Source organism: Rousettus aegyptiacus, unplaced genomic scaffold (genome assembly GCF_014176215.1).
Source record: "Rousettus aegyptiacus isolate mRouAeg1 unplaced genomic scaffold, mRouAeg1.p scaffold_m13_p_7, whole genome shotgun sequence".
NCBI classification, from domain to species: domain Eukaryota; kingdom Metazoa; phylum Chordata; class Mammalia; order Chiroptera; family Pteropodidae; genus Rousettus; species Rousettus aegyptiacus.
The window spans coordinates 57,209,900-57,338,630 of NW_023416310.1; the positions used below are offsets into that span (position 1 = coordinate 57,209,900).

Genomic DNA, 128,731 nt, shown 5'->3' on the forward strand with positions numbered 1-128,731 from the left:
CATCCTGCATGAGCCAGGAAGAGAACAGAAAGGCAAAAGGCATGAGCCACAGCTGCCCATGAAGCTGAGCAGCAAGTCATATCCATAAAGATCTCAACCTCTAAAACCTTTCTAGAACCCAGCATTTTGATTGTTACACAGGTGTCTCAAATGTATTTTTACCGCATATCTGAAACAGCGTAGTTCTAGGTTTTTAAATTTGGTTCAATCGTTGGTTTTTGCTTAGTGTTCTCTGAAAGAAGGTGCTCAAATTGTAGGCTCCACCTGGAGAGATTAGTCACAGCACAGGTTACTATGATGAAGAAACAGTCATTTGTCAAGAACTTTAGAAGCACTCAAAATGATTCCTCACAACAGCTCTGCAAGTCCGCATCCCTGAGCAGCTTTACCAAGGGGGAGCCACCTGCCTGTGGCAAATGGTAACCCCAAAAAGAACTCAGGAGCTCATCCTGAACCCAAGGGGAAAACAAGCTTCCCGTGATTCTTCTCTTATTCTAGGCTGCGCCCCTGACCTCATTACAGTCATCTGTCACTAAAATATTGTCTCTCTTCATTCTAAACCTATGATACTGAAGTTTATGGACCATCGTCCTGTAGGAAAAGGGATAGTTTACTGGAGTTGTATTTGGAAGCTTTACAAGCACATCTAAGACATTCTCTAGAATCAAAAAATTTTTACCCTTCTGTTTCAGCAGTTTTCTTATATTATCAGAACCTCTGGCAGCCCTTGCAAGTTCATTATATTAAGCCAAAAGCCATAAATATGTACACTGTAGTCCAAAGTATTAGTACCAAGAACAAAAAAAGTTTTAAAAAATTGATGTTTGCATTTACAAGACTAAAAAGGAAATATGCAACAAATAAATTACAAATGTACATCTCAATAGTGTGGGGGTGATTCTTTTATGTTTCTAAAAACATTACTATCTGTAATGACAATCCAATTGTGGAAATCGCACCTCCCCCCACTCACTACCTTTCCTTTAGCCTCTCCCCAGCAAAATAAAGGGAAAAACAAGTATCTTAAAAGTGGAAGAGGGGAGAGAGAAAAAAGGCCAAGTCTGTGAGGCTGCACACTCAAAGCACACCAGCTTGCAGATTTCTGTTTTTGTGAATAGCTCTTTAAGGCAGAGAAGAAACATTCTGTGTATCCGGTGCTGTTGGCTCATCTCACTCACGTGGTTTCAGTGGCGGAGGATGAGGTACTTTTCTTCCTGAAGCGAGATCGAGATCGAAGGATTCTAGGCGGTGCCTGCCAGAGAAAACAGAAAAAGGCATCCTTCAATTTGGCATAAACATGGAGTCTTTTGAGGACAGCACCTGAATGGGTTTGTGTTGAGATATCTAGTTCCTTTGGCTAAATGCACATGTGTGTGACACAGCTGGCCGGGGCTGGGGGCTCGCTCTGAGTTTCCACAATAGAATCAGTCACTTCCCAAGCATCTCCAAGAAGCTGAGCCAACAGACGTCGGTGCCTTCTTTGTGCTCTCATAAGTCCCTGGGTCTCCGAGTGAATGACTGCGCAGGATGGCTAGTCTTTCTTGTTTTTGCCTTGGAGCAAAATGATCTTGGCAAGTGACTCAGCTGAGAGAAATGCCTCCTCATCTCTTCCCTTGTCTTTGTTATTTCTTTTAGGAACTGGTCTCATGTTTCTTGGTATATGCTTAAAAATTTCCATCGCCTAATTTCCAGTCCTCTTTCTAGATGTGAAATCCTTTAATGCACAGCAAACCATACAACAAAGAGAAACATTGTCTTGAAAGGATTTTCTCCTAGCATAGCACTCAAGGAGATTCACACAAGGGGCCCAACCTATCCTCAACCCATGTTTCTGTCCACTCCTCTGTACTCAACTTCTTTATCTACATCAGGGGTTCCCAACCCTAGGGCCAGGGACCAGTACCAATCAGTGGTCTGTTAGGAATCGGGCTGCATGGCAGGAGGTGAGTGAAGCTTCATCTGTATTTGCAGCTGCTCCCTGGCACTAGCATCACCAACCCAACTCCACCTCAGATCATCAGGCATTAGGTTCTCATAGGAGCACTGGTCTCTGGTGCCAAAAAGGTTTGGGACCACTGATCTATATAACACTGTCCTTTCATACTCATACCTCTATTCCTTCTGACTAGCAGCCCTTCCTCCCTTTTCTGTCTTGCTATTTCTAGTCCTCTGACCCAGCGCAAGTCGCTCCTGAGCTCCCTGTACTCCCAAGGCCCAGTCACACACAACCCGGATTGTCACCTCCTTTGTTCTCGTGGTTTGCACATTAGAGGCCATAGGAGGACTCTGCACCCATGGCAGGTGTGTTTGTTTCCCCCGTCCACTTCCTGAGGACAGGTCCAAGTTCACCATCATTTCCCAGTGCTACCCAGTGACCAGCAGGCACACAGGGTAGGGGGTGGGGGTGGGAGTGGGTGGGTGGTGGGGGAACATAAGGCCCAGGCATTCCACATCCTGAGTCTTCACACTATACCTTTACAACTAGGAAATATTTATCAGCCACCTCTGAACAGAGAATAATAGAAGAATCAGTAAACCTACGCCAATCAGTAACCTGCCTCAAGCTATTTAACAGTAAAGCAGCTTGTGGGGCTTTAAGAAACAAAAACATAATGGCACAAACCATCAGGCCCTAGAATGATTTTGGCACTTTCCTTACCAGCCCTCTCCTCATCTTGGAGCTGCCCAGGCAGTAATGGACTCCTCGAGCAGTTTCCATAACCAGATCAACTTTTACCAAAACCTGTAACTTCAAAAGTGACCCACAAGTGCCCCACCTCGGGAAGGAATCTTATGGCCCTAGGTACATCGAGATGCTAATAACTACAGTCCTAGGGTGAACAGCAACTATAGGCCACTGTGTTTGTGTAGGGGACTCTTTCAATGCATTTCCTCATCTGGGTATCCTGGGGTCACAGTATTCAGCAGACAGAGAATAGGAGAGGCAACATAAGGGGATAGAGAGGAAGGCTCTGGAGTCCCCCAAATCTCCTGGCCCCGCACCTAAGCCCAAGGCTGGTGACGTCCTACCCACATCACAGAGCAAGGCCCGTAAGGCTCTAGGCTTGGCCCTCCTGCTGCAAAACTTCATCTACATTTATAACTGGCAATAGTACATATATCCAGTGTATTGTTTTGGATGATTTTAAAAAGGCTGTGCCCCTTTAATAACATTTTCTGAGTATCTATTTTGTACCAGGCACTATGTGTCTTAGAGATGCGGTAATAACAAGCTTATTTATAAAACCTTGTCAAATAACACATTCTGAGTTTTTCATTCCCCCCAATACTCATTTGGGTTGCTTTTCACTCACGTATCTTAGGTTAGCAGTTAATTTTTTTTTTTTAAATTTAAACACTATATCCCATCTCACATTTCTAAATAAAATTAGTAGGGTCTTTTTTGCCCCTCGGCAGTTAGCTGGGTGCTACCCAGGGCTTGCCCTGCCTTTTGATGGAGAGAGATCGCCCCACCTCGGGCACTCACTCAGGGGATGCTGGGTGCAGTCCCCAAGAGGTGCTGCTCCCAGAACCCACAGATCTCCAGGGTGAAGCCCTTATGCAAACGCATGCTCCAAGCCACAGGCCCAGATGCCGTGTACCTCCAGGGGGATCTCCGTCTTTCGCAGTGTCTTATACTTGTACATGAAATCCAGCAGGTCTTCCTCCTCCTCATCAGAAAACGCCAGTGGGTTTTGGACCTGGTGGGGCTCCCATGCCTTCACACCACCCTCATTCACCTCTCCCTCAACCACTTAATGTTCATTTACAATCTACACAGAGGAAACAAAGTATATCAAAGAGAGGTCAGTGTAGAACGGAGCAAGGAAGGGCAGGCAACGGCAAGGTTAGGCACACAGCACGAAAAGCCAGGCCTGTTAGGACAGCTGAGGTCCCTCTGTCTGAAAAAGCAGCCAGTATCCTCTGAGGATCCTGAAGGGGGATCTGGGATTATAAGGGTACAACTGTGAGACTAGCCGCAGGGAAGCGGGCAGGCATGCTTTCATGGAAGAAGAAAGATGCTATTTAACTGAGATGTGTCAAACCCTGCAGCTTAGACCTGTGACCACACCAGAAAAATGCCAGGGGAAGGGGAGGGCAGGGACTCTCTTCTAGAAAGGAGAGTGACAGTGATTTCAAGAGGGGAATAGAACAGTTTTCTCTATTTTGTATACAAGCACTGTAGACATTGCATTACACTTGCATATTCAGCTCAAAGCACTGTTTAAGAGACAGGATATAAAATGTCAGGATGCCTCACAGAGAAACTTAAGCAAAATTATGTAGATTTTTCATTACAAAGCCTGAGTCCTTCCTAGAGAAGCAACTAGCCTAGTGGAAGGAGAATCTAGTCCCTCCCCTCAAAAATGACGGCAATATTCCTGTTTTAGTCTTCCTTGACTAATCCACAGGAAAAGCTCCAGAATTAATGACATGAATCATTGAATGCACAGTAATTTTTTTAAAATGGTCAATGCTGAGCATATTTCATGTTATCTGGCCAGACAGTCCTATCTTAGTCATATATTTCCTGCTCATACCCAGCCTATCTGACACCCATAGACATATGTCTCTATATAAATTATTTTTACCTAGAATCTCACGGCAAAGAGCCTGGGGGGCCTCAGAGCATCTGGTCCAACCACCCTGAGGCCTACAGATAGAAACCAGAGTTCTTTCTGGACAGCCCTCTACTGCTCCTAAAAATATCTTCAGCCATCAAATGTGTTCTCTCCATCAAAAGGGGACTTACTAGACTATAAAAGCACCAGGTGTGGGTTAAGTAAAACTAACAACCAAACCTTCACCTTGAGCAACCTTCCCAGTTATCGCTGCTGTGCTCCCCAACAGCCAGAGGGAGGCAGCACAAGAGCACAGTTGTCTTAACCACGAATTTCAACGCTAAATTGTAGGCTGGGAGTGACCTTCTCCGAAAGCATCCTAGTAACGGCCAAGCCGAGATTATTAACCTTCCTTTGATTATTTTTTCTGTGTATCCCCCAGCCTGTTTACTCTGGGTTTAGCTTATCCTCTGGTCCCGTCCCTACCCAAATCAGGTGCACCCTGTAGACTAACAAACACAAAAGACTGGCAACCCCAGAGAGGTCTCCCCAAATATTTTGGCCCTCCCAGGCCTCCCCACTCCTTCACTCTGACACCACGCGGACTCAGTACCACAGGGCTTGTACTGTCTGCCCTGGTTCTCATGTCAGTCTCATTGCCTCAGCCCTACAGGAAGCGTCTCGAACATGGCAGATCCTCCCTTGGTCACTCTGAACACTTGACCCAGGGCTTAGCACACAGTTGGCCACTTGGCCACTGAACTAGGTAAAATACTGATATCATTTTAGAGAGCTCAGCTCTTGTCCCAATCAAAGTTCGATTCTCATCCATAAGAAAATTTTGTCTGGGCACAGATACCTCCTGCCTGAGGGAGTTAAAAAAGACAGAAGCCCTCAGACCAGGGCAGAAACTGCAGAAGCAGCCAGGCCAGCTCAGCCCCAGCCAGAAGCCCTGCATCCTGGGAGCAGACCTGGGGACCGGTTTTAGTCTGTGCCTCTGCATATACAGTTGCCGCTAAATCCAGGTCCAGGGCTTTCTCCGTACTAATCATTCTGGGGTTCCGAAGGCAGTACAGAGTCACCATAAGATCCTCAGGTACCAAACATTTCAGTCTGCTCACCGAGTCTGGATTCACTGAGACTGAGCAATGAACTCGCACATTACCGAAATCATCATCATCATCATCATCATCATCATCATCCCCACCTCTACTACCTCAGGACTAAAACCAAAATGGCTTTGAGTTTGTTCTCCACTGCACACATGAGCACCGGCTAAGGGGTAGGAGAGAAGTGCCCCTCTGGCTGATTAGGAATGATGGGTCAAGGGGAACCCAGATATCTAGACAGGAATAGAAAACAAGCATTCAACTCAGCACAGGCTGGGAGCAAATGAGGCTGGTTTGGGCAGCTCAGGGGGCCAGAAGTATCCTCAGATGGAAGCCACAGAGAGAGCTTACTAAAAAGAGAGGAACCCCACTGATCAATATGTTTGCTGAGGGTTTCCACCAAGAATGTTGTTTGTAATATCTTGCCTTACTCTTAGGACCCATGAGAATAAACATTTGGAACAAGCTAAGCCTCTGAGCTTCTGGTTGGCTATTGTGTTGTGACACTGAATCTCTTGACTGTGTTTCCCTCTTTGCATTGGCTGCAAGGTCACCCAGCCTCTTTGACAGTGCACAACTTTATGGCATGCATTTAAAATTTTCTTCTCACCTCTTCCTCTCTCTCACTTGCCTATTTCCTTTCCCCCAAACTTCATTATTCTTACTTTGGTTTGATCTATCATCTGTATTTCTGCAGGGGACTGAAATCCTTTCAAGAACAATGAATACTATAAATAAATAAACACCACAGAACATGGTCCCACTAAGATGGGCACAAGGACGAAGATGAGGATGAGTGGCTGAGCAGGGTGTTGCTACCCACATCTGAATATTCATATGGCTCCTGGAGACAACTTGTAGGGGAGGAGTGTCTCTTATGGAAAGTCATGACCACAAGAAACACCTCCAAACTTCAGGTGATGGCATCCAGGGCCTGTGCCTGCAGAGCTGCCACCATAGTGCCTGAGGCTGGGGGTAGGGGGGACTCGAGGAAAGGGCAGGGGCTCCTCTTATTTTCCACAGTAGGGGAGTTAGTGTGTGGCCCTGGCCGACATTCTGTATTAGCAAACATGTCTGAAGGGCTACTGTAGGCTGGGAAGCAGTTCCATCTCTTTTCTCTGTGAGGAGGGCAGGGAGGGAGAAATTGGTAGAGACTCCTAGCCCTGAAAGAGCCAGCAGATCTAATGGCACTGAGCCCTTAGAACTCCTACCCCAGCAGACAGCAGAACAAGCCCTGGGTTAGTAAATACATCTCACACAGCACACGTGAGCAGGAGCATTAACAGAAGTCAGCAAATGTGTCTGGAAAAGAGCACGCCCATCCGGAACACTTACATCCAGGTCCAACAGTCACCGAGGAGAAAGAAAAGAATACTCTGTTAGGGTAAGGTCTTTGGAGATGAAACACACACCTGTGTGAGCATGCATGTACATGCATATGAATAGGCACACACACTTGCTTCCCACGCTCTAAACCTTGGACAGCGCCTGCTGCTGTCAGAGGAAATATACAGCCCAGGCCACACTCAAGTCAAACACCTCCACCCCAACTGAGAGAGTAAATAGAGATGACTTTGCCTTTTAAAACAATGTTCTACACACTTGATTTAAAACACGCACATACAAATACACATACAGAAAAAAAAAATCTGTGATTCATTCCAAGCAGTAGTACGGAGTTCAGTTCTATATTACAATAAGGTAGGTAGAGAGAAAAGATGGGGAAAAGGGAAGTAGGGGCAGGAGAGAGAGGACAGAAACAGAGAAAAGGAGTATGCAGGAAATAACAGGGAGTCGACTGACAGGGGGTGGGCAGGAACGAAGGAGAACTCTTGCAATCTGAAATCAGATGAAAATCAATTCAGGGGACCAGCAGAGCCCTCTGACCAAAGCATCTGTGACCCCCTGAAATCCTCTCTCAGGGGATCACTGCCTGAGAGTTGACCACCAGCCCCAGGTTTGAGACAAACGTCCCCCAACACCACCTGTTGACACTTAGCACCCAGCACCCTTCAATGCAAAGATGGTCAAATCTGTAAGGGCCCCTGGGACATCTTAGTTCAACTCCACCATTTTGCAGAGGGGGCAGAAGCCTGAGAGTGGAGGGGCTTTCCCACACCCACAGAGGGAAGTGGTGTAGATGAATCAACAGCCAGTTCCTTGCAAGCAGACCTTAGGGAAGGGAAAGAACTCCAGAGTACTGAGTGTTAAGAGGGCCCCAAAAAAGGGAGGCTAGGTTGAAAGGCTCCAGATCACAACTTGGGCAGGGCTACCCCAGCCTGAGGCTTCCTCTGAGCCCCACCTGCTGCCCTTTCCCCAATAAACTGGCCTTGTGCTAGCAGGTCCCTGGGAGAGCAAATGCTACTAAATTCCCAGAGTCCACTGCAATTCTGTTTGCATGCACTGGAAATGTGGCTTCTGATTATGAAACACCAGGTGTCATGTGAGGTGAGGGATTCCCAGAGAGAGGCACAGAACAGTTCCATGAAGAAAGAATGGAGGAGAAGGCAGTTTTACTCTCCCTGGTCCCCCAAATGACAACATCTCAGAATTAGAGGCTTTCCGAATGGCTCACGGAATTTACAAACTCAAAATTTTAAAGAGTGAATTGATTGATAGAAATAACAACAGTTGTCTGAGGCCACTGGGACTGCATGGTTATTCCCCATGAACTAGTATATCCACAAAGCCAAAGTTAGGTCCTAGTGCTGGAAGTAGCTGCATGCAGCCCTTCTCTCTCTCCCTCCCTCCCTTCCACCCTTCCTTCCTTCCTTCCTTTGGATATAATTGACAGATAACATTGTATTCATTTTTAGTGTATAACTTAATAATCATACATATATATTACATTTATATTTAATATGTGTCTATATATACATATACATGTGTGTGTGTATGTGTATGTGTGTGTGTGTGTACACCCTTCTGATTCTGATGTGGATCAGGAGCTCCCCAAGGGACACATGGCTAGGAAGATGGTCTCCATTGTCCCGTTGCTCAGTTCAAAATGGGCTATGACTTCCCAAACCCCCAAGTCTTCTGTAGACCTTAGAAATAATTGGCATTGAGAAGCCTTAAAAGTGAAGAAAGAATGAGAAAACAGGATTCTTCTTATGACTCAGCTTCACATCCTTCTGCTCTTTACCTATGTGGGAGGGATGTGCCATGCCATCAGGGCTGGTGGCACAGGCAGCAACAGGCACTGCGCACACCTGCCCCTCACACCAGCAGGCAGCTGTAGGCCAGGGTGACCCCTCTTGCCTTCTAAGCCAAAGCCAGCTCTCTCATGTAGGGAGCACTCCACAGGGATGGAAGGCAGGCTGGTTTGGTCCAGCACCACTGTTAGTCCCTCAAGTGTCCAGTTAGGGTTAGGGAAACAGCAGGTCAGGACAGATCAAAATGGCCAACTGCGGGGTAGCCGTGGCTCTACCTAGCTGTCACTCACCCATGGGGAGGGCAGCGGCAGGAGTCTCTGTGCAGGACTAGGAGACCCCAGGCTTATCCTCTCTCCCTGAGGTTTCCTAGCTGCTGTGGGCTATAATTATCCGTCAAAACACCCTCCCACAGCCAATTTCACAACAGCACAGAGAGGAGGAAGTAGGGATCTCTGTCTCTCTTTTAAGATAAGGCTCAGCTGAGGCTCAGGGTGGTTAGATGATCCACACGTGGCTACACAGCTAGTAAGTGGCAAAGCAGGACCAGGGCTCCCTGGTGACAGCAGGACCAAAACCTTGGGACTGCCAGGCTTCCTCACTGCCAAGGCCATGGATGAGTTCCTGTGTCCTCATCACTCACAGCAGAAGGAAACATGACCCTTATTTTAAAATATCCCCACACATTCTTCGCTTCTTCTCCCTCCAAAAGGTGGAGATTAATTCCCCCCTTCCCCCCGAGTATGGGCTGGACTTAATGACTCACTTCCAACAAATATTAACAAGGCAGAAGTGGTGGTGTGTGACTCCAGAGACTGAGTCCTAAAGGTACCATGACTTCGCACATGCACATGCGCTCGCGCGCACTCGCTCTCTCTCTCTCTCTCTCTCTCTCTCTCTCTCTCTCTCTCGCTCTCGCTCTCGCTCTCGCTCTCGCTCTCTCTCTCTCATTCACTCTGATCATTCACTCTGGGTGAAGCTAGATGCCATGTTGTTAGGATGCTCAAGCAATCCTAGAGAAGCCCATGTGGTAAGAAACTGAGGCCTCCGGCCAATAGCCATGAGAGAGACATCTTGGAAGTGGATTCTCCAGGCTCAGTCAAGCCTTCAGATGACTGCAGCCCTGGCTGACATCTTGACTACAACTCTTGAGAGACCTGAGCCCGCACTACCTGAGTAAGCTGCTACCAAATTCCTGGTCTGCCCATACTCTAAGATAATACAGGTTTGCTATTTTAAGGAGTTAACCTCCTGAGCCCTCCCCACCAGACCATGCAGCTGAAAGGGAGCCCCAAGGTCAGGTGACAGCTCATGGTTAGAACCTCCTCTAGAGGCAGGAGTACAGCACGCTGCAGAGAGGCCGGCTGCTTACTCACCTTTCCGGGTCCTGCAGGTAGAGCAGCAGGTACACACTGTAGGGATGGGACACCATCAGTGACAACCCCCACTTGACAGCAATCAGCCCCAGGAAAACAGGAGGGCCCAGTGAAGTTTGGGATCTTAGTGTGTTCAATATAGAGGCCCCAGGAATGTGGGTCTTTATAGAGACACTAAGGTGGGAGAGGGGACCGTTCCAGATTCAGCTTCTTCTTGGGGACTAGAAAATGCCCTTGCCTGGCCTATGGACGTCAGTCCTTGTACCCTACAGCCCTAAGGAAGGTGGGAGCTAGGGTCAAAGTTTCCTCTGGGAAGTAACTCCAACCATCTCTGCCCAGATGCCTCTCCCCTCTACAGCTTCCAGGTCAGAATGACCTCTAGAAAACCTCGGACAGACCTCTGACCCCCCCAGAGTGCTTAGTGTCTGGCCATTGGATCGAAGACCTAACTGGCTGCCGCTTTGCTCACTCCACTGGTCGTGGTGCGCGTCCAGGGCTTAGCATACAGCCAGCGCTCACTAAATACATGCTGAGTGTCTATAAGTTCATGGAAGGCAAGGATCACTCTTTCGACTTCTTACCCTTCCTGGGCTCCAATGCTAGGCTTTCCATAGATGGTGTCTGACAAAATACCCCCCAGTACATTCTGTAGGGAGGGCAATGTGTTCTTGCAAACTCCATATTGTTATTTTGCACAATGGGCATACATTTTTATTTTACATAACTCGTTACATAGTATCTCCTTCTGTTTGTACTTTTTTCACTAGGTATCATGTTTTCAAGATCTACCTGTATGTACATTGGAACCATTGCTTCCCATGACTGTGTACAACTGCATGGGGTTAGCCTCCGCCTCTTACCTGTCCTCTCCCAGGTTGCCTTCAACTCCTGCCACCTGTCCAGGGTTTGCGAACTATCTTGTTTGCTCTCCTCACAACCCTGAGATACAGGCTGAAGAGGGATTATTTGTGGCCTTTTTACAGAGGAGAAAGCTTAAGGGAACTGGCCTCATTTCCTGTGTCAGCGTCAAATCCTCTGGTAGTGACCCTCTGGGCTATCATTCTGAGAAAGGTTTTGAGGCTGAATCTAGGCCCAGTGGGAACAATTGTGCTGACTGCTTAGTGATATCTGCCTCACTGTGTTGCATTTGCTGTCTCTGCACAGGTCCAGTGTCACCCAGCCAGGACGGAAGCCCAGACATGGGCCCTTTGCCCTACCCAACCATGCTTGATGTCCAAAGCCCACACTGGGGGCTGGGAAGGCATGCCAAGCCCTGTGTGGCTGGGCCTCCTTTGCTAAACCTCCTCCCAGGCATCCCACCCCTCAACTCAGGGGTTATGACTGCCCCAGAGCCTCTGATCTGGGTGCTTTGCCCCATGCTCAGGCCCTGGGCCATCTTTCACCTGTCTTTCTTTCTGAGATAATTTTAGGCCCCAGAACAGCTGGGATGAGGGACACATGGCCCTGTCCTCCCTGCTGGGTCAGCACCTCCTTTCTCTGCCCCCGGAAACCACAGGTGCCCAGGGCGAGCAATGAGGAGAGCTGGGTCACATGGCAGCACAACGGGTTCTCTGGTTCCCCACGAACTCCACTTGCTTGGCCTACAGCCAGAGCACTCCCCGCTGCCTCCCTGGGGCGTGGCAGAGGACAGGGCTGCTAATGGAGGGCAGTAGGGCCAACACCAACGCAAATCATCCCAAACTCTTTTCTACCTGGTGCTGGTCTGGGAAGATGTTCAAAGGCCAGGGGACACCTCCCATCAACTTTTAGATCCCACCAGGTTTCTCACTTTCCCAATTCTGAGGCTGACCTAAAAAACCCATGAAGGAGGCCTGGATGCTTGTCCTGTATGGCCTCAGCACGACCTCTCTGAGCCTGCTTCCTCTGCTTGGTTCACCTCTATAATGACAACATACAATCTTAGAGGGAAAGGGACTACGGGGGCACCTATGTCTACTTCCCAGCCAAAGCAGGAATCTCTCCCTAGAGCCTCAGTTGATCATGCAGCTTTGCTTTGGGCCCTTCCAATGTCAGAGATCTTGCTACCTCACAAGGTGGCTCATTTCTCTTCTGGACGCTTTCACATTACAAAGTGCTTTTGTAGATGAGTTGAATAACAACAAGAACAATAATCGCAACTACTGCACAGAGTGCCAGGCGTGATCCTAAGCCCTTTTACAGGGATTATTTCATTGAATCCTCATAACAACCCCACAGATAGGAATTATCATTCCTCATGCATCGATGAGGGAATAAATGCTTTGTCCAGGTCACATAGCCAGTAAGCAGTTCCCTCTTGGAACTTTACACCATTTATTCTTGCTCTGCCTTCTGGGCCTCATAGAACTAGGGCCCTTCTTTCTTCCAAATGACAGCTTGCCTTTGAGGCTCAGTAGCCAGTGAGTTGACCAAGAGTGGAAACACCTGATTCCATTTCACATCCCTGTTTCTAGGGTAGTGCCTAGTAGGTCAGAAACTGTAGATGCTCAAGGAAACCTGGATGGTTGATGGGTGAGTAAACAGAGGGCACTGACCCAGGAGTCAGGAAGCTACAGAGAACACCACCGGTGGGTGACCCTGGTGACAATTCCCGTTTCTGGGCCTTCGTCTCTTTATTGGAAAATTAGAGTGTTAGACTGAGTGATACCTGAGGTCCCCTGTCTGGACTTTTGGGATTCTATTCTTAGTTCTCCTGGGGTGGGTTCCCCAGAAGATAACCTCTCCCTGAGGTGGACACCCCCACCACCATGGCCAAGCCCTGACCTCCCCAAGTGTGCCAGGGTTAAAACATCTCCTTTCCAACAGAAAAGCCACAATCTTCAAACCTGGGGCTCAGTGAAGGAGGTTCCTTTACCGATGAGGAAACTGATAAACACCAGGACTGGATGTGAGGGTTCAACCTTACCTGCAGGGGAGCATGAGTCATCATTCTCAGGGCAGCCATAGGGCTCCTTCTTTCCCACCCACGGCTAAAACCTCCAAAAATCAAGTGGGTCTCTGGGGCTTGTGGCCAAGGTGCCCCCAGCAGGCTGCACTTCGCAGCACACAGTCAGGGTTCAGGTGGCCTAGATGTCCCTGTTTGTAATGACAGGGCAGCCACCAGGCACATATCATAGCCACAGATTACAGAAAAGGCGCCCAATTCCCACCCTGAGGCTCAATTTCTCACCAAGGGTAAGAAGGAGAGGTGGCAATCCTGAACCGTCCCTTGCACTTTGTACCCCCTTCACCACGAACCGTTTGTTGGTAGTAGTGGTACTCAGCTCCTGAAAGCCAAGGTTCCCATATAGCCCCAAGGAATGGTCTGAGAAACTGTGAGTCCTGGCCCAGCTCCCTAGCCCCTAATCCATGCCCTTACCTTCCACAAACCTGAAACCCAATGATGGATCAGATGGCATCTCAACAGCATCACAACAGCATCACACGTCTAGGTCTTACCCCAGATTTAATGGATCTCTGGGAATGGACCTAGGACTTTGCATGTTTAACAAGATCCCCAGGTCAATCCCAATACAGGCACCCTCATGCCAAGAGTGTGATAAGCGGAGGTAGACATACAGCTTCTGTAAGGTCCTAGCCTCCCAAGGAATTAGACCTCAGAGCTTGTGTGGCCCTGGGCATATGGTGGCTGAGGCATGCATGGTAAGTGGAGGCTCAGGAATGGGAGGAAAGGGTAGAGTGAGAGAGAGGATAGGAAATGATCATGCAGAGAAAAAGGACTACGAGAGCTATAGGGTGGGTTGGAGGGGCAGTCTAGGTGTTCAAGACAGGTAAGCCCTCTAGGATTGAGGGGTCAGAGAGGAAGAGAACTGAGAAAGATGCCTTGGCCCAGTCCATCTGTGCTTGTTGCCCCTAGGTTTGGTCCAGATCCTACCACCCAATGCCCCCTGCAACCCCCCGAAGCAATCAGATGGAGGAAATGGGACCTTTTGGTGCAAATGACTGAACCCTACCCCCAATCAGACTCCTCAGCCCACCGTCCTGCCCTGGTCTGTGTAGTGCTCTGCTACTTGGCTGGCCTGACATGGACTGATGAATGTCTGTGTTGGTGGCAAGTCCACAGGTCAAGGGCCAGGTTACATGCCACGTGGTGGACTGGGCCTCTCTAAGTAAAAGTGAGGCCTATGAGGTAGAAAAGAGGGGAAGTAAAGCGACACCTACCTGAGCTGCCAGCACTTTCAGAAGCACTCCTGGACATCTTAGGCTGGCCATGTTTGCCGCTGGCCCGCCCAGACCCCGGCGGTGGGGGGCCTGAGGGAGCAGGGGCACCGTCTCCCCTAATGGTGGTGAGGTCTTGCATGCTGAAGCTCCGGAGTCTCTCCGATAAGGCACCCTGTCCCTGGATATAACATAGGAAGAGGCACACATCAGAGGCCTGACCCACAGGCCATGTGTAGTTGTGGGAGGCAGACATTGCAAAGGCCAACAGGGAGCTCTGACAGTCAGCGAGGTAAAAATCAAGACCTGGAAGAACTCTGTGGAGGGGCAGGTGCCCAGGGTACTTGCTGGAAACACTGAAGGTCAAAGTCTGGAATATTCCATGGCCTTCTGTGGAGCTCAGGAACTGCTCCCTGGGCTCTAGGCTCCTTCTTCCCTTTCAGGTGCCTCTAGATGATGAGCTGGAGCCTCAGACCCAGGGCCAATGACATGAGCACTGCCTGGAGTTCCTGCTCTCTAGGAGCTGTCTGCTGCATCTCTGGCTTTACATAAATAAAAAATCCCTATATAGCTACATTTTTCTCAGTTTCTAATACAAAAATCTTGTCAGAAAATCAAAATCTAATAATCTATGTGCCCAGTCCTTACTCTTTTTCAAAGGAAATGAAATACAGATAGTATTGCTAAATGCATGACAACAGCAATTTCTTTTATCTGCTCATGTCACTGTTTATGGGGCACATTTACTCCTACTGTTGCATTTGAGCTTCATAAAATACCCAAAGGGAATGAATCAGGAAGGAAAATATATATATATTTTTTTCACAAAACCCTGCTGACTGTAACCATTTTATATTCTGAGGAAGCTACAGAATTCATCTCGGGGGAAAATTCTTCTTTTGTTTAGGAAGCCAGATCAATCCATTACAGTTCTGAAAGGGCAGGTCCTTGCTGTCTGGATGAGAGAATCTGTGTCAGAGTGAAAAGGATCATCACGAAGGCTCAGGGACAGTGGCAGTGCTTTCCTGTGCCTCAGGGGTGGCAGACAGAGGACTGTTTTGGAGGGAGAAGGAAACTTGAGAGGGGGCAGAAGCTGGTAGGAGACTGCGATTGTTGCAAAATGAGTTGAGATTTGAGCAAAAGGTGACAGGCAAGTAACCACCAGGGAAATCAATAAACCCTGAGCACCTTCAGAAATACTGGAGGGTGTCAGACTTTTCACAGGTACACGGGAATGGTGGGGGATGGGAAAGGGGCACTTTTTTGCATAATGAGGAAAGAATGGTCCTAGAGGGCTAAAGGACATGTGACTTGACCCTCTCTCTTCCTCGCTACTCTCATCTGCAGAACATCCACATAGCAGGATGGTGGTAGGGGTCAAGTGATATGATGCCCATAAAAGTTATCAATTACAAAGCCCAATGCATATTAAGTATTCAAAAATGTCAACTATCAGGATGTTAGCTGCTGCTGCTGCCTAAGACACACAAGTTGCTGTTGAAACAAAAATATAGAAAGATCACTTCTGGCCAAACGACAAGGAGGGGCTTCAAGATTTCAAGGTCAAATCAATGATCAGGAACTAACTCCATCAATGTGTCTGCCAGCTCCTGCAAATGCTCAGCAAGGTGACTGAGAGGCAGGGGCAGCAGGCATCATACATGTCAATTTTAGCAAAGCCCTGAATTCCACTCCCAGAAACCAACCAACCTAGCTCCAATATTAGTAGCATCATGAAGACTGGAAGTGGCAGAAGTAAGGACAGAGGAGATCATAATAGCCTGGTATCAACCTAGTCCTGTTTCAGAGGAAACCATGGAAGCATAGATATAAGGCTCTTAAAAATGAATGAGCTATATCTGTTAAAAGAATCTGAGATGTTTAAAATAAAACTCTCATTGGTAAACCTCTCAGCCCTGCTCTGTCTCTACTCTGAACCCCATTTCCATTCGCTCTCCACAAACCCCATCCCACCCTGCCACTTCACCTCTGCTCTAGAAAACCTTCATTTTGTTATTCTGGAAACAACTAAAGGTTGTTCACTGGCATTTTGCAAAACTGGGTTCTCTATTTTAGAAAAATAAATTTGGATTCCCTAAGTTTGGAAAAGCTTGATACCATATTTTCCATAATTCAGTGAGCCACATTGCCATATAAAAAGCTTTGAGAAATTCTACAGTATTTTGGGTTAACCTAGTATATCCCAAACATACTTGACCACAGTGGGATATACTGTTAGTTGACCACTTGATCTTAGCCAAAAGGCTGAGACATGATTAATCATCCAAAAATCATTCCAACTCCATTCTTGAAATGTTGGGGGAAAAAACAGATTTCCCAACCTCCCTTATAACTATGACAGTTATGTGATGCAGTTCTGGCCAATGGGAGGTGAGGGGGAATCTGTTAGGAGACTTCTGGGGAAGGTATTTTCTCTTCCTGATATGCAGGAGAAGAAAGGCCTGGCCTTGCCCCCTGCTTTCTGCCTTTGAGTGTGATAGAACTGCCATCTTGTGACTAGGAGACACACAGAGACATCCACCCAGAGTCCTGACATCACTAAGTCACTGGAACAATGACAGCTCCCAAGTTCTCCTAGACATCTTATAAATGACGTATATTTTTCGTCTCTGAAATTGTAATTGCTATTGCCTTGACATCGCTGTGATTGCCTATATATGAGTGCACGTGGTTGTTATTCCCTGTGGCATGACCAGACAACTGAAACCCCTGAGTGTTCAACTACCAGACCATTTAAGAACCACCTGCAGAAGAAATATAAGTACACGTTGTCTAAGGCATAGTCCACTGACATCTTCTGGTAAGATCAAGAATGGGGCAGCATCCAAATGGGCAGAATGGGTATCAGCAGCATTGAAATCTCAGAGACAATAGCTCTGTATCACCAACACTCTGGAAGGCATTGTCATAAATGGATATGGGTGAGCTGAGTTAAAAGTCAGACTCTGAAAATGAAGTGAGGTTAGGAAGACCTCAACAAATGTATTGTGCTTCTATGTTCCTCTCAATGTAGATACAAAAGTTACATACACACACACACACACACACACACACACATCTATGTCTAAACAAGTCTAAGAGTCTTTTTAATAAGTAGAAGTAAAAATTCTAAGTGAAAAAGCATTATATTCTAATTTAATTGGCAATATTTTCTTCCTTGGTGGTAGGTAAGATAATGACGTGCCTTAGAAACCACAGCACTTTAGATTCAAAACATTATGGTTGCACTACTCAGAGAAGCTTTCTCAAACCTTCTCAGGTCCCTGTCATATGCTCTCAGCACAGTTTGTACTTACTTGCTGTACTCCATACAATTATATTTAATTATTGGCATTGTCTGTTGGTATGCCTTCCCCTCTAAATTTTTTACTTACTATTGCAGCCTTGGCATCCGCCACTATACCTGATACACATTAGGGGTCAAGGAGTTGAATGAACATATGACCATTTATTGAGCAAGACCAAGTAAAGTACAGGAACAGGAAACCCCTACCCCCACCCAAATGCATCAGCCAGGGTCCAAGACCTGAAGGAGCATCCTACTGAACAGAGAGTTAGGCTTTTCCACAAAGAATGTATGAAAGATGCCACAAGTCTGTAGGGCACCTGGGACAGAGGGCACACATCTGAGGGGCAAGGCATCCAGAGAAGGCAGCATGTCACCTGGCCTTGACTTGGTTGGGTGAAGATGGAAACCAGGTGGAAAGAAAAGTATCTCTTAGTATCTGTTACCACTCAGAGCTGCCACTTCATTCCACCCAGATGAGTCTTTGAAGTTTTGTCTGCTAAGGAGATAGTGGTTCAAGTTATACTGTGTTTATGGCTAAATGGAGGCATTAGTGAAATTTCTGCTGAAAGCTTACAGGGTTTCTTTTAAAACAACCATGCCAGTGTAGGGCAAGTGTGAGAGTGAGACTAAGTCTTCATTATATACTCTTTTCTGTATTTTCAGAATTTTTTTTTTACCATGAACATGTGTTAATCCTTAAGAAATCATTACAATTTCATTATTAGCAACGCCCACAGTACTCTCCCATGATCATCTTGTGGTCCTTATTTTGTAAATATAAGGCTTGTATGATGCTGAGAAATGCCAACTAGACGCCCCCCCCCCCAAAAAAAAAAGACATGAAACTATTAAAAATAAAAACAAAACAAAAAAACAGAACTGAGAAGGAAGAAGTGGCATTTTCAGAAACTGCAGTGTATTACCCTCCAGCCCTGAGAGCCTAGGGGCCTCTGCTCCTGGGGGCCTTGACCAAGTCAACTTGGTCTTTCCCAGCCTTGCAATTTCATTCAGAAATTAAGGCACTGAACAAGTTCCCTACCAACTGGAAAATTCTGAGTTCAAGAATGTATGACCCTCTTCTATAGCTCATTATCTGGCTCTGATTGCAATTCTAAATAAAAGTTTCTAGAATGCTTTGAAAATCTCTAGAATAAATGTTGGGCCTCCCAACGTAACGCTGATGAAGGGTGAATAAGTTCCAGCATGCATGTATGTTTTTAAATGTCTTGTATCAATTTCTTCCCCAGTCAGCATTGAGTTTAGAACATGAGCCATAGTAAAGCTAAGAATTCTAGGGCCGTTACATGAACTAAAAACAGCCTACTTCAGGTACATCTGAGCACCTGCCCCTGGGGCTGTCATAGCACACGTCAGCCCTGTCCTCACCATCCCTGCCCCACCTCCCCAAAAGAACCTATTCACGGCCTAGCATTGTAGGATTGGAAAAGAAATCTACCTGTATTCTGTCAGACTCTTGAGCTCTTCTCCCCCTCATTGTTACAAGCGTTGTCTATCCAGTTTTGCTGTGATTGCTTGTTTATATGCTGTTTGCTTTAACAGACCCTAGAAAACAACTTGCTGCTTTCTAGGCAAAACAGCACCATGTGGCCCAATGGTTCTCTAAGCTGTGCTGCACGGAACTGCAGAAATTCCACAGAAGTATCTTGGGGGCAAGGGCAATGACATTCCCGATTATCTTAACCTTTTTTCCTAGCTAAAACTTTTAGAAAATTGAATTTCAACCAAGAGGTAAATCATGTCACTGAGATTTTTAATTTCTAACTCTTCCCCCAGTTTGTAAGGAATAAGAAAGCCACGTAGCTAACATACACCAAATTCTGTACATTTTGGTGTTTTCTTAGTCAGGGGAGAAGGGTATGTTCTGGGAAAACCAGACCTTTAATAACCTGGTATTCCAAGTAAAACACTTTATCAATAATAGAATGCCTGCTGCGATGGCCATCGAGCCCTGATTCAACACAGCAGCTAAGCTTGGTTGTAAGCCCTTGATGAAGACCTCTTTTCCAGAGGGACACACCAAGTCACAGAGGAAGGCTGCCACAGAGCATGGATGTTAGCTCATCATATCTCACACATATCTAATCCCAGCGACTGATGACAATGAAAATAAAAACAAAGTTTTAGTGTGTCAGGCAACTGACCACAAAACCACCAGCATAGCCACATTTCCCACTGGCAATTCAAAAAGAGTTAGTACTTCCTTCTGGCAAGCCACCTCATTGACAGAGTTACCTCTATAGCTTCGCATGCTCCAAATCAGCACCAGGCAAGATCCTCACAACATGCTGGATGAAGACAGGGGCCTTGTTTGTGACATAAAATTGGATTAACAAACAAAGAAGGATTTCTCCCCACTAAAGCATCAATCATCAAATTGAATTCATTTTTCAGGCATCAAACAAATAAAGAAAAAACCCATATAAATTAATCACATTAGATGCTACCAAATTAATACAATAAGAGGTTCTGGAAGGACGCTGACGTGGGATCTGGCTCTTGGATTAACACACACGCACACACACGTGTTAGGGGGAGAGGCACCTGGCTCTGATCCAGACCATGCGCTGGTGGGCGGAGGAGGCTGCTGGCCTTCCTGCCCCACTGGATCAGTTTGGAGTTAGTCACACCTCTCAACGGGGTTACCTGCCCTTCTCTGAGGTCCAAAGAGAAGACAAAATGAAAGAGTCGAGCCACCTGATAAAGGGGAAAAGAAAAAAAAGGCATGGGCACCAAGCCTACAAAACGGGGCTGAAGGGAGCCATGCTGCCCTCACCTCCTACACTCAGTTACTCACACATTTCTTCATTCATTTACTCAGGCACTCGCAACAAACGCTGATGTTTACAAAGCTCTGTGTGAAGCCCATCAGGAGAACAAGGATGAAGAAACGTGGTATGTTTCCTGCTCCCAAAGAGCTCACAATCTGGCTGGGACATTAAGACACCAATGAGTACAAGATGGCAAATGACAAAGATGACAAAGTTCAGGGGATGGAGAGAGACAGCACTGTTGGCTGAAACACAAGGGGGAAGCCTCATAAAAGAGGTCAAACTTGAGTGAGGCCAGGACTGCAGCACCAAAAAGAAAGGGAAAATACTGTGGCTGGTGAGTGATTTGGGCTAGCGTGAGAGAGTAGAAAACTTTGGGAAACTGGAACGGAACCAGTCTGGTACTGGTGAATAACAGGAGATAGGCCTGGAAAATGTGTAGTTGGGTTGTCTACATGTGGACTTCAATGTGAGCTCCCCTGAAGGTTTTGAGTAGTGAACAATGTGAAGAAAGCAAGATTTTAGAATAATGAGAACATCTCTGTCACACACTGAGAACTGGCCCCTACTTCCTCAGGTTGCAGCTGGGCACATGCATGTCTAGAACAAAGACTGTATTTCCTAGCCTCCCTTCTGAAAGTGCCCTTCATAGGAGACAGAATGCAAAAACAAATGTTAACCATCAAAGGAAGGCTGGTTTGGTTCTTCTGATTTGGAACAGGCTGGAATTCAGGTGACAAAAGAAAGCTGCTGAACTGGTGAGCAGCAAGTGATTCAAGAGACAGGGCTATTGAATGATGATAGGGCATAGATGAGTCAAGTCCCTATAAACCAGACCAGGACCAGGTCATCTGAGTCAGGCCAGCATCCATGTGATTGGGTTTTGGGGTTAAGAAGAACTCTCTACACATGGTGGCTGTCCCTCTCCTTGCATGTACAAGTCCAACATTGAGATGAATTGTCTCAGCAGGAAGCTTTGCCTGGCTCCATGCTTCCTCGTTGGAGAGGTGAAGGCCTTGAGGGGAGGTTAATGTGCTAGCAGATCTTTCTTCCTTATAGGGTAAGGTGACACAAGAAGCCTGTTAGAAAGGGACAGTGAATGAGGAGAAGGGACTAAGGGAGTCATCCTCAAGACAAGTTTGTTCAGCTATTAGTGAAAAGTGAAACTATGGTTATGCTCACATTTACAAATTATTATACATGATAAAGCTTTAAAGAAACTACATCATGGTAACATGGACATGTGATCCAAATTCATTTACCTAGTATGTACTGTCTCCTACATTTAAGTGTTGCCCCAGCCTTGCCTCAAAGCAAAGAAGGAGCCTGCCTTAGCAGCATTTGCTGGCTGGCTTTTACATATTAATGCACCTACTTAACTCCTAGAGGTGTTTGATATAAAATGGTCAGAATGGCAGGCAGTCAACCTTAAAATTATCCAGGGCTGTGACTGACTCTAAAATTCTCAGGGTAGACCATCATCTCTTAGGCACTCAGCCACAGGTCTTCAGGGCCTGGTGGCATAATCCAAGTAGAAAATAGTCATAAGCTGTAAGTCCAGTGTGTGTGGAGGGCAGTGGGACTTGAAGTGATGCAAGCAAGGAATGCTGGCCTGGAAACCAGAAAGTGTCACTCTGACTCCAGCCTGGCAACTAACAGCTGTGTGACCTTAGGTGAGCGACTCAACGTTGGGCCTCAGTGTTCTCCCCTGTGAAGCAAGGGGGGTTACAGAAGATGGCATCTAAGGTTCTTTCTTGCTCTAGCAATTGACTGTCTCTCTTAAAGGGAAGGAGGGCAGGTGCTCACATGTTGTAAGTTGCCCCCCACTCACCTCGAAGTTGAAGAGGAGGAAGAAGCAACTGTATAGAAAGTCAGGCCCAGAACCAGGAGGACCTGAAGCCCAGGGCAGGAGAGTAGCTTGCCCAGGGAAACACAGCGCAGGCAGGGCCAACGGAAATAAGAAAAGACAGTCTAGATCCACATAAGTGGGAAACTGAGCCTCCTCTCCAGAAGAGTCTGAAATGCAAATACCTTCCCAATGACGGCATCTGACTTGTTTCTTTTATTTTGTCTAACAGTGAAGAGAAGACCATGATCAATTTTAGAAATCAAACTGACCTGAGTGGGAGTGAATAACAGATAACCTTTATTAAGCATTTCGTATGAGCTCTACATGCTGTTAAGTCTTTGTGTACATCATAGAGTCTTTATGTACATCTCATAACTGTTTTGTGGCAGACACAATTATCATGCACACTTTGCAGGTGAAGAAGCTGAGGCTCACAGAGATGCATCAATAAGTGGGGTAGCTGTGATTTTTAATCCCAGCCTACTTATCTCCAAAGCCACTTGATGCTAAGCATCACTCTATTAGCAAGGACAGCTAAAAATATGTACAACAGTCTTTCATTCCTTTAACATTTAAAGAGAACCTACTGGGGATACAGATAAGATGGAGATACAGAGTACGAGACCAATTCCACCTAAATCAGAGAAGATTTTATAGAGGTGGAAGCATGTGACCTAGAAGGGTGAACAGAATTTCAAACAGGCAGAAACAGGGGCAGATTAAGGACCAACATGAGCAGGAAAGAGAAAATCCTAGAAATAGTACACAGAGTTGCTATTTCTAGAATAGCACAAAAGGTGGTTTTGTGAGTGCAGTACAAGAAGAACTGAAAGATAAAGAAAGCCTGGGATCAGGGTGACTGCACAGGACTCAGATGGAAAGGGAGACGAGCAGTCGACCACCTGGGTAGCTACTGTAATAGTCCAAGCTAGAAGGGAGGGTGAGAAAAACCCTGGAGGGAAGGAATGGATGTCAAAAAATGGGCAGAACCTGAAGAGTAAGTGGGAGGAAGGAGGAGCATCAAAGATAACAGAGATTTAAAGCCCAGAAGCCTGAGGAGATAATGTTAATTACCAGAAAAATAGGACATGATTTCTGTTCAAGATGGCAGAATAGGTAGGTAAACTCTGTCCTTGCCTCCTCTCATGACAATATCAAAATTACAACTAAACTACAGAACAACCATCGTTGAGAATCACTTGAAGTCTAGCTGAATGAAAGTCCTACAACTAAGGATGTGGTGAAGCCACATCGAGACTGGTAGGAGGGGCTACCAGTAGAACAAGCCAGTCCCACACCCGCATATGGCAGTTAAAAATCAGGAAGGATATCTTGGCTATGAAGGTCCCCCTGGAGGAGCAAGGGGTCCCACTGACATGCTGGGCACCTCATCCCAGGGTTCCAGTGCTGGGAAGAAAAGTCCCCATATCTTTTAGCTGTGGAAACCAGTGGAGGTTCTGGCTGAGTGAGATGGAAAGCTGCTGGAGTACTATGTATTACTCTTAAAGAGCCTGCACATGGACCTGCTCACTGACTCACACACTCTGAGCTCCAGCTCTGGGGCTACAGCTCAAAAGGTGCTAGGGACACATGAAGAGGAAGAGAATTATCTGGCTTCAGAGTGAAGACTAGAGGAGTAGTTTTCTCCCAGACAGAAGTGCTGGTAGAATCCATTGTGTTTTTTTGTGAGCCCTCCCTCATCCTGGCATGCAGACACAAGTGGCCATTCTATCTGAATCTCCATCAACCCAGCTAACAAGGGTTTCCCTGCCCTAGAGATTCCCTGAGACCCCACCTCACCCAACTTGTGGTCCCATCCAAGCTGCTTCCATAGGCTTTTCCATACAAATGGCCTGTCTTTATTCATGCTTGGGACTTTCTTAGCATCTCTCGAAGCTCTGCAAGACCTAACAAGCAGCATCTGGCCTCAGCATGCCCCATACCTCTTGCTGATCAACCCCAAGCTCAGCACTAGCAGCAGCCAACCTTGGTTCTTGGCTTGGCTTCTCATAGCCCCTCCAAGCCTAGTGCAGTTGGCAGCCATCTGAGGATTGCTTGGTGGCTCATGTCAGGTGGCTCTGGGTAGGTCACAGGCTGTAGCTGAATTTAGCCTGTAGGGCCCCTTCTAGGAGTCCTCAGGGCTGGCACGCCCAGTGGACAGCTTGGACAGACCTGGAGCACCACCTACCGCATTCTAGGGCAACACACCCAAGGGACAGACTGGGCAGGCACCAGAACCCTGTTATAGCAAATCTTGCAGGCTGGCTCTTAGTATAGTGGTTAGCATGTCTCCTTCACATGCAGAAGGTCCTGAGTTCACACTCCCAGGTGGAGCAGACCATACCAGGTGCGCCAGGCTCCGGGTGTGCCAGGCCCCCCGAGTGTGCTCAGGATGCCTGGCCCTAGGGGCGCCAGGCCTGGGGGCCCTGGAGGCACACCGCGAGTGGTGGGAGGAGACGCCCGCCTTCAGAGATCCAGTTCTTAAGGGGAAACGGCAACATCCGTAGGTCAGGGGTAGAAGTGGCAGTGGGGGGCGGGGAATTAAAGAGGGAGGAAGAAAAAAAAAAGCAAATCTTGCTCTGTAAGAAGCCTCTGGAACATTAAGCATCCCAACATTCATAACATAGGGGTACCAGAAGGAGAAGAGAGAGAACAAGAGATTTAGAACCTAGTTGAAGGAATAATGATAGAAAACTCCCCTAACCTGGTGAAAGAAATACATACAAGTCCAAGAAGCACAGAGAGTCCCAAATAAGATGAACACAAACAGGCCCACACCAAGACACATTATAACCAAGATTACTCTACCCACCAGAGCTATCATTTAGAATTAAAGGACAGATAAAAAGCTTTCCAGACAAATAGAAGCTAAAGAAGTTCATCATCGCCAAGGCAGTATTACAGAAAATGCTGGAGGGATGTCTTTAAGAAAAAGAAGAAAAAAATAATAAAAAATACTAATAGTAAAATGGCAATAACTACATATCTAGCAACAATTACCTTAAATGTAAATGAATTAAATGCTCCAATCAAAAGATAGGGTGGCCGAATGAATAAGAAAATGAGACCCCTACATATGCTGCCTATAAGAGACTCACTTCAGATCAAAAGACACAAAGAGACTGAAAGCAAAGGGAAGAAAAAAGGTATTTCATGAAAATGGAATGGAAAAAAAAACTGGAGTAGTAATATTTACACCAGATAAAATAGACTTTAAAACAAAGAATATAGCAAGAGACAAAGAAAGACCCAGTAATACCACGTCACATTATTTATCTGAAGAAACACAAAACACTACTTCGAAGGAACATGTGAATCCATATGTTCATTGCAGCATCATTTACAATAGTCAAGATATGGAGGCGACCTGAGTGTCCATCAATGGATGAATGAATAAAGAACAGGTGGTACATATACATAATGGAATGTTACTCAGCCATGAGTAAGAATGAAATCTTGCCATCTTCAACAACACGGGTGGATCTAGAGAAGTGGAGTAAGTCAGACAGAGAAAGACAAACGGCATATGGTTTCACTTATGTGTGAAATCTAAAGAACAAAATAAACAAACAAACAAAACAGAAACAAACTTGTATACAGGGAACATTTTGATGGTTGCCAGATGGGAGGGGATTGGGGGCTGGGTGAAAAAAGTGAAGGGATTTAGAGGTACAAATTGGTAGTTACAAAATAGTCATGGGGATGTAAAGTACAGCCAGGGAACATAATCTATTATGTTATAATAACCATGTACAATGTCAGATGGGTACTAGATTTATTGGGGTGATCACTTCATAAGTTATATAAATGTATAATCACTATGTTATACACCTGAAACTAGTATAATATTGTATGCCGACTCTATTTGAAAAATAAATTATATATTAAAAAAAAATGAGACACACAGGAGGGACAGATTTGGGGTCAGGGAAATGTTGAGTAAAGGCACCAAGGAGATGGCGGGAGGCTGGGGAGGAGACATTCGGTGCAAAAGCCAAAATGTTGGACCTGAGACCCAGGCAGAGAAGCCAGTCTGGGAAGCTGGTGTATCAGGTGACAGATAGCTGAAGGTGAGGAAAAAGATGAGATGGCCCCAGGAGAGCAAGGTGGAGAAATCCCACCCAACAATAGGGAGTGAGGGAAAGAGGAAAGGACCAAGCAGGAGAGAACAGTCAGGAAGGAGGAAGCGACCCAGAAGTTGCCTAATCATCACAGCCAAGAAACAGAACTTCCCTGTTATATGTAATCCTAAAAATGCTTTATCAGACCTCCTCGGTTTAACCAGGCTATTTTCTGAGGTCAGGCAGGCTTCTTTCTTTCCACTTGGACTCTCGATGCTATATATAATTTCCACGGGTAAACATGGAATACAGAGGAGGCAAGTAACGTCAGACCAGCAACTGCGTGTGAGTTCCAGCCCTCCCTCTTCGGCTACTTATGATGCTGGGGCTTTGTTTGTTTTAATCCATCTACCCATCTGCCCAGCAGAGTGAGGTAAGGTAACATTCCTAGTAGAAATGTTTAGGGAAAAAGAATCCAGAATGACGGGGTACTGGATGGCTAAGCAAGTGTGGCAGAACAGCACTGCTCTAAAGTCTTGCTTTTAGGTTCCATGTCAACTTTTTTTGGACAGCTAAGCTGGGTGTACGCGCATTCGCTTGGGAGGCTAGAGGATAGGGAATACTTCCAAACTCTTTCAGCAGGTTGTCCATAACAGTTTAGATAATCTTGGTGTTTAAAACCAGTTGCCATGGCAAATTCTAAATATTAATTTTATGTCACACAGTCTTCAGCTAAAATAGATGAAGGCTAACTTGATGTAAGCTAGTTCAATGGCTAGGAAATGCTCCTGTGAGGGATGAAGAGATAAGCTTAAGCTTCTTGGAATTCTTGGTCACTTGAATTCAGCAGACGGAAGGGTGTGAAGCCAGAGAAGTGAGGCACAGGGACCTGGAGGGGACAGCGGTCTTCTCTTTCCTTGAAAATACCTTCTAAGCAGGAGCTGATACAGGGAGGTTTTATTAAAAGAAAATCAATACTTGCCCTCTGATTAACTGTAAACAGGTAGTTTTTTGCTAGAAAGAAAACTAAGTCAAGGACAAATGATTCCAGTCTGGTCAGAAGTCCCAAATCACTAGACTTATGTACTTCCCAGAATGAGCTTCTGCTTTCAAAAATAAAGTTCCATGGTGTTTTGAAAGTAGTATTTTATTCAAGCAAGAGGTTTAGATAAAGCAGTGATAGAGAAGAGGGACAGGTCTTCTTATTTTCAACTATTTATGCTGAACTGTTATGTAGAGTTTATTTTTAAAGCAAAATTGAGCAGGAATAAAAAAAGTAAGTGGGAAAACACTATAATTTATCTCTCTGTGGACCTAGCTGTTCAGATGCTCAGACTATATAATCGAGGCTTCGTTAGAGCCTAGTGGCTGCCGATCATAATTGCAGGCCAAGTGCCTGAGCATTGGCTGGCAAGTTAGAAAAGTGCAGGCCGCAGTGTGAAACCAGGGCCGGACCAGGGGAGAGGGTGAGGAAACAAAAGCTACGCCAAGGGTGATGCTACGGGCTGGGTTTCCATCTCCCAATTTCCCAGCAAACTTCATATACGGAGGCCCCAACGGGCTGAGTGGGTACGCGAGGGCCCTTGACAAAGACAGAGCGTTGCAGGCAAAGGTGTGGAAATAGGCTTAACAGAGGCACCGCTGCCCATTAGAACCTTCAGTGAAGATGGAAATTCTGTGTCTGTGCCGGCCACCAGCCATGGTGCTTACTGAGGGTTTGAAATGGGGTTAGTATGACTAAGGAACTGAATTTTAAATTTACTTAATTTTAACTAATTGAAATTTAAATAGCCACAGGTGGCTAGTGGTTACCATATTGAACAGAGCAGGATTGGAGGAATCAAAAAAGGTTTATTCTTCAGATCAATAAACAAGGTTTAACAAGTAGCTATGGGTGTAAAACACAAAACAAGTAGGCACTGTTTGGTTTTTGTTTTTGTTTTTGTTTTTTTCTAAGCAAGTAAAAAGGAAAAGAATCATACTCCCTCGCCTCCAGAAGCTCCAACAGAACAATTTAACTAGAGTCTAGGGGGGGAAACCCACACACTATCTGGGGAAGAAGAATCCCTAATTCACAGATGCCAGCCTTACTTAGAGCAGCTGTCTTAAACAGATGACTTTAGTAACAGGTTTGATACCACTGCAACTGCTCTGGGGATAGGATCCCCAAGGGAAGGAAAACGACATTATTTTTCATGCTATGAGACAAATAAATAACAAGGTTGGTTTATCAGGTCTGAGACTTGGGCAGGTAGAAGAGACCTAATATGTAGTTCAAGTTTCAAGGGGAACCAAGTGGCCTGGAAACTTGTTTTTTCTCACTATGGTTTCTCTTTAGTGTGAGAATGTGTTTTTGCTTAACAAATGAATTTCTAGAGCATTGTTTTTAGAAAGAGAGAGATTTCCAATTCTAGTGTTAACAAGGCCTGGGGCTCTGTTTGCCTTCTGGGTGGAATTACTGGCTAGGAAACAGCTAAATCTGGCCAAGGAAGCAGCCAAGAGACTAGAGACACTTAGAAGGTGCTAAAGAAGTGTGTCCCCAGAAAAAAGGCAGAGCAGTTTTCACGGAAAGGTTCATCAACACTTTCTCCACAAAGATTAGACGTGGAGAAAACTGGGTATGCGACGGAGGTTAACAGGTCTGGGGAGAAATCTCTCACAAGTAAAGTTTTTGTTTTAGCTTTTTCAGTTTTACAATAATATTAACATTAATAACAACTTATATTTGTAAAATTTTATGATTCACAAAGTTTCTTCACACTTTACGATGATGCAAAAACCCTGTAAACATTCTTTTCTTTTTTTTTTTCTTTCTTAGGGAAGAGGCTCAGGTCTCAAAGTTATAAGAAAAAAAAAGAATTAACTAAAACTATAGCCGAAATAAGACAAGAAGGCAATTTTCTGCTCTCAAGTAAGTCGGGATGAAGAGGCAAGAGCCAGCTGCTAATACTTAAATTAGCTCCCCAAGGATACCAGCCCTAGGGAGGCCAATCAACATTAAAGACCCCAGGGTGACAACTAAAAGGATCTGGTTACAAGGCCAAAAACTTTCCCTTTGGCTCCACAAGCTACAGTCAGGCTCAGAGGTGCCCACTGTGTACCCTTTGTCCATCTTACACACACACACACACACACACACACACACACACACACACACACACACATATCGCGCCTAGGGGGAGGGACTTAACATGCTGATAAGACGTGTGACACATGAAGAAGCGTGTGGCCACACTGCACAGATGCCAGGAAATCTCCGCCTTTACATGCCTAAACACAGTTCTCTAGCCACCTAGCTCCTTATAAAACCCTGCCCAGGCCTTCCTTGGCCAACCACCTGTCTCTTTCCTTTCACGGCACTGGTTTCTTTGTGCACAAGCTCAATAAAATTTTTATCTACTTTGGTATTTAGTAATCTCTCTTGACTTCCATCCTAAGAGACTACAAGAACCCAGGGCACCAATAACAAAAAGACCTTTATTTTTCCTGTTAAGCTCCAGTTTCCTTTTAGGGACCCATCAAAGGATGGAAAAAAGCAGAAGATAAGGGAGGAGAGACCTTATCTTATTCAGTCACCCTTTCAATTTGTTCAAACTAAGTATCTTTTGGTTACTTCACACTCTCTCTTGCATCCACTTGGCTAAATACAGTAGATATTTAAAGAACTGACTTGTGAGTTGAGAGTGTTTCCTGGGAGGAGACAGGCAGGGTCCAAAAGAAGGGTCCAAGAGACATAAAATGGAGCCATGAGTAGGGTGACCGTCAAACCCAGTTTTCTTAGGACAGGCCCAGTTTATACCTGTTGGCCCAGCATAATGATTATAGCACCTCTTTCACCCTCAGATGTGTCATGGTTTGGACATTAAATTATATGGTCACCCTAGCCATGGCTGACTTGGCAGCGTGTCTTTTTTTCACAAAATTGCTTTGACTATCCCCCTGGGATAATCAACATTCTGAGATAATCTCATTCTCAAGGTTAACACTTCTAAGGCACTGAGTCTACATCCCAGGAATGTGAAAGAACTGTTTTAACCCTAATCACCTGTGCACTTACAGTTCGGTTCGGGATGCTGCCTCAGACAGACCCACACAGAACTGTTTAAAACTCATTTGGGAAACTTGTTAAAAATAGAGATTTAGGGCAATTACCTGAGATTCTGATTCAGCACATCTGAGAATCTATTTAAAAATAAAAAACAAAGCTTCCCAGGTGGTATGGACACAAAAGCTAGATTTGGACCCAGTGATGAGTCATTGTTGCTGTGGAGACCGCTGATTAACCCCTCAGCCAAAGTGGATTTTACTTCTTTTTCTCTTTTTCTTTTTAAGTACACATCTGTTTCAAAAATAGAGGGTATTATTTTTGGAAGAGATGATCTGTTTTCTCTCTCAAGATATTTCTACTTTAGAAAGGAAAAGTAGAGCCCCTAAAGGGCAGAAATTTTTTCGTCAGAAACCAAATGCAGCAAGAAGCAGACATTTCTCACTACTTTAGTCCAACTAGAGGGAAATAAAGAGCAGTTATTTCCTGAGCACGTTTCGGTCTGGAGCTTCCTTCAGGTTTAGTTGTAGTGCCTGGCTGGAGTCCTGGGCTCGTGGGCTTCCCCAGGTGCTCAGAGGAGCTGGTGGTGACTGGCCAAAATGGTATCAAGAGACTGGAGGCTCCAGCTTGAGGCAGACCTGGAGAAAAATGGCCCTACAAAATTATTGTCAGAATAAAATTTACACACTTGTGACTCAGTGGCCGAGTGATCGATATTGAGCCAACCTGATAAATATACCATATTTATGTTCTGTGACTGAGCTGAGTAAAGAGCAGTAACCCCTCTTCCTTCAAGCTTCAGAAGCAGAGGAGATGGGGTGGACAGAGGAACGAGGGAAGGTTTCTATAGCTTTAAGTTGTAAAGCTGGCCTGATGAATTCAAATTTAACAATTCTGAGTTCTCTTCTTTCACCTTAAAAATAAGAGCATAAAATGGTTGCATCTCAAACAGAAGGATCTTAGAATCCACTGCTCTTTGTAAATCCTGATATATCTCCTTGGGATACCAAAGCAGAATGTCTTCTCTGTGGATGTAAAAGGGGCCACATGCTAAACCTGAAAAACTCAGGGGAGGCCAGCATGGCAGATCCTACAAACTCAGAGACCAAAAGTAACCACATAGGATGGTGAACATAAAATTTCTAATTAAAAGCAGGTCATGGCAGGTAGTCTTGTCCTAGGCCTGTAGCTCTCCTGACAAAAGTCGACCTTTACCTTAAGGGATCCTGTCTACTGTCTTTTCGCATCTACAATAACAACTTTGATAACAGAGTAATCTCTTCCAGACCTCTCAGCGCACACCTACCATACCAGAGCACAGAGACCACAGATGGCTCATGGTTATCTTGTCCCTGGCACACCATCTCTATTAACTATCTGGTACCCACCAATGTGAAAGAAAGTATGTGTCTCTCCATTTTACTTTTTATCGAATCCCAGAGATTTTGCTGCTTTGTTTTCTCTCACCCCCTTAATCTACCACCAATGGATTTCATGTAACCCTCCTTATGTCTCCTCCTTTGATACTGATGTATAAAATAAGCTGCAAAACAGCCATTCTTGGGAGGATTTTCTCAATCCATTGAGATTTTGCTTCCCAGTCAACTGTTAGCAGTTTGGCTCAAATTAACTCATAAAAATTCTCTACAGGTTTGCACATTGCTTATGTCTTATGTTTGTACATTTCTTACATCTCTAAAGATACTCTCTGGGTCCCATCGCCCTGGCAGCAGCTATTATACTAAGGTGGGCAAGTCCCCTCCAGGTACCGGCTGTATGAATTTCTGTGTTACAGAAGGAGCTGGTCCTTCTCTGAAATAGGAATCATCCCTCTTCATTCCTCTCTCTCTCCCAGCCTTTGTCTGCAGAACTTGAAATCAAGTGGAAGGTGATTTTCAAACACAAACTGAGCCCTGGGTGCTAAGTCTTTCTGCCAGAATTGCTCCTAATGTGCTTTTCCCTGGTTCAGGGCACAGAATATCCAGCTTAGTTTCCTGATCCAGCTGGTGGTCAGCACCCTCCATCACACCATCCGCTTGAAGCCCATGGAGCATTAATCGCCCTCTTCCAAATCCTTTCAAAGCTCTACCTTCTCCTTCCTAAGAATCTTTGTAAAAGATCTTTGTACATCATTTGTAAAATTCTTAATCTTTTAGCAGGAAATGATATGAGGTCTTGCAGAGTTCTTAATTTTTTTTAGTAAACCTAGTTAAGCTTTCTTCCCTCCTTTCTTTTGGGAAAAGGCCCTCTCCCTTAAATCCTGATAATTGCCCCAACACTGGTGATTCAGATTCTCTGGCTATTGATAAGGATCATGGGCTCATTGTTAGCAGAAATGGTATTAAGGCCAGACAGAGCCCTTAGAGTCTGAGAGGAGCGGGGACTTTAGGCCAAAGGTCTTTTTTTTACTCTTTAAAAAATATAGTAACCAAGTCTATTTCCCTTTACTCACTTAATAGGAAAATCAATAATAGAAATTAATGGATATATAATTTAAATAACAAGTTTGTATCTTCTTTTCCTTGTCAAGGGACTGAGGCAGCACTTCAGCAGGAAACCCAAGACCCTGCCCTAACTAAGGCAGAAAGGGAAAGAGCTCCATGAAACCCCAATAAACAGAGACTACAATCATTCTCAGCAGGAAGCAGATAGAGAAGAAGAGACTTCCTGGCCTTCAGCATCCATACTAATAATAAGGGGGTTCATGGCTCTTTGGAAAGAGTTAGGCAGGAAAGTTAGTTAAGGGGTCTGCCTGCAAAGACACTAAGGTTATCCTATCCTAGAAGGGGTCCGGCCTAATCTGACAATTAAGCAAGCCAGAAGGCATTTTTGGGCTTAAAGTAACTTCTATAAAGAAACAAGTAAGCAGAGCATTAGGTACCAGTTTAAGCCAGTCACTTGGGCCTGCGTAATGAAGACCCAATGACCTTCAACTCATCTGAGCCTCATTGTACCATCATTATAATATGATGCTGTGGTGGCTGAAAAATTGACTCTTACTGGAAATTACTGTTTGACTATTGCTATGGGCACTAGGCCTTTGATTATAGGAACATGACATTCTAAACAAGCTTTCTGCTTCTGTAACCCCGCTTACGCACCTGACCTGTGAGTTGACAGGTAGTGAGTGATTAGAAGAAAGAGCCCTTTGTGTTTAGACAGAATGAAGAATGAGATTTTGGGCTTAAAAACCTTGTACCTCTACATTTTGGGGCTGCTTAATTTGGGGTCTGCGTGCTCCTGGCAGACCCAGCTGGCTGAATAAAGAGTGTTTCCTATAACTCACTCACTGAGTTCTGGTGGTCCGTGTGTCTTTCAGGGGCTGGTGGCTACAACATTTGGAGGCCCCAGTGAGATCTCAGGGAGTGGCCCTGAGATCTAAGACCAGACCGGCCTCCAAAGCGATTGCTGTCCCTGTTACAGATTCAAAGGGGCGGCCAACCTGAGACGTTCCAGGGCTCTTGAATGCTGTGGTGAGATTAATGCAATTGTCAAGGACGCAACTTTTAGGACACACTCTTTGTTCCTGGTCCTGACGGGAATCTGGAATCTGAGGCCTCAGCATCTGGATAAAAGGTACCTTTCTGGTTCTGTTGACCGGTCATTGGGGGTCCATGGAGAGACTGGACGCAGTCATATCTCCCAGACCATGGCCAGGACGCGGGACACCGCCTCCTGTGCCCTGTTGTTGGGTTCTGTTTATTGTCTCTGGTCCTGTCTAGGTTGTAGGTGGCAGATGTCTCTGGGTCTACCTGCACCTCAGTAATTGTTCTTGCCTGAGTGTCTGTTTTGTGTTGTCTGTTTTGTGTTTTCTGTGCAAGCAATGGCGGGAAGCCTGAGTTCACAGAAGACGCCCTCGGGGTGTCTCCTGCGAAATTTCAAAGAAGGGTTTGTAGAGGGAGCTAACTATGGTATAAAGTTTTCTCCAGACAAAGAACATTGTGTGAAGTTGAGTGGCTGTCTTTTGATGTAAACTGGCCTCTGGAGGGCTCTTTTGACAAGGGTTTGGTGAGGAATGTTTGGAAGGTTTTCATGGGAGAACTAGGACATCCTGATCAGTTTCCCTACATTGATCAATGGTTAAACCTTGTTCAGAACCCCCCTCCTTGGCTTCACTAGTGTGTCCTTTCTCTGAGGGAGCAGGTTTTAGTTGTGGGCGCTTGGAAACACGCAGCAACTGAATCTCCTAGACAGCCCAGTCCTTTAGTCCTCCAATTTCCACCGGAGGACAGTGACCTTCCTCCACCCTATAATCCAAGACAACAGAGGCCAAATAGCACCACCTTACCTCCTCGGATGGCCAGCAGGTAACCCCTATGGACCTTCTGTTCCTGCTCTGGGTGGGGCATCAGCCAATATCACCACCCCGGCCATCCTCCCCTTGCAAGAAGCACCACCCCAGGGGCAGCACACTGACAGGCCCTTTATGGTTTACGTGCCTTTCTCAACTAATGACCTGTACAGCCGCAAGGCACAGAATCCGCCTTTCTCTGAGAAACCCCGGACATTAATGGGACTCTTAAAAAGTGTCTCTCAGACTCACTGCCCCACCTGGGATGATTGCCAACAACTTTTAATTACTCCCTTGACCCCTCAGAAGAACATGGACGCGTGGATGCATTTGGACTGAAACACAAAAGATAGCTGTGGGAGGGAGGAGAGTTGAGGAAGCAGGGGAACAGATTGAGGAGGAATTTCCCTCCACTCGCCCAGACACAATTCTCAGGCAGGGAGAACAGCATTAGATTGGTACCACCAGATTCTAATTGGGGGAATTAGGATGGCTGCTCGCCAGCCAACTAACCTTTCTAAGGTAACTGAAGTTGTACAGGGAGGAACCTCAGGAATCCCCTGGAGCATTTCTTGAGTGAGGCATACTGGGTATACACCTCCATTGACCCTGAGGCCCCTGAGAACCAGCAGGAAATTAATATAGCCTTTGCTACTCAGGCAGCCCCTAATATCCAAAAAATTAGAAGGTTTTGCAGGGATGAACCTGTCCCAACTTGTTGAGATAGCCCAGAAGGTGTTCAACAACAAGGAGGCACCAGATGACCCTAAACGTATGGCTAAAATCCAAACCTACTGTCATCACCCCAGACAATCTGTTGCCAGACTCAGACCCCGAGACCCCCGTTCATGACTGCACAGATTTCACAGATGCTGTGTATTCCTCGCGGCCAGACCTCAAAGACTCCCCTCTGCCTGAGGCCGATGAAGTTCTGTTCACGGACGGGAGCAGCTTCATACAAGAAGGAAGGAGGTATGTTGGGGCAGGGGTCGTAACTCTAACTGGCACTATCTGGTCACAAGCTCTTCCCCATAGGACTTCTGCTCAAAAGGCAGAACTCATCACCTTCACTGAGGCACTAAGATGGGGAAAGGATAAGACAGTCACAATATACACAGACAGCCAATATGCCTTTGCCACTGCACATGTACACAGAGCCATCTACAAGAAAAGAAGGCTTCTGACTTCAGCTGAGAAGGATGTTAAGAACAGGAGGAGATCTTAGCCTTACTTGAAGCCATATAGATGCCTAAGGCTCTGGCTATTGTCCTTTGTAAAGGGCATCAAAAAGGGAATAGTCCTGAGGCTGAGCAAAACCTATGAGCCAATGCAGAGGCAAGAACAGTGGCCACAAGGCCAGTGGGGCCCCCACCGCATCCACTGACTGTTGTCCCTTACCCAACTTATGTGGTGGAAGAGGACATATATTTTCAAAATAAGAGAGTCACTAGGAACCAGCAGGAGTGGTGGATGTCTCCAGATTAAAAAAATCGGGCTCTCACAGGCCCTTAGAAGGACTCTCCTCCACCAGCTACACCAGACCACACATCTAGGGCGAACTAAGATGCTCCAGAAGGGAGAACTGCAGAGGAGATTGCCTCACCATGCCCGACTTGTGCCCAACTTAATCCAAAGAAGGGGAAGATAGAAGAACCTAGGCATAGAGAAAGAGGAACTTATCCGAGGGACCACTGGGAAGTCAGTTTCACTGAGGTAACCCAGACTGTGGGGGGCTACAAATATTTACTTGTTTTATAGACACCTTTTCAGGATGGGTTGAGGCCTTCCCTACCAGGAAAGAGACTGCCTAAGTAGTTACTAAGAAACTACTACAAGAAATCCTCCCTTGATTTGGTCTCCCCAGAACTTTAGGGTCAGATGACGGGCCAGCCTTCGTAGCAAAGGTATCACAGCAATTGGCTAGCTACCTAAATTTGCAGTAAAAACTCCACTGCACCTACCAGCCCAAAAGTTCGGGCCAAGTAGAGTAAATGAATCAGACCCTAAAAGAGACATTCGTCAAATTAAGATTAGAAACTGGTGGGACCTGGGTAGAACTTCTCCCTTTGCTCTTCTCCGAGCCAGGTGTACTCTGTATATTAATGGATTCATCCCATTTGAAATTTTCTTTGGAAAACCCCCACCTTTAATACCTAGAATAGAAGATGAGAAAAAGGCAGAAATGTGTAACCTTGTCTTACTTAAGTCTTTACAGGCCCTTCAAAGTGGACAGAAGTAAATTTGGTCCCAGTTTCATGCTGCTCACTCAGCCCCAGGGGTATAGACTTCCCTACCAGTTTCAGCCTGAGGACTCTGTGTGGATCCAGAAATTCACTTCCAAAAGACTAGAATACATATGGAAAGGACCCTTCACTGTCTACCTGATGACGCCCACTGCAGTTAAGGTAAATGGCATCTCATCATGGATTCATCACTCCCACGTGAAGGCAGCACGAGCGTGGACAGCTCAGGAAGACGGGCCCTTAAGACTAAGACTCAAGCGTACATAAGTATAACCCTCTGTTTCTTCCTCTTTTCCTCTTTAGTCCAGGCATTAGACCAGCCACAACCAGAACTTTACTAACGACAATACACAAGGTCTTAAATAAGAGCACCCCAGACATAGGACAAGATTGCTGGTTGTGTCCAAACCCCAAACCCCCTTATTATGTCAGGGTAGGAACTCCCCTAAACTTAACTGACCATCAGCAGGCTAGAATTTCAAATCAGTTCACTAGCAGAAGTAGTCCTTCAAAACAAAAGAGGCTTAAATTTATTATTCTTAGAACAAGATAGATTATGTATGGCTCTAGGTAAAACCTGTTGCTTCTATGCCAATAACTCTGGAGTAATTAGAGAAAGCTTATGACTAATCAGAGAAATTTAGATCCCAGAGAAAGACAGAGACTAGAATCAAGTAACTGGTTTCATAGGATGCTCAATTGGTCACCATGGCTAACAACATTTCTATCTGCTGTAGCTGGACCTTTAATCATCCTCCTCCTCTTGTTAACTTTTGACCCATATTTCCTTAATTTCTTGTTTGCATATATAAGGAAAAGAGTTAATTCTATTGGACTTTTAGTATTACAGAATAGAGGCTATAAGCAAATTCTGTATGAAGAATCAAAGATTTGATTGTCTGCTAAGGCCAGTGGGGAATGTGGTGGCTGAAAAATTGACTCTTACTGGAAATTACTGTTTGACTATTGCTATGGGCACGTAGGCCTTTGATTATAGGAACATGACATTCTAAACAAGCTTTCTGCTTCTGTAACCCCACTTACGCACCTGACCTGTGAGTTGACAGGTAGTGAGTGAATAGAAGAAAGATAGCCCTTTGTGTTTAGACAGAATGAAGAATGAGATTTTGGGCATAAAACCTGTACCTCTACATTTCGGGGCTGCTTAATTTGGGGTCTGCATACCCCTGGCAGACCCAGCTGGCTGAATAAAGAGTGTTTCCTATAACTCACTCACTGAGTTCTGGTGGTCCGTCTGTCTTTCGGGGTCTGGCAGTTAGCTAAAACAATGCATATGCCCAGAAGTTCATTAATATCATTATAACAGAATGAATTCTGGAAATGAGCATGCATAGAAAGCAAATGATGAATCACTGAGTCCTGTCAATCTTAGTTGTCAATCAAAGAAGCCCACCCCTCTAAGACAAGTAACCACCCATAGCAAATACGGATAAAAACTCCAAAGGCTTTGTTACCAGGCCTTCTGAGCCATGCTTCTCTTGCTCAGGCTCACTTTCACATCTAGAAGTATACTTTCCCTTCTAATAAAGCTTTTCTTTTCTGCTGTATTTTGGTGTCTTGCTCAATTCTTTATTTGAGACATCAAGAACCTTGACAACACGCCAGAAGAGGACCCCACTCTCTGGTAATACCTTCACATCACCATCCAGGACTTACAGCTTCCCTTTGCTAATACAACTCACCTCCTAAATATTGCATTTCCCAAACCTTAACATAACTGCCCTTCTTCCACCTCCAGTTGACTTTAGACCCCTATTCCACATGTAAATTTAGGGCAAGGAGTTGTCACCAGGAAACACTAGGGCAATCTGCTGAATTTATTCTGAGAGTAATCATCTACCAATTTAATTTTTCAGGGCTGAGAACATAATGAGAAACTGACACAATGATAAGGAGAATGTGATGTGAGAAAAAGCTAGGAAGGAACACAGAGGACCTGTGCACAGGACTGGATGGAAAAGAGAAGGAAGTAAAAGAAGAAGAAAGAGAGAGAGAGAGAGAAAAGAGAAGGAAGTAAAGTTTAAATCATGATATCCCAGAAAACCAATGTATATTTCAAAGTTCCTTCATTACTAGTTGCTGCTGATACACACATTCTCCTCCTCCATGTTTGAGCCACTTACCGTACTCTGGGAGCCTGGGTTCCTTCCCCTGGATCTGCTGGGCAACATGAGTGTGGAGTCCACCCACTTACTTAGGTAGTCTCTCCATCTGTCCATTCGTTTTGAGTTTAGGTTACTCTCCCAGTGTGCACCCTGGGAAGCTACAGAGAAGCTCTCCCCTCCTCTCCTTTCCTTTTCTCCTAGGCCTAAGCTCCAAGCAATTTTTAACATAGGACCTAGAAATGAGCTTTAGGGGCTCTGGAAACCTCTTAATATTGCATGTATTGTGCGTGCATGTACACACACAATTTCCTGGGGTCAGGATTCACCAATTTTTCCTGTCAGATTTTCAAAGGGACCCCCAAAAGGATAAGGAACCACTGACTGGTCTTTAGCTTGTCTTGTGCGAGCTACACAGGTGAAGAGTAAGGCAGGATGGAGGGACTGAGATGCTCATGCAGTCGTGGTGGTCAGGGCCCAGCACAGTACCTTGGAAGCAGCCATCACTGCCGCCGTGGCTGCCACATTCAAGCCTCGCTTCCCGAAGTGCACAAGGGCATCGTAACTTCGGTCTTTTGCTTGAACCAGGCAATCATCAATTTCCTGTCAAAGGAAAAACAGAAGCACACTGAGTTGGAAGGTTCAGATAGATCTCTGTTCTTTCTCCTTTCTCCTGAGGGATGGCCTGGCACCTTGCCTAGTCACTGGTTCTCACTGGGCCTGAAGTCAGAGGCACTCTGGGTAGGAGGAGGGAAGACAGACATAGGAAGTACATGGGAGTGGAAAATAGAATTTTGAAAAAACAGCAGCTTACTGACTCGGGAAGGTTTTTCTTTAAGCAGTACCTTAGGATTGTTCCTAAAGTCCTCTAGTTTTCTAGAAAGGCTCCAGGGGTTCCTGAATGTAGACAGTTCTGTCATTCTACACACAGCCACTCTCCAAGACACTGAAGAAACATGCGGTGCAGAGAATTCCAAGAACTGACTGTGTAACCTCAGACCTGCCACTAACTGGCTGTCAGACCTTGACAAGTACCCAGCCTCTACACACACTTCCGTCTTCTGAAAAATGAGGACCGTGATAGCACCTAACTGGTGGAGCACAGTGAGGGTTACATGAGGTCACTCCACTAAAGCATCTGACACTGTGGCCGGTTTCAATAAATGAGAACCATAATCATCTTCCTTATCTCAAAGGGGTTGGGCTCTTACAGCTCTAAAATTGTATTATTGTATAGCTATTTTATACTATATCCAAATATCTCCCCCTGTGTATATCTATGGATGGGATTAGGATATGAAGATGGGTGTTATTTTTCTTGATAAGGGAGATCATTTTGCAGATAATGAAATAAAGGCAGATATCAGAAGTCATCCAGCATCATACCACAAGGTAAAGGCGAGGTGGAAAAGATGACTGAAGTCACCTTCAGAGAATAAAACCAAGTAAAATATCTATTAGTTCAAACTTGGATCAACTCTGACTTATTCTTTTTGTTTGTTTGTTTTGGATTGTTTTGTTAAATATAACAGCTGTTGTGTAATCACGGTAGCTCATTTCAGAGTTAAGTAAGGCAATGACATTTGGCCTCAGTCTCCTTTGAAGTTCAACACATTAGTGTACTTCCTTTGCTGTGAAGTTCACAGGTAGGATAGTCAATGCCTGCTCATTCCTTGTTGAAGCTTCTCCAGGAAGTCACCACAGTAAGTTATCGCCATGACCCCTGACTGACTCTGGAAGCGATTCTTGGCAGCTCTTTAAAGTCAGTCATCTCACTTCAATGGAAATTACAGTGGCAGTTTCAAGATAAGGCTGGCGTTTGGTGAAAGGAAGGTAGGAAAAACAGTTTGATAACCAGGTCAAGAGAGGGATCACCATCCTTCAAATCCTACCCTTCCAAGACAGGAAGTGCTGTGTCCTAGCCCCTAAAGGGATTCTCAGAAATGTCTATAGCAGTCTGCTCATCCAACTAATATGTTCCCCAAAGCCCTCTCATAGAAGTCCAAAGTATTCAACTTTCAGAAATAATACAAATTAACATACAAAGCCACCTACGCTGTTCCTGTTTTATGTTAAAGAATCCTATCACATAATCAGTTCAGAAAGTCATATAATATATTAATGAATTATAAAATTTAGAACCGATAATGCCTCTCAGGAATTTATTCTAAGATAATAAGTCAAAAGAAGGAACTAAAACCCATTCATAGTGGTGCTCATGGATAATTATGAAGACCATGTAAAAACTAATTTTGTGCAAACATGTTTATGATCTCAGAATATAAATACTGTATCTATGTTGAGTTGTTGTTTTTTGATATCTGAGACTTTTGGTGCACTTAAAATTTAATTTTAAAGAAAAGTTACAGAGACTGGTATGCTTTGAAAAAGAAGTTATCAAACAAATTAGTAAGACAGTGGTAATATTTATTTTAATGGACTTTGCATTCATTACTGCATGAAATCTTTTAAAAAAATAGAACAATTCATTAAAAGCAAATATGCCAGACTAGGTTCAATGGAGATGTTAAAAGATAACATCATAGATAGCAACATTATAAGTACTTTAGAATTAAATTATTTTTCAAGAGATATAAGCTGTAATTTTTGCTTGAATTCTTAGTTATTTTTATCCTCCCCTGCAATTTCTCCTTGTCTTATTTTTTCCATTTCTGACATTAGACGAATCTACATTTTCATTTTAAAGATGTTTGTGAAGTACTTTGAAGCAAAACAAACACAAAAGATAAATAGCGTGAAACAAATTATTATGACTATTCTCATTAATACTTACCAACTGGTAATTACCAAAATAACAGGTATTTTGTTGGTAGAATATACATTTTATCATTGAACAATAAGCAAACATTGTACTAGAAATTTATTATATTTCAGTCTTTGTAGCTATCTGGGTACAAGTTCAAGTCATTTAATCTCTCTATGTTTCAGCTTTCCTATCTTTGTTAAGTTTTAAAAGTATTTTTTAATAGTCTATGTAAAAATCATATCTGCAAAAGGTCAGAGGCTGAGCATGATAAAAGGAAGGAGATTCAGTTTGGGAAATTGAATTATGAGTGAATCTTTTCTGTTGTTTCAGTTTATGGAAATGTTTTACAATAAATAATGACAACGTCTTTTTGAGAACTTCACAACTATTCCCAAACATGCCAGAAAAATAGACTTAAACAAAAAAATTAGAAGGAAGAAATTGCTGGGGCCAAATTAAGAGCCAATGAAGGGTTTCCTGCAATAAAATAGTCTGCCCTTTTTATTTATCGTTTTTAAATTTTTTCACTCACTGAAAGGAGTGAAAATCTGAGCAGCATAAATTACCTTTTCTTTTGAAGACAGCGTGGGATGTACAAACTTCCTGTATAGGAGGCTGGAGCCTTTTGTGTAGGGAGATAGCAGCCAGGCTACGAACGCTATTTTTAGTTCATAATAGAATGGAAACCTGGAGAGAGATGAGAAATACACACACATTCCTGTTAGGGTCTTGGCAACACTGCCCTGGGCCTGTGAAGGACAAGACCTGGCACATGGATGTGAGGCCCCCCGGATTCCTCCTTTCCCACCCATGAAGGTACATACACATGTTGCAGACACAAGGTCCATGTGTTTAGTGCATGAAATACTTAATATTTAATATATCAGAGTTTGGAATGAGGAAAGGTTTACTGAAATGGTACTGCAATGAGAAGATTGGAGCTTTCTAGTTTTCTCAAATCCATCTTAAGCATGCCCCAAGTTCTAGCACCCTATAGATCCAAGGAAGGGGATGGGAGGATCTCCAAATCTCTTTGTCTCCAGTCAGACCAGAAGTTACTCAAATCAAGTCTCAGGCAGAACTCTTCCAGTCAATAAGCATATGTATAGAAATGCAGGCTGGAATTAAGGTAGAGTCAGGGAGAAAAGCATTTCACCATGACATACACACACACAGCTCAAGCCCAAGGCCTATTTTCAAAGGTGGTTCATGTTTTCTTTTGTTGCCAAAGCAAACCGGGAACCCAGGCTCCTTCCAGCAATCACCCTCCAGCCATGTCGGGCAGTAGCTGGCGCTTCCTGCTGGGCTGCGCTCATTGAGGTTGGAGCAGATGACCCAGCCCCAGCCTTCCTATCCAGTCAGTCATTTACTCTTCACTCACGGCCAAGGAGGGACAAACACCCAGATGATTTGCAACAGGGCAGAACAGATAATGAAACTCCCCACTTAAAAAAAGCCTGCCCTTCTTGGCAGTCTTCTCAGCCCTAAAAGAGGTAGGCACAGGAACCTAGGTCTTGCCAGGAGAGAGAATGCTATTCACCCTGCTCAAGTTAATGGCAGGCACTGAAAGGAAGTGTGGTGGCTGAAAAATTGACTCTTACTGGAAATTACTGTTTGACTATTGCTATGGGCACGTAGGCCTTTGATTATAGGAACATAACATTCTAAACAAGCTTTCTGCTTCTGTAACCCCATTTATGTACCTGACCTGTGAGTTGACAGGTAGTGAATAGAAGAAAGATAGCCCTTTGTGTTTAGACAGAATGAAGAATGAGATTTGGGGCATAAAACCTGGTACCTCTACATTTTGGGGCTGCTTAATTTGAGGTCTGTGTACCCCTGGCAGACCCAGCTGGCTGAATAAAGAGTGTTTCCAATAACTCACTGAGTTCTGGTGGTCCGTGTGTCTTTCGGGGGCTGGCAGCTACGACAGAAGAAGAATACTGGGCAAGCCAAAATACAATTCTGGGGTTTGAGGTCCTGGATACTGTTTATTTATTCACCCCATAAGGTACCCAGTACCTACACGTGGCAGCTTGTGCTGAGGTGACAAGGGTGAGCAAAGAAGACCTGCTCCCTGCCCTCTCAGAGCTCCCAGTCTAGTGGAAACACAGGCAAGAGTCTAACATCATTGGCGGTGATGCTGCCTGGGGCGGTTATAGTCTCCCCACCATTCCAATACTATGCCTCTTCATAGTCTCGTCTGGGAAACAGAGATCAAGTAAATAATCACAAATAATATAGAATAGCAATCTGAGGCAAGTGCCATAAAAGGCTTCTGCCAACCCATTTGGCATCTTTGTACACAAAAGGAAAGGACGGCCCCTTCTGGATGCAGTCCTGCAAGCACCCGGATTACTAACAAGACTTTATCTGAATTTCAGCACCACTATTCTCCTTGGCCAGATATCTTGTGCTATGAACAACCTATGTAACCATGTTTGGCTGTCTTGATGCATATTAACCATATCTTTTTATTTTCTCTATTCTGATGCCTTGCTGACTCTGAAGATACTGCCCTTCCCAGGATTAGCCAATTCCTAAAGACAGTCCACAACTCACCTGCAAGTGTTCCTTTCGTATGCAAACCAACTAATCCGGAGCCTATACCCTGAGACCAGCTCCTTTATTGGGCTCTCACACTCTGGGCCACTACCCATCTGCCCTAATTACCCCAGGAATTTAGGGAACCAGACAGCCAACCCTAAAACTGCTTACCCTGCCTTGCCTGTTCCTTCCACAGAAACCACAGTATAAGCTCTTCCCCCCCATTTCCTACCTCTGTCTCCTGATGGAACTTGGTGCTTCCCCGTGTGGCCCTGTGTAGCATGTGAGTCTTCCTAGGGATCTGTGAGTATAACAAACTGCTTCCTTCATGGCAGTCATTTCCATGTCTGTGTGTCTTACTACACTTGATTAAAAGAAATCCTGAGTTCCTTTAAAGCATCATGCTAGTTTGGGAAATCAGAAAGGTAAATTCCTTCCAGGCATTCTCTCAGATAAAGGAGCCAAAAAAAAATAAAGAACAATTTCTAGCAAGCCATTTCAGAGCTCTCTAACTCTCACACAGACCTGAAATCTGCAGCTCCACCCACTCCTTTCCTCATAGAGGTCTCCTGATTCCTCGCCTTCTACCTCTGGCAGGCTCTTCCTGAATATTCCTTCAGCAGCTAGAAGACACTTTCACGTCAAGATTGCTTACTGTTTCACAGCCAGAACAGAGAAGGAGCTGAAGGAACAGAAGTGATTCTCCCACATTTGAATACTCTAGTGATTAGTAAGGGAGGAAATCTTGTCTTGCAAACAAGTATTTTCCAGCCCTAAGGGAAAAGCAAATGAATCTGGTAAACTCAGGCATCAACACGAGATACAGAGATAATCTCAAGGGGATCTAGTGTACTGCACTCTTTCATTTATTATGTAAAAGATATGTTTTTAAAATAGGTAAGGCACGCATATAGTTTAAAAATTCTAAATGTCCATGGACTATAGACTAGTGGTTACCAGTTGGTAGTGGGTAGGGGAGGAGAGGGGAGGAAGATGGGGTGAAGGGGGTCAAAGATAGGGGTTAGGGGGAGTGTGAAGTGGGTAAAGGGGATCAAATACATGGTAGCTGAAGAAAACTGGACTTCGGGTGGTAAACACACAATAGATTATACAAATATCAAATTACAATGTACACCTGAAAATTATATAATTGTATTAACCAATGTTACCCCAATAAACTTAATTTAAAAAAACACATACGAACAAAGAGTCTCCTTGCCATCCCAGACCCATAGTCCCTTTTCCAAAAGCAAAAACATCATAAGTTTCTTGCATATCCTTCCAGAAGTAGACTGGGGCTAAGAAATACAACCACGTGGGTATCTATGACTCCCTTAACCCCCATACACACACAGTCACTTTCCAAACTCCCCTCCTTACTTACTGCCCCCCACCCCCACATTAAAAGGGTACTCTGGAGATTATTTCAAGATGACTCTGTAATTATCACACTAGGACCAGGCCCTTGCCAGGGATCGTAAGGGTCCCCAGGTTGGGCCTCTCAGACCCTGTGTTTCCCAGAGGCCTTGAGGGCTCTACCAATAAAATCACTACCAACCAAGTCTGCTTACAGCCATCCTACCACCATCCTCAGCCTTCACCTAAGAAATGGAAAGGACCCTGCTTATTCTGTGAGGATATACCCTTGAATGGTCCTGACCTCTAGGATGCGTTTGAAGAAAAAAGGCCAGATACACCCACCACATTTCCTCCATATGCACAGCACTGGGCTGCCTGGGGCAGCTGCAGTCCCCCTGACACCCCAATACAACCTTGCTTCATCCTCCAGAGGGGTAAATTTTTCTAAGGTGGTTGGTCAACTGATGAAACTGTCAAAAATACAGGCAATTAACATGTACAGAAAATTTTGGAAAAAAACACAAGTAACTTTTAACAGTGGTACCGCTGGGTGAGGGGGCAGACACTAGAAGGAGAGAGACTTACTTTTTAGTGTATCTCAATTTTATTCTGCCATATGCATGCAGTATTTTATAAATTTTAAAAAACTAAATAAAATCACTTACACAAATTGTGAAACGAGCCACTGTGATAAAATCACTGTTTTCATTAAGATAGAAAGTTGTTAAAAAGTTAACTATGAAGTGGGTACTGCCCTAGGGGAGAGGTGGGAAGAGGGAAATGGGTGCAGGGAAGAGTGACGGAAAATAGAACGTGAGGAACGAGCTCCAGTCCTGGAAGCGAACAGAAGTTAAAGATGTTTCTGGGAAGCCAAGGATCCATTTTAGGATAGAAGCTTTCCTTTTTTATCTTAGAGAGAGTACACAGCTGCTGGGCTGGTGTCCATATTTCTGGGAGGGACACAGGGCTCTGCCTGTCCTGTGCCTACTCCCAGGATCAGAGGGAAAGGGAGAGGGAAAATTCTCCCAGAAAAGGCTATGATCTGTAATACTGCAGGTTAGCACAAAAAGAGAAAGCAGGCTGAGGTCAATGCCAGGCTGCAGGCTAAAGCAGGCAGGGAAGGTTCCCATGATTACCTTCCCTGAAGAAGTGGAGCTCAGGGCACCAGGAGAGGGGCAAGGGGCCCTCATTTCCCACCCAGAAACTGCCTGGACAGCTCCAGCTAAGAGGAACCCGATGAAGCCTCTACATGGATCAGGAAGAGAGGGTCATTCTACTCATACCTGCACACATGCTCTAAATACACCAGGTATCAAATGCTCGCCTATGGTAAGCAGAATTTTTGTTCCATGACCTTCTCATTCTGGTGTTACTCCCATAAATATGTTCTCTTGATATGGAAAAGGGGATTTTATAAATGTAATTAAGATTATTATCAGTGGCCTTTCAGATAGGGAGATTATATTAGATTATTGGGGTAGACCTAATCTAATCATATGATCCCTTAAAAGCAAAAGCAGAAGATAGACTCTAAACATGAAAAGAATTCCATATGTCAATGTTGGCATGAAGGTGAAGGGGGTGGCATATATCAGAGAAATGGGGACCTCAGTCTTACAGCCACAAGGAACTGAACTCTGCCAACCACACTGACGAGCCTGGAAGTGGACTCTACCCCGGAGCCTGCACATAAGAGCCTAGGCTGGTCCACACACTGCTTTTGGCTTTGTGAGGTCCTGAGCAGAGGACTCAGTTGGTTACACCTGGACTTGTGACTCACAGAAACTGTGAAATAATAAATGTCTGTTGTTTTAAGCTGCTAAATTTGTGGCAATTTGTTACAGCAGTAATAGAGAACTAGTGTATCTCTCCAAATCAAAATCATATTAAGTCTGAAAATGGTTTTTGAGCATTTATTAGGTACAAAACTCTAAAATTTCAAGGCCATGGATAAGGACGCATTGCAGTTACCATGGAGGGGCACACCCAGCATCATACAGGGTTTCCATTTAGCTGAAAGCGGCAAAGCTGGAACACTTATATTCCTGGGAAAGAGCTTGTAAGACTAATGCAATCCCCACTGGTGTTCATGGAAAAAGACAAGAGGACAGCAGAAGGCCACCCGGCACCAGACAGAGGATATTGCTAAAAGGGAAAACTGGAGGACATGAGCCGTCCATGCTGTTAAATCTATTACATAGTCCTCACTAGCCCTGGCCTGTTACCCTCATCTACGCAGGACAGACAGGGGCCTCCCGGGTGGAGGTCTGTATCAAATGGGGCTTGACTCCTAGTGTCACACTCTGAGGCCTAGGAAAGACAAAGAAAGGCTCAGCAGAGTTCCTTCTCTGCTCCTGGAGACTCAGCCCATCCTGAGTCAGTTGTTGATTGGGCGTAGGGCAATGCAGGATGGCACAAGCATATAAATTGGATAATCCAGATTCCTCCCCTATAGTTCCAGGCCACAATGGCTGAGACATCTACTTCTCTCAGTGGAGATGAAAAACCAGGCTCCTTTGGAAAACAAAACAAAACAAAACAAAACATACTAAAGCCATTAAGGCCACTGACCCAAACAGGATGCAGAGAAGTGGTGCTCAGGTCTGGGCCTTGGCCTGGGACAACCTGGATAGAAAGTTCATACTGACTCTTTTTGGGTGAGAATTTCTTCCTCCAAAATGGAAATATCTATTTTTTTTTTCTAATGATATTAGATCATGGTAAAACATTCATATAACATAGCAAATGTTAAACTAATCCCAAGATTTGAACCATGGCACAGTTGTGGAAATAACCCTGGTTAACAGATGGGTATTTTCCACACTACTTTTAGTACATTTACATGTGCACAGACAAACTCAATTCCTTGAAATAGAAGCAGGATATTATGTACTATCCACAGTCTCTTTCACCTAAGAAACAATATATTAATACATAGAACTAGCTTATGATTCTTACTTGCTCCATTGCTGTAATAGCTTCATTGTTTATAAGAAAAAATTATCCATCAAAAGGAGATTGATTAAATAAATTGTGGTCCATCTATACCATGAAATTCTATGTGGCCATTTAAAAATAGATCTATTTATGTTTATATATATACACACGTAAATTCTTTTTAAAAAGTACAGTATATATAACTGAATAGTAGTTATGGTGACAGTGAATAGTGTAGAAGAGGAACTCAGTTTTATTGCATACTTTTGTGTACTTTTTCTTTCCTTTTTTTTTTTTTTTAACATAATGAATGCTTCTTTACCAACTCCATTAATCAAGGAATTGTGTTTATCATGTCCACCATTGTACCATTATAAGAACAAACCCTGGTCTTACAAGGTCATTCAATAAATATTTAGGTGAAGAACAACTTTATAGACTAATTTATTTAAATATTCCAGTTAACATCCCTGTACCTGCCTCTCCTTCCTGAAGTAAGTTTCAAGACTGCTTTTACTCTTTTCCCACCTCTCTCCAGACACTAGGCAGTATCTTCTCTTGAAAAGTCCCAATTTTTGAAGTACTTACCAACAAAGGAAGATGTCGGTGAATGTCTCTGCTGTGGTGAAAAGTGCAAATATAATCCAGTACATCATCCATTTGACCTGTTGAACAAAAAAGCCACAAAGCTGGAAAAGAAGGTCAAGGATAAATGGCTGCCCAACATCAAGAAGAAAAGGCAGTGGATGCTTAGGCACGTCCAGGCAGTATATCCCGCATTTGTAACTCCTGCTTCCTATCCTTCCCCAGCGCATGTCTAGTTCCATTCCAGACCTTGGGGCTGGAGGCAAACAGGCTGTTTCTACAATTTGCCCAGGCTCAAGGTCAATGCAGACCCTAGGTGACCTTCAATAGCCCTCAGGTGAGCCAGAGAGACCTACAGACCAGGAGTGACTGAGGATGCAGTCGGGCCATTTTTCTAAGACTAATACGAGGCGAGGAAACTCTCCAGGCCTTCACAGAGACACACACTGGCATGAACTTTAACAAGGATAGACGCTCTGGGATGGAATGGTGGTAATTCTTACTGGCCACCTAAGAATATTTTCTGTGGGAAAGCCCCACAGCCTCTTGCAAAAATTGGACCTTTAAAAAAAAATCTATCCTACATGACCATCCATTTCCATTTCCACTGCCTCTCTTCCAGAGTTTAGGCCTTGGTCTCCTCTCTTCTGAACGACTGCAAGAGTGTCTCCTAACTGCTTCCCTTATCTCTTGGTTTTCCTCTCACCAACCCATGCTATAAATCATCTCCATACTAATTTTCTAAAAGCATGAACTCATCAGACCACTCTTAAATTTAAAATCTTGCAGCCTGCAGAATAAAGTTCAAATTCCTTAGTCTCCTCCTTCTGGTTTCTGGTAATGGTAGGGTAGTTTGTATTGGACTAACCCTCCTGATAATAATCTTGAACAAATATTTTAAAACAGCTGTTCGAGGGCACTAGAAAGCCATCAAAAGCTGACAGAAAATGAAAGGGATTCAACTCTTGAAATAAGGAAACCATACCAGGACAGATCTATGTTGATGTGACTGAGATACTCCCCAACCTGCAATCATGGGGCAGATAGAACTCAAAAAGAAATTCACAGTCTTATTTTGCTGAGGAACTAAAGAATGGCATTTGAGACTACTGGAGAGATGCTGAAAATTAAGAAGGAAAAATTCCATAAAGAACGAAGCCATAAGGAGGCAGGTCCCCAAATCCACAAATAAATTCCCTTCGAATTGTTGGCCGGTCTCTGAATTGCAAAGAATCAGGTAGTAGTACTCCAAAGTGGCTGAGTAAAAAAATAAAATAAAAAGTTGGAAAGCTGAAAGAGTTAAGCAGAGATTCAGTTTCTTCCTCCTGTAGGAGAAATAGTTTGGAGTTCAAGCCTCATTAAATTAGAGGAGCTTGGAAATTTCCACTAAAACATCTCAAACGCCGTATCTTTGGAATAAAAATTATGTTTTAGGACTAAGATATTAGCTCTAGGACTAAGGGCAAAACTCAAATACCTGCCCCTACAAAATGTAAAACCTACCTACCACAATGTCAGGATGAATTTAACTACCTGGTAGAACAAAACTTCACATTCTTTACAAGAAGGCAACGTAAATCCAGAGTTTCTATGATGTGTAATACATAAATTCCAGTAAACAATTTAAAAAGTACACATATGAAGGAATAGGGAAATATAATTCATGGTCAAGAGAAAAATTGGTTAATAGAGACAGAGCCACAGATGACCTAGATGTTAGAATTAGTGCACAAGGACTTTAAAAAGTATAATCTGTTTTGAGACAACTAGATATCCACATGTGAATAAAGTTGGACTTATACCTCACACCATATACAAAAACTTACTCCAAAACAGATTGGAGATCTAAATGTAAGAACTCTTACCAAGAAAATATGACTGATTTTTTGTGATTTTGGATCAGGCAATGGTTTCTTAAATATGGCACCAAAAGCACAAGTGACCAAAGAAAAAAATAGATAAATTAGACTCGGTCAAAATTTAAAACTTTTTTTATTTCAAAGAACACTGACAAGAATGTGAAAAGTTGGCTTCCACTATCTTTCCAGCTCTCAGTCAGATGGGTCCAGAGACGCTTCTGGAAGTAACATCATGATGGCTGTCAAAGGAGAACCCCAACTTCAGTTCAAACTTGTACTAGTTGGAGATGGTGGGACTGGAAAAACTACATTCATGAAATGTCATCTGACTGGTGAATTTGAGAAGTATATAGCTACCTTGGACGTTGAGGTCTATCTCCTTGTGTTTCATGCCAACAGAGGACCTGTTAAGTTCACTGTATGGGACACAGCCAGTCAGAAGAAGTTTGGTGGACTGATAGACAGGTATTACATCCAAGCCCAGGGTGCGATTATAATGTTTGATATAACTTCAAGAGTTACTTACAAGGATGTACTAAATTGGCACAGAGATCTGATACAAGTATGTGAAAACATCCTCATCATGTTGTGAGGCAATGAGTGAGTTTTAAGGACAGGAAAGTTAAGGCAAACTTTGAAAAGCCCTTCCTTTGGCTTGCTATAAAACGAATTGGTGACCCTTACTTGGAGTTTGTTGCCAGGCCTGCTCTTGCCCCACCAGAGCTTGCCACAAACCCAGTTTTGGCTGCACAATATGAGTATGATCCGGAGGTTGCTCAGACAACTGCTCTTCCAGATAAGGATAAAGTAAAGCTGGAACCCAGCGTAAGAAGTCTAGTTTTATAGGCAACTGTCCTTGATGTCAGTGGTGCCGCATGTCTGTCACTTTAATATATAGCTAAGCAGAACATGTGCTTAACCTTCAGGATGCTAAAGGAGATAAATGGGCTTTGGACCTGCATATTTAGCTGTTTTGGAACACAGATGTTTCCGTATTGAGTTCCAGATATAAGGCTGCTACAGTCACATCACAATATTCACTGGTGAAATCTTGTTATTGTCATTCCCATTCCTTTTTGTTTAGAATCAGAATAAAGTTGTATTTCAAATATCTAAGCAAGTGAACTCACCCCTTGTTTAATAAGCATTTTAAAATTACTAATTAGGAAAGCTGGGCTGTTGCTATTTAGATTGCCTTTACTATCCGATCTATTTGATTAAATTCTTCCTGTCTTTATTTTTTGTACATTTGAATCACTTCACACAAATGATATGATAGAGGTCAACAGTATTTTATTTGGTAAGCTGTTAGGAGGTGTAAATATTATCCACGCAGTTAAGCTAAAATAACACTACTCCACCTGCCTTGGGGCTAGGTAGTATAACCTAGGGAAGAGATTTAGGCGACCTGAATAAAAATAGTATGAGTTTAGACATATCAAATACATATTTTAAGAATCATAATTGCTTTTTTTTTTATGGCAAAAGTAACCATGTGCTAATACAGAGCTTTTAAAAGTTGGATGAATAAAACCATACAAATGATAGCAAATGCTTGAGGGAAGTCTCATCTGTTAAAAATGAATATAAATTAAGCATTTATTTGCTTTTTGTTTTAATGCCACATATTTAATGTAAAGTTCACATTTTAGGCAGATATTCCATATTTACCTGTTGCTTTCAAGTGCTCCTAAGCTTTAAAGTTACCGAAAATTAAAGATTTAAGTTAGATGCACCGCAGCTTTATTTTTTTTCTTAATGATTTTTGTGGGCAGTCCAAGGACATAGACAAAATAACCAGAAATACTACTACAACAGAAAAGTAGATCTTAGAATGCTTCTCAATAACATGAAACAGACTGTAAAACTTTTATTAAATTAATCATTTATCTTCTGTGTGGTTTCCACTTTCGAAAATGCATTGGGTCTCTCCGGCCTGAGTTTGATCCCAATGACACTGTACTATCGCAATTTGAGTCTTAAAAATAAGATCTATTTGCTCATAAATACCTAAAAAGTTAGGAAAGGATCACTTACATATATTAAAATATAAGATAAAAAGGGTAGAACTAAATGAATTTCAATTTATTAAGACTGAAAAACTGGTATCAGTAGATACACTTACAGATTTGCATTGCTGTATATGCTATATTCAATTCAGAAACAGATTTTAACAGTGTGAGATGGGAAAAGTTACCATAATCAGGATGAAAACTTTCATTCAAATAATTTAGCATAAGGAGTATGTGTTGTTTGTAACCTTACATAGAATGCAAGTATGACGGATATTATGACTCTTAAATGTAACAGTTAAATTTTGGAAGCTGCTTGTTTAATATGGGGTGGGAGATAATGTACAAATCATTGAAAAAAAATTTGTTACAAAAAAATTGCTTCTACTTTGCTTAAAAATGTGAAAAGACAACACACGAAAGGGGAGAAAATACTTGAAAATCAGTATCTGATAAGGTATTTGTATCCAAATATATAAAGAATTCTTACAAGTCAAAAATAAAAAGACAAATAATGCAATTTAAAGTTTAGAAAAGGCCCAACTCTATTACAAAATTGAATCGATAATTAATAAATCCATTTATTAATTTATGATACAAACTCTCAGCAAAGTAGGAACAAAGGGAAATCTCCATAACTTGATAAAGAACATTTCAAAAACCCTAGAGCTAATATATTTAATGGTGAGAAATTAGATACTTTCCCCTTCATATCAGGAACAAGGCAAAGATGTCTCTTATTACCCCTATTCATTATCATACAGGAAGTCCTAGCTAATGCAATAACACATGAAATAAAATAAACAGGTATACAGACTGAGAAGAAACCGATTAAACTGCTGTAGATGGCATGACTGCCTATATACAAAATCCAAAAGAAGTTACAGAAAAACTTCTGGAACTAATAAGCAACAATAGCAAGGTTGCAGGATATAAGGTTAATATATCAAGGCCAATTGCTTTCTTAGGTACCAAAAAAGAAAACTGAAACTCGAAATTAAAAAACAATACCACTTATATTAGCACCTCCAAAAATGAATTACTCAGGAATATATCTAATAATCTAATATATACATATATCTAATAAGTAAAAGATCTATATAAAGAAAAATACAAAGCTCTGAAGAAATCAAAGAAGATATAAATAAATAGAGAGATAATTCCACATTTATGGAGAGGAAGACTCAATACTGTCGAGGAATCAGTTCTTCCCAACTTGATCTGTAGATACAATGGAATCCAAATCAAAATGCCAACAATTTTTTTTTTTTTGGTAGACATCAACAAACTGATTTTAAAGTGGAAAGGTGAAAGACCAAGGATAGCCAACAAAATAATGAAGAACAAAGTTGTAGGGCTGACACTACCTATTTATTTATTTACTTATTTACTTATTTATTATAAAGCTATAATAATCAAGACAGTGTTATTGCTGAAAGAATAAATCTATCTTTAGAATAGACAAATAGAGAACTCAGAAATAGATCCATAAATATAGTTGACTGATCTTTGACAAAGGAGCAGAGGCAATTCAATAGAGAAATGATAATTTTGTCAGCAAATGGTAACAGGACAACTAGATATCACATGAAATCAACCAACCAACAAAGAAGTAAATCAGTAAATGAATGAATGAATGAATCTACGTACTGGTCTGCCATCTTTCACAAAAATTAACTCAAAATGGATCACAGATCTAAATGCAAGATGCAAAAGATAACATTTCTAGAAGCTAACACAGCATTCAGATAACCTTGGGCTTAAGTTTTCTACTATAACATATGACATATGGAAGAAAAAAACTGATAACTTGAACATCATTAAAATTAAAAACTTCTTCTCTGCAAAACACACTTGAGAAGATAAAAAGACAAGCCACAGAATGAGAAAAAATATATACATATCTAAAGAATTTGTACCCAAAATATACAGAAAAACCCTTAAAACTCAACAAAGATTTGAACTCTGAAATATATTACTCAATAAGTTACAGCTGACCCTTGAAAAACACAGGTGTTAGGAGAGCCTACTTCTAGCACAGTCGAAAGTCCACATGTAACTACTACAGTCAGCCGTCTCCATATGCTATTCCTAACCATGAACAACACAGGTTTGAAGTGTTCAGGTCAACTGAACAAAATCTGTGTATAAGTGGAGACAGTTCAAACCCACGTTGTTCAAGGGTTAACTATACTTAGATACCTTCTTTACTCAGAAAAAAAAAAGACTGTCCCTAGGAAACACATTGGTTTAGTCCACCAAAAGTAACTGCGGTCTGAGACACCATATGCTGCCAAGGTTATGGGCAACAGAACAGGCACCTTAGCAGTGGGTAAATAAGCTGTGAAATCCATGGAATTCCAGTATCTAGGAATTCCCAACACTGGTATCCAGATAAATTTCCTCTCGACAAACAGGCTTTTTCTCTTTAGTATTCAAACCATGCGCTCTAGTGTCTTCAGTTAAAAACAAAGGACGATGACAATGACAATAAAAAAACCCTTTCCTGGACACAATCCTGAGCTACAAACTCCTCGAGTCATTTACACTTGTAGTGTCTCCTTAATCGTCTCCCACTTAACTCGGTGCACTGCATCCATTACATTTATTCTGCTCTTACTGAAGTTTTCGTTTTGTGACACACTTCAAGGGAATGTAAGGAACCCTTTTTCAGTTTTTTATTTACTCGCTTTACAGCTGGATGTGAAACTATCACTTCCTGAAAAGTTCTCCCAACACCACAACTGTCTTGGATTTCCTCTTGCCTTTCTGGCTGCTTCTCAGGCTCATCGATTCCTCCCCAGGGCTTTGTTTTAAGACATTATCTTCTAACTCTGAACTAGACACTCTCAGGGTAAAACTCTGCATTCCTCACCTAACAGAGCCAATCAATCAGCAAGTTCTATCACTTCCACCTTCTTATTTATGTTGACTTTATCTTTGTTTCTCCATGTCCTCTGCCATTTCTTTACTTTGGACCACCAACTCCTCCGGTCTAGAATAGAACTACGGCCTTTTGCTTCGTCTCCATACCTCTGCCCCTTCCCAATCTTTCCTCTACATTCCAGAGAGAATGATCTTGTTAGGTCCAAATTTGATGATTCTCCTTCCTAGCTTAAAGCCTTCAAGAGTTCCTTATTATTAAGATAAAGCCTGAATTCCTTAAATTGGCCTACAAGTCCTTGCATGAACTGGACCTTAATTATGCCATAAAAAGCTCTCCTCCCACCCATACTTTCTTGAATTTTCTACTCATTATAATGAACCTCTTTCAGTTCCCTGAACAGTGCCTCTTCTTTTGCCTCCAGATTTCAGTCTAAATGTCATTTCCTCTAGGAAGTGTCCAAAGTTGGAATAAGTACCCTCTCTTTTCTTCCTCCCACACTGTCATACATATTCCCTGTCAAAACACTTATCGCACTTAGCTTTGAAAGTACCTGTTTCTTCCTATGCTTTTCTCACTAGCTTATAAGTTCACTGAGAGTGGAGACCAATTCTTCTTGCATATCATTATATCTCCAGTACCCAAACAGTTCCTGGCACATAGTAGGTACTCGATGAATATGTTTTGAACGACTGGATTAGAATGTTGGCAGACAACTTCGAAATGGCTGAGAAGGAATATACTTTGGGAAATACTGGTCTAGGTGACTGAGAAAAGGTAGAATTAGATAGCTTTTAAGAAAATAGATGTTCCCCATGAGTACCTGCTGAATGGATGGATGGATATACATGGGAGGAAAGAGGCCTGTTAAAGTCAGGGCATGGTGTGATATGAAACCACTCACATCGGCAAGAAAGTAAAGAAAGAGGCAATTTAGGCTGAGAACCATAAAGCTGAAGGCAATCTGAGGGTCCAGGAGACATACATGAATGCCCAACAGGCCTCTGGAAAAGAGGGAGATCGAGGCATGGCAAAGAGTGGGCCTGAAGTGTTAGCATAAAGAAGTTTCCATCAGGTACTCCTTCACTTTACAATATTTTCACGTAGAAAGAACAGTCTGAGAACAATTTGCTGAGCCTAACAAGATAAATGGAATACTGGTGGCTCACAGAGATGAAAACTATAAATAAATTACCAGGAAATGTTTTTTTTCCATCATACTACAGAGAAACCAAATTATGGTTATATTTTCCAAGGTCTGAAATAGAACTTGTCAGGTTCAAGGAATTCTATCCAAAACTCTCTGCAAGATGATGACGAGCCTGGGTGGGCAAGCATCCGGAATAGAGAGAGGGAGCTATGGCCAATTTGAGAGGTAATGACCAGGAGTGAGGAAATCAGAGAGAAGCTGTGATCCTGGGTCATAACAAGAGGGTAGAAAGCAGAGCCTGGAGACTTTCCATGAGCCACAGAGATGGGTTGAGACACCGGGGCCCACAACACCACTCTCCCAGGGCACCTAGCAGCCTGCAAAAGGCCACCCCAGGGGCTACGGAGGTAGCCTGCTTACCCATCTATTTAGCCTCATCTCATCTTTGGATCCAGTCACACTATTTCTCAAGCCTTTCACACTCCCTTTTGCATCTGGGTCCTGCTTAAGCCTCACAGGAAATTCCCTATGCCAAATGACTGAGAAAGCAACAATTTGAGTCTGGTGTACAGATGACTCTGTACCATCTGCTGGCAGGAGCTTGCGGCGGACGGCTGTATAGTCAGGCGTAGCTCTGAGAGAATGAGGGAGTGAAATTCCCCTGTAGGCAGAACTTTGACAAGTGCACTTAGCCTGGAAGGAGAAATGTCCTGAGAAAATGCATTTATCCCATCAGGTGTATTAACTATATTTTCTTATTTTTTGTATTCTTGATCCTCTGGCATGTGAGGCCTTGCTGACTGGGGAGAGACTGCCCCCTCCCAAAAATAGCCAATTCTTAGAAATAGCAAAAGACTTATTCCAGAGTGTACCTTTCACATGCAAATTGAACAATGCAGCGCCTATACTTCAAAAGAGTTCCTTTGTGGAGCTCTCACAGGTTGAGCCAATATTCCCCAGCCCAAAAAGACCCCAGGGCCAGATACCAGATAACTAGAGGCAGCAGTTACACCTTAGAGCCTGCTGAAATTATTCAAACTAGCCAACCCTAAACCTGACTACAGTGCCTTACCTTGACTTCTCTGTAGAAACCACAATAGAGGTTGTTGCCCACCTATTTCCCTCACTCTCCCTGACTCCTAACCAATTCTGGTGCTTCTCCGTGTGGCCCTGAGTGGAGTGCTGTGCCTTCTACTTCTAGGGAGCTGCGAGTAAAAACTTCCTTCATGACAGACATTTCTCTGTTTACAAACCTTATCACACCTGATTAAAACAAATCCCAAGTGCATTTAAAAATGTCAGGTAAGGACTTGGCTTACCAATGAGGTACCTAGAAGCATAGACCAGTGTTGAGGAATGATCTCATTTTAGAGTGATGTGAATGAACCCACAGAATGCAGATATTTGTGGCCTCTGCTTGACCAGCACCATTGGAATCATCTAGGAGCTAACTTGTTAGAGATACAGAATCCCAGGCCCCACCTCAGACCTAATGGATCGGAACCTGTATTTTAATGAAGTCCTCAGTTCATTCATATGTATGTTAAAGTTTGAGAATCACTGGTCTAACTGACTCACAGCATTTCTGCTTCTCAACCCCAAACTTCCAAGTTCTGCTTTTTAATAATTTTAGTACTTGGGGAAATGGATGTTTCTTTCTACCATGGAGACAGATGGTTCCCATGAAGTGAAAGCAGAGACTAGACTGTCACTTGGTCATTTCAGGACCACTAGGAAATAGATAATAAAGGGACTTATGAGCTTGGATGGAGTGATATTTTGCTCATCAAGGGGAACCAAGGTTGCTGCTGTATAATGTGGCAGGAAGTAGGGTGGGTGGAAGTTAATGGTCCTCTGGGGGATCGCATACTATTGTTTCATTCAGAGGTCAAAGTCAAGGGGCCACTGCTACAACCCTACAGAGACAGGATTACTAAGGTCTCAGATTTCTCAGGAAGGAAGACTTAGGCCACATCATTAGATAAGAAACTCCATTATTTTGAACTATTTTACAACTGTGTAAGTTACAGAAAATTGATTGCACTGTAAATTAATTTTATCCAGTGAAGGTATAACTGATCTCCCCACCCACCCAAGAAATCAGCTGAACATCTATTAAGAAATTCATTTCATCACTCTGGATTGCTTGTTGTTTCTGCTCTTTTTAGTCTCCTTTGAACTGCTGTTTAGCATCTTACTAATTCCCTCATTAATTAATGAGTTAAATAAAATTTTTGACATGTGTCAATGATTTTATCTAAAAATTATCTTTTTAAAAAAGACATAAATACCAATTATGGACTCATGCCCATGTGCATGACTAAGGACTGTAGCGTCTATCACTGTTATTTTTCATTTCTTTGTTACATATAAATTTAAATATTTTAATTAATTTTGGTTTTATTTATTCTCCTTCTTTCCTCTAATATAGTCTACGGCGTGTGGCAGTGATGGCTCGCTTGATAAGTTAATATTTTTAGAGTGCTGAATATTAAGCTTAGATCCTGTCAGAGCCAGAGGAAGAGAGATACTAAACCTGGAGCTAGACTCAGCTGAAGAAATTTGGATTTGGCAAGTAAATAAGTTATACAGAATTCTTGTTGGATGGTTCAATTTAAAGCCAAAATTGGGGTAAAAGAGTGGATGTTGATGTTGGGCAGCCAAAGAAGTAACTGTAATAAATATATATACTATATATAAAATATGTAAGTACATGATTATGGTATATATTATATTTTAATTTTATTAAATATAATAATGCATAATATATAGAGAATATATGTATATATATTTTTAAATTTATTTACTTTAATTAGTTTCAAGTATGGTGTTCATTGGTTAGACATCTACATAGTTCTTAAAATGATACCCTCAATTGCTCCCTCCTTCCCTGACCCTCCACTGGCCAACGTATTAATGCTAACTGCATTCTCTATGCCGTGCTCTTCATCCCCATGACCATCCATCTGCTACTAATTTGTACTTCTTTAACCTTTCAGCTCACTCTCCCAGTCCCCCAAACCCCTTTCTTCTCTGTCCGTCCCCAAATTGTCCACTGTATTTGAGGCGGTTTTTGATTAATTTGTTCTTTTTATTCCTTAGATTCTGCTTACAAGTCAAATTATATAATGTTTATCTTTCTCTGACTTAAATATCTTCTAGGTCCATCAAACCAATATTTTTTTCCATCCTCTTCCTTTTAGTCTGTGAGTATCTTTTAATCTGAAGAGAATCTTTTGTATTTTTTCTTCTTAAAGAAGTCCCTCCAACATTTCCTGTAATACTGGCTTGGTGGTGATAAATTCTTTTATTTTTGTCTGGAAAGCTCTTTATCTGTCCTTCGACTCTAAATGATAGCTTTTCTGGTAAAGTATCCTTGGTTGCAGATCCTGGGTCTTCACCACGTCAGAAATTTTGTGCCAAGCTCTTCTGTCATGCACAGTTTCTTTTGAGAAATTGGCTGCCAGTTTTATGGGCGTTCCCTTTAGGTAACTATCTGCTTTTCTCTTGCTGCTTTTTAATATTCTTTCTTTGCATTTAAACTTTGGCTTTTTAATTGTGAAGTGTCTTGGTGTAGGCCTCTTTGGATCCCTGATTTTTGGAATTCTCTGAGCTTCCTGGGGTTTTATGTCCATTTCCTTCACCAGGTTAGGAAAGTTTTCCATTATTATTTCTTCAAAAGGCTGTTCAGTATCTTGATTTTCTTCAGTTACACTGATCAGATGGATATTTGGACCCTTAATAGTGCCCCATATGCTCCTTAAATTATTTTTATAGTCTTGGCATCTTATCTCTTGCCATTCTGATTGAGCGTCCCTAGCTTTCCTGTCCTCTAGATAGGGCGTTTGATCCTATTCTTTATTCACTTTGTTTATTCCTTTGTTTATTCCATTTAATATATTTCTCATCTCAGATAATGTGTTCTTCATTTCAGACTGGGTTCCTTTTATAATTTCCATTTCCATTTTTGTGTTTTTTAATCTCTTTGTTGAAAGTCTCGCTAAATTTATCTACACTTTCCAAAAGTTCATTGAGCATCTTTATAACCAGTGTTTTGAACTCTGTATCTGTTAGATTACTTGACTCCATTCTATCTGGGTCTCTGTTCTGTTCTCTCATATGGTTTCTGCTGCTTTGTCTTCCAATTTTGGCTGCCTTTCCATGTCTGTTTCTATGTATTAAGCAAAGCTCCTAAATCTCCAGGTCTTATTAGTGTGGATTTGTGAAGTAGGTTTCCAGTGGCACGGTCCTGAGAGGAGTTCAGCTGCAGGCCAAACTTAGCCCAAGACTCTACCCCTCTGGGGTCACCTGTTAAGATTCAACGAGCGATTGACAGATGCTGTGCTTATAGTTGCCTCAAAAGGTCACACCGGAAACCGAGGCCAGCTGCCTCCAGTGTGAGTCTAGGCACTGCTCAGCAAGGAGCACCTGACTTGCTGAGGATATACCTGGTTATGGCTTGGGTGGGGCTGCGAGTTGGGGGAGGCGGGGTTTTAGGGAATCCTCTGGGCAGAGTGACCTCTGTTATCCAGTTTGATGACATCACAGCTATGGTAGCGCTGTGTCCATCGCACTGTTAGTGGGGAAGGCTCACGAGGGAATAATGGATACTGCCGGCACTTCTGTACAGAGCAAGTCTCACTCCGACAATGTCTCCCTGTAAGTCCCTGGTGCCCCTGTGCACAGCCAAATGGGAACTGGTGCTCAGAGTGAGCAGGTCTGTCACTGCAAAAATCCCCTTGTGGAGGCAGCCCCTTTATGAGGCTTCTGCCGCTGCGTGGCCTCTGTCTCAGCCGCGGAAGACCAGGCCACCCTGTGTCCTCTCCCCCATCCTACTTTCTGCCATTGCAGGGTGATTTCTTGTATTTCTCCCTAGTTGTATGGCTTGTTCATCTAGATCCAGGCAGTTTTTCCTTGCTGCTGCTCCTTGTTTCCGTCACAACTTTGATTTGGTTGCCAGAGGGATGAACAGAGCCTCTATCATCTACGTCATTTTCCCCCCTCCCTCCTGTATATTTTTTATTACCAAATCGCAAGCCTTCTAATTTGGGGGTTGTCTCCCAGCATGAGTGTCTTTGTGGGAGGCAAGGCCTGTTGTCTAGGCTTGGAAAAGTCAAACACCTCTATGTAGCATTTTGGATTTTCAGGGCATGTTCCAAAGGCACAGACAGCCAGTGTCCATGGTGGTGACATTGGCAGCAGCTTCCCAACTAGGCCCTTCCTGTGGCATAAGCTTGGCTGTCACCCAATGCAAATGAGAAACCAATTTCTAAGTATCTCTCTCCAGCCTTCTAGGTAGTTCTACAAGTACCCATAAATTCCTTTTCTGTTTAAGTTTTTGTACAAAAACCTTCACTAGTGCAGTAAGTTTGGAATGACATAAGAAGCTACAAATGTTGAGAACAGTGTTTCTTAAATTCTTGTGAAAAATCCAATTTTTATTCAAGAGGTCTGGGTAGGGCTTGAGATTCTTCATTTCTAACAGGTTCCCAGGTGATGTTGGTAATTCTAGTCCACAGACAAAACTTTGGGTATTGAGACTGAGAGCTCTCAATGCTTGTAGATAAGAGGCTAGAAAGGAAGAAGGAGCAAGCTGAAGGGTGTTTAACACTGTATAATGGTGTTTGAATCGCTCTTGCAGGTGACAAGCAGCCATTAAAGGGTCCCAGGGGAGTGAAATGAATAGACTTACAGTTTTAAAAAGGCTTCTATGAGGTATGTAAACAAGAGTGTGAGTCAGGGCAAGGAGGAAGGGGAACCAATCAGGAAGTGTGGTAGGCAGAAAAAGAGCACCCCCCACCCGCCCCTGACCCAATGTCCTCATCCTTGTTTTCAGAACCTATGAATATGTTTCCTTGTATGGCAAATGGAACTGGATTATCCAGGTGGGCTAATGTAATCACACGAACACTTAAAAGTGGAAACCCTTTCCTGGCTGTGGTCACAGGAAGATGTGATTAAGAAAGGATGGCCAGGGGTGCAATGTTGTTGACTCTGAAGATGGAAAAAGAGGCAAGGAATGCAGGTGGCCTCCAAAAACTGAAAAAAGGCAAAGAAATGAATTCTCCTCTAGGATCTTGTGCTGTTCTAAGCCATGAGTTCATGGTAATTTGTTACAGCGACAATAAGAAACTAATACCAGAGGTTACTGCAACGTTCCAGGGAAGAAATGATGAGAACCTCATTTAAGAGAGTGGCAGCAGAAAAGGAGAGACTCGGTTTGAAAGATTATTAAGGGGGACAGAGATGAAGGGATGTAGTCACCAACCAGGTGTGTATATGGGGTTGGGTGGTGAGGGAGAGGCGGGAGTAGAAGGAAATTGCCAGGTTGCTCTCTTGGACAAATAGGTCTATGGTCAAAGGCGGCAAAGAAGAGAGCACGCGAATATTATGAGTGTGCGAGTCTCCCCTAATACTATTCAGCTCCTTTCTTCCAATTTCATTTTTTACCAAGAAACCTTCTCATCTTGACTCTCAAGCTTTCCCTACTGGGAAAAGCATGTGTTCACAGCCAACACAAACAGCTGTTCTGTTTGTCAGTTATATTTTTCACCCTAAATTAATGAATTATCATTCTAGTCATAAACCAGTCTCCTATGAGTTTAGTCAGAGCAAAACAATTTGCCAGGGTTTGCTCTCTCCCAGATGAGCCGACAGAACTGAATTTCTGCCCCTGCAAAAGAAAGGATCAGAACCTTGAACTGTGGTGGCCCCAGTTTTGTCTCCTTACCTGGCACAACCTCCCTGCGCCCTAGACTGGGAGGAGTCAGGGGAAGGGAGACCTGGTAGAGGCTGCCTACTACTTAACCCCTATGCCAAGTCAACTGAGAATCATGAGGTTTTGTATTTGCAACTTAACAGCTATTTATAGTTCACACTCTGAGGAACCTGCCCCTGTCTGGATCCCTGCTTAGGTAGCAAATGCAAGCCAGGGCAAGCAGTCCTGGGAAACCAAGAGTGGGGAGTGAGTTCTGGTCGCAGTTAATCTGGAGGTGGCTGGTTTCATCATAAAATCATCTTGGGGAACCTGAGAAAGAATATAATGACTTTCTAAAGCCACTGTGAATTATTTCTTTACCTGCACCAAACTTGTCAAGTGACACCTTCAGGAAAAAAAAAAAAAGGACAGCAAGGACCCTTTGTCTCCCACACCAGGGCCCGGGACTGTTATCTACCCACTGCTCAGGTGAAGAAGCTGAGGCTCTTGGAAATTAAGCTTCCTGCGCAGCATTGCATCAGTCTAATGTTAGAACCAGGACTTGACTTCAGGCTCTTGATGACAAAATCCACATCCTTTCTACACTGACCTGGGTTTCTCTCCTTCCCTCACAATCCCTTCCCACAGATCTGTCATTCAGGGGTGGTCTAACAGTCCTCCCTAGAGGTCCCCAGCACATCTAGGGCTATAACTGTGGCTCCCAAATCACCCAACAGTAAAATACCCCCCTAGCCAATAAGTACTGTGGCTCTCCTTCCCACATGTTCAGCTTTCCACTACATGCTGTGGGGAGTCACAGAATGATGAACTGCTCCTGCCCTCTAAAAAATTATCAAGCAATAGGGCTTAAATCATGGGATATTTAAATTGCAGAACTGGAATGGGCACCAGAGTCACTGAGCCAGGAGCTGAAGCCGGTCTACTGGCCATAGGATCCGTGCTCCTGCCGCTGATGCCACACTGTCTCCCAATAATGGCGCTTTATGGCCCACACAGTGTTTTCCAGACAAAGAAACTGAGGCTCAGATGGGTGAAGTCTCTTGTCCAAGGTAAAACAGTGGTATACACAGTGGGGGGGGGGGGGGGGTGAGGGGCTTCGATTCCATGGGCCATTTCCTCTCGCCAGTACTTCCCTGCTTTCGTCACTTCTACATTAGTTCTAGAGAGGAGGTCTAGCCAGGGGAGAAGATTCCTGGGCCACACCAGGCAAGTCTCATGAGAAAAAGAGTAATGAAGGGACTCCTTTGCCCCGCTGCCAGTGCCCACACCAAAGAGAGCACCCACTTTCTCCCACCAGTTCACACCCAGTTTCCCCCACCCAAAAAGTGCTACTTACATATTCTTTAATGTCTTTCGATTTCACAGCCTTGTATGAATAATATGCAGGGTAAAGGGTGCCAAATATAAGCCTGGAGGGAAGAGAGAAAAAAAGAGAAATGTGATTTTCATTCATCCTCTTTGATGGGAAATGTCTGTCTGCAATGCCAGGAACAGTTCTTTAAGCTACAGAAAATGCTGCTGTGGGGCTTGATTTACTTTTCTAAAAGCCCTGAAGGTTTTAAGCGCCTGGCTAGGATGTGCTTAGGAAACTCCTGTTAATGGCTCCACATCCACCTTCCTCCAGTCTATAGTTTGGCAACCTGGAAGGGGGATCTGGGGTCATGGAAGCCAATGGGGGTGGAGGTGGGAAGCTAAGCTGAGCAGCCAAGACCACTGATCCCTTCTGATGCCCTATAAAGCCCACCCGCACACTGGGCTTCCTTCACCATTAAAACCTTTTCACTAAAAGCTCCTTCAGATTTTACTCCTCTAATATTAGATTTCAGCATCCTGTAGCCAGATCAGCTTTTCAATTGTAAATCCATTCAAGCCACCTCCTCCTTCTGCCACACACATCTCCACCCTGCATTAACCTGCTTCTCACTGCTCTTAAGATGAAGCAGCAAAAATAACACCAGCGTAACTGTTTGGCCATCAACTCTCACTGATCCATGTCTAGGGCTGGCTGCACCAGGCCACTAAATAATTTGACTTTCAGCCAGCCCTGCCTCTGAGGACCTGCACGACATAGATCTACCTGACCTCATTCTCTCCACTTGCTCCATCCCCCTGCCAAGCCTTTCCGTGTGCAGTTGTCTCCTTCTGCAATCTTCCCTCCCCCTTCTTTGTCTGGTTAATGCCTGTTTGACCATCAGCTCCCAGCTCCATAATGACTTGTTCAAGGAAGGCTTCCCCGACCTCCCGACTGGTCAGCCTCCCCACTGCACTCGCATAGTCCTATGTACACATTATCAGAGTGCTCTTTTACTATCGGTTGGCTGATACTTTGATTGACAAGATCTCCCCACTGAATTTTAAGTGCCTTCAGGGCACAGAATGGATCTGTTTTACTCAACAATATATTCCCAGCACTTACCACATAGTAGGCTGTCAATGGATATTTTAAAATGTATGAACTGACAGAAGGTTTGAGCTAGAAGGGTCTAATCCTTTCACCTAACAAATGTGGCCACCTCTAGGTGTCACTTCAGGTACAAGCTGACTGGGTACAGGAGCTGTGCTGGCCTCCGGCCCAACAGGAGCCAATGTATCTTGTGACAATCCATAGACAGAACTTCCAGGGTCCCTACGAGGAGACTCTACACTCTGGAAGCCCAAAGACCTGGCTCTCTCATTAGGTATTTAGAGGTCATACAAGAGAACTCACGATCTAGACACAATTTACCAAGCAGTGGTCAGCTTTCCACAGTGCTGTGGCCAGGTAACGCCCTGACATGCTACATTCATCAGGTTTCCAGGGAAAAACAAAGCTAATGAAATTGAGTCAGTTTCTGATGCTGAAAGTTTCGTATCCTCAGCTCATACAGGTCTTGCAGTAAGTGCATCACAGGCATCGCCTCAGTCCTCAGACCGCCTTAGTTGTGGGAACCTCTTTCATAGGCAGGACACCAATGCACAGAGCTTTTGGTCATTTGCTTGTCTAAGGTTCCACAACCATTAAGGAGCAAAGCATCTGAAGACTGGGGACCCATGCAGGGCAGCCTCCTCCGAGCCTGGCTTTTTGCTAACACTGCCCACTGGCTTGGAGAGCAAGGCCATCCTCTGGGAAGGCTGAGATTATGTGTGAGGAGCAAGATAAGCCGGCAAAGGGGACAAAAGTTTATCGCAAAGGAATGGAAAACCATAGAACTTGTGGTGGAAGAGAAGAAATTTTAAAAAGAGAGAAGGCAACAGTGCTGAAGGTATCAACCAGGTAAAGGGGGTCACAGCCTGGTAAAGCCCACAGGGTTCGGTCACGAGCCAGCTTGGTGAGGGAGGTCTTCCCAACCACTTCACCCTGCCCGCCTCCCAAGCACCCTCAGATACCAGAGTCTGCCTTCCTCCATGAGGCCTTTCCCAACCGCATCACCCTCTGAAGATCAGGTTCCTCTCCCTGCCTTCCTGCTAAAACATCCTCGTTTCTTAGCCCTTATCCACACCACCACCACTTACAGTGGTTTATTCAGTTGTCTATCCCTCCCACATCGTATATTCCACAAAGCTAAGGATGGTGTCTGTCTCCTTCATAACTGCACCGCCTGGGCCTGGCAAGTGCTCAATAAGTACACGGAGCAGTGTTCACTGTGTAACATTGTAGAGAGTGATGAAGCAAAGGTCAGAGCCATCCACAGCACATCAGTGACCTTGGGACTAAGGTCTCAGCAGCAAGAAGGATGCCAGATGGCAATGGCTAATTCAGCAAAGCCTCACACACAACACCACTGGCTCCTCTGGTCCAGATGCCCAAGTTATTAGCGACATCTGCCAGGAGAGTTTTCAGCCCCTGTCCTGAGGCAGCATGTGACAGCAGAAGAGAGACAGGTGGAAAGTACACAGTGACTCACTGTTCACTTGATTTTCTGTGAACTCCCATGAGCAGTAACCTCTCTAAGTGGTCAGAGACCTGGGAGGGAAGCCTCAGTGGCACCCAGATGGGGAAGCGTATGTTCTGTCCACTGGGTTCCTAACGTGAAATGGCTGCCCGTGTCCTCCTGCCTGACCCTCATTCGACAGCACAGGGACAGTAAGACAAATATGCTTCTCGGTCCCTAAAAGCTCAATAACTCTGGCCGGTAAAGGAGTACACTTAGCATTTCACTGCGCAGGCAAGGGAGAAAGGGATTAAAATGGCAAGTTCTTCTAAATCCATTCGGGAGAAAACAAATAACAAATGAAGCGGGTCCAAGCCAATAGAGTTTGGGACTTATGTCCAAGTAGACCATGTCTCCTCATGAAGTCCTTCTACATGGGCCCCACGGCCTTCCTTCCCAGCCTCACATCCTGACCCTTCCTCAGCCTCCAGATCCCACAGCCAACAGCTGACCCCAATAAGCCATGCTCACTCATAGTGTGACTATCTGCCTGCTCTTTTTCCTATCTGAATCTTAGTGCACGATCTTCCCACAACCCCACAACTTTGCCCCCACCAATCCTTTAAGATCTATCTCAAAAAAAGTTACTTATGTCTTTGATCACTTATCCCTCAAAAATTTCTCAATATTCTTTAAGTCTATTACAGCCCTTTTGTAGTAATAAAACATTAAAATAATGATAATAATATCATTGAGAGCTCATTAATGCCAGGCACTGCTCTATAAGTTGTATACATTCTCTTGCTTAATCCTCTTAACACTCATATGGGATAGAAATTCTTACTACTCCATTTTACAGACTGGGACACTGAGGCCCAAGGAAACACAACTTCCAAGAGCAGAGCTGGGATGTGGACCCGGCAGCCTGACAACAGGGTCTGTCTTTCTTCTCCTAGGCTGCCTGTGCTGGCTGAGTCAGTCTTGTCATCTAAGCCATGCAATCCTGGGTAATTAGTGGAGTCCCTATTGCTTAGCACAGCCCCTGCCCAGGTGGGTCCTTGAAAAATGTTGAGTGAATAAAGAACAAAGAATTGCAATCTATCTCCAAGGAACTTAACCCACTTGATAGATTCACAAAACTCTCTCTACAAGATAAGGAGAAAAGCAATAAAAAACTTAGGAGGATCTACAGCTACTGAAGTGTTCATCATTAGCTGCAGCAGAGAGAAGGTGGAAGGCTTGAGTGCCACCTTCTAGAGAAGAGCCCAGGCTCTGTGCTAACACACTCCTCCTGGTTGTCTGGGAAAGGAGCCTCGCACTGCACCTTGAAGCCTGAGAGCTCTGCACCCACCGTCCTGTCTCCACTGTCATTTACTGTGACCCCAAAGCTCCCACCCCTAATTTACTGGCTCCATTTATTTACCTGCTGCATTTCTCCTATCTTTTCCCTTCATTCCTCCTCTCCTCCAAGTTAGTGACCTTCATCTGGGTGGCCTTCCAAACCTCCTCCACACCTGCAGTACTAGAAGGGGCCCTCGGTCTCACGTGAATGCTATCCTCTAAGGCAGTGGTTCCCAACCAGGGGCAAAACTAAGTGTCTAGAAACTCTCTGGCTGTCACAATTGAGAGAGTACTACTGGAAACTAGTGGGTAGAGGCCAGGGATCCTGCTAAATACCCTACGATGCACAACAAAGAATGGTCTAGTCCAAAATGCCAACAGTGCCAAGGGTGAAAAGCCCTGCTCCAGTATGCTGCTTCCCAGTCCTCAGGCCACAGACTATTCACCTGAACATCAAGGGAAATCTGCCCCAAGAGTTTAAAAACTTAATAATGTCCCAGGAAAAATAGCAAATGCTCACTCAGATAGGAGGGAATGGTCCAAAATGGCAAAAACCACACACCTACCCCATTGGCCAGTGTCAGGGAAAACACAGCTATAAAACAACTTACTGACTTCCTGAAACTCTGGCCAAGAAAAGTACTACTCACATGAATTAACTATAACTGTGACACCAGTTACAGCCACCAAGGAGATCTTCTCACCACTCTCCAGTCTGCAGAGGGGCAATCGCTCTCCTGGTGCTTGGCTACACACTGTGGCACCATGGTTGTTAACTGTGGCCAAAATCTCTCTAACCCCTGAAACGGACCGTATTTTTCACAGTCTTCTAGGACATCCTAGTGTTGGAAAACACTTGCCAAATCAAAATAATGCTGAAAATTTCCAAATCGGAGCTAGCAATATTTTTTTCTGAAATTTTTAATGTAAGAAAAATAAATTTTTCATACTGCGACAAAACAAGTTGAATTTAAGAAAATGTACACTGCATGTGGGCTTCTGCACTGCTGAATTTCTTGACCTGGATGGTAGCTACCCAGAATTTGGCTTTACAAATGTATATTAAACTGTACACATAGGTTCTATGTACTTTTCTGTATGTATATGTTCTACTTCATAATTTTTAAGAAATGATGTGTCATAACCAAGAAAATGAATTTGCAAAAGGTCTTCCCTTTCATGGAGGCATAGTTTTTTCTCTGAACATTAAAAGGTATTAAAATTTATAATTATATTTTGTGAGTTTTCTTAATAAAATTTAAAAATATATAATTTCTATTTATGGTACTCTGAAGGATATTTCTAAAAGCTTATGAATCAATTTTTGTTACTCTCTGTGAGAATCACTCTCCAAGACCATTTTGCTGTCTTCTCTAACAGAAGGACACTTCTTGGTTCTTGAGCTCCTGACATTCCAATAAATATGCTATCATTTTTTATACGGAAAAACTTTAAAACATGATGGATGTATTTGAAATCTCCTTTATATGCTTCCTGATACTTTCCATTCGCTTCCCCCCAAATAATTGAATTTTGTATTGATCATTCTCACCATGTTTTTGTTAACCTACATAAGCCATGCATAAACAAAAATTGTTTATATCTGTTTAAATATTATATAAATGGAATCACACTACATGGATTTCACTGAAATTTTTTTTTAAATTCAACCTTGTTTTTGAAATTTGATCCATGTTGATAGTTGTTTCTAGATTATTTTTAACAACTGTATATTATTTCACTATGTTAATATATCACAATTCATCCATCCTATTGATGCATATTTAGCTCCTTTCCTATTTTTCGCTATTACAAACAGGGCTATAGTGTACATTCTTATACATATCTCCTTGTGTACACACGAGACTTTATCTAGGGTATTATACATCTATGTGAAACTGCTGGATCACAGGGCACAGCACTTTTGACCACATAATGCGAAACCACTCACCAGAGGTTGTGCCAGTTTCCATTCCTTCCTGCAGTGTAAAGCAGTTCCGAGGCTCCCACTCTTGCTAAACTGATATAGTCAGAATTTTACATTTTTATCAGTCTTATGGGTATAAAATGGTATTGCATGTTTGTCGTATTGCTTAAATTACAAATGAAGTCGAGCAACTTTTTATACATATTAGCTATTTGGGCTACTTACCTGACCTATTTATTACCCCTGCCCTCCCACCCCCATTAAGGTTTTCTTTTTCTTACAGATTTTAGCAATTCTTTCTGAATTCTGGGCATTAATCCTTCCTTGGACAAACATCTTTCCCCCATAAAAAACTCTTTTAATAAAACTCTCTACAGCACCTTCTGTTGTACAGTAGTCTTAAATTTTATGTAGACAAATATATCAGTCTTTTATAGCTTGTATTTTTATATCTTGTTGAGGAAATCGTGGTCACATATATTTTCTTGTGATAGTTTTTAACATCTGCTTTTTCATAATTAGGTTTTAATTAACCCAAAATTTATCTTTATGTATGCTGTGAGTTAGGTATACAATTTTATTCTCTTCCATATAGATCTCAGTTGTCCCAGTAATATTTACAGAATGCTGTCCCATTAATTCGCAATTCTATCTGTCACGTATCAAATTTTCCAACACGTATAGATTTCATTTCAGCTCTCTATTTTGTTCCATTGGTCTATTATCTAGCCGTGAACCTATACCACAGTGTCTTAATTTCCATAGCTTTATAATAAATACTAAATTTAAAAAATTTTTATTCAATTACAGTTGACATACAATATTATATTAGGGATTAGACATTTACATAACTTATGAGGTGATCACCCCAATAAATCCAGTACCCATCTGACATCATAGTTATTACAGTACTACTGACTATATTCCCCATTCTATACTCTACATCCCCTTATTTGTAACTACCAATGTGTACCTCTTAATCCCCTCTAACCTTCACCCACCCTGCCACCCCACAATCAGACAACCATCTAAATGCTCTCTGTAGCTATGAGCTTGTTTCTGTTGTTTATCATGTTCTCCAGATTCCACATATGGCATTTGTCTTTCTCTGTTTGACTTATTCCACTTAGTACAATACCCTCTAGGTCTAAACGAGTTGTTGTTGTTGTGTGTGTGTGTGTGTGTGTGTGTGTGTGTGTGTTGTGTGAATTCACATGTCCGTTCAAGTAGTGTTTTGGGGGTCTTTGGATAAAGACCCAGAAGTGGTGTTTATCTTTGTCTCTTGTTATAGTTATTATTTTAAAGTCTATTTTGTCTGGGATAAGTATTGATACCTCAGCGCTTTTTTGTTTCAGGTTTCATAAAACATCTTTTTTCATCCCTTTCAGTCTGTGTGTGTGTTTTGACCTGAAGTGAGCCTTTTATAGGCACCATATGCAAGGGTCTTGTTTTCTAATTCACTCAGCCACCCTATCTTTTGATTGGATCATTTAATCCATTTACATAAAGTTGCTAGATATGTTGTTATTGCCATTTTATTATTTATCTTTTTTATCTTTTTTTCTTCTTCTTAAAGAAGTCCCTTTAACATTTCTTGTAATACTGGCTTGGTGATGATCAATTCCTTCTGACCTGCAAAGTTTCTGTTGAGAAATCAGCTGACAGTCTTATGGTAGCTCCCTTGTAAGTAAGTAACTGCTTTTCTCTTGCTGCTTTTAAGATTGTCTTTAACCTTTGGCATGTTAATTATTATGTGTCTTGGTGTGGGCCTCTTTGGGTTTATTTTGTTTGGAACTCTCTGTGCTTCCTGGGCTTGTATGTCTATTTCCTTCAGCAGGTTAGGAAAGTTTTCTGTCATCATTTCTTCAAATAAGTTTTCGAGTCCTTGCTCTCTCTTTTCTTCTTCTGGTATCCCTATTATGTGAAAGTTTGTATGCTTGATGTTGTCCCAGAGGCCCCTTAAACTATCCTCATTTTTTTGGATTTTTTCTTGTTGCTGTTCTGATTGGGTGTTTTCTGCTACCTTATCTTCTGCATTGCTGATTTGATCCTCCACTTCATCTAATCTACTGTTAATTCCTTCTAAGATATTCTTCATTTCAATGATTCTTCATTTCTGACTGGTTCTTTTTTATGGTTTTTACCTCCACTTTTATGTTTTCTATTTCTTTGTTAAAGTTTCACTGAGTTCATCTACTCTTCCTAAGTTCATTGAGCATCCTTAGAACAAGTGTTTTGAACTCTCCATCTGGAAGATTGCTCATCTCCATTTTGTTTAGTTCTTTTTGGAGCTTTTTGTGTTTTCATTTGGGGCATGTTTGTTTTCCAATTTGGCTGCCTACTTGTGTTTGTTTCTATATCTTAGGTAGGGCTGCTATGTCTCCCAGTCTTAGTGGAATGGTCTTATGTAGTAGGTGTGCTGTGGGTCCCAGTGGCACAGTCTTCCATGGTCACCTGAGCTGGGTGTTCCAGGTGTGTCCCTTGTGTGGGTTGTGGTACCCTTCTGTTGTAGTTGAGCCTTGGTTACTGATTGCTCATCAATGGGAGGGACTGACCCTCAAGCTGACTTGTTGTGTGACTGACAGTGACCAGTGGAGCTGCTGTTCAGGGGCTGACCCTATGGAGCAGGATTCACTTTAGTAGGACTCTGGTGCCTGCCCCTTCTGTCCTTTGGATGTGCTATTCTTAGATGTGACCCTGGGTGGTCTAGCTCAGACCAAAGGTGGCCACTGGGTGTGCAAGCCACAGCCTCTTGGGAGGGGCCCTTATGCAGGCCAAATTCAGCTGCAGCTTGTACTCTGCCCCGGGCCACCTGGCATGAACCACCAAGCAATCCACAGATGGTTGTTCCCCATGTTGGGCTTGGAAATGCCTCAGGACACCAAGCCACAAACTGAGGCTGGCTTGGCCCCTTAAATATCTGCAACCTCCTCAGCCCTCCATTTCATAGCCACAGTCTACACTGGTTTTCACAGCCAGTTGTGGGGATTTCTTTTCCCAGCACTGGAACCCTAAGCTAGTGAGCCTGGTATGGGACTGGGACCCCTCCACAGACGAGATATTTCACCCAATTTTCAACTGTCACATGTGGCTGTGGCACCAGCTCATTTCATGTCTCCACCTCTCTTAGTAGTCTCAAGGTGGCCTCTCTTTTTGTGTCTCCAGTTGTAGGACTTCTCTTCAGCTAGACTTCAGGTGAATCCCAATGATGGCTACTTTATAGTTTAGTTATAATTTTAATGTGGTTGTGAGAGGAGATAAGTACAGTATTTACCTACTCCCCCAACCTGACCAGAAGCCCTCAATTCTGATATTCTTAAAATTGTCTTGCCTATTCTTAACTCATTGTTTTTCTATATAAATTTCATGATAGCTTATTAAGTTCCAAGAAAAACCTTATTTGGATTTTGATTCTAATTGAACTGCATTTATAGATTTACTTTGGAAGAATAACCATGTTTATATTAAATTTTCTCTTTATGAACATGGTCTCTTCCATTTATTCATGTGTTCTTTAATGTCTTTTCATGATGTTATAAATTTCTCCATGAAGATCTTGGACATGTTTTATTTTACTTATTCCCAGGTACTTCAGGTTTTTGGTGGTATAGTAAATTTTATGATTAGATTATATATTGGTTAATTAATGGTATGCAGGAATGCTATTAATTTTCCATGTTGATCTTAGAACCACTATTCTTGCTGCAGTTAAAGCATGTGGAGTCTAATATGCATTACACTATGTCATTGAAGCCAAACCCAAGAATCAACTTGCTATGTGATTTCATTTATATGTTGCTCTGAAAAAGGACAATTTATAGAGACAAAAACAAACAAACAAACAAACAAAAACAGATCAGTGGTTGCCAGGGCTAGGGCTGATAAAGGAGAGTGAAGAAATTTGGGGAAATGATAGAATTGTCCTGTGTCTTGATTGTGATGGTAGTTCCACAATTGTATACATTTATCAAAACTCAGAATTCAAACACACAGTAAAAAAGATCACACTAAAAAGGGTGAATTTTACTAATTATATCTCAACCTGACATTAACAAAAAGCATTTGGAGGAATTCACATTCAAAAGTGTGAGTGTGAGTGTGCGTGTGTGTCCCAAAATGGATAAAGCTGACTTAGACATCAGCCTCCAAGCTGAGACTTCCCAATATCAGAGGGTCCATGTGTGACAAAACAAGGATTCACAAAAACCACCTCCAGGTCCTGTTAATACTCTAGACTAGAAAGGACTATCTTTGGATATGCTATGGTGCTAAATACACCTGAGCAAACCTGATCTTTATCACACTGCTACTGGGAACATACTCACAATGGTTATCCAGAAGCTTAAGCTGTGCAGAGATGCTTAGACTGGGCACACAGCTCAACGTTCCCATGGTGCAGCAAACCACTTGCGGTTTGTTTGGTTGCCATGGGTCCCAACCCTTGGGCCTCTGCTTCTACTTACCCACTGTGATCTTCTAAAAAGTTAGATGGAGAAAATATGTAGAAACAGCAGAACTGGCCCACTGTGCATTTCAGCTCCTTGGCAATTACATAATGATGATTTATAAGCTATTATCTATTTATTGAGTGCTCATGTGTGCCAGGAACTGTATAAACTTCTTTATAAACATGATCACTTTTAATCTTCATATGACCCTCTGAGACATATATTATTACTTTCCTTGTAATGTAGATGAGGAAATGGCAGGTTTAATGAAATTAAATAACTGAGTTTAAAAATTAGTCACAGGAGAAGGCCAGACTCAAACCCAGTTCCATCTGACTCCACTGCCCATGAGACATTCCCTTCTTGATTGGACTACAGCGCACAGCTCAGAGCCTGCAACAGTCCATGAATGAATGAAATAGATGAGGACCGGGAGAGAGGAACAGAGAATGTTGCCTGTTTCTTTGCCTAAAAGAACTCCACTCTGACTCTGCATTATATATACTGATATTGGGTAATAGTACAGTTACAGGCTTCTAGGCACATAAACTGTTTACACAAATGAAGCTCTCTCAACCCAAGCTGATCTCAGCAGAACAGAAACAAGCCACATCCTTCTTTCCCCCTCAGCATGTGTTTCCACTGACCTCTCACAGTCTTTCTTTTCCCAGATGTTTCAGGCCTCTACACTTCTCTGCAGAGTTGAGACAATTAATATATACAAAATTCTTCCTAGGGTAACCCGTTCTCACAAACATCTCATTAGCTTATTTGCTCACTTGATCTACACCACAGCCCTCTGAGATAACTTGGGTTACTTCCCCAGTCAACAAATGAGAAACAGGTTCAGAGTGTTCCAGAATCTGCCAAAGGCTTTTCCACTATCCAACAAGGTTCAAACCCAGGCCTCCTGCCCCCAAGTCCATAAGAATTCTCCAGCCCATACTGCCTCTCTTAGCACACAGAGGGGGTTTTATTGCTTGTTTAGAGCTGTGTGTAATCCGTGTGGCAAAAATCTCACTTTAAATTGAATTACGGAAATATTCCCAACCCAACTTTTATGCTTTTGCACAAAATGGAACATTCTACAAATTTGCAATTCATGCTGTTAAGCTTTAAACTCTGCAACCCAACTCACTCAAACCTTACTCAACTATCAGTCTGAATATGTTTTTTAAATCTAAATTAAAGAGATTTCTATTCTTAAGATATCCAGAGGCTGAGCACTGGCATCAGCCTGAGTTTGGATCCAGTTCCATCACTGGACTAGCTGTGGGACTGTGGGTGCATACTTGAGTGCACAGACCAAAAACACCTTTCAAAAGCTACTATGCAGGTTAAACAAAGAGACTAGTGGTAAAAATTTTAAATCCCAGAGATACTGTAGATGAATGACAAATATTAATTCCCTTCCCTTTTACAGAAATAGTAACTTCAATGTCAACTTTTTAACCACAAAATATTTTTCATTCAATCATTAAATATTTGTTGAGCACCTACTGTGTGCCCTCGGTGATTAGAAACACAGTCGACAAATAGATAATTATACAAATACTTGATTAATTACGACCACTATCTTGAGTCCTACTGAGTGTGTTTTGAAGGAGAGAGGATTCCTTTACCATGACTGCCCTGTGGCTGCCCATCTTTCAGCCCATGCCCCCTCTCAGAGTCTGTGAGCCAGAGACCCCACCCTCAGCCTGAGGATTCCCTGGCAAATGGTTATGGTTTTCCCCTGATAGACTTCCTCTAAAGTCCCCTACAAGGAATATATTTGGTAAGAGGAAAGGACCAGTCCATTAAAGAGGGGGAAGGGCAATAAGTGTGATAGGCTCTTTGAGCTGGACTTGTGGAGGGTGGCACTTATATAGCATCTGTGAAGCACCTGTGGAGTTTCCTGGGGACTAGTGTTCTCAGCTCATGCTCCTCCTGGCTCTCACATGGCAGGTGCTGGTGTCATCCTGCCCACCCAGCTTGGAGGTCTGCACAAAGTATAGGTATCTGTCTGGGGGAGAGTATCTCAGGGCTCTAGGGAAGGTGAGGGAAACAGGACATTTACTGATGCTCACCAGGTGCCATACCAGGCGCTGATCCCCACATCAATCAGGTGAAGTAATGACTATTATCCTCTTTTCACACAGGAGGGACCTAGAACTTAAGGAGGTTACATTCATTTATTCAAAACAGATATTATTCAGTACCTGCTATGTGCCAAAATATAAGTCCAACATAAGATCACAAACCTGCTAAATGGGTGAGCTGGATTCCAACAGTCTGCCTGACTTCTCACCGCTTACTCTCCCCAATCCAATGTGATACCTCTAGAAGGTCAGAGATTCTATCCTCAGGGTTATCACAAAGTAGTTGGGGTGCAGGTGTATCAGAACAAGATAGGTAGTAGGGCAAAGCTGTGTGTACTAAGTATTGTGGTAAAAGCCTATGATGATGAGCCCTAGTGCCTCCTCCATTAGACTAGGAGCTCTCTAAGGGTGGGGACTGGGCCTTCCCCATCTCAGCATCTCCAGTGTAAGGTGCAGAGTGGGTGAGACAGACAACAACATGGATGAACTACAATGCATTATGCTAAGTGAGAGAAGCCAGACTGAAAAGGGCACATGCTGCATGACTCCATTTATATGACATTCTTTTGAAAAAACCAAAACTATAGAAATAGAAAACAGATGAGTTTCCAAAGGATGAGGGTGGGGAGAGAAGATGACTACAAAAGGGCATGGGGGAAATTTTCAACATGATGGAACTGTTCCATATTTATACTGATAGTGGTTATATGATTATGCATTTATCAAAGCTCACAAAATACTCAAAGGGTAAATTTCACTGTATATAAATTATACCCAAATTTTTAAAGTGGAGGAAAAAAGAATGAACAAATACAAGCAGAAGTAGATTTACAGTTAAATTAATGGAGTTCAAGCTTCAGAGTTCCTCAATTGCATGGGCCCCAGAGGGGGTCCCAGCGATGCGTTCATCAAATTTTATATGACCTTTTCTGAAAAGCTCCCTCTCTCCATTGTAAATGCTTTGGGCCCCATGAAACTTAGGTCCACCCCTGAACACAGCACAAGAACAAATCAAGAAAGGAAGAATGGTAGGCTCCCAAGGAGCTGGACTCGCATGGGTCCCTAGGGACAGGCAAAGCCCCATTCCAGCAGACAGGTAAGGAAGACAGTCCACAGGGAGGAACCAGCGTGGACCACAGCACAGAGCCTCTCCAGGGTTTCTGATGACCACACAGGCACGTACACTGTGTGGTCCAAACACATGTGCCATGGTGTGATCTTCTCACTGCGCCAAGCCACTCTAGGCAGGGAGAAGAGCTGTGACCTAATGCAATATGAAAATTTTAGATGGTGGTAAGCTGGTGTAATAAGCATTTATCATCCTTCTGGCTCCCTGCATAGCAATGACCCCCACAGTCTTATGCAGGGAAGTTTTCACATATGTATCTGAAGCTGAAACTGGTGGATGCTCACTTTTCCAGCTTTTCTCGCAGCTGGAATATGGGCCTGTGGCAGACATACTGGCCCACGTATAAACCTAGGTCCTTCCAACCCTCTCACTCAGCTATCCTGAGGCTGCATTCCTCATGCTTGCAGTCCTATGATACCATGTAAATGAATACTGCCAAATTAGGCTGGTCTCATACATTGAGTTACAGATTTCCTGAAGGTTAAAATCAGCCAAGTTAAGAGTGGAATGTAGCTGAGATTTAAAAATGGTTCTGTCTCAAAGAGATCTTTGCACACCCATGTACATGGCAGCATTATTCACAATAGCCAAGATGGAAACAACTCAAGTGTCCATTGACAAATGTATACACAAAATGTGTGTGTGTGTGTGTGTGCGCGTATGTATTTCAGCCTTATAAAGGAACTAAATCCTAACACCTGCTAAAACATAGATGAACCTTAGGACATTATGTTAAGTGAAATGAGCTAGTCACAAAAAGACAAACATTGTATGATGCCACTTACATGAGTGGACTACCCTAGATAAGGCTACTACTTATCCAGATACTACTCTAGAGAAGTCATGTTCATAGACATAGGAGGCGGAAGGGTGGTTGCCAGGGTTGGGGTGGGGGGAGAGTGGAGGGAAACAGGGTATACGTAATCTTTAGAAAATTTTCATCTTGCAAAGTTAAAAATTAAAACTCTATACCCATTAAACATAATTTTTGTACACTTGAAACCTATATCATTTTATTAACCAATGTCACTGCAATAAATTTGATCAAAAACAAGTTATGTCTTTTCTATTTCATGGTACAATGCTCTTTATTTCATTTACTGAAATTTTCAAACAAAATCAAATTTACCAATTTTAGAAAATATTGTAAACCCATCTCATTATAGAGCATATAATCATAAAATGAGTGAAAATTAACAAGCAATGCAAATATGTATTTTTAAATGGTTCTGTTATAGAGAAAATGCTGTATATTATGTTCTATGCAGAAGTTACACTATAAATATGTTCCTGCTATTGACATTTTATATGCCTATTTTTTTATACTTTGATTTGTCCCAGAAAAAAATCTGAGGTGGCTTGGTTATAAATAATCATGTGGCTCGTAAGAAATTACGATTTCAGAGCCCTGAGCTTGCCAGCAGAAAGGCTCAGGGCAGCTAACACAATCACTGTTGTCATCTCACCAGAAGAGCAGGATGGAGCTAGAGGAAGGCAAACAGTGTCCAGACCTGACTCACCTACCTGCCAAGGAAGAACAAAGATTATTTGAAACAGGGATGTTTGGCTCGTGCTCATAATGCCCTACTGATTAGATCACAAAAGAGAGAGAAAAGAAAGCAAGTTGGAAAACGGCCAGGTTCTTTCAGTGAGCGAAACTTAAATTTTGAGAGGAGAATTTGCAGCATGTTTCTTAATTATGAGGTAGTTAGATTTGAGGGACAGTTAGGGCACAAACACAGCTGACGGCTGTTAAAGAAGCTTCTAGCTGGAAATTCTCCTGAAGCTCACTCCAGAACTGGCCAGCCTGGGGAAGCACGGAGCAACGTGCAGCAGCCCCACAGGGAGATCTTGCCCTGCACGTGATGCAAGGAAGCCCTCCGGGCTACATAAGCTGCGACTCCAGGGGCCTCTGCAACCAGGTGCAAACAGGCCCTGGGTGAGGAAGGCGGACCCCAGTTTGAGTAATACCTGTTTATTTTTGATGCTTAGAAAGGTAACTCGATACTGTTCCAAAAGGTGTGGTGGAATACTGCTTGAAAGTTAATAAATTGAATATAACAGTTTGTTTTGTTTAGAAGATAAAGATATCCCTCTCAACCACCACAGAATGAGAACTACTCTTTAACAACTGCACCATCTACTTTTGTGGACCTGAAGAAAATGTATAACTAGGTCACCAAGGAGAAGAGAAAATCTCAAGATAGAATAACAAAAAGAACTGACTTTGAGGATGAGGATATAAGAAATTTTGTTTGATTCAGAATGAAAACAATTCTTTCCATTTGTGAGCCCCCTGTGGCCAGGATCTCAGGGTGGACATAAGAAAGGGAACATCCTATTCAAGTACGTCTTGTTATCTAGGGAACCAACACCAAGAGGAAAGCTTTACAGTTAGGAAAAAAGCATCACATGATAACTGGTACCAATTACTAAATGCTTGCAGTATGTTGGGCACCGTTTTGGGCACTTTACATGCATTTGCATGTACAAAAACTCTATGAAGTAGGCATGATTTAGGCATCATTTCATAGACTGGAAATAAGGATCAGAGAACTTATGTTGTTGGGCTAAGGCCACACAGCAAGTCCATGGCAGGCTGGATAAGAATATGAGATTTCAAAGCCTCGATGCTAAATCAGTGATGTCCCCACTTTTTTGATCAAACACAATCAGTAAACTATTTTGATCACCCATTATCTGTATTACCATGAATCCTCAACTTTGCTGAGGAAATATTTTTAAGTCATCACGAGTACTGTTTATTTAAAATGAGATCGTCTAATACATAAGCCCACTTACCAAGGCTCACGCAGACTATAACACAGCTTGGGTTTTGCTGAAATGAAAGAGTGAGGAACTGTCAATACCACTGCATAGTGCAATACCCCTTCTCCCTTAGGCTCTCCCATAGGGAGTGTGTACCACGCACCCACATGACACGTGGACCCAGTACCTATTTCCAGGCTGGGCACTGTGCTACAAACCACCTATTTGATCTCCTTCTATACCCACAAAACCCAGTGACTTTCCCTGTCCACAAAGCAGCTTAGCATCTGTGAACGGGGGACATGTACTGGAGAGATGGCCTCTTGAACCCTAAGCTGAACACCTAAGGACAACCTCAAGGCCTTGGAGTTCAGGGACCTCAGTGCTGGTCAGTGCTGCACCACTCACCATATAAGGGTCTTTGGACAAGTATCCAGGAGACTTGCTGGTTTTATCTCCTCTGCACAAAGAGGTGTCCCCACAGGTGCTGGTGGGATGGTCAAATGGAATGATATACCAAAAAAAAAAAAAAAAGTACTTTGAAAACAGAAATGCTGCACAGATCTGTGAAATTATTTCCCTATGTTGAAAGTTCCCAGCAGAAGACCATGAACTGTAATGTCCCCACCACCAGGAAGGGTGACTCAGGAGCCATCGTGGGAGTTATCAGACCAATCCTAGGGTAGGGCTGAGTCGAGTGCTTGTGTCTATGAGACCCAGGAATGCCCCATGGCTGGGAGACCAGGAAAGCCACTGCCTGCAAGGGAGCTTCTCCCTGGGGATGGGGGCAGGGAAGAGAACACAGCCATTTCCAATGCGGAAGTCTTTCAGAGGCATGGTGAGAGGCACCACTGGCTCAGCGGAATCGCAAAAAGTGTCCTACTCCCTGATCTGCTCCTTGGTCCTGGGTTGTGACATCAGGGAACTGCCTTTTTCCAGAAGGTCCTGAGGGGGTCTCTGATGACACCTTAGGTCAAGCCTGGGTCCTTCTCAAATTAAAGAGAGTAAATGACTGAAAGTTCACCCCACTCCCACGGCCTATGTGTGTTTGACCCAAGATAGCCTTAATATAAATGGTATAGTTTGGCCAAAACTTCAGCACCTATAGGATCTTACCTCCCACAGCTACCCCAACTGGTCTGTGGAGAAATGCTTGGACTGAGGCATCTCTGGAGATACACACACACATGCACACACACGCATGCACACACGGACACATACCCTTGAGGTATAAGTAAAGCAACCAGCAGTCTCCCACACTTTAGTGTAGCTAGTTCTACAGCTCCTTTACCAAGGCAGCAGGTAGAGAAAGCAAATTGGTTGGTTGGTTAGTTGGTTCCTTGGTTAGATGGCTGGTTGTTTGGGGAGTGGTGGAATTCAAAGAATGGGAGGAGTCTGGAGCACAGGGCTCTGGGCAAAGGTGCCTGGCCTGAGAGGAGATGCATATCAGCCAGGGCCCAAGGTGACATCTCTGGGCCTCTGAGCAGTGAAGGGAGGCCATAGCACAGGGAAAGGGCTCCCAACTGGGGGTCGGGAGCACTGGTTCCAGGCTCAGCTCTGACCCAACTGGTGGGGTGATCTTGGGCCATCATCACCCCATCGCCACCCCTGCCCTGAGCTCAGTGGTCTCATTTTTTTCATTCAGAAACTACCAACCTACTGACCTGGCATATTGCACTGACCTGGTAGAGTAGGTGTCCGGCACTGTTCTACTGCTGGTAAGCCAGCAGTGAACAGGTGGGGAGATCCCCTGTTGACTTCTGGGGTACCCCCTCCCCTGGCTCAGACATTCTTTCATCCCATGACTTCAGTCTCCCCCAGGTCCAGCCCTGGCCTCTGCTCTGCTGCTTGTGCTTTGTGGACACTGCCGAGCATGAGTGGTCCCACCCCTACACTCTGCGTCCTGAGGTAGTGTGAGGATGTGAGCAAACACCCACATGGTGGTGGCAAGCAAAGCAAGCAAAACCGTTACAAGGCCACTGGGGACATGGACAGTCACCCCTCACTGTGGCATATCCCTGGAAATTGCAGCAGAAGAAGAGTGGTCAAAGAGTGATCTTTTTTTTTTTTTTTTTTTTTTTTTTTTTTTTTTTTTTTTTGCTGTATCCCTTTGTCACCAGCAGATGGGAATCATGGGTCAGCAAGGCAGAGTGCTGACACAACTTTCCTTTGGATGGGTGAAAAACAAAGAATAGACGAACTGAAAAACAGGAAAATACAGGTGTGTTTTAATCTCTATGCATATACAGACAAGCAAGCAATGAAGCAAAGCCAGGATGATACAAAATTCCACGACTCGAAAGACTTCCATGGCTCCCTACTGTCCAAAGGAAAACATCCAAACTACTTACCTTTGCACTAAGAGCTTCCACCCTCTAGACACAGCCCTCCTCATCAGCTTCCTGTGCCCTCCACTAATTTCTGTGCATATCTCATATGTTTCTGACACTATGCTCTGCCATCATTGTTTGTCTGAAATACTCTTCTCCAAGCTGTCTGCCAAAATCCTATACACAATTCTAATGCACTGGATTAGAAACCTTGGCACTAGACATTTGGGGCCAGATAATTCTTTGTGTGTGTGGCTGTCCTGAGCACTGCATGATGTTCAGCAGCATCCCTGGGCTCTACCCACAAGATGCCAAGAGCAATTGCTCCATCCCAGGTGTGACAATCAGAAATGTCTCCAGACATTGCCAAATGTACCATGGGGGCAAAATCACCACTGGTTGAGAACCACTGATCTAGACCCAGATTCAGTGTTACTCTCTTCATGAAACCTTTCCCTGAACTTCTTAGAAGGAAGGTTATATATGTTCGCCTTCCACACACTGCAATATTCTATTAGCATTTAACACACCCTCCTTTCATTTTGATTTATATGTGGATATATCACCCCCGTCTCAGTAGGCCATAAGTTCCTTGAGAGCAAAAGATCAGGTTTTTGTCATCTTATACAAGCCACAGTGCCATCCAAAGTATACACTCAATACATATTGGCCTAGTGAAACTCAACCACTGGGTTTAATTTGTTTCCTGTTAACATAAATGTAATGTGTTTCTGTTATTCATTTATGTTTATTGCTGAAAAATTTTTTTAATATAGTAGTTTCTCCTTATCTGCAAGGGAGATGTTTTGAGACACCCAGTGGACGCCTGAAACCGTGGATGGCACCGAACCCTATACATACTATGTTTTTCTCTATACACACATACATACACATCTTTTCACTTAAAGAAAGCATTTTACAGCTTCTTTTTGCCATATCCAAATTGCCAGTATTAGTACTCTTGCCCTTTGCGGCCATTACTAAGTAAAATAAAGGTTATTTGAATACAGACACTGTGATACTGCAACATTAGCATATACGGCACAGATACACTGGACAAAGAAATGATTCGCAGCCTGGGTACGACTGAGCGGAATGCCACAATTGCATCATACTACTCAGAATGGCGTGCAATTTTAAACTTATTGTTTGTTTCTGGAATTTTCCATTTAAAATTTTCAGACTGCTGTTAACTACAGGTAACTAAAACCACAGAAGGTGAAACTATGAATAAGAGGTTACTATATAGAAAAGAATAAAACAAAATCGAAATCATCCACAATCCAACCACCCAGCAATAGCAGTAGTAAAAATACTGTGATCCTGGATATCCCTCCAATACTGGTATATCAGTAAAATACTTATATATGTCTCTCCATTCTTTTTCTATGCATGGAGAGTCTAGAGCAAGTGTCTAAAGCATATACTGTAGCTCAGAGTCAGAATGTCATGGCCACAAGGGACCCTGAAGACCATCTGGTCCACCCCCAGCATCCACCATCCAAACATCTCCTTTAGGATGCTACTGACTTTTTTGGAACCCCTGCACACACAGGAACTCGCTGTCCAAAGCAATCTGGTCTACCCTGGACCACTCGAAGGAGCTCACTCTTTTACTGACCTGAAATCTGTTATCTGGGAACTTCCATTCCTTGGTCCAGTCCAAATGCTATCTTATAAGTCGAAGTGGTCTGCTCACTCTTTCCCACTAACAACTCTTCTTCCCTCTGAGAATTTCTTTTCTACTGCTAGGGTGGGCCTCAGCAGCCAGGTTCATACTACACGAGCTTTCTTGACCCCACACAGTCGGGTTCTATCTCCCAGAGATTGGGACTGGGGCTGAGAAACTTGGATTAAACAGATATATCCTCAGGAGTGTAGACTGCCACTGTGGGTGCCCATGTTTGGCCCTACACATAAGTAGAAGACTGGTAAGAGAGTAGGAGAGAGCAACAGACACATGTTGTGTGTACACACACACACACACACACACACACACACACACACACACAAAATAGATGAGGCTAGAGAAGCAGAGATGTGAGACCAGGGTCTGGGGGCAGGGAGAGAAAGTGAGAACAGCAGGCTTCCCAAAAGTTTCCCAGCCTAAATTCTAGCATCCCATGGAATCTAGCTGTAAGTCCCTGCCTCGTTACAATGAAGAATTCTCCTTTGGCTCATGTGAAGTCCAGCTGGTTTTATCTATCCTGGTTCGTGCAACAAAAACAAAAAAGAGAAGAGGCCTTGACTAAGATGCAGCCCTTCTGACCTCTGATGACCGATGCCCGAAAGCTCGGGTCCCCTTAGCCTTCTCCTCCAACCTGAACTCATATCCACTGGGGCTGACCAAGGCTTCTCCAATGGTAGATACAATTTGAGGCCCTCTGTACCTCAGTACCACCAACAAGCCAAATTTATGATGGTACCAAAAGGTTAGGATCTAATTCCTGAGCTGAGACAGCCAGAAATCCATTTGCGCTATACTGAGGAGTAAATAAGATGACCACCACAAGTGTATATGTGTATAAGAATTCACAATAACCCCAACTAAACACAAGCACCCATGCTGAGGGTCTAATGCCAAAGAAGCTGGGAGCTGTCCAACTTCTCAATCTGCATTCCTTCTGAAGCCAGCATAAGTGCTACTCAGAGCAGATCCCGGCACAGCAAAATCTACCACAGGCTTTCCTAGGGGCCACAGCCCTACCTTCCCCAGGAGCAGAGCCAGGGGTAGCACAACGCCCTGAACACTGAGAAGGGCAGGGGCTCTGGAGCAGACAGATATAGATTCTCATTTCTACCACTGACTGACTTTATGACTTTAAGTTATTTAACTTCTCAAAGTTTCAGTTTCTTCATTTACGAAAAATAAGGAATAACAGTTCTTATTTTAAGGACTAAATGAAATAAGGGAGTAAACAGTATTTAAAACGAAAGAGTTTTTAATACTCACCAGGTATTAGTTTCCCATCCCCCATCTTGTTCATATCAAATATCTTAATATTTCAATTTGCTGTGACAGTATAACATGAATTTTAAAACATATTGAGATCATCCTCACTATATTCAATCAACTGGAAAATAAGAACTTGATTCAAGATCATTTTATTTTCCAAGTGCCCCTCAATGGCACCAATTCCAGAAGTATGTTAGTAAAAATAGGCAATACTGGCACAGTATACTTAATACTTCAACAGATGTACATAGCCAAGAGACTGTAAGCGCGGTTTCCAGGCAGTTCTCATCCTCTACCAGGCAAATGACTGACTCTTGGAGCTGACATTTGATCCTGGGCTTAACCGGTCAGGAGTCCCATGCAGATGAATGCACAGTAGTGATGATCTCCCTGCACCATGACAGCAACAATTGCTTCATCCACACTCTGTTTTCCTTTAATTCCCATTAGGCTTTATAAAGCCAGATGCTCTTCTCAAAGCTTTAATTCCTCATTAATGGATGTTTGGCTAATGGAGTACAGCTTCTCTCTCACTCTCTGCTTCAGATAGCTGTGCAGTCTCTCGAGAAAGCTCCCTAGGTCCCTGGACTCCTGCTGGAAAAGGGCAGCTGTGCTGATAGTGCTGGCCCTCGTCACGGAAGCCCAAGCTACCAGCCCCAACATCAACAGGCTTTTTCTCTACTCCCTGGTCATCAGTACTATCTTATTTGCTTCCATCTTCTTTAAGAATTTACAAACCAAATTGCCAAAAAAAATTGCACATGGGAGTAGAGACTGGTACGATCTTTCTGGGATATGAGCTGCCATTAATTCTCAAATCTTATCAGTGTTGCTACTCTCTGACCTAGTAATTGTATTCTTGGGAATCCATCCAAAAGAAATCATCAGAGACAAACAAAGATGAAGGCACAAATGCATTCCATGGCTTTTTTATTACATAAAAAAAAACAACAAATAAAGAACCAAAAATTTTTAAAAATTACTATACAATTAAAAAAAGTCACTAAAATTCTATTTAGAAATCTTTTGGACATAAAAATATTAACATATTAATGTTAATGGAAAAGAAAGATACACAATAACTTCAAACATATAAAATTCTTATGTTCAAAAATTTTAAGAATGAATCTCTGGGTAATGGAATTATGACTGTTTTTTATTTTCTTCTTTATCTTTCTTTTCTACCCCTCTTATTGCCCATAGTAGCAGTTAATCCTTTATCCATCACTGTCATGATATAAAGGTGAGTGGAACAGTTCTAGACATTACCAAGTTCAGGTCTGGCTGAACAGCACACAAGCAGACCATCATACCCACGATTATGCTCTGTGATCCAAGACCAGGCTTCTAAATCAGCAGTGTCTCCAGGAGGAGATGGTCCAACAGGTCTTGAAAGATGAGCAGGGAGTTAGCAGATTAGGGAGGAAGGAGAGGCTGGAGAAGCATTCCAGGAAAGGGAAAACAGCATGAGTACACCTGTTATCACTCCGGTGTCCATCCAAAGGCTGAGGGCAGGAGGGAAAAACTAAAGAGAAAAGTGGCAAGGCTGGTGACTGAGAATAGGAAGTATGAAGAACTCTACCTCCTAGCACAGTGCTTGGCACATAGAAGGTATGTGTTGAATATGAATGAATGAATGAACAAATGAATGGCTCAGGGTAGAAAGAGGTTAGAGAAGCAGTTTACAACCAAGACTATGAAAAGAACTAGTGAGTTGAAGGTCCATCTCTAAGGAAGGTAGGTAAAGATCCATTCAAACATATGTGGACTCCCAGGACTTATAAATATTTCAATATAACGAAGGAACAATTCCTGTAAAAACATTAGCAACAAAGCCCTAGATTTTATAGCAAAGAAAGATGGACATATGCAAATTAACCACAGCACTACCAAGATAAAAGACGAGTCTACTCTGGCTAAAAGGAACACAGATGCCACTGTGATACCCTTCTTTCCCCTCCAAGCCAAGAACTCGTCCTTCAGGCCTGGATGCCCAAACTCTCGTTATTTCATTTATAATCACAGACTCTCAGGGTAGGCAGAACAACTTTAAAGGCTAAACCCACCTCCCTAAAGAAAAAAGAATTTCATCGGTCTCCTCTGTGCCAACAAGCTCCTCGGCAACAAGAGTTTTTAACAATTAATGTACACATGGTCCCAGAAACAGCCACATCATTGCTAGAGTCCTCTATTAGGAAGTTCATTATGAAAGAAAACGAAAATCGTTTCTTCCTCACAGATCACACTACTAAAGATGAAAGCAGCACACCCAGGAACAGAGTTTGGCACAGCCATGCTGCCATTCCTCTCTTATAAGGACACCCGCATCTCCACCCCACCCCCAGGGTATGTACCAAGAACCCTGCCTTTGTCCATGATTTGACCAACGTTGCGCGCCCAAGTTGGGCCACTCAGGTTTTCCCTTGGGAATTTAAAATCAGGACTGAGAGGTCTGCAGGCGGCTTAAAATGAAGACTGTAAACTTGCAGTTATGGGAGACAGTCACATCTGGCCAAACACTCATTGAAACAGAAAGGAATGTCTGCAGAGACAGAAAGAACAGAAAGCAGTAGAGACAATGACAACGTTAGATGCTAAGGCAGGCAGAGGTGCTATATGAGGGCAAAGTCGAGTCTATTTTTTTAACTTATCATTGTTACCTGGCACATGGTTACACTGGCACATGGTTAGGAGTTGAACAGATAGTGGTTCAAGGCAGAGAGAGAGAGAGAGAGAGAGAGAGAGAGAGAGAGAGAGAGAGAGAGAGAAAGAGGAGGGACGGGGAGAGAGAAGGAGAGAGGGAGGGAAGGAGAGACTGACTCCCAGAGAGAAGCTGTCTGGATTCTGACCACTGTTCAGCTCCTGGTTTCAGTCCTTCATGAGGTCCAGGTGGACTCTCTGACCTCGCATTCCAGGAGCTACTCCAGTATCCTTCCCATAAATGTCTCTTGAGTAAGCTGATCTAGAGCCGGTTTGCTACTTGCAACCAAAGGAGTCTCACAGAGACACCTCAAGACTTCCCAGGCCCTCTGCCCACTTCCTTCCTCAAAGCACTCCTTAAGCTCTGTGTGCACCTCTCAGGTGAGCCCCAGTGTCCTCCACATCAGCCCACTGCTCTCCCCGTTGGACTCCAGCCCCGCATCTCTAACAGCCTGTTGGATATTTCCTCTTGTATCATATGTCCTCTCTCAAAACCTATGTACCTATTTCAGTGGCTCTTAAACTCGAAGGTACATCAGAATGCCCCGGTGGGCTTGTTAAAGCACTGACTGCTAGGCCGACTCCACTGAATATTTGATTCAGTAGGTCTACTGAGGGCCTGGAAATCTGCATTTCTAACCAGTTTCCAGGTGGTGGTACTGCTGCTAGTCCAGGGACCACACTCTGAAGACAATTGCCATATCTCCATTGGCAATGCCACCATCCGCCACTCGTTCAAATTTGTCTCATCTTTCTCTCCCTTTGCACCTGTAACCAGGAGGATCCAAGCTTTGGGTTTTTACTTTGTGGCGACTTTTCTACTCAGCTCTTTCTTATTCCTCTCACAACACTGGCCCTTCTCATTTCGTTCCTACAAGACTGTTTTCCTTCCCTTTACTCTGACCAAAAGTGGTCCACCTTGCACATCAGAGCCAGATTTATCTGCCTGGGGCACAGTTCTTCTCAGGCCACTTCCTGCTCATAACCTCTGGCTATTATGAATAAAGCTGCTATGAACATTTAAGTAAAGTCTTTGTGTGGACATACATGTTTTCATTTCTCTTGGGTAAATATTTAGGAGTGGAATTGCTGTGACAGATTATAAGTATATGTTTAATGTAACTAAGAAACTGCAAAACTGTTTTCTAAAGTAGCTGTACCATTTTGTATTCCCTGCCAGCTCGTAACCTCTCGATGATTCCATACAGAATGTGAATAATTTTCCAGAATCCTGGGCTTGGCTTTCCGTGATCCTGCCATCTGGCCCACACCTGCTGATCCAGCCAAACCCAACATACCAGATGAGTTCTCAGTCTTCACTGTATTCCCTCTTCTGTGAGACTTTTCCTATCCACCAAAGCCTAAAATGCAAAGTCCGCACTTCCCCAAAACACAGAATATACAAAAACAATTAAGACAATCTAGTTCCCTATTTTCCCAACTTTTGCTTGAAAAAGTGTGATCATAAAAAAATATTCCCAGTTTGCTTAAATGGTTACTTAATGTTTATCCATCAAAAAAAAAAAAAAAAGGACAACTGAAGGTTTTTTATGTAAAACTATCTACAGTATCACATTGGCAACATTTTTCCATTCACTGGGGACAAGGAGTGTAACTTTAGCAAGTAAAATAACAAAATGTATGTCCCTCTCCCTTGGTAAGTGTCATCTGATCTATAAACTGGTGGCTGGGAGTTCTCTTAACAGGACTCAAAGAATACTAATAGAAACAGCTATTTATTCTTAACACGTGTTACTTATTTAGAGCCCAGGGTGGAGATGAACAGCGAAATTCTGATCGGGCCTCTCTCAGGGTTGGCTAGCAAGGGCTAAATCAACATTATTGTGTGAAAAGTGATATGATAACATGTTATCAAATATCATTTACTTTATAAAATCCAGCATAAAAAAAAATCTGAAAAACAAAGGCAAAGATTGTACCATTACCTATAGTCACACAAACACACACAAAAACCACAATGAAGTGTCTCACAAATAGAGGCACGGCTCTCACGTTTCATGTATTCATTTATTGTCCATTCATGCCAAAAATGGTTCACTATATACTTACGTTAATTGCGTTCAACTTACAAGAATGGATACAGCCATTAAAAATAATATTTACGAAATGTCTGAAACAGCACAAAACTGTTTATATTATTATATTTAGGGGGAAAATGAAACACAAAATTGTTAGTTTCTGTAATTACGACTAGATTTTTTTTTTCAAATTAAGTTTTTAAGTAGAAAAGTAATAGTAAGATCTCCACAATGTTATTGGTAACTGTAATGGGATGGTGGGAATAATAATTTTATCTTTCTATAGTTATATATTTTCCAATTAATGATGAACTCATTTGAAAATGTATCTTAAAATAAATATAAAAACTAAACAGAGCCCTGGTATTAGGTGTTTCTTGTCATATAGCTCAGAGAAAATCACCTGTTCTTGATATAAATGTGTATCAGATTACTAGAAAAAAAGGAAGACAAATGTAAAGAATGCAAGGATTGAGAAGACCTTTGTTGTCAGCCTGTGCTCACTGATTAAGAATCACTTCGATGCAAGATTCAAAGGCAAAAATGCAAGTGGTAACAACCCTGCTACTCGATTTGACAGGATTAGGAAAAATGAGGGTGGCAAACACATGCAATGTTGAAAAGGCACTTTCAAGTTTGACAGGACACAGATCATATTTTAAGAGTTTGGTGGTAGAGGATTAACACTTCTCCTTAGGTTTCAGAACCTCCCTAGGTCTAATAAGTTCATTGTGACAGCCTGGAAAGGCAGGAATGGAAGAGAACTGGTCTGAAGACCAGAACTGCAGCCTGAACTCTGTCACTCACTAGTGTAGCCCTGGACTACTCAACCTCTCTGCTCTTGTTGTCCACATCTGTAAAACAGGAGGGTCTTGTTAGAGGTTTTAAGTAACAGAAATTGACTCAAGGTGGTGTAAGCAATACAGGGAATTTATGGGGAGGACGCTGGGGTAATACAAGAACCCAAGGGCAGCTGAGCCTTACAAGTGTTTGGAACCAGGAACTGAAGAGTCTTGGGAAAGCCATGCAGCATTTCCGCCACCTCAGTGTTCTCTGAATGTCTCTCACTCTTCCTTCTGTGCTGGCCCACCTTCATGTCTGCTCCTCATGGCAGAACACAGCCTCCACACCTGCTCACTCTTACTCTTTATAGCTTTTGAATAACTGGTGTCTTAGCTCAGGCTACCATAAAAACAAAACAAAACAAAAACAAAGCAAAAAACAAACAAACTACAGAATGGGTAGCTTAAACAACAGAAATTTATTCTCCCACAATTCTAGGGGCTGGAAGTCCAAGATTATGGTGGTGGCATGTCTGGATTCTGGTAAGGATATACAATGGCCACTTCTCTCTGTTTCTTCACATGGAACAGAGAAAAAGAGAAAAACCAAGCTCACATGTTTCTTCTTATAAAGGCACTAATCCCATCAAGGAGACTCCACCCTTGTGACCTAATATAAACTTTGTTATCTCCCAAAGGCCCATATCCAAATACCATCACATTGGGTTAGGGCTTCAATATGTTAATTTTAGAGAACACAATTCAGTCCATAACAACTGCTACCTCTGAATCTCACTTCTGTGTTGCCAGGAGAGATTCCACCAAAAAACCATTAGAACTGATAAATAACTCAGTAGAATAGAAAGATACAAAATTAATACTCAGAAATTAATTCCATGTTATACACCAATAATGAACGATCAGAAAGAAAAATTAAGAAAACAATCCAATTTATAATTGCATCAAAAATAAAATAAAATACATAGGAATAAATTTAACCAAAGAGGTAAAAAACCTTTACTCAGAAAACTATAGGATATTGAAGTAACTGAAAAAGATACAAATAAATGGAAACATAAACTTAATAAAAATATATATATATTGAACATCAACTGTAATAGAAACTTTTTATTGCTTTATTGAAATAGACAATTAGTTTCTCATATTTACAGTGTGCAATTCAATGAGTTTTTTTTTTCATTATAGTTGGCATATATTACTTTCTGTTGTACAGCACAGTGATTGGAGATCTGCATAATACCACTTTCCCTTACATATGTATTATAATATTAGTTTTTATTCATTATGCTATACTTTATATCTCCATAACTATTTTATAACTATCCATTTGTACTTCTTTATCCTTTTGCCCTTTTTCACCTACCTCCCTAACCTTCCTTCTGTCTACTAACCCTCAAAATATTCTCTATATCTATGAGTTTTTCTGTTTTTGTTGTTGTTTTTATTTTATTATTTAGATTCCACATGCACATGAAATCATATAGCATTTGTCTTTCTCTGACTTACTCCACTTAGCACACTACCCTCTAGGTCAATCATGCAATATTTGTTCCATCCCTTACTTTTAGTTTGTGCATATCTTTTAATGAAATGAGTCTCATGTAGGCAGCCTATGTAGGGGTCTTGCTTTCTTATCCATTCAGCTAACCTGTCTTTTGCCTAGAGCATTTAATTCTTTTTCATTTGAAGTACTTGTTGACAGATATGTAGTTATTGTCATCCTTTATTCATATTTTTGATACATATTTTTTTCTTCTTAAAGAAGTCCCTCCAACATTTCCTCTAATACTGCGTTAGTGGTGACAAATTAATTCCTTTTACTTTTTCTTGTCTGGGAAGCTATTTATCTGTCCTTCGACTGTAAATAATAGCTTCCCTGGATAAAGTAATCTTGGCTGTGGATCCTGGGTTTTCATCACTTTGAATATTTTGTGCCAATCACTTCTGTCCTGCAAAATTTCTTTTGAGAAATCAGTTACTAGTCTTATGGGAGCTGCCTTGAAGGTAACTAACTGCTTTTCTCTTGCTGCTTTTAAGATTCTTTGCATTTAACTTCTGGCATTTTAATTATGAGGTATCTTTGGGTTCATCTCTTTTGGGACTGAATGTCATCAGGTGGTATGTATATTTCCTTCATCAGGTTAGGGAAGTTTTCTGTTATTATTTCTTCAAATAGGTTTTCAACTTCTTGCTCTCTTCTTCTTCTGGTACCCCTATGATGTGAATGTTGTTATGCTTGTGTTGTCTCAGAGGCTCCTTAAATTATCTTTTTTTTTTTTTTTTTTTGGATTATTTTTTCTTGTTGCTGTTCTGATTGGGTGTCCTCCATTACTCTATCCTCTATATTGGTGATTCAATCCTCTGCTTCATCCACTCTGTTCATTCTCTCTAATACACTCTTCATCTCAGATATTGTATTCTTCATTTCTGGTTTATCAGTTCCATTTACATTTTTATGTTTTTTATCTCTTTGTTAAAGTTCTCACTGAGTTCATTTACTCTTCCCCTAAGTTTATTGAACATCCTTATAACCAGTGTTTTGAACTCCACATCTGGTAGATTGCTTGACTCCATTTGTCCTGGAACTCTGTTCTGTTCTTTCATGTAGGACATTCTTCTTTGTCTTCCCATTTTGGCTGTCTTTCTGTGTGTTTCTATGTACTAAGCAAAGTTCCTAAGTCTCCCAGTTTTATTAGCATGGCTTTGTGTAGTAGGTGTCCAACAGCACAGTCCTGAGTGGTGTCCAGCTGCAAGCCAAGGTCAGCCCCAGCCTGTGCCCCTCTGGGGCCACCTAGCAAGCAATTTACAGATGGCTGACACCCATGCTGTGCTTATAGCTGCCTTGAAAGGCCACATCAGAGACCAAGGCGAGGTGCCACCAGTGATGGGCTTGAAGCTGCTAAGCAAAGGGCACAGGGCATGCCAACGACACCACTGGATGTGGCCTGGGTAGGGCCACAAGTTGGGAAGGGTAGAGTTTCAGGGAACCCTCTGGGTAAAGCAACCCCTGCTATCCAGTTTTTATGACATCTCAGCTATGGCAGTACCAGTGTCTGCATGCTGGGAGGGCAGAGGGCTCATTAGAGGAACAATGGATCACCAGCACTTCTGCCCAAGAGAAAGCCTCACCTCCAGCCCTCGCCCCAAAGCCTGACAACTCAGCATCCCCCAGTATGTCCCTGGCACACCCTAGGCAGCTAACCTAGCTCTGGAGCTCACAGCAAGTGAGTCCATCACTGTGAAAGTCCAGTCAGTGTTGCAGCCACTTTAAGAGGAACATGGGCACCTGCCCACTGCAGCTGCCATAGCCTCTGTCTGTCTTGCTCAGTCATGTGGGACCAGGCAGCCTTGCATCTCCACCTTCTCCTACCATTTTAGGGTGACTTCTGATTTCTCTCTCTAGTTATAGTGCCTCTGTTCATCCAGACCCCAGGCGACTCTACTTGTTGTCTGCCCCATAGTTTCGTCACAACTCCAGTGTGGTTGCAAGAAGAGATGTACAAAGCCATTACCATCTACTTCATCTTGCCCAGTCTCAAAATTTTTTTTAATTGCAAAACAAACAAACGAACAAACAAAAACTACAGCGTCAATGCCAAATTCTAGATTGAATTATTAAAATGACTATGAGCACTAGAAAGGAGAGAGAGAAATATCCCATGCCTGCACAGGTTCTCTAAGGAGAAATCATGCTAGGTGGCCTCATTTCCTGTTGGGAGGCCAACAGGAGACTATAGGATTTTCAAGGTAATAGGAACTGCACTGGTTTCCTAGGGCTGCTGTAACAAGTACCACAACTTGATGGCTTAAAACAACAGAAATTTATTCTTGCACAGTTCTGGAGGCTTGAAGTTTGAAAGTAGTGTGTAAATAGGGCCATGCTCCTACCAAAGGCTCTAATGGAGAATCCTTCCTTGCCTTCTCCTAGTTTCTAGCAATTTCCAGCAATCCTTAGTGACATCACTCCAAAATGCCTCAATCGTGGCATGATATTTTCCCTGCATGTCACAGTCTGTGTCCAAATTTCTTTCTTCTCATAAAGACCTCAGTTACTGAATTAGAGCCAACCCTAATCCAGTATGAACTCATTCTTACTTGATTACAATTACCAAGACCTTATTCCCAAATAAGGTAACATTCTGAGGTACTAAGTAGACATGAATTTTGGGGGGACACTATTCACCTTGGTGCAGATACTAACTAAATCTCATCCTTAAGTGTTGGTTTGAGAAGCTAACAGCCATAGGATAAATGGCTGTGCTATCCTGCACTGGAAGTGACTCAGTGCACAGCTGTCACTGATATCACCAAGAAGGAGTCCCTGCATCAAGACAAGATGGCACCAGAGGATTTCCAAAATTCCTTCTGATTCTGCACACGTGTGATTCAAAGTCCTGTCAATTATTTCTGTTCTACTGACTTACCAATTCAGTCCCCTCTTTCTACTGCTGACACTCTGGTTTGACCCTTGTGGCCTCAAACCTGACATCCATACACTGCTGTCACTGCTCCCCTTTACCAAAACGTTTACTGGCTCACCCCTGCCTAAAAGCAAAGCTCTGTAATTTGACCTGAAATCTACCTTTCCCACCTGATCTCCCAAGAACTAAATACACTAATTCTCAACTCAAGTCTGTCTTGTCCTTAAAACACAACTAGCACATCTCACCCTTACACCCAACCTCATACCACCCGGAACCTGCCTCCCTCCCTGCAGAAGGGAATCCAAACTACATCTAGAAGACCATTTACTCCTCTTTTATGCAGCCAGTCCAGCCCACACTACTTCAAAATTTCCATGAGTTTTACTGCTTGCAGAAACACTGGACCCTTACTCTCTCACTGCTTCCCTCTCTTAATGATCCTTTCACAGAGGCAGGGGACACAGCAACTCCCATGCAAAGAAAGCAAAACCCGTGAAATAAGGCAGATCAGACGGCTCTAACATTTAAGAGCTAGGCAAGTTCTTTAACCTTTCTAAACCTCAGACTACTCATCTGTAGAATGGAAACCATACTACCTACCACACAGGGTTACTGTCAAGATTAAATGAAATAATGTATACAAACTGGTGATGTGACAACTCACATAGAACTTAGATATTTCTGAATAAAATACTTATTGGTATTATGGTAAAATGGATATAAGTTTTGGCTTCAGCTTGGGGGAACAAGGCACAGATCTTTGTCCCTCCAGCACCTAGCAGCACAGTGTCAGTGACTACTCAGAGTGAGAGATGCTAGTACAGGTAGGACCCCAGTGAGCATTTAGCTACCCCTACTTTGTTTTATGAATGGAGAGACTGGGACCCAGGCATAGCAACTGATTCATCCAAGCTCACAGAACTGTCAAGCAGCAGAACCATGAATGAATTGGGCCATAACTATTTCCTACATCACATGATGAAACCGGTTTGGGCCTTAGTTATCTCATTAATAAAACAGAAATACTAATGCCCACCTCCCCAGATTGCTGTGGAAATACTGCATCAGGCCGGTGACAGAAATGACCAGGTGTAAGATGAGAAATGATACCCTAGCAGCCTGCAGTAGCTGGGCCAGGTGGGGGATGAGCAGATTGGAGAGCACTTTCCCATAGGCAGCTACCACTCAGCTGAGGCTGTCTTGCTGGGACCATCCTGGGACATGAGGTCATCTAATTCTTCAAGAGAAGATAGCAATCTAGATTTGAGTGTCCCATACGTCAATTGTATAAATGTTGGTGACTGATTCAAATCTAAACCACCACAAGGCAGATAAGCACATGCAGGATGGTCTCAGCCTGGAAGCCACCACATTTGTGACCCTGGGTCCAACAGTAGATATGAAAGCAGTTTGCAAAACACCAAAAGAAGGACTGACCTAGTGACTAGTATGGTCCATCTACCCAGGAAGCTGTCTACAAATTCTCCTCCTAGATCAGAGCTCCCACCCCTGGTGACTTCACCCAGCCCCACAGCTCCTGCCTGATGCCAGGCATGCTGCAACCACAGCTGACCTCATCCTCCCAGCCTAGTGGTGGCAGCTTCGCTGCCTAGGCATCCTTGTCAGCTGGGGAACTGGCCCAGGCTCTGCAGGGAAACCACTTCCCAACCCAAAGCCTCATTAAACTGGAGGAGCTGCCTCGTCAAAGTGCTGAGCCTCAGTCAAATCCCAGAGGACATTGCAGGGCTGGGCTGGCCCAGGGTGACCTCAGAGTTTGGATCCTATCCTCTCCTGAGATGAGGCAGGCATGGATGAGGTGAGCAGGTAGGCAGGGCTGAGCTGGCCAGGACAGCAACTAGAATAAACTGTTACAAAGGAAGATGGACTAGAGCATATCCAACAGCTCTTTACATTGATTTCTTGGGTCTGGGTGGGCGGAAGCCACACTAACAACTCATCAGTCAATTCTGCATTCTTTAGCTCTTTCTTCCCAACATGTGTGTGGGGGAAAGGTGGTTCCTGAGGGTCCTACCTCTGTCCTCTTTGGTCTCTTCCCTCAACATCTCATCACCGTAAACATCAAGGCCCCTGCAGGCTCCTGAGACTCTGGAGAGGGGCTGAGAGGGTCTATCTTGCTCGAAGCAGTTGGTAGTTCAGGAAGTTCAACCCAAATGGAGAGGAAGAAAACCTCAGAGAGAAGCCCCAGGTCACATAGCCCATCAGGGGCAGAGCTGGAGCCAGATGGTGCTACTGGCCCCATCATGTTTAGTGAGTGGCGCCATCATGTTTAGTGAGTGGCTCCACCACTAACTTGCTGGGGAATCTGGGGCAGACTACCCAGCTCTCCTGGCTTCCGTTTTATCATTTGAGAAAGAGGTAGTAATGCTCACCTGTACAACTGCTGTGTTAATGACATCACAGCACTCAGCCCACAGTAGCACCTCACTAAATACCAGATGGCTGGGTGAACTAGCCACGATTGGAAAGAAAACAATATTTCCCCTGAGATTCTGTAACCACTAGCATACCTTTACACAACCCTCATACATACAAAATTTACACTACACAAATGGTCAAACAAACAAACAAAAAACAAGAATTTACTTTCAGTAGTCTAACACGGGTAGTGTCCCCAAATGCCCAGCAGAAGCCAGTGTAAAGCTCTGGAGGAACCTGCCTTTAACCCGGGTCTCAAAGAATTCCTACTGATAAAGTCTCAAAGGATAAAAGTTCGTGGTAAAATAAATAAATAAATAAATAATTTGTAAGTTGGAAAACATACAATGTACCTTGATTGAGAGGCAACAGAAGCAAGAGACCATTGATTTACACCTTCAAAGAGAGTTTGGATACTAGAATTATCAGAATACAAAATAAATGTTTAATATGTTTAAAAGAATAAAAGTGAATTTATAATATGTGGAAGGAACAGAAACCACAATATGACTAGTTCTGAAACAGAACTAAATAAAATTTTTAAAATACAATAATTAAAATTTTAAAATCAATGAATATGCTTAGCAGCTGATTACATATGGCCAAAGAGACAGACATGAAGAAAATGATTCATTATACAATAGAAACAGAAAAAGGAATCAGAAGTAGGAAATGAAGAGATATGGAAGATAGAGTAAGAACATCTAACATATACCTAATGACAGGGCTAAAAAGACAGAAAAAAGGAATGGGTTGCAGAAAGAGTATTGTTGAAAAGTTACTAAAATGAGTGAACTTCTAAACTAATATTGAGTCAAGGAAATAGAGAAAATATATGGCTGTTTAAGAAATCAAATCAGTAGTTTAAAATCTTCCCCAGAGAAAGCATCTGTCCCTAATGATTGTACTGGCAAGTTCATCTATTTTACATGAAAGAAAGAAATGCCATCTTACAAAAACTATTCCAGAGTATAGAAAAAGAGGATCCATCCCAACCTGGTTTATGAGACTACTGTACCTCTTGATACTGAAACCAGATAAGGACAATTCAGCCAATATCTCTCATAAACATAGCTTGAAAAAAAAACAAACTAAATATTAACAAGTTGAATCTAGGATTGTTTCAACAACAAAAAAGAAAAATAACTATATGACCAAATTGGGTTTATTCAGGAACGCAAAACTGGTAAACAGTAAAACTAATACAATTTGACACTTAAAGGACAAAAAATATTTATATGGTACCGTCTCAGTGGAAGCATGAGATAAAATACAATATCATTCATTTGTCATAAAAACTCTTAGCAAACTAGGAAGAGAAGGAAACTTAAAGTGATGTCTGCCTTCACTACTTTTAGCCATCTTACACCAGAGAACATAACCAGGGTTGTATAATAAGGGGGAAAAAAAGGAATAGTTACTGGAAAGACAACACTGTGCTCTTCCCAGACGACATGACTATTTATCTGGAAATGCCAAAAGAATTTACAGTTTACTATTTTAACAAATAATAAAAAGATGAAAATTTTAATATACCAAATACACTGACATCAACAAATATAAGTACCTGGGAATAAATCTAACAAGTGATACAACAGATATTTACAGCAAAAATTACAAAATTTTATTGAAAATCACTAAAGAAGCCCTAAATAGAAACAAATACCATGTTTATGGATCAGAACACTCAATATCTTAAGAACATCAATTTTCTGTTGTTTCATATATTCAATGTTACACCAAACTCCCAAGAGATTTCTGTGTGTGTGTGTGTGTGTGTGTGTGTGTACACATAATTCTAAGATAACTCTAAACGTGTTTGTGGAAGAGAAAAGTACTAAGGCACTTTTGAAAGTAAGGGGACTTGTTATAACAGATATCATGAATTTTCATGAAGCTTTGGTAATTAACACAAGAGATACCAGCACAGAACCAAACTGTTCAGTGGAATAAAATAAAGAGCCCAGAAACAGACTGACACATCTATGGAAACAATTTATGACAGGGTGGAGGACTGCAAATCTAAAGAGAAAAGATGAACTTTATAATAAACAGTACTAAGACAACTGGTTTTTCTTATGGAAAACAAATTTGGAGTCCAACTTCACATCATATACAAAAATCACCTCAAGATGGATTAAGAAATTAAATTGAATGACAAAACTAAAAAATTGCTAGGAGTAATATAGGAGAATATCTTCACAATTTCAGGTAGGTAAGGTTTTTCTGGGATATAAAAAGTACAAACTATAAGTGAAATGATTGATAAATCCATTACATTAATATTTGATGAACTTCTGTTCATCAAAATATACTATAAGGAAAATGAAAAAATAAACCACAGACTGGGAAAAGACCTTTATAACATATAAGTGACAGACGATTAGTATCTAGAATATTTAAAGAACTACAAATCAGTAAGATCAGAACAAGAAAAAAACTGGCAAGACTTGAACAGGCTCTTCACAGAAGAGAGAACATGAATGGGCAATAAACATATGAAAGATGCTCAATCTCATTAGTATTCAGGAAAATGCAAATTAAAACCATAATGAAATTCCATTTTGTACTCACCAAACTGGCAAAAGTTCTAAAGTGTGGCAATATAAGTGATAGTAAAGACGTAGTGCAACTGACTTGTATATTTTGCTGAGGAAAACCTTTTGGAAAATAATTTATGAAGAATGAAATGTGTAGGGGACTTGCCCGATATCAAGAATTTGCATAGAGTTATGATAATTAAGACAGTGTGGTCCTGGGGCAGGGTCAGACAAATTGATTAATGGAACAGACTAAAGAATTGAGGAACAAACTCACACATCCACAGAAACTTAATTTACATTATTTGGTCAAGTGAAAGATGCATATATTATATGCCTCAGCCATTCCATTCCTAAATAAATCTGTGCACGGGTGTACCTGGAAACACGTACAAGAATGTTCACTGCAGAACTCTTTACAAGAGCAAAAAACAAAATCCTAGAAAGAAACCTAATGTTCATAAACAGTCATGTATTGATATAAAAAGAAGGTAATGTGCTATTTCTTAAACTGAATGGTAAAAGAATACTTATTGTTATCCATTATACCTTAACCATTTCTTTGTCTTTTCCATTGACTTGTTGACTCTGAGAAAGATACTTACCAAGAAGGGCTACTGGTGGCTAAAAGAGCCTAGTAGCTCTTTCAAAACAGGGGCTTCTCAGACAAGCCAGGCTTTAAGGAGAAGGCTGCACTAAACTGCACTAAACTCCTGCACTGAACTGTCTGCTTGCACTTTCTTGTCATCTGAGCCAACCCTTATAAAGGAGTTCCTGGAATCATATTCCAACCAATAAGACTGAGACTTTCCCCATCGGAGCTACTCAACTATATCCCTATTAGCATCTTCACTGACCAATTGGAGCAGCTCCACTCTGACTAATCAGAACAGTGCTTTTTGGATCAAACTGTGAGGATTTGGAGTTCTCCTCTGCATTGAAGATGGACCAATCAGGAACCAGGAATGGGGACTTCTCTCTATATAAGTCACCTTTCCTCTGGCCCAGATACCGCACTTTCCTTTTCCACTGTAGACAAGGCTGTGTTTCCCTGGCTGGAGCTGAAACACTGAAGACAGGCACTGATTAGACTGGCTTGGAACATGGCAGAGCAGAGGAGACCCAGGCAGGAAGAGCAGACTAGAGCAGAGCAGAGCTGCCTGGCTCCAGGGCTGCCTAGCCTGAGGGCCACCTCATAGCCATGCTGTTCCCCATCTGTGCTGCTTCATAATTGAGCTGTAACACTATTGAGCTCTTCCACAGCTGTGCTCTATCACAATTGAGCTGTTTGCACTGAATAAAGTTTCCTTCTTCACTGACCCCAAATTGAGGATACCTGTTGGCACTGAATTGGTGCAAACAACCACTGGTTGACAGACTCAGTAATTTTTTCAAATCAAGGAGGGTCCAGAAATGGAGACAAAATGTTAGACCACCACAGTGTTCTCCTTTCTTTAGGTTGTTCTTAGGTGAATTTCCTTCTGGTAGCGGTAGGGCCAGCAGCTCTGGGTTTGGTGGGCTGAACAATGGCCTCCCAAAGATATTTAGGTCTTAATCCCTGGAACCTATAAATGTTACTTTACATGGCAAAAAAAATTTGCAGGTGTGATTAAGTTAAGGATTTTGGATAGGGGAGGATTTTGAAGGCTCTGCTGAGAGGACTCACTAGTAAGACCAGATTTCACAGAACATAGGGCCTGGCCTGAAGAGAATATAGATCCTACTGAATCTCGAGACTTCCTCAAGAGAGACAGACACATGGGACCAGTAGTTCTCAGCCTCAAGTGCTCATGACGAAAAATCCTTTCATGTTTCTGTAAATCCACTGTGAATCCCTAGTACAAGCTGACTGTTTCACCTTGCCTCTTTCTCAAGGCAGGTTGTACCCCACTATCTGCTGAGTAGCTCAATATTCTGACAGGCTTTGCCTTGACAGTCTAAACCCCAATTGAGACAAAACTAAATTTTACACAGATCACAATTAGGCAGCCCATCTGTGAAAGGCTCTTGGTTGGACAATGGGTTGGAGAGTCCAGTTATGCCATTCAGAACTCATAAAAAGTCAGAGTTGGAACCTCTCAGAACCAGAAAGGATGAACCACAGGCTAGCACAAATGGATGATTTGGGATTGAATTCTGTTCTAAGCCAATAATGGGAACCTTAGGCAAGTCCATTTCTTTTTATTTCACAGGGGAGATGATAGTACCTGACTCAGTGCTTCCCAAGCTTCATAGAGATCTTGTTAAAATACAGATTCAGTAGGTGGGGCCTGGGAGTCTGCATTCCTGATTAGCTCCCAGTGATGCCGACATTGCTGGTACACTGACTACTCTTTGAGTAGCGAGGTCCTGACTCAATTGTGATCTAACATGTACTTACTGGGCACATTACTACACGTGAAGAACTGTGAGGGAGACAAAAAAAATAGACGTGGTCCTTAAGGAGAGGTAAATATATAAACCACCATTTTGCAAGGTACAAAGTGATTATGCCACTCTGGGGACCCAAGGGATAGAAACTGTTCTTCAGTTAGGGAACTCAAGAGAGGATTCATAAAGGAAGACAGATAGAGACAAACATACAGAGCATGGCAAAAATCATAGGGCGCCTTCAGTGGCCTAGCCATGGAACGGCATAGATTCTTTACAACTTCTACTTTCTCCTCAAAATCAAGATCTAGAATTCAGTCATTCAACATATATGGTAGTCATTGGGGCTGTTCAGTAGAACTGCAATTCTCCACCCACTCTAATTCGGGCTTGGCCATATGATTTCCTTTGGCCAAGGTACTTAAGAGACAGTGTATGATTCTCCATTTTTCTTTCCCTACCACAGTGAATCCTGGTACCTTAGGAGACTCAGTTAGCCTGGGACTTTAATGACTACAACGAGAAGTATCTCTGCCAACCCACAGTGAACAGGCAGAATACAGCAAGAAATAAACCTTTGTTGTCTTCAGCTGCTTGGATTTAAGAGTTGTTACTGCAGCACAACTGAGCCCATTCTCACCACTACAATATATATTTAGTAATACAAGCACTATTCAAGGCTTTCCTTCCAGGATATAGAACAGCTCAAGGCATCAAAGGAAAAGTGGCAAGACCGGGCCTGAGTAACTAGAATCATGCCAGCTTTCTTCTCTCTCTACCCATGTCTCATTTGTTCATCTCTGTTTTGCCATACTCATCCCCTTTGCCTACAGGCCTTCTCCATGTGCCTGCAGGTTTAGCCACCGGCAGCCCCACCTTCATATCTATCCACCTCTGAGCTCCATAGGCAAGACTATCCTTTTCCAGTTTCAAATCAAGAATCAAGAATGTGACTCAGTTTGGGTCACGTACCTCTGGGCCAATCTCTGTGCCTAGGGAAATTTGTAGCTAAGCCTGGGTCACATGCTCACTCCTTTGGCTGAGTGGTAGGAGGTAGCATCGATGGGGTATGTTATCAGAAGGGAACGGGAAGCTTGAAGTCCAAAGTCCATCTGCAGACCCCAACAAAGAGGTAGAAAGGATGTGAATGCATTTTCATACAAGAGAAGGCCAAGAGAGAATTTAACTGAGCTGTGACTGGTGAAAGCAAAGGAAAAAGGGAAAATATAGTATATGCACGATTGTCCTAAGAGAAAAGGGGCAGACTAGAGAGCCACTAGGCTGGACAGCTCCCTACGCTGGCAACAAGAGTCACCTTTGGCCTAGAATTGCCAGGTGACCAACAAGGTCTGGTGGGGGCAGATGTCAGGAGAAAATGTTAACTCAAGTAAAGGATGCTGCTGTTTACTAATTAAGGGAAGTACGTAAAACTCTGACAGTGGTACAGACCTCTCATCAGGAGTGGGCTAAGTCTGGGAGAGAAAATACTGAACTAATAAGTGTGGCCCCATTACCATCTTCCCTGCATGACTCACTCATGGGACTCCTTCTTTACTGAGCCCAACCCAGCTCCCTATTTCTCCTCAAGACAGCATCCCAGGCAGCCTCCTCTCAATCATAAGAGATGAAACTCACTTGCCATCCCTGATCTAGCTATGCATATTATGCCTGAAGGCCTACACCAGATCACCTACGGAGATTCCTTCAGATACTCTTATTACATGCCAAACATTTGGTCCTTTATATTTCCTTTTTCTCTATAATCTCAGAAAAGCCTCTGGGTGCAACTAAAAAAAACCCAAACTAAAACAATGTGCTTCTGTGTGAAGACAGATGAGATGTGCAAGTCTAGAATAGAGAATATGTATATAACTATCCATCTTCCAACCCATCGGGGCCTTTCTGAGGCCCAGAAGTAAAAGAAAAACATCCTCATAGGCCAGATGCAATCCTCTTTAGCTTGTGTTTGTCCTCAGAAAAATTCTTACAGATGCGAAGATCCTAGTAACCAGTGTGTGGCTCATCCTTGGCAGTGAAATTCGAGAGATACAATATACAGTGACTACTGCATGGCCAAGTCTTCCCTCCCTACAGCCTCTTGAACCCCCTTGGAAAACACACATACAACACACAAACACAATACAAAATGCCAGCCTCACCAGAGGGTCCAACTCCCCCTTCTCTCATTTTTCCCAGTGCTTTTCCTCCCCCCAAAAAAACACACCCCAAAAAAGATAGCTCTCTTCAGCAAGAAGGGGAGGACTGAGCCAGTAATAACCAGGTAAGACCCTTACTTGTCCATTAACCTTCAAATAAAACACGGCAGGAATAAGTGCACAAAAAGCTACTTCCCAGCGAGTAGGCAGGATTAATAAACAAAGAACAAGGCAGCAGAACAGCAGTGAAATCTAAGCTGGTATTTTTCACTTCCTTGAGGATACTTTTCCTGTTTATAAATAAACATGGTGCACTGGGGCCAGCTGGGGAGAAGGAGGAAAGGAAGGGGCCTATGGGAGCAATGACTCTTGAAAACATTAAAACCTCCAAGGCAATGTTGGCTAACATCCGTATCTCACAGACAGGGAGCTGGGTCCCAGAGCAGGTGTGAGCTGCCCTTAAGACTCTGATGTTGGGTCAGACCAGTGCTGGGACTAGAACCCAAGTAGGCTGACTTCTAGCCTAACAGCTTCCTTTCACAATTCAATGGAAACATTTACTCAGCTCCCATCCTGTAGTGCCAGAAAATACCTCCTAAACCAACCTGAAGCCTCCATTAACAGGATCATTTTTCTGCACTCCATGTTTTAAAAGTAGGCCCCACAGAAAGGCAAGCTTATATTTAAGAATTTACGTTCTTTTTCTTTTTTTCCATTTGTTTTGCAACAGTTGGGGAACACATTCCTTCCAGTCTCCTCTACTTGTACATCGCTGACCCAGACACACAGACTTCATGCTCCAATCACACTCCTAGCACTTGGCCATATCTTTCACCACCAAACTAAGATTCTGTTTAAATATCGAACTGTACTTTCTAAAAACTAACATTTTTCAAAGATGTGTAATTTGGAATTAAGGTGCGTGCGTGTGTTTTTTCCTGCATAGCTATCAGTTATTTAGAAAATTTGTTGAAGTAGGACTCACTTTTTCCCCATGCAGATAATTGGAGTGTTGGTCTACTATCCCCATCAGCGATGGGATGCTCTGGATCCAACATTCTGGGCCTTAGCCAAAATTCCGTCCAGAGGCAATAAGGCAATACCTGCTCCCTGGAGTGAAAGCTTTAAAACAGAGCATTCTCCCAAGAAGGCATGGAGAAGCCTCTGTGTGTCCCGCAGTGCACAGTAGTATACGCTCCCCAATTGAAATTCATTCCTTCCTAGGTCTTAAATTGTAAAGAAAACCAAATATTTTAAAGGAGGCATGCAGGCCAGTCCTGAAAGAGCCCCCACGTTCCATGCAATCATCAACTAGGTTCCAGCAAGGCTAACCTTGCTACTGCACTAAGCGTCTCTTCCTTAATTCTTCTTAGGCTGAACTAAGCCTAAGAAGCTGGAAGACAGCTGACAAAAAAACAGCACCTCAAACTGGTCTTCATCCAAGGCCTTTGCCCAGTGGGCACAACTCTGTCTTGACACCCAATGACTTCCATCTCCTGGGAATTATGCTTGCCAGCTCCCTTGCTTATCCTAGGACCTCTGGTCTCCTTCAACACAACCAACCTTTACTGTGTGCACTTAGGTGCCAGATACTTCAAAAAAAGTCATCTTGGGAGGGGGTAAGGGGTTGGAGAGGGAAATAAGCCACTATCACAGCCAGAGACAACACAAGTATCCACAAACACTGGCTGGCTGTCCCTAGATACCATCGGCTTGTCTTGAGGCCTCTGGTTAGAAGGAAGACACTCCCATCTCTCCTCAGAACACAATGATAGGTCTTCCTTAAATGTTTTTTGATGTGACTTAGGCTTATAAAACCATGAAAAGACTGTTTACAGGAAATGGGACTCTGGACAAAAATCATAGGACACCATACCAGAGGTCTTGGGAGCTTGAAAGAGATCAAGTTAGGACCACTGTCAGGACCAGGCAGAAGTGGAAAAGGTATTGGACCCAAAATCCAGAGACCGTATTTTTTATCGCCTCACCCTGTGTCCTTGGGCAAGACACATTCCCTCTGCAGTTTTACAGATGAGACGGAATGACTGGATCGTTGGCTTTTATTAGCAATAAAACTCATATAGTTTGTAAATTATTTTTTATCAAGAGGCCCAATACACAAAACAAACAAAAGGGGAGCTGCTTGTGCTGAATCAGGGTTGGGTTGCCCAGAGCTGGCTGGCCTTTAGGGAAGCCAGTTTGAAAACCACAGGAGTAGATTAAGTCTGAGAGCCCCTTCCAGAGCTCTTACACCTCTTAGGTAGCTGGGAGGACAGAAGAAAGAATCATCATTGATTTAATGCTCTTCATGGTGCTTGGCAATTTATATATCACGTCATTAAATTCTTTGCCACAGCAACATGAACTAGACTGTGAACTGAAATCTCTTGTGAACTGCAGTTTATTTCCAAGAGGCAGAACTTGGATTTGAACCAAGGGTTTTCTGACTCCAAATGTGGTATTCTTACTCCTTGCTAAGAGGTATATGGAAATTTGGGCTGAGTCAATAATTCTCTTCAATTGTAAATATAAACATATGTGCATATATGCATAGGGAACAATCATCTTCAAGAATATACCTCTTAAAATTATCATTAGCTATGTCTATGTGGTAATAATGCAGATGATTTTCAGTCTATTTACCTATATTTTCTAATTTTCCTATAATGAACAGCTATGATTTACATGAAATAGGTACTACTTATTACAGCGGTTTTAATAATTCCCAACTGACACTTCCATGTTGGGTTTCTATGGCAAACTAGGGATTGGGGGGACAGGGGGTATCGCAGATCTTTTGAAGTTGACAGTGGGAATAGCAACTCACAAACTCTCCCTTAAGAGAGTCCTGGGCAGACCTAAGGGGCAGTTCTAATGGTCATTTAAGTTCTTTGAAGATTCACTCCTGGGAAGTGCGGTTGTTTTAGAAAGTAAAAGCAAGTCTCTGAGATCCCTCCCAAATATATGCCTCTCCTACCCACCCTCCTCAATTGCCTTATATAGTGCGTGTGAGGAGGGGCGGTGAATGAAATTAAAAATGGCCACATGAACCCCAGACCAAAAGCCCTCACTACTCAGCCTCAACCCAGCAGTATCTATAGAGACGGAGCCCTCCAGCCAGGTAAACTCTCTGGCCCTACCTAAGAATCTCCACCCCCCCCCCCAACACACACACACACACACACACACGCACACACACAACCAGTGGCAAATATGAAGATCACAGTACTACTTCAGGAGAGAAAATACCACCCTGAAGGCAAGTCAGGCGCTTTGGTCAGGGATGAGGTGGGGCAAGGCGTGCCAGCTTCTTCCCTGTATTACTCATGCCAGCTTTGCTGGTAGAAACCTAAATATTTAACATGCCTCCTCGAGGCACACCACACACTCCCAGCAGTCAGCAACAGCTATGCAAAGGCCTGTACAGAATGAAGGATTTGGGGGCTGAGAGGCACGTACACTCTGACTTGAGCGGCAAAGCCCAGAATGGTGGCCAGGAGACAATGCTGAGAACCACTTCACAAGGCTGCCACTGACTGCTGCTTTGAAAATCAGAAAAGAATTGTAGGAGATGGGAGATGTTTCAAAACGTACCGAGTGATGGTGCACGATCAACTGGAGTCGGGAGCCCCTCTGAGACAAAGAAAAAGCCTGAGGTGAACCTCCCGTCCCCACTCCCCAAACCAATTTCAGCCTCGACTCTCCTAAGCAGGTGTCAAAACCTGTCCTGACTCAGGCGAGAACGGCTAGGAAAAGACAACTGGAACAGCAATGTCTATGTCCAAAGGGGAATATATCCACGAGGGAAGGAGCTCTAGGGCTTGACAGAGAAAACACCACCCACGCCCACCCCCAATGACTTCACACAGGCCTCACCCTAAATGACTCTGTGCTCTTCTGCAAGGCCTGCGAGGTGTCATCCCACCATCCAGGTGGCAGACTGTCAATTGGAAATTTCCGGTGAATTTCTGGAGATGCCTACTCCTAACTCTCGCTCAAACCCCTTCCGAAGGAAGGGGGACCTGCCCTTGCCGCTGTCCATTTTAGAAACCTAAAAAGGAGTATGTTTTCAACTCCATTGGGAGCCCCGCCTCCATTTCTCCACCCTTCTCCGCGCTGACCCCTCCAAACAGTGCTCTAGGGTCATCTGGGCTCTGTCATTTTCGCCTCACAAAAGCGTGGCGGCTGGTGGGGCGCGGCGACAGGCGACCCTAGCCAGCGTTTCTCCCAAAGGAGATGCGTGTCACCGCGGCGCGCCCATTCGGGGCCTCCGCAAATCCCACCAACCCGGGAAACAAAGCGGCAGGGGCGCGGCGAGACGAGCCCCCAGGGGAGGCCCCGAGCGCCCCAGCCCTGGCGGCCCCGCCCGCGGGCCCCCTGAGCCCGGGCCCGGCCTCGCAGGGCAGGAGCCGCGTCCTGCGCCTCCGGCTCGCCGGCGACCTCAGCAGCTACTGTACCTACTAAAATTAGCGGCCACCGGGTATTAATAGCCTTAGCGCAGGGGGGCGGGCGCAGCCCCGGCACCGGGGGCGAAGAAAAAGGAGAAGGAAGGGACGCGGAGGAAAAGGCCACTTACACCACCAGCCTGGAGATGATCCATGACACCATGGCGGGCGGGCAGTGCGGCCCGTGCGGCGGGGCGGCTGCGGGCGACTGGGCGGCTGCAGCGCTCCGGGCACGTCAGTTCGCGCACGGCCGCCGCCGCCAGACTGAGCGCGCCCGCTGCGCTGCCCGGCGCTCGCGCGTCGGCGCAGCCGCGGCACGTTGCGGCGGCGGCGGCGGCGGCCCCAGCCCCCGGGGCTCGGTGGGCCCGCGGCGATTGGGCGGCGAGCGGGTCCGGCACCAGCGGGACCCGCCCCGCCCCGCTCGCCCCCGCCCGCGGCCGAATTCAGGCAGTTACTCGGTGCGCTCTGGGGCACCAGCAGCCCAAGCGCAACCCTGAGGTGGGCCAGTTGGCAGGGCAGAGACCTGGGTGTTGCCCCTTCCTCAGTGTCATGGTGGGCAAACTGAGGCCTGCACCTAGACCTTGGGAATCTGTCTACCTATTCTGGTTGATATTCAGTCATCCATTATTCAGATACAGCAATAGCCTCGTGAGGGGCTTACCTTTATCCAGAGCCAATCCCTCCATTCTGTCCCGCACACGGCATTAAAGTGCAAAGAAACAAATCTGGGCATGCGTTTCCCCTCATGAAAATTCCAGAGTCTCTGATTGATGTAGTCCCTGTCTACAAACTCATGCCACCGCCATCCCCTAAAGATCCTTCCAGCTCTTTTCACTTTTGGACTTCCACTTGTGCCGTTCCCTCTTCCCTGTTCATACTATACTCTATGCTGCACCTTCTTCAAGGCTCAAATAAAAGGTTACTAAGAAAGGCCTTTTCATACGGGGCTGCTCCAGCATTTTGGTATGGAATTGGCCCAAGGGTACAATCTGGCCAGGAGTTGTCATTGTATAGCACTAGTGTCCTGCTAAGCTATTTTGGAGCCGAGACAAAAAGGGAAACTGTGCATCCTATACACATTTTTTAATGTATTTTTTAAAATATATGTTGCATTTATCTTGAGCGCTGCATTTTATAGCACTCCCTTAAATTTTGCCCCTGAAGCAAGTGCCTCACTCTCTTCACCCTAGACTTGGCCCTTATTATGTAAGTCCTTGTACGTTATTCCTTTATGCTTAGAACCTTTGTCCTCTGCTCCTTGACTCTGCTGTTGCCTTTCTCACCACCCTCTATGGTGCTCTCTTAGAGCACTATTCTTCTTTGCTGATGCTTATGTCATATATAATTCAGCGTCTGATGTGAGAGGCACAGGAGAAAGCTAGCTTGAAGTGTTCTTTAAAGGAACCCTGCCCAAGACAGTTTCAAAACAAAGGTAAGGAGACCTCAGACCTTGGCAGAAAGGGGCTGGAAATGTACCAGTATTATGTATGTGTGACAGTGGGGAGGGGGGAGAGAGGGGAAGAGGGGAAATATGCAGGCAGAAGAAAGACCTTGCCCACAATAAGAAAACTATAGATGAGACATCCTCTCTGATAAAGGGTCTCCAAATAACCTATAAAATATATGTAATACCTTTTTTAAAAATGTCATATTGACTCAATTTTGAGTCCCTGGCTAGAAGCCAGTCAGTTCGCCCTCTTAGGCAGCCAATTAAGCCCCCTCCTCCAATCACCTTTCCTATCAGGCTCTCATATCCAATCCACTATACACCTGCCCTAATCACCCCAGAGCCAGATATCAGACTACCAGGGACAGCCTCTATGCCCTAGAGCCCACTGAAATTATTCAGACTAGGCAATCCTGAGGATAAGTCCTGCCTTATCCTCTCCTTCCTGAAGTTACTCTCTCACCCTCTGCTTGTAACCCACCCCAGGGTTTACCCTGTGTGGCCCTGCATGGCATGCCGTATTCTATTCAGAAAACTGTTAATATAACAAAATTGTAAAAATTTCTGGTTTGTGTCTCTTGATCTGCGTCTAGCCTCACCATATCACACCCAGGGTAACATGGTTAGAACAATACCCCACAGGGAAAAGCTTGTAATACCTACCAGGCAGATAGGACAGTACTAAGCAAATAGGACCTTCCTGAGAGCTCCCCTGCCCTCTACTCTCCCTCCCTGAGAGGTCAGAAAATGCTGTTAACAATCTCGGAGAGTGGAATATTGTGGTTCAAAGGGGTCTTCTTAGTGGAAAAATAGAGGAAAAGCTCTGCACATGCTGTTTCTCTCCTAAAGCATGTCTCCGGCTCCTGTAAATAGAATTCTCAGGTTTGACCATTGCATAGAACTGGACATTTTAATTAACAAAATGAAACTATTCATGGTATTAAAATGTTTGGAGGTCTTTCTGTTATCTGAAGAGGACCAGAAAATTAGTGGGACCAACCCCAGTTGTCACTCAGGGTTGAGAAAAGTATATTCCACAAAGCAACTTCAACAGACAGAGGAGAAAGAAGAGAGAGAGAAGAAATTCGCTTTTTAATTTCATTGTATCTCTTTCAGTGTAACATATATATTACATCTTTCAATCCTAGACCCCCTCCAGTTTGTCCTTGACCCTGTAAAACATGAAACCAGGTAATAGATACAAACTTCTAGACAATGGGATTCTTACAGCCCTATCAGTTTGTTAACTTTAAGTTCTTTTCACATGAACTGCTGTTATAGTGGATACTTATTATCTGTTTTGCCCTGCAACCTTTCCTCTTTCTTCTGGGAAGTCCTCTCCATCTCATATTGGGAATGATTCTTCCCACACGCCTATCTTAAAAAGTTTCATTTTCTTATATGTCTGTCTATACTACCTTGTTTGGTTCATGAGTGATCACTGGACATAATCTGGGCCAAAGTTTTTCCCTAGGATTTTTAAAGTTGAAAATAGGAAAAAGAGACTTCCACTTTCATCCATGAAGCATTAACTGCCACGAGAATTTTCCACCCATTGTATACAACTAGAAAAAGAAACAAAACAAAAAATATATCCAGCAATTGTTTCCAAGTGCATTGGACAGCAGGCAGTATGGGATTGCGATAACTTTGAAAAGAGAAACAAATAGCATTAGTCCTACAGTTAGTTGCTCTGATTACTGTCTCCAAGCAGTTTTCAAGTATCACTGCAGGGGTAGGGAGGAACCCAAACTAAGCCCAGCAGTCACACAGTTCAGTAGGCAAAGATCAGGGTTCAGAAACACTGAAGCAGCTCGAATTTGTTGAGTAGAGTATCAGAGATGAGGGCATAGGGAGAGCACTCCAGATATCTGCAGAAGGAGCCCCTAGAGTCTTTAGCTGAACACTGTTCAGAACATGCATGGGTGAAATTGTAGGAGGCCAGGGAAGAACCACCACCAGAAAGTAGTACACCAAACATTTCCTGGAGCTCACACAGGACTGGGAATATTTTGTCTTCACACCAGACCAAACAGAGAGACCTCTTAATATATGAAACATTGGATAGAGTTCTCAAAATAGTGGTGACGTCAAAAACATGGGAGAGTGAGAGATGTCCCAAGATTTCTCCGCTTGAAACGATAAGCTGAACATCTAAAACTCAACAAAAACACCCAAACTGTACACCAGCATTTCAGAGCGTGGGCTCAGTGCACAAAAGCTACCACAGGAATGAGTTGGAGCTCAGAATTCAAGAAGTTAACAGAACACCCAATTATCTCAACCCAAAAAGGCCTTCACCAAGACACATTGTATTAAAATTATCAAAAATCAATGACAAAGAAAGAATTCTCAGGGCAGCCAGGGAACAGAAGACGGTAACCTATAAAGGAAAATGCATTAGATTATCATCTGACTTCTCAACAGAAACATCACAAGCCAGAAAGGACTAGAATAAAATATTCAAACTATTAAATGAAAGGAACTACCAGCCAAGAATAATGTATCCAGCAAACTTCTTCTTTAGATATGAAGGCGAAATAAAGACCTTTCCAGACATACAAAAATTGAGGGAATTCTCCACTATGAGGCTTGAATTACAGAAAATACTGAAAGGGGTCAGCTCACCTAAAACAAAATGACAAAAATAAAATAAAATTTAAAAAAAATTTAAAAAATCATAATTAGGAGTAAGGCGACTAACAGGCAGATAGATGCAGAGTAGTGCAACCCTTACTAAGATCAGGGCATTAAAAGCTTAAACAATAAGAAGAGATTTGCTATAGCAAGATAGTAATGAACGTTCAGCATACATAGGGACAAATCGAAACACCAATGACTAAAAAGGGGAGTATTCAAAGATCCAAATTCATAAAGGGGAATGGAGATAAGGCACACACAGAAAAAAATGGATGACTGAATATATATAATTACTCTTTCTATATTTGTAATGGTAACCACACGCCAAAGATTCAAAACTGAAGTATATAATATAAAACAAGAAGGACCAGAGGGAAACCCCACTAAATCCAACAACAACAAACAAACAAACAAACAAACAAAAAACAGACACAAAAGGACAAGGAAGCAATGGAAAAACCAAGCTACCAGAAAGCAAAAGATAAAATGGCTATAAGAAGACCTCATATTTCAGTAATCACCCTAAATGTAAATGGACTGAACTCACCAATGAAAAGGCACAGAGTTGCAGAATGGATCAAAAAACAAAACCCAACCATATGCTGCCTCCAGGAGACACATCTCAGTTCCAAAGACAAACATAGACTCCAAGTGAAAGGATGAAAAATGATATTTCAAACAAATGGCATTCAGAGGAAAGTAAGAGTAGTGGTACTAATATCAGATGAAATAGACTTCAAAATAAAAAAGGTAAACAAAGATATGGAGGGACACTTCATAATGATAAAGGGAATCATGCACCAAGAAGACATAACACTTACTAATATCTATGCTCCCAATCAGGGGGCCCAAAATATATAAAGCAATTACTAACAGAACTAAAGATAGAAACAGACCAAAAGACTATCATAGTAGGAGACCTCAATACCCACTGTCAGATATGGACAGATCATCCAAACAGAAAATCAATAAGGAAATCACATCCTTAAATGACACATTAGACTAACTGGACATAATTGACATTACAGAGCCTTTTCATCCCCAAACAGCTGCTTATACATTCTTCTCTAGTGCACATGGAACATTCCCAAGGATTGACCACATACTGGGACACAGAGATAGTCTCAACGAATATAAGAGGGTTGAAATCATACCAACCATATTCTCTGATCATAATGCTTTGAAGCTAGAGATCAACTGCAGAAAGAAATCAGGAAGAAACACAAATACATGGAGATTAAACAACATGCTACTGAAGAATAACTGGGTCTGAGAAGAAATAAAAAGTGAGATCAAGAGATACATAGAAACGAATGATAATGATAGTACAATGTATCAAAATTTTGGGACACGGCAAAAGCGGTCATAAGAGGAAAGTTCATATCATTACATGCCTATATCAAAAAACAAGAATGAGCCCAAATAAAGAATGCTTCATCTTAAAAAACTAGGAAAAAAAATGAAGCCTAAAGTCAGCAGAAGGAAAGAAATAATTAAAATTAGAACAGAAATAAATGAAATTGAAAACAAACAAAAAAAACAATAGAAAAATAAATGCAACAAAGAGCTGGTTCTTTGAGAAGGTTAATAAAATTGGCAAACCATTAGCTAGACTCATGAAAGAAAAAAGTGAAAGGACATAAACAAAATCAGAAAATCGGGGATGACAGAGGGGAAATTCCGATAGACACCACAGAAATACAAAGGATCATGCAATAATATTATGAAAAAGTATATAACACCCAATTTAATAATCTAGAAGATATGAACCAGTACTTAGAAAGATACAGCCTTTCTACACTGAATCAAAAAGAACTGGAAAATCTAAATAGATCCATCAGCAGTATGGAAATTGAAACAATCACCAAAAACCTACAAAAAAGTAAAAGTCCAGGACCAGATGGCTTCACCAGTGAATTCTACCAAACATTCAAAGATTTAATACCTATTCTCCTTAAACTATTCCAAAAATTCAGAGAAGGCCATACTTCCTAATTCATTTTATGAAGCCAATATTACTCTGATACCAAAACCTAGTAAAGATAACACACAAAAAGAAAATTACAGACTAATGTCTCTCATGAACACAGGTGCAAAAATCCTAAATAAGATACGAATGAACCGAAAATAGCAACATATTAAAAAGATTATACACCTCAATTTAGTGGACTTCATCCCAGGGGCACAGGGATGGTTTGACATGTGCAAATTGATTAATGTGATACACCACATGAATAAATTAAAAAATAAGAACCATATGATCATATAAATAGATGAAGAAGAAGCCTTCGACAAGATACAGCATCCATTTATGATCAAAACATTTAACAAAATCAGTATAGAATGAAAGTACCTAAACATAATAAAGGCCATCTATGACAAACCCTCCGCTAACATTATACTTAATGGTGAAAAACTAAAAACCTTCCCTCTAAGATCAGGAACAAGGCAAAGCTGTCCACTATCACCACTGTTATTCAATATAACATCAGAGGTCCTGGCAAGTGCAATCAGGCAAGATAAAGATATAAAAGGCATCTAAATAGGAAATGAAGAAGTCGAACTGTCCTTATTTGTGGACGACATGATTCCCTATATAGAAAACCCTAAAGACTCCACAAGAACACTTCTAGAAACAATAAGTAAATACAGTAAAGTTTCTGAATACTAAATCAATGTTCAAAAATTTATAGCATTCCTATACTCTAATAATGAAGTGTCAGAAAAAGAAGTAGGAAAAATAATTCCTTTTGCAATTGCAACAAAAAGAATAAAATAATTAGGAATGAATTTAATGAAACATGGAGGACCTATATAATGAAAACTATAAGGCCTTATTTAAAATAATCAAAGAAGATACAAAGAAATGGAAAGATATTTCGTGTTCTTGGATTGGAAGAATCAACATAGTTAAAATGACCTTATTTCCTAAAGCATTATACAGATTTAATGCAATCCCCATCAAAATCCCATAGGCATTTTTTTTTAAAGAAATAGAAAAAAAAAATCATCAGATTTGTTTGGAAGCACAAAAGACCCCGAATTGCCAAAGTCATCCTGAGAAAAAAAAATGAGGCTGGAGGGATCACACTGCTCGACCTTAAATTATACAACAAAGAGACAATAATCAAAATGGCATAGAATTGGAAGAAAAAAGACACATGGACCAGTGGAATAGAATCAAGAGTCCAGAAGTAAACCAATGTTTACATGAGCAAATAATTTTCAACAAAAAAAAAGCCAAAAACATATAGTGGAGAAAGGAAAGCCTCTTCAATAAATGGTGCTGGAAAAATTGGAAAGCCACCTGCAAAAGAATGAAACTAGACTGTTGTCTATCTCCGCACAACAAAATTAACTCAAGATGGATTAAGGACCTGAATATAAGACCTGAAACAATAAAATGCATAGAAGAAAGCATGAAAACTAAACCAAAGACCTTAGACTTCAAGAGGATTCTATGAATTTGACCTCAAAGGCAAGGGAAGTAGAAGCAAAAATAAATGAATGGGACTACGTCAAACTAAAAGGCTTCTGCACAGCCAAAGAAATCATCAACAAGGTAAAGAGATAACCATCTGAATGGGAAACTATATTTGCAAGCAATGCCTCTGATAAGGGCCTAATATCCAAAATATACAAAGAACTCATACAACTCAATAACAACAAAAAAACAAATGATCCAATTAAAAAATGGGCAGACGACCTGAACAGACACTTCTCCCTAGAGGACATACAAATGGCCAACGAATATATGAAAAGATGCTCAACATCACTAGCTATTAGGGAAATGCAAATCAAAACCACAATGAGATACCATTTCGCACCTGTTAGAATAGCTATAATGAACAAGACAAGTAATAACAAATGTTGGAGAGGATGCAGAGAAAAAGGAACCCTCATGAACTGCTGGTGGGACTGCAAATTGGTACATCACTATGGAGAACAGAATGTAGGTTCCTCAAAAAACTAAGAATTGATCTACCGTATGATCCAGCCATCCTTCTGCTGAATATTTGCCCCAAAGACTTGAAAACACATATCTGAAAAGATATTTGCACATCAATGTTCATAGCAGCATTATTCACAGTGGCCAGGACATGGAAGCAACTGAAGTGTCCTAAAGTAGATGACTGCCTAAAGAAGCTGTGGTACATATATACAATGGAATACCACTCAGCCATAAGAAGAGTTGAAATACTGCCATTTGCAACAACATGGATGGACCTCAAGATAATCATGCTAAGTGAAATCAGCCAGATGGAAAAAGTTGAAAATCACATGATATCACTTATATGTAGGATATAAACCTAAAAGCAACAAACAAACAAGACAAACAGAGACTCATGGACATGGACAATAGACTAGTGGTTACCAGAGGGTAGAGGGAAGAGGAAAGGGAGGAGGTAGATTAGGTAAAAGGGGACAAGTATGTGGTGACAGAAAGAAATCTAACTATGGAAGGTGAACATACAATGTAAATATACATATGCCTTACTGTTAAAATGTACAGCTGAAAGTTACCGGATTTCGTTAACCAATGTCACCATAAAATTAATTAATTAATTTAAAAATTTTTGACAGTATTGGGGCAAAATTACCTCTAGACTAAAAACTGATCAGGGCCTGGCTTAACATAGCCTGAAAGCAAGACTCAAAAGGATCAAACTCATCCCAAATTACTTAACTGTGTTTCAGGGAAAAAAACAACAACAGAGATTCAGCACTGGGGAAGCAGATCTATGAGAGCCAGGGCCATGTGGAGAGAAACTAAATTGTCTAGCTACAAGGCGAGCGCTGGAGGGGCAGCTTTCTCCCAGGCAGAATGCTGGTAGAATCCATGTTCTTTTGTTGAGCCCTCCCATACCCAGCCTGCATGCACAAGTGGGCACCATATCTGAGTCTCCCTCAAACTAAGACTGTTTGCTCCACTCTGATGATTCCCTGAGACCCCGCCTCAGCCAACTTGTGGGCCCATCTAAGCTGCTTCCAGTGGTTTTTCCATACGAACAGCCTGTCTTGGCTCATGCTGCAGACTTTCTTAAACCTCTCAAAGATCCACAAACCACAAACAAGCAAAAAATTTTTGCTCAGCAGCCCCTCAGATCAACACTAGCAGAAGCTGCCCTCATTTGCAACTTAGCCTCTCCCAGGCACTTCTAAGCCCAGCACAGGTGGCAACCACCTGCAGGTCACTTTGTAGCTCACACCTAGTGGCCCAGGGCAGGCTACAGGCAATGGCTGAACATGGCTGCACCAGAGCCTATCCCAATAAGGACCCAGAACCAACACACCCAGTGGCCCATTTCAGAGCACATAGAGCACAAACCAATCACCCTCACAAATGACACACCCAAACAGCAGATTCAGCAGGTACCAGAGCATCGATAAAACAAATTTTGCTCCTTAGGGTCAGCTCTCTGCACAATAGCTCCTCTGCTATAGTCACCACCAGTCCTTACAACCAATCAGCCTGAGGGTCAATCCCTCCCATTGACATGCCAATAACAATTAAAGCTCAACTACAACACAACCCACACAAGGAACACACTTGGAGCACCAGGCTCAGGTGTACCGCTGGGCCCTATGTGACACCTACTACATAAGGCCACTCTACTGAAACCAGGAGACACAGCAGCTCTACCTAATACATAAAAACAAACTCAAGAAGGCAGCCAAAATGAGGGGACAAAGAAACATCTCCCAATTGACAGACCAGAACAAAGATCCAGGAAAAGAACTAAACAAAATGGAGACAATCTACCAGATGCTGAGTTCAAAACACTGGTTATAAGGATGCTAAATTATCTGAGTGAGAAATTAAAAAAAGAGAAAGTAAACAAAAAGAAAAAAAATGGAGATAGCAAACATAAAGGGCCAGTCAGAAATGAAGAATACAATAACTGAAATAAAAAGTACATTAGAGAGAATCAACAGTACATTATAAATATAGCAGAGGATCGAATTAGAGATTTGGAAGATAAAGTACCAGAAAACATCCACTGGGAACAGCAACAAGAAAAAAGAATTTTAAAATTTGAGGATAGTTTAAGGTACCTCTGGGACAACATTAAGTGTAACAATATTCTCATCATAGGGGTACCAGAAGGAGAAGAGAAAGAGAGCAAGAAATTGAAAACCTCCGTGAAATACTAATGACAGAAAACTTCCCTAACTTGGCAAAGGAAATAGACATACAAGCCCAGGAAGCACAGAGAATCGCAAACAAGATTAACACAAAGAGGCCCGCAGCAAGATATATCATAATTAAAATACTACAGGTTAAAGACCAAAAAAAAAAAAAAAAAAAAGCAGCAAGAGAAATGCAGTTAGTTACCTAAGGAGCAGCTCTCATAAGACTCTTAGTCGATTTCTCAACAGAAACTTTGCAGGCCAGGAAGGATTGATACAAAATGTTTAAAGTAATAAAAAGCAAGGATCTATAACCAGAAAAACAAAATAAAACAAAACAAAAAAAAACCTAGAGTTCATTACCTCAAACCAGTACTACAAAAATGTTAAAGGACTTATTTAAGAAGGAAAAGAATATATAAATATAAATAATAAAATGACAGTAGCTACATATCCACATATGAAAATTACTTTAAATGTAAATAAAAATTATTTAAAAATAAGACTTTTAATCCACATTGATTTTTTTCACAATTTGCCATGTTTTCTTCATTGTTTATAGTATTTTTTTCTTTGGAAACCATTTAAAAATATTATATGGCCATATTTATGTATTTTCGATGGCTTCTGAGGTTTGTAATTTTACATAGATAGGCCTTCCCTACATTAAAAGTACACTTTTAACATGAGTTTTCTCACCTTCCCCCACCCATATACATAACATATTCATTTGATTAAAGACTCTTGGCGTTAAGTTTCTAAATTTTTTTAAATTTCCAATTACAAGTGTATAGTATAGTTGTTAGACATTTATATAACACAAAATCATCTCCTGAGAAGTCTGGTACCCACCTCACATCATGCATAGTTATTACAATTTATTGACTATATGTTACTTTAAATCCCCGTGACTATTATGCAACTGCCAATTTGTACTTCTTAATCCTCTCACCTTTTTGATAGGCCTTTAACCCCCTCCCACCTGAAAACCATCAGTTTGTTCTCTGTATCTATGAGTTTGTCTGTTTTCTTCATTTATTTTGTTTTTTATGTTCCACATAGAAGTGAAATCATATGGCATTGCCTCTTTTATCTGATTTATTTCACTTAGCATGATACCCTCTGGGTCCATCCACATTGTTGCAAATGATAAGACTATTATTTTTTAGAATCAAGTAATATTCCATTGTATATATGTATCATGATTTCTTTATCCAATCATCTATTGATGGACATTTAGGTTGCTTCCATATTTTGGCTAATGCAAATATGCTGGAATGAATGTAGGGATGCATACATATTTTTGAATTAGTGTTTTGGATTTCTTCAGATAAATGTCCTAAAGGACAACTGCTGGGTAATGAGTTCTGTTTTTAATTTTTCAAAAAACCTCCAATCTGTTTTCAAGGGTGTTCCAATTTGCAATTGCACCAACAGTATATGAGGGTTCCCTTTTCTTCTTATCCTCACCAATGGTTGTTGTTTGTTAAATTAATGATAATAGCCATTCTGACAGATGTGAAGTGATATTTTATTGTTTGTTGGCTTTAATTTGCATTTCTTTGGTGGTTAGTAACACTAGCATCTTTTCAAATATCTATTGACCATTTGTATGTCCTCTTTGGAGAAATGTCTATTCAGGATCCCGGTCCATTTTTTAATCAAATTGTTCGTATTTTTTCATTAATCCCTTATCAGATATATTTTCCATTCAGTAGGGTTTTTTTTTTTTCATTTTGTCGATGGTTCCTTTTGCTGTGCAAAAACTTTTAAATTTGATATAGTCCTATTCATTTATTTTTTCTTTCGTTTCCCTTGCTCATAGAGACATATCAAAAAAAAAATTACTAGAACCAATGTCAAAGAGTTTACTACTTATGTTTTCATTTAGGAGTTTTATGATTTGGGGTCTTACATTCAAATCTGTAATTCATTATAGGTTTATTCTTGAATATGGTCTAAGAAAGTACTCTAGTTTCATTTTTTTGCATGTATTTGTGCAGTTTTCCCAACACCATTTATTGAAGAGACAGACTGTCTTTACCTCACTGTATACTCTTTCCTCGTTTGTCATAATTAATTGACTACATAGGCATGGGTTTATTTCTGAGCTCTCTATTCTGTTCCATTGATCTACATGTCTGTTTTTAGGCCACTACCATGTTATTTTGATTACTATGGATCATAGTATAGTTTGATATCAGGTAGCATGATACATCAAGCTTTGTTCTTCTTTCTCAAGACTGCTTTGGCTATTTGTGATCTTTTGAGGTTCCATATAAATTTTAGGATTATTTGTTCGAGTTTGATGAAAAATGTCATTGGTATTTTGATAGAGATTACATTGAATCTATACATTGCTTTGGGAAGTATGGACATTTTGAAGATGTTAATTCTTCCTATCCATGAACACAGTATACGCTTCCATTTATTTGTATTTTTTCTAACTTCTTTCTCCAATGTCTTATAGTTTTCTGAGTACAGTTCTTTTACCTCTTTGGTTAATAAATTTATTCGTAGGGTTTTTTTTTTTGATGCAATTGTAAATGGGGTTGTTTTCTAGAGAATTTCCCTTTGCCTGCACACACATGCAACCGATTTCTAAATATTAATTTTGTATACTTCTACTTTACTAATTTCATTTATCAGTTCTAGTAGTTTTGGGGGGAACTCTTTTGGGTTCTCTCTATACATAGTATCATGCCATCTGCAAATAATGACAGTTTTACTTCTTCCTTTCCAATCTGGATGCCTTCTTGCCTGATTGCTGTGGCTAGGACTTCCAATATTATGTTAAATAGAAGTGCTGAATGTTGACATCTTTGTTTTGTTCCTCATCTTAAGGAGAGCGCTTTAACTTTTCAACATCGAGTATGAAGTTAGCTGTGGATTTGTCATATATGACCTTTATTATGTCGAGGTATGTTCCCTCTATTACCACTTTCCTGAGAGTTTTTAATCACAAATGGATGCTGAATTTTGTCAAATGCTTTTTCTACATATATTAATATAATCATATGTATTTATCTTTCATTTTCTTTATGTTGTGTATCATGTTAATTGATCTCCAGATATTGAACCAAACTTGCATCTCAGGAATAAATTCTGCTTGAACATGGTGTGTAATCTTTTTAATGTACTGATGATTTTAGTTTGCTAATATTTTGCGTCTATGTTCACCAGGGATATTGGCCTATAATTTTCTTTTTTTTTTTTTTTCTGTAATGTCATCTTCTGATTTTGGAATCAGGATAATGCTGGCCTCATAAAACGAGCTTGGGAGACTTCTATTCTCTTAAATTTTTTGAATAGTTTGAGAAAGATAGGTGTTTGTTCTTCTTTGACTGTGGTGAAATTTGTCATCTGGTCCATGATTTTTGCTTGTCGGGAGTTCTTTTGATTACTGATTTGATTTCAACAGTAGTTATCAGTGTGTTCAGACTTTCCGTTTCTTCTTGGTTCAGTCTTAGTGATTGTTTCTAGGGATTTGTCCACTTCTTCCAAGTTGTCCAATTAGTTGGCATAAAATTATTTGTAGTGTTTTCTTATAATTCTTTGTGTCTCTGTACTATCAGTTGTCAATTCTTCTCTTTCATTTCTAATTTTATTTACTTGATTCCTATTTCTTTTTTTTTGATGAGTCAGATTAAAGGTCTATTAATTTTGTTAATTTTATCAAAGAAGAAATTTGATTTCATTGATTTTTTTGTATTGTTTTTTAGACTCTATTTTATTTCTTTCCACTCTGATCTTTATTATTTCATTCATTCTGCTCACTTTGGGCTTTGTTCATTGTTCTTTTTCTAGTTTTTAAGAGGTAAGATTAGATTTTTGATTCAAGATTTTTCTTGTTTCTCATGGTAGGCCTGCATCAATATGAATTTCCTCCTTTGAAATTTTTCTCTGTATCCCATGGACTTTTGGTCATTAAGTTTTCATTTTTGTCTCAAGGTAGCTTTTGATTTCTTCCTCGTTCTCATTGTTAAACTATTCACTTGCATAGAAAGTCATTATTAATAGGTATGTTATTATCTCCATTTATTATTCATATTTTTTATCTCCTTTTTTCTTCTTCTTCTTAAAGAAGTCCCTTTAACATTTCTTGCAATGTGTGTTTAGTAGCGATGAACTCCTTTAACTTTTTCTTGTCTGCAAAGCTTTTTATCTGTCCTTTGATTCTAAATGATGCTTTGCGGGTAGAGTAATCCTGGTTGGGGATCCTTGCTTTTCATCACTTTGACTATTTCATGCCAATCCCTTCCGGCCTGCAAAGTTTCTGTTGAGAAATCAGCTGAGAGTCTTATGGGAGCTCCCTTGTAGGTAACTGACTGCTTTACTCTTGCTACTTTTAAGATTCTCTCTTTGTCTTTAACCTGTAGTATTTTAATTAAGCTATGTCTTGCCATGAACTTCTTTGGGTTTATCTTGTTTGTGAATAAATTTTGTTAGGAGATAGGGAGATATATTTGTGAAGGTGCAGTCATTTCCATGTCTAGTTAAGTTATGGCTACTTCTCAGTAGAGGAATCATTTCCAAGAATACTCCTGTTGTCCACTGTGACAACTTCATGACAAAAACGTTCAGAGCTAAAGACTGTATTATGGTACAAATGTGTCTTGTAGCCCTGGAAATGTTTGGAGAGTGGAAGAGAAACGAACTTTGAAATGTACAGAGCCAGAATCTGGTCTATGACTATTCTTCCAATCATTGAGTGTATAATATTTTAAGTGGAGTGTTCAGTTTTTATCAATGCCTAGTCAAAACTGTTCTCTTCTTTCAGGAATATACTCAGCACTATAATGTATATGATTACAAATGTACTATATCTATTTATTACTTTTTTGATGGGTAAAATGTGAAATAGATTGTACCAAGTTTTCTGTGTTTATAGAGTATAAACCTGTAGTAGTATTACAAAAAGCAAATAAATCTGTGTGAAGTTGCATGTTTTATGATTTGCAACTGTAAATAAGAAACATTTGCTAGGCTAAATACTGAATTAATTTCAATCCTCTCCATAGAAAATATTAATACAAAATTGTTGTAAAATGAAGAGATGATGAAAGAATGTATAGCCAAAAAGTAGAAAAATATTATAAAGGAGCATTAGACTATTTATAAAAATCTATATTATTTATACTGGCTTTAGCAACATTTTTAATTTGGTTTGAGGATCCTGCTTCCAAATTCTGTAAGTTTCAGCCTTATAAATCTGAATACGTATATTTTATTATATTTAATTTGCATTCCCTACTCTGGTCACTGAGATTGAATTTCATGTGTTAATTAGCCACTTATTTTTCTTCTTTTGAGAACTGCCTTTTCTTATTCCTTACCATTTTTCTATTGGACTGTTTTTGCCCTTTTCTTATTGGTTTGCTAGAGTTCTTTGTGTACAGATACAAACCTCTGGTCTGTTATGTACGTTAGAATTTCCCCAATCTGTCCTTTGCCCTTTAAATTTGTCTATGGTATTTTTGACATACAGAATTTTAAATATGTATTATTCATTTATATTTTATCCTAATACAGCAATTAATCTTTATTCCTAATATAGGAAGTTTACATTTATTTGAATTCTATTATGTATTTTTTTATTTGTAGCAAGTATTTCAGTCTTGTTAAATTATTTTTTATCTTTTTATCAGTGATATTAACTACTATATCTAGTGTATCTGTTAGATTATCTTCAGCTAAAAGGAGAACACCCAATCAAACAATAGGAGTTCATTTTTCTCACATAACTAATACAGTAAAGGTTGTGGGCTTAACAGCTCAATGATATGTGGGTCAGCTTCTCAGCAACACACTTGGCCTTTCTTTCATGGCCGGGAGTGGGCATTAGCAGTATCAGATAATAGGTCCTCGTACGATGATGTCCAAAAGCAGGTAGAAAGGGGCAAGGGCCTCTGACATTTTTAACAAGGAAGACATACTTCCCAGGAGTTCCCCCACAGACTTTCCCTTACATTTCAGAGGCCAGAACAGGATGAGATGGTCACCCCAACCAATCCCCGGCAAAGGGAAATGAATGTACTCTGACTGGCTTGACACATTCATGATTTTTTTTTCCTCAGGGGCTAGGCCACCTTCCCTGAGCACATTGCTATCTGATACTGAGTAAAATTGGGGTTATGATAGTAAGAAACAATGGGCAAATGGCAGTGGATGGGCAACCAGCAGTGTCTTATCTATAAGACTAATAAGATGGGTGTATTAGTTTTCTTGGGCTTCCATAATAAATTGACACAAACTAGGTAGCTTAAAATAACGAAAATTAACTCACAGTTTTGGAGGCTAGAAGTTTGAAACCAAGGTATTTTCAAAGACAGGCACTTTCTGAAAGTTCCAGGGAAGAATCCTTACTTGCCTCTCCCTAGCTTCTGTTGGTTGATAGCAATCCTTGGTATTCCTTGGCTTGCAGATGCATCACATCAATTTCTGCTTCTGTCTTCCTGTGGCTGTCTTCTCTTTGTGTCTATCTGTCTTCATATGGCCTTCTTACAAAAACCCCAGCCATTGAATTTAGAGCCCACTCTAATCCAGTGCGACCTCGTTTTAACTCCTTATACCGGCAAAGACCCTATTTCCAAATAAGGTCGCATTCATAGAAACCAAAGATTAGGACTTCAGAATATCTTGGGGTGGGGCACAATTCAACAATAGCCATCTATGCCTATATCCAAGTATGTTATGCAATGCTGACAGAACACAGTATAGGACAGACCCTCGGCACTTACTTCCAGTGGCTTCATCTATAATAGTCAGGTGTCCTATTCCACATGATGGCGGTATTGACAATTCATATTCTAAACATTCTCCCTGCTTTCCCAAATGAAGCTATGTTATTGCCAGTTTCTCTGCCTCCAGTCTTTTCTGGAGCCCACTCTAGAGCATTTGACTCACCCATGTGTCACATGCTTAGCTCCTGTCGGTTTCCCCATCCAATAGCAATTCCGAAACTTCCTTCAAATAACCTCATCCTGTTTGCCAATCTTTGCCCCCATGTTTAGAGAACCTACAGATTAAAGTAACTTCTTTGGGAGCTGCTGGTGGCTTTAGAAAAAAGAAAGGAAGGGGAGAGATTAGAAGAGAAAAGAGAAAATGAGAGGAGGGGGAAATGAATGGTCTGGCTGAGCATACAAAAAAAAAAAAGAAAAATAGAGGAAGGAGTAAAAACAAAGATATAATAAAAAGGTAGTGGTGTCAAGATTGTGGCTGAGAAAGAGAGCTTTAAAACAATGGTTTTAGATACTCATTGGGTTGCTAGAAAAACCCACACCAAGGCATTGACCATAGGGGCAATCTCCAGAGTGTGGTAGGGAAAGGAAAGGAGAAATAAAGTTAACCTTGAACTCTAGCCCTAGCCCTAGGCCTAGCCAAGACATCTCTGAATGCCACTTGGTTTGTTTGACCCACAGCTCATCTTTCCAGTATCCCTATTGAGCATCTAAAGAGCTCAGTCATCTCATACTTAATGTGCCCTCAGTACCTTCTGAGCTAAAATTAGCCTTTGTCCCCAGGCTCTACCAAGGCCTCTCTGGATCCGTCTGAGCCCAGGAGACTATGGCAACTTTAGCACTATTCTCCATAGGGCCCCCCTTTGTTCTGAACTCAGAGGATGAAGTAGCCACAATAACAACGACAACAACAACAACAACAACAACAACAACAACAAACAGTTCTGCACAGATCAACTTTGTGAATGTGGCAGCAAGTTCCTCTCTGCACTTTGGAACAGGCAGTTTGGAGCCTCTGCCTAGTGGGTTGGAATTTCTCAAGGCAGTTGATAGATGGAATTATCTATACCACCCAAACACAGTGTGGAACTTTCCTCATTCTATTAATGAACTCCTGCTGAAATGACTGAGTGGAACAGAG

At 42.3% G+C, this 128,731-nt stretch overlaps 2 protein-coding genes and 1 long non-coding RNA gene across 5 annotated transcripts; 2 read left to right on the forward strand and 1 right to left on the reverse strand.

Moving 5' to 3' along the window:
- Positions 1–678: 678 nt before the first annotated feature.
- Positions 679–110,856, reverse strand: REEP1 (receptor accessory protein 1). 3 transcript variants are annotated; one of them, XM_016136495.2, is made up of 9 exons: positions 110,763–110,856; positions 65,223–65,295; positions 49,267–49,343; positions 42,402–42,522; positions 39,558–39,671; positions 14,361–14,538; positions 10,200–10,235; positions 3,603–3,754; positions 679–1,252 (listed from the first exon to the last, which is right to left on the reverse strand). In XM_016136495.2, exons 1-9 carry the CDS (start codon positions 110,792–110,794, stop codon positions 1,175–1,177), a joined length of 861 nt encoding a protein of 286 aa, XP_015991981.1. In that variant the 5' UTR covers positions 110,795–110,856; the 3' UTR covers positions 679–1,174. The 3 variants fall into 3 exon arrangements, with proteins under 3 accessions (XP_015991981.1, XP_036079854.1, XP_036079853.1); XM_036223961.1 differs by lacking the exon at positions 110,763–110,856 and adding an exon at positions 81,841–81,942; XM_036223960.1 differs by lacking the exon at positions 110,763–110,856 and adding an exon at positions 77,523–77,759.
- Positions 36,861–39,672, forward strand: LOC118604986. Its single transcript, XR_004951829.1, has 2 exons — positions 36,861–37,107; positions 38,823–39,672. It is a non-coding gene; the product is annotated as an uncharacterized LOC118604986 (long non-coding RNA).
- Positions 51,358–51,968, forward strand: LOC118605242 (GTP-binding nuclear protein Ran-like). Its single transcript, XM_036224562.1, is given in 2 exon segments — positions 51,358–51,718; positions 51,721–51,968. Coding segments are annotated over 2 exon segments (609 nt in total).
- Positions 110,857–128,731: the final 17,875 nt, after the last annotated feature.

Bases quoted from the DNA above. Each gene is read 5' to 3' on its own strand.
- REEP1 (XM_016136495.2), bottom strand. From the start codon at position 110,794: ATGGTGTCATGGATCATCTCCAGGCTGGTGGT. The intron at 65,296-110,762 runs GTAAGTGGCCTT...TCTTCCCTCCAG, and splicing joins ATCATCTCCAGGCTGGTGGT to GCTTATATTTGGCACCCTTT. The intron at 14,539-39,557 runs GTACTGTGCTGG...TGTTATATCCAG, and splicing joins CAGTGATGGCTGCTTCCAAG to GGACAGGGTGCCTTATCGGA.